Source organism: Phasianus colchicus, chromosome 2 (genome assembly GCF_987193195.1).
Source record: "Phasianus colchicus chromosome 2, bPhaCol1.hap1.1, whole genome shotgun sequence".
Lineage (NCBI taxonomy): Eukaryota > Metazoa > Chordata > Aves > Galliformes > Phasianidae > Phasianus > Phasianus colchicus.
In genome coordinates, this window is record NC_143437.1 from 17852866 (window position 1) to 17992875 (window position 140010).

At 41.5% G+C, this 140010-nt stretch overlaps 5 protein-coding genes and 1 non-coding gene across 13 annotated transcripts; 3 read left to right on the forward strand and 3 right to left on the reverse strand.

Moving 5' to 3' along the window:
- Positions 1 to 684: 684 nt before the first annotated feature.
- On the reverse strand, positions 685 to 24082 carry BROX (BRO1 domain and CAAX motif containing). Of its 3 annotated transcripts, none has more exons than XM_031596231.2 (13): positions 23635 to 23783; positions 22462 to 22592; positions 21586 to 21692; positions 19615 to 19711; positions 18052 to 18147; positions 17305 to 17377; positions 16876 to 16981; positions 16241 to 16330; positions 15422 to 15507; positions 14500 to 14581; positions 13626 to 13776; positions 12161 to 12320; positions 685 to 11673 (listed from the first exon to the last, which is right to left on the reverse strand). In XM_031596231.2, exons 2-13 carry the CDS (start codon positions 22560 to 22562, stop codon positions 11587 to 11589), a joined length of 1236 nt encoding a protein of 411 aa, XP_031452091.1. In that variant the 5' UTR covers positions 22563 to 22592; positions 23635 to 23783; the 3' UTR covers positions 685 to 11586. The 3 variants fall into 3 exon arrangements, with proteins under 3 accessions (XP_031452091.1, XP_031452075.2, XP_031452082.1); XM_031596215.2 differs by lacking the exon at positions 23635 to 23783 and adding an exon at positions 22708 to 23138; XM_031596222.2 differs by lacking the exon at positions 23635 to 23783 and adding an exon at positions 23932 to 24082 and having other exon boundaries at positions 686 to 11673.
- A 72-nt stretch (positions 24083 to 24154) lies between these two features.
- Positions 24155 to 51186, forward strand: AIDA (axin interactor, dorsalization associated). Of its 2 annotated transcripts, XM_031596243.2 has the most exons (11): positions 24155 to 24393; positions 27453 to 27522; positions 33388 to 33441; positions 35370 to 35424; positions 39106 to 39169; positions 39544 to 39650; positions 42113 to 42124; positions 44777 to 44899; positions 46729 to 46851; positions 47336 to 47453; positions 48243 to 51186. In XM_031596243.2, the coding sequence occupies exons 1-11, from the start codon at positions 24284 to 24286 to the stop codon at positions 48337 to 48339; spliced, it is 933 nt and encodes a 310-aa protein (XP_031452103.1). In that variant the 5' UTR covers positions 24155 to 24283; the 3' UTR covers positions 48340 to 51186. The 2 variants fall into 2 exon arrangements, with proteins under 2 accessions (XP_031452103.1, XP_031452113.1); XM_031596253.2 differs by lacking the exon at positions 42113 to 42124 and having other exon boundaries at positions 24156 to 24393.
- Positions 51187 to 51737: 551 nt separating this feature from the next.
- MIA3 (MIA SH3 domain ER export factor 3) lies at positions 51738 to 76954 on the reverse strand. 3 transcript variants are annotated; one of them, XM_031596195.2, is made up of 29 exons: positions 76777 to 76954; positions 75987 to 76120; positions 70767 to 70853; positions 66844 to 69784; positions 65564 to 65872; positions 64618 to 64730; positions 63588 to 63719; positions 62400 to 62421; positions 60364 to 60452; positions 60134 to 60211; positions 59935 to 60045; positions 59049 to 59120; positions 58733 to 58837; positions 58090 to 58212; positions 57860 to 57980; positions 56966 to 57015; positions 56777 to 56867; positions 56511 to 56649; positions 55609 to 55710; positions 55446 to 55506; positions 55306 to 55341; positions 55148 to 55215; positions 54726 to 54823; positions 54450 to 54581; positions 54208 to 54276; positions 54016 to 54092; positions 53797 to 53868; positions 52992 to 53154; positions 51738 to 52635 (listed from the first exon to the last, which is right to left on the reverse strand). In XM_031596195.2, the coding sequence occupies exons 1-29, from the start codon at positions 76919 to 76921 to the stop codon at positions 52322 to 52324; spliced, it is 6054 nt and encodes a 2017-aa protein (XP_031452055.2). In that variant the 5' UTR covers positions 76922 to 76954; the 3' UTR covers positions 51738 to 52321. The 3 variants fall into 3 exon arrangements, with proteins under 3 accessions (XP_031452055.2, XP_031452062.2, XP_031452067.2); XM_031596202.2 differs by having other exon boundaries at positions 53797 to 53865; positions 76777 to 76950; XM_031596207.2 differs by lacking the exon at positions 53797 to 53868 and having other exon boundaries at positions 76777 to 76950.
- A 3156-nt stretch (positions 76955 to 80110) lies between these two features.
- Positions 80111 to 90193, forward strand: TAF1A (TATA-box binding protein associated factor, RNA polymerase I subunit A). Of its 3 annotated transcripts, none has more exons than XM_031596183.2 (10): positions 80111 to 80291; positions 80600 to 80769; positions 82050 to 82163; positions 83324 to 83522; positions 84274 to 84404; positions 85220 to 85378; positions 86425 to 86491; positions 87689 to 87809; positions 88840 to 89000; positions 89872 to 90193. In XM_031596183.2, exons 1-10 carry the CDS (start codon positions 80213 to 80215, stop codon positions 89991 to 89993), a joined length of 1323 nt encoding a protein of 440 aa, XP_031452043.1. In that variant the 5' UTR covers positions 80111 to 80212; the 3' UTR covers positions 89994 to 90193. The 3 variants fall into 3 exon arrangements, with proteins under 3 accessions (XP_031452043.1, XP_089991141.1, XP_089991142.1); XM_090135016.1 differs by having other exon boundaries at positions 80115 to 80227; XM_090135015.1 differs by lacking the exon at positions 85220 to 85378.
- A 91-nt stretch (positions 90194 to 90284) lies between these two features.
- On the forward strand, positions 90285 to 109231 carry HHIPL2 (HHIP like 2). Its single transcript, XM_090135018.1, is given in 9 exon segments — positions 90285 to 94315; positions 98669 to 99321; positions 100257 to 100400; positions 100734 to 101065; positions 102441 to 102567; positions 102916 to 103061; positions 104982 to 105063; positions 107821 to 107903; positions 108664 to 109231. Coding segments are annotated over 9 exon segments (2322 nt in total). The 5' UTR covers positions 90285 to 93940; the 3' UTR covers positions 109044 to 109231.
- A 487-nt stretch (positions 109232 to 109718) lies between these two features.
- On the reverse strand, positions 109719 to 109791 carry TRNAT-UGU (transfer RNA threonine (anticodon UGU)). Its single transcript has one exon. It is a non-coding gene; the product is annotated as a tRNA-Thr (tRNA).
- Positions 109792 to 140010: the final 30219 nt, after the last annotated feature.

Genomic DNA, 140010 nt, shown 5'->3' on the forward strand with positions numbered 1-140010 from the left:
TTGTAAAAGCATGTTGAGCAAAACATATTCAACACCCTCTTCCCCAGAGTAGCTTTTTTCACCCAAATAGTCCACATAATTTCACTTGGAAGTTTATCCACCAACCCTGTATTCTAGAAGACAAAATAGAAAATATTAATTATATAAAAGGTAAATAGCTTTGGTACCATCTGTTCAAAGCACAAACACTGTTCCAAGTGTTTCCAACTACCACGAGTATTGAGGCTCTACTACACAGCTGATTTTTAGCTGTAGTTCACATGATAAAGTAAGACCAACATATTTACAATACCAGAAGTTGGGAAACATATTTAAAACAAAGCTTGAAAAACAGCAGTGTAGAAACACCAGCTGATCTGCTACTACGCTTTAGAAGTGGAGCAGTTTTGCTTTAGCAACAAAAAGCTACAAGAAGTTAGTGTTAGAGGTAGCCTCCTCTGGAGCACTGGTTCTCCTCTGGCTCAGGTTTCTCATGGGGTTCCAGCTGTGAAGCCTCCTCTGTTACCCTGCTGCTCTCAGATTACTCCCTCCTCTATCTGAGCCTGATAAAACACAATTAAAATGGGTTTGCGTGCCAAAGGCTCAGATTTAAGAAAGTTACAGATAAACAAGAATAACATTTGATGGGTGAGAATTGAGCTCAAGTCAAGATTGCAGAAAACATGAGCAGAGCTGAGATCTTCAAAAATTCTGTTAACACGCACCTAAAATTTGGGAAAGCAAAATTAGGAAAACATGCTGACATTTTTAAAAGATCCCTTATTCAAAGTATACATTCACCGTAAAGAAAAACAGGAGTGAGCTGGCATCTCACGCCTCAGGGGAAGATGCACCATGCTCAAATTGCAAGAGATCACGCCTGACTCACCTCCAAAATTAAAATTCAGTCCTCAGAGATGGAAAGTGAATGTAAAATGACAAAGTTCGTAAGCTTCTATTCCTCTATGTTAAAACAATCTTGTATTTTTATTCTTTTTTTGCAAAATTTTACTGCTACAAACACTTGACTCCAACACAACTTTCATCCACCTTCAGCAGCTTCTTCAAGAAACATTGGGACTTTGATCAACTAAATGCTGAACCGTTATCACCGCAGTCCATTACCTCTCTCAGCATAACAAAGCAGAGCAGGTTATTGCGTTCCTGGCGGGAAATAGTAAAAGAACTGTTGGAGTTGCATTAAATTATTCAGCTGTGTTACCCAAGAGCCAACACCACTAATAAAAACAGGAGTGTTGCAACAGAGCTATACACTCAGAGACTTTCAGAGAGTCGGTGACAGCAAAAGAAAAGCATTCCATAATTTGGTTTTAGGGAATGGTTTTTATATCAGTCGCACTCCCAAGAGTCCTTTCCTCTTAGACAGTGTTTTCTAAGGTGCCTCTCTATTTCTGAAGATTTTTCCTCATTAGGTACCACTAACACAATATCCTGACTCCTGTCCCCAAAATTGGGCCAGTATTCATCCCCAGGGCCCAGAATAACATTGATTTCTGATTATGCTATCAGAAAGCAACTCTAAAACAAACAACCTGACTGCACACCTGCATCACCCCAACTTCATCAGTCTGGGAAACAAACCCCTCAAGGCTGTATTAACTTCTTACCTGTTTAGCTTCATGGAGCATTTACAACAAAAATCCAGCTTAAACACAGTAACTGCAGGATGTACCATACAGGACTGGAGCATATAATAGCAAACTAATCACACTTCAGGCTCTTCTGAAGCTTCCAAATAACTTTAATTGAAACAGCATTACAGAACCAAATTTACTTGATAATAAATTGTTAAAAGCTGGTTTCAATCCTGATCATCTCTTGTGGCATATAGCACAGAAGTAGAGTTAAATAAAGCACATCCTCTCCTGTATCCTCTATTGTACTCCTCTACTGAATATTTGTTTTTAGGCTCATTCAGTTCAAACAGTACAGCACATTTCCCTCCAAGGAGTTCACAAGCTGAAAATGCACAAAAGAAAAATAACACCTGGAATGTCATCCTTCTACTCAGGGGCTTTTTGCAAAGGGCATTTTATCTGATAGCAGAAAATGGTACAGCTGTGTTCACACCCACACAGACAGTAAGGATCAGCAGACAAGATGACGCAGGGAGCAGCCTATTACATTATTGAAAATGTACTTGGGAGTCTCCTCCTTACTTACCTCCATCATAACCCTGTCTTTAAATCTTTTCCAGAAAGCTGGCCAGCATTTCTGGGGTAGTCAATCCCATTTACTGCACTTGCTGTCCAGAAAACATCATCCACGCTGTTTCAATTGAACAAATTCATCTCAGTTTCATCCATTACTGGGCTCAACTCTATCTCATAAAACTGTAGTAGATTTAACTCCAACCTAACTTACTACCTACTAATTAATATACCTTGTAGGTCATGCTGATTCTAATACAATAACAAAGGTCACAAACTTATCAGATACTTTATTTTTGTTAGTGCTGAGATATTTCATGTCAAATGGGGAAGAAAGGGACTTCCAAATGTTTGGAAACATGGACAGGAGTAAAATAATGGGTTTTCTTCAGTTCACATTAAAACAATTTGTTTTAACAGCCATAAACCATGGGGGAACTAGAGTGTCTCAGCGCCTTGAGAACTGATAGAAGGGGTCACAGGAGCAGCTTTTGCTGTTCCTGGGAATGTTTGCCCATGATCAAATACACAAGCTGTTGAGAAGATTCATGTGTGGAAGGCACATAGGGCAATCCTCAGAAATACTGTTGTTTTTTTTTGTTTCTTTTTTTTTTTTTCCTGGAGTACTTAAACTATTTGAAAAAATAACATTAGAGTTATAAGAAAGCTGAGTGGCAGAATTGAAACATGTTTCAGAGTGTTTCTTGCTGCATCTTTTCATTAAATCCCTTACTTATGTTGAATAATGGAGAAGAGACTGTATATCCTGTATTTCTTATATGAGTCACACCTCATTATCAGTGGGACTGAGCAGGCACTGCCTCTGATGTGGGTCAGGACATCAGGGTGAAGGACGATGCTGTGCATAGGAACCCCACCCAAGGTCATGGAGGGCCTGGAAAATGCGAATGAAGAAAATATGTTTGTATAGCAGAGGTAGCCTGAAGGTGATGGAGAAAGGTAGGTGCTACAGCAGCCTCTAACCTAGAGCTCCCATATAATTCCTGTGAATTTTGACAGTTCATAGCTACCTGATGTGTGCTTACCAGGCTCTGGCTTGAAATACCCGCAGTCCCTTGGCAGAAGCCTTGACCATATGTAGCTGCTACAGAAGTGCACAATAATAACACTATCTCCAACGTTCCATGCTAAGTGCCCCATGACCTTTTTAGCTGGGCACTCTAAGTTAGCTGACTTCTGGCAATTTTGACTCATCTTTGTATCATAAAAATGTACAAATGCAGAGCATTCAGATGCTCCCATGCCACCACTCCCTATAAACCCAAGAGGAGATGGTAAGGCCCCGTTCTGTATTACATTTCAGTGTGGCACAGTAAATAGAGTAAGACTGCATAGATGTATAAAAGACACTGAAAGAAGCCCATGCTCCCTTAAATAAGCAATTATTTTAAAGTCAGGCAGGTGGTGCAGGATCTTGTAATTGAAGCCTATCAAGTTGCATAAAGACAGAGGATGGAATTCACACTCCGTATAGCCATAAGTACCTCTTTTACATAACTTATTTCACCATCTTGAGATCCTTTTTGCTGTTTAACAATAATGATTTTAATTTATAATACATCATACAGTAATAAACAATAACTAATCTGAGCAGCAGCCATAATGCTATGTATAGCGATGTGGCGCTCATTCAAAAATTCACTATAGGAAAAAGTGTAGTGAATGTAAGAGAAATAACATTAAGTAACATCGTGTTGCTTCAAATAAAAAGGGTCAGCCACGGCTCTGACTTTTCTTAGAAAAGTTGTTTTTTAGTGAAAGAGCACAGAGGGATTAGCTACCAATAATTCACTGTCAGCACAAATGGATACACAGAGCAAGGCTTTGGCTTGGACATCTATAGTTGGTACTTTCACTAGTGGATGGGTTGATGCAATAAATGTATCTATGAATACATTTTGCAAACAGTTGCAAAGAGCATGAACAATGGGAATACACTTCAAAACATTATCTACAAAAGAAACATTCTGGGGAAAAAAAACCTACCAGAACATAAGAAAAATTCTGAAAATATTGTTCTGCACACAGAGAAGATGGGAAACAGCTGCTTAGGTAGCAGTTATGCACTACTCCGTCTTGGTGAGCCCCAGCTGGAGGCTTCTGTTCTGTTTTGGGCATGACAACATTTGAAAAGCATGTGGACAAATGAGAGAAAGTCCAGAGGACGGCAGCAAGAATGAGTAAATATCTCAGGAAACAAGACCAAAGCAGAAAGATGCAGAGGCATGGTGTTTAGTCTACAGATAGAAAAGCTAAGGGGAGGCATGGTAACAGTCAAATACAGGAAAAGATCATGAAAGACAAGAGGATGATTTGTTGATAGGATAAGAGAGAAACTTGAAATGTAGAAGGCATGATCTATGTTAATAAAGAATTTTTGGTGGAAGCATTTCAAACCACCAGAATCAATTACTAAGTGAGCTGAGGCAGTAACAATGACCAGAAGTCTTTGAGAATAAAGTTGACGAGCCTGTCTAGAATTATTTGATCTGTCCTGGGGCACGAGTCAGACCAAATGGCCTATCCTTAATTACAATCACTCCATTTGGATTCCTCTGCAAGTGTTTTCTGCCACATTGCTCTACATGTGAAGGCAGCACACAATTAACAGTGTAGCTAACATACCATATCCTGTTGTTACCTGCCTGTGTCATAACCAGGCTTTTTCCCTACTATTTTCTAATTGCTCTTTTTCCAAGTAAGGCGCTAAGTACCAAGAGGCAAGGAAAACATCTTTCAGACTACTGTAAAAGACCAGCAGGCTGATATCAAGCAGACTATTTTGAAGTATTTGTTGATTGACTATATTATGTGACCAGAAGAAAATGTTTAAATTTTAAAATTTTCTCCAGGTCAGAGGTCACTTAAGCAGCAAATGCATTCCAGTTGGTCCATTGGTAAAATAAGCCAAGAACAAACAAGAACAAACCTGAACTTACAAAGAAATGAAGTGGTTACAATTTAAACTGCCCAAAACCAGAGACATGACTCCCAGGAAAGCACAGACTACAGAGTAGAGAGCTTTAAAACCTAAAGACAAGCTCATCCATGAAGTTGCACTAAACACAGTTCTGCATCACCTAGCTTGTAATATGAAGTGATCTGAAACTTCACAAAGAAGCCTGTCATTGTGTAAAACCATCTCTCACAGGTTGTTGCCTATGGTTAGATTCAGCTAATATATTATTTATAGCATTACACCACAAGCAGTGTATTTTGTTAGGATAGTGAAGACAGGCAACAGCTGCACAGAAACCTGAATTTTGAAAGATGTGTTTCAGAGGTGCACCACCTGGAGGTGCTTGTGAGAGTAAAGCTGTTTTAATCTCTTCCAAGACTAGGCCAAAACAAGATCAGCTTTAAGTATGTTTATGAAATACTTTCTCCCTTTCTATTTAGTAAAAACATCACATTTTAGCTCAGCTCAGTAAAGTCTAGAAACTGTGTTTCATTCATGTGGCACACCCTGCTGGTTCCTGGAGAAACAATATGGGGCTCACCATGTCAACAGGCTGCTGCTGCTCCTGCTCTCCCACGCTGTATTCTTTCACAGTCTCACCATTTGCAAAATAAGCAATCCCTGGATATTTTGCTCCATCAAAAACTTCACTTGTCCTCCGCATTCTTCTGGAAAGTAGTATCCTCCTCCTGCTCAACAAATCATATCTCTTGGGAGCACAGTTCTAGTGCAGTAGATACTAAGGGTACAAGTCTATTCTTAAACAACAACAAAATTCTGCATCATAGAGAAGGGTCAGAATCTCAGAAAATGTAATTTCAGGGCAGTGGAAGGTTGACACACAGTAGCTCACAGATGTCACCCTCAAGACCTTACCATTCATTTAAGAGTATTACATATTACATTTATTTATTTATTTTTCTTTCTTGGTTGTCTAAGGGAGTTGAACAGGAGAAACCTCAGTAAGGACTGCTAAGTTGCACCGTTCCATCTTGGTTCACATCAAAACCAGGAAATCCTTATGAGTAATTTACAGCATCATTATGTTCTCTTAAACACAGGTGCACTTACTTTTGTGTCGTGTCATTAATTCTCTTGCTGTAAGCCAGCTAGGGAAAAGTATATTTTTCAGTGTTTATACCTGCAACTTGTTTACTAGATGAAAGCTGGAAGAATACAAAAAGTACAACAGCAAGAAATTAGTGAAGTTAACACTGCTGTGTTTTACAAGAGTAACGTTCCAAATCTCTTTATGGCAGAAGTTCAGTGTGGAGTTACCTTCTGAAGCTTCAAGGGCTATAAAAGTTCCTGCACACACATTTTGGAAAAATATTTGACATCAGTGAACTAAAAAGGAAACTCACCTGTAGGAATTTACTGGGGACTTCTCATGACATAAGAACAGATGCATAAGAGGAGTATTATGCAGGATAAATAGAGAAGTGACACTAGAATCTGTGTATTTAGTGATTTTGCAAAGAATCCCCTCCTTTCAGATAGACCTGCCTTGTAGCAGGGCCAGTGGGAAACCAGGAAACCCAACCCTAAAGCTACAGGATGCAAGGACTGCTTGTATTTGAACTGTGGGTGAGTCCTGGCTATTTGCAAACTTGGTATTAGCCTCAGAACAGGTAAAAGAGAAACCAGAGCAAGAAGAAGAGAGAAATAATAAAGCACAAAACATGTGTGTGTAAATTGCTACTGCTGAGGCAAGCATTAAAAAAGACAGTTGCAGGCTCTCTGCTTTACACAGCAGCTAGCATATAATTCCCTTAGGCTACTTTTTTCTTCTAGAAACCCACCTAAACCCTCAGGGGCTTGAAGGCACCAGCACGTGTTTACAAAGAACTGAAACAGCCAGCTAATCCTCTGAAAATACTACATTTGTTACCGATTCATTTGCCACCTGCTGGCAATGTAGAGAAGTGTCCAGCAATTCACACAGCACTAAAGCCCCTAACCAGAGGATACAGAATGTCCTGCACTCTCACAGGATTTGGTAAGCACTAGGACATTGCACAGGCACACAGAATCATCCAACCAACCATGAGGTGCTTCATTACAATTTCTCTATGCACTCAATTCACGTTACTCCCCTTTGGCCAAAATATTCTCTATATAATTATTGCATTCATTGAATTGAAGAAAGTGACATTCAAAACAGATGCTGCTTCTTGCTACTATACTTAATATTCTGAATGATTCTGAGAAACAAAACATGTTCAGATTGTTTAAATATTCTGAAACTTGAGGTTATATACAAATTTACAAACCATGAAGCTGAAGACTGCATGGTGACTGTCTTCATAAAATAATGCTGCTTGGTTCAGTCTCACCAGAACAGGTTCAACTGAGGTTTGATCACAGTACAGGTTTGCTTCCTACAGATTGAAATCCACGAGGGCCCAACCACCAAAGGAGGTAGGAGGTAGGCCCTTCTACATCAAGAGCTGATCCAGGGGCTCCTCAGCTGCCAGTTGACATTTGTTCAACTTCAGAGCATTGCCAGTAGAAAAAGACTTGAGTAAATTCAACCACCGTGGAAAAACCTACGTTTTGCACATTCTAAATCTAGAAACAGATGTCCACTACGAGGAATATCTGACAACACCAGCTGCTACTGCTGTGATAACACAATGACCCTAAATATGGGTTTTCAGTTTATTTTTTAAGGGATAAGTAATACACACAAACAGGAGTTAATTTAATATTGGAACCTCAGGCTAGATAGAGTGAGATAGTAGGTGCAGGGACAAGGTGTAATGTATCAGCCCTCAGCCAATATAGAGAAACTTTCAGCTACTCTGAATTCACATGAAACATAGAGGGATTACTGCCTCCTCTTGTGTTCCCTGAATACTGAAGACAGAGATAAGCTTCATGAGTTTATTTTACACATAGACAATTAAAAATACATTTTAGTAATGTTTCTCATAAAAATCGTATCAATAGCACAGTAGTGAAATCAGTGCAACCAAATTAAAAGGACAGGAAAGAATATTTACAATCATATGGTATTGTACTAAAATTGCAAGATCAAAAATTCTAAAGTGCAAAGGTGACTATATCCTAAGCAGATACAGATATCTGTTTTCTTGCTTATACTATGAACCAGCACCATCATTACAGACACACCACTTACTCATGCTGAATCATCAGGTGATCAAATATTATCCCTAGGCTGACAGGCAAAACTTCTCTATGGAAGGGAGTTGGGCATCAGCATCCGAGGGCCAAATGCAGTCCTTTAGTTCTAGGAGTCTCACATACTGGGTGGAGGTTAACTACTCTCAACCCAGAAACGTGGAACATGGAAGAAGTGTATTAGAGGTGTTTGAATATAAATCTTACAAATAGCTCAATGGTTTGATTTATAGAAGATTAAAGACAATCAATGCATTTTAAAAGGATGAAGTAGAGGGCCCAGCACTCAGTATTTTATTCAGTTGCAGTTTTGTCCTATCTCAGACAAGTTTATAAAGACTATTTACACCAACACCATTTGAAGGCTTAACCAGCAGAGCTTCTAAACCAGAGAGGCCACACAAGCAGGCTTTTTCAGCAAAAGAATATTAAAAGGTCATCTTTCAAAATACCTCACTCTTAAAAATTACAAAAGGAAATCATAATTGAAGGAACACAGCTGCTAAGTTTCTAAATTTCCTGAAACTCTCAGTCAATTCACCTGTATTCTTGAGCACATTCAACAGGCAATCAATATATTATTTACAGTAATTCTTGCCACTATCCAACAAAACCAAAGAGAGAACTGCTCACTGGCTGGCCACGCACTATACTTTGCACACTAAGCAGTCTCCTGTTCCTTATTCTTGGGCAAAACTATCCGAAGTTCACCATAGGATTTTAACTACAAGTAAACAAAGTTTGTCTTGAAAAGCAACACATGTTAAGTGACTTAGTTTGTTCCATTAGTCTATTTTTAAGCTACTACATCATATTTACCGAAACAGCTATGGCATAAGAAGTTTCACGGCTAGGCTTAAGTAATGCCATAATCTGACACAACCCACTTGGTTATGCTCTGAACTATTTACAACGAGCTTGATTCAAACAAACCACTTGGTTGAAGAAAACATCCAAAGAATTAAGAATTACAAGTCCTTAAAATAATCTTCCCTAAGCCGTTGTTTGGGAAGGATTTAGTCATGATTTGTTCAAGATATTCATGCACTGAAATACACCCATGGTCAAGGCCTCACTGGAAATGAGTCCTGGCATCTACATGTGCATTAGCAGACAAAGGTAAGTCTGTGCCACAGAGCATAGTGGAGGGAGAGGGAGGGGAGAAGGAAAAATGGAATACAGTCTGTCTAAAAAGAAAATTGATTGGGCTGGGACAGATAAATATTGACACACAGAGACTTGTTAAGAACAATGAGCAACTAAAAAAATTCACGATTTTGAAATGGAGTTTACTGTATCTTGATCCTTAAAGGGAGTAGGCTAAGCAAATGCAGATGACTACAGCTGTAATAAGCTTTGTAGAAGGATTAAAAATCCGTTCCGGCAACAAAACTCCACACTCCATTTTGGCAAAATTTAAGCTGGTTTTTTAACAATGCAAGACATCTAAAAACTCAGCCAATCAGTTACAAACAGATCTGAATAACTCTTCATAAAATATACCCCAACTAATTCTGCAGCATTAGAAGAAAATAGACCAATTTTGGGCGTAAATTCTTCTTGATGGTTATTATCCTCTACCCACATAAGTCCTTAAAGAAATGAAACTTCTTCCAAAGAAGCAATTCAATTGATTTTATGCTTTTGTTTGTGTACAGACCTGGCTGAAAGAAAAATCTATCAATGGAAGATGCAAGTTCTGCATTTGATTCACCACGATAGCCAGTATTAAATCCTCTTTGCCTTTTACAGCAGTGAATTCTGCACTTTGGTCCATTACCATGGGAAAAGTCTTGGGGCTCATATTAATCTCACAAGGTTTTAGTTCCACAGGCCTTCAAGGAGCTATGCTCCAGCTCTACAAACTAAGCTACACTAGTCCAATGGAATGTTGAAAATAAAAAAAAAAAAACTGAATTACACCACAGTGGAAAGAGAACCAACCCAGACAGTACAATGCAAAGAACATTTTTACAGCACACGTCATGTTAAGTGCACATGCCATCATGTTTTCCTGAAACGGGAACATTCTCAAACTCAATTTCCTTCTCAGGTAGAGTGAAATGCAGTAACTAGTATCTAGAGACTGCAAGGCTCTCACTTCAATACATGCACTGTATTTTTTTTCCTCTTACAACAAATTTTGTTGACATGGGTGGTGTTGAGTGCTCAGTACTAAAGAATGCTATCACATTTTCCACAGTAGGCAGATACAGAAAAAGCAAGTTCTGCAAAATACTTTCTGTCTTGACTGAGCTTGGCTTTCAGCAAAATCTCTTCAAAAGGAGCTGATTTCAGTGCACTATTGCAAAAACTGAGACGCAGCACTGTTTTCACATAGCATAAAGGAAATCTAGAGCTTGGTTTCCCAGCTGTTCTTTCAGCAATTCACCTAATCTCACCTGTTATCTTAACAGCTTCTTTTAGACATGACCTGAATGGAAACACAGCATCTTAGTTACCATTCTACTACCTTATGCATTACACCTTCATATATTCAAACTGAGCTTTTCTAGTGTCAGGAGATTTCAAATATCTGCAGCTTTCAAAGTTACCAGCACTTTAAAAATTCAAAAGTTACGAATGTATGATGTTGCAATGCATCACTTTCAAGTATTTACTTTTTACTTGCTGCATTACTTTCACGTACAATGTGATAGTAAAGGATTTTAATTTAAGGACAGACAAGCTAAAGTGCCTCACCACAAATTCTTATACAAGAACCTTAATCTAGAGAGAAAAGAACAGAGGCTCATAGTTTCAGAAGAATATACATTGTGCTCCAATTACGCAAAACTTAAGGTTTTCCAAGTCCTGTGATATATCACTGGAGTGTTAAATACAAACCTATATTTTCTTCATTCATTGCAATTAAGTAAATTGTAACATGGCAAGATGCTAAGCCTGTATGAAAAACCTGAATAAATATAGCTGCTCATGCAAACTCTTGTTTGCAGAATGTGACATTATATAGCATATATTTTAATGGAAAATCCTCAAGCATTACAATTGTGATATTTCCTTTGCTACTTGTGGGTAGAAACCCACAAAAAGAAACTCTCTAGAGGCACAATAGGAACATTTAAGCCCATTCATTCTATGATACCCCACTAAAACAAAAAAATAAGTCAGATATAAATAAACTGCTAGAAATGCGTCACATTCTTAAGCAAGATAGATGCATACTAATAAAAGTAAACCATATTAGTCTTCTAAATTAAAAAAGAAGAACCAGAAAAAGGGAGATAAGGAATAAAAGCCCCAGAGTCCAATTAATACAGTTTTAAAGTGAATTCAAAGCACCTATGGCACTTATGAAATCTGGCATCCACTGTCTTTTTGAGGCTTTATATCTGGTTCCTTCAGAGGCTTTACTTCTTCATCTGGTTTTGGTTTAGCCTGCAAACAAGAAAAAGAAATTAAATACCACAAGTACAAACCACTGGGTCTCCACAGCATTCAAGCAACACTAACTTACACACCCTCATCTAACAGCTCTTCCTCTTTTTAAGGCTAAAGACTTTGAGCAAAGACGAGGGAAGAAAACGAAATACTGACTATTTCAGCATCTTTCAATGAATCATTTTCTTAAAAGGATCACTCTATAGCATTCTCTGCCATATCATCTCAGCATCTTACATACATTAGAGAATTTCTTTTTATTCAGGACTTAAAAAAATATAACCCCTATTCTCCAGTAGCTGCTAGTATGGGAGAGGGATTAACCAACTCGTCCCCTTGCACAGGGGGAAATCATGAGCTCAAGTGGTAGCCATGCATTTAAGTCTTTGCCTACTGAGGTGGGAAACATTATACAAGACAAAAATAGCAATTTATTATAGACAGAATAAAGCTAAAGGGAAAAAAATATATAAGATTATCTTACAGTATCATCCTTTGGTCTCTTGGTGAGATCAAATGCAGCAAGTGTTTCAGGAGTCCAGTGTGCATTCAAGGCAGGAAATTCAAAAGGAACAGGCTCTACTAAGCCATAGTTCGCTTTCAATTCCAGCTGGGGAGCCTCTGCAGGCACCTTCTGAAAGTAGCTGTAATAGAATACAGCAACGTATTGAAAACAACACATTCTCTCTGAAAGTTTCATTTGCAATACTAAAGAAAAACAATTCAGGTTTTCACAGCACTACACTCGTTCTCTTTCATGAAGGCATCATCCAGCATGCATCAGCAAGATTTGCAACAAAAGCAGTTCCTTCTTGATATTGTTCATCCCCAAAGAGCCAGGTGGATTCTTCCCTGCTTCGCACCCATCATTCCCAGCACTTCAATGAGAAGAGCACCTTTTGACCAGGAAGATGTTAAAAAAAAAATCTGAAAATATTTCCCAAGAAAAATGAAGAAGGCAGTTCTTTTTCTCCACTACTGCAAGACCAACCTTAATGTGCTACACTGCATATTAGCAGCAACACTACAACACTCACAAAGACTTGACACAATGCAAAGCTTGAATGAGGGTATAAAACTACCCTTGGCAAACTAACAGTAGTTGAAAACTGACTATTACTGATATGTGCTACCTTAGTTCCTGTGCTGTGGCAGGGTTCTGAGGCAGGTATATCACCCCCAAAAGCCCTGATTGTCTAGTTTCCTTTCCTATTTGCAGTTCAGTTTGGCACACTTGACAATCCTTTTTGTTTAGTCAATTCTCCTACCACACCAGTGTTCAAATACTGTAAAAAGGGGAATAAACAACCGTAGAATACTATATTTATAAGAGGAGAGAAAAGGAGAAAGAAGTCATCAAGATAATTCTAAAGCCAAACTAATGTTGCTATTTTAAACCATTACCAAACTCTTTCTTCAAAGGAGCATGAGCTGTCAGAGTTTTATTAATGGTATTAATTAGACTTCTAAAGTTTCTATTATCTTAAGTATATTCCTCATGGAAGGCAGGACTGTTTTGTCTTCCCACTAGCAAATCAGAATCAGCCACCAGTCTCGTCAATTTTCCCTCTGTTCTCTTCTGTCTACTAGATCTCATCACCAGGGAAGAGGACACTAAAGCAACACAGCAACAGCTGCAAAACTTTCTCCTGTGCAGAAGGAAAAGGAACAAAGTGGCTGTGGAACAAAGGAAGAAACAGCTTAACCTTGCCAATATGTCAGTCCAACCTACACAGCCAGAGTGGTAGCACAGACCCATAAAGTCAGGTAAGAGAAAAAAAAAGTCAAAGAAAACTACAATTCTGCAAACTACATCTCGTGCTCTATCACAGTATAAGAATTGGAAAAAATAACATTTACTATCTTATCCTGAAGAACAACAGCAAAAATACAGCAGATAAGATATTAACAGGCCATACAGAGTATCGTACCAATCCCAAGTTACTTACATGAATCCATTCTCTCTCTGGCATTTTTCAAGTGTGTTCTTAATCAAAGTTCCTAATTTCCTAAAGAAGAGATGTCCAGAAGGTTTGGCAGTAGTCCCAGGCCCTTTGGTTTCTCCATATTCTTTGCACAATGCCTCAGCCTTAGCAAAAACTGTGCAAGAAAGAAACGTAATAAAAATCAGTTACACGAGTCTGTTAAATGACAGTTCTGATCTACACTGCTTGAGCTTTAAGAGACATCAGACTCCATTCAGTCTTCTTGCTTCTCAGAAACAAAAATAAACTAAAAGGCAGTACTTCCAGCCAAGATTTACTGCATCCAAAAAATGACTAAGAACAGAACAGAAAAAAAAAGTTTGAGTGGAGAGAAGCAGGGAAACATTCTTACTTTTCGGGCAAAATGCAACAGTAAGCTTGAAAACTGTGCAACATTGTAGAGAACAAGAATAGATAGGAAGGTATCTGTGCAGAGCAGAGGTTCAAAAACAATACTTAATATGGAGTTGGAAAAGAAGCACTCTTCTCTGAACAGCAGGCACAGTAAAAAACTCAGTATCTGTTTTACCACAAGTAATCCAATTTAGCTTGTTCTTACTCTACTTTTTTTGACTATTCTTAAAAGTTTTTAATTGGATTATTTGAGCATTTTTGCACATTGTGGTAAAGTTAAGCAGTGCAGGCCACTGGGATACAAAAGGAAAAGCCACCTGTCTCTACATGATACAGTACAAACAGTATCTCTGAATTTGTGTGCTGGATTTTAACCAGGTAAAAGATAAAAGCTTAAGTTAATAAGAAACAAAATACCCCACGACATAGAAAAATAAAGGGGGCATGTCATCATATCCTATAATCCAGTCTCAGTCACACTTACATTTTTCTGATTCTTGGAGAGATCTAATTGCTTCCCCACACTTGTCACTGGCCAGTAAAGTTTGACCATGGTAACAGTAAGCCTAATGAGAGAGGACAAAATCGTTATCAGCATCACCAGGCACTTTCCACATCAATTCACTTCTGTCCTTCCTTACAACAAGTGGCTGTCTTTGAAGTGCCATTCCCTGCAGACAGCTGACAATTTGGGAACATAAGGCAAAGCAGCATTCACTGATGACTACGTACATTTACTTCAACCAACACAATTCAACACAAACTCTTGAGCTTGGTCTAAAGCAAGATGTCTCAAGTCTAGCCATGAGCACCCTGGAGTTTCATGAAGGCTTTCAAACCACAAGTAGCAGTGTACAGTCTAGTTCAAATCTCTGTTTCACTGTATCAGTATGAAGCATTAAACCCCATCTTACAGTGAGAGGGAACTCCAGTAAGTTTACAAAGACTCTCACAACTTTTGATTCCAATTCTACAACCAGATTGTGTGCTGTGACAGGCTACAGGAAGTAACCACCACATTGAGCAGCTGATGATCTGAGTGCTCTTATACTAACAGATCAGTCATGTCAAAAAGGACAGTACTTGGAATGGCACTTAACATCTGATGCAGTTTCCTTCAGGACTTTCAGAAAAGATGAGCAGCTCTGAATTATGCCTAGAATCAGATTTTGATACGTATAATGGAAAACTAATACTACACTTAATCTGATCTGCTTCAAAAGTCACAATAAACTCCACAATGAGGAAATTTCACCTGGCTCAACAGAAACACTTCAAATGCGACTAACACTGCACAACGTCTCTTCACAGCATGGAAATAAAATCAAGGCAATATGCAAATCCCACTCTCAATCCAGCCCACAGACAACATTAAAAACTGTAAATTACATCAACAAAGTACTTACGTAAGCCATATAGAAACAGGACTTCAAGTTTAAGTACTTCCTCCATTTACCTGCGTAGGTTGGATCCAAACTGGATAATGTTTGATCTGAAAATATGCATGTAGAGTTATAGTCTAAAACATTTTCAAAAAGGAAATACTCCCTAGCCCCACTCAAAGATCAGAATTCACAAACTTAGCAACAGATCTTAACTACAAAGTGGCTGGAAATCAACAACATAAATTATTCCTGCAGAAGCACAGAGAAGCTATGAGAAAAATAAAAGCATGCAGTTTACTAAGCTATCATACAGTTATTCCTAGAATCCCTGGAAGAGCTGTTCACTGAGCTTGAAAAGTTAATTTTAATAAGAATCTTTAGGCAGCACTTCAAAGTTGGCTCCTAGGTCAATTTCAGGAAGTGACCTAGAGGTACCTACATACATTACAGTATTCTCCCTCGCATATCAACTCACAAACGTTTGCACTTTTGCAATTCATCCACACAAGGCCACAGATCAGCTTGCTCATCTGTGCAGATGTACACAGTTAATCCACTACAGGGTTGACTGCCTGCACCATGCTTCACTGCCCAAAGACAGCTCAACATAGTTCACTTCCCCACCACTAGCTACAGAAAAAGATTATCCCAAAAACAAAAGGCCTTAACAGAACGCGTTGTTACTACCTGAAGCCATAAATGCACTAAATAGAAAACTAAATACCTGAAACATATCCACTGAGAAATAGCACTAATTTTGCAATTAACAAGCAGTCAAAGCACATCTGCTGGCAATAACACATACACCAAGTCACTAAGGATACAAAACAAGACACTTACCAGCTTTTTGGTAGAAGTTAGCCGTCTCATAAGCAAGGGCAGCTATTAGACCTGGATTGTGTTTCAGCTCAATAGCCCGAGCAATTGTCACTGAAAAAGAATCCCACACTATGGTATAAAGCCTAATTGAAAACATCACTCCAAGTTAGTAGAGGCATTTAGCACTTTAAAACTCCTATATTAGCAGAAAACAAATATTATGTTCAAGCTGGCAGGATGAAGATGGTCTGTTTCTTGAACAGACCAACTGCAACATAATGGGAAAGCTGTAAGAACTGTTAGTCTAAAGACTAAGCAGTGAACTGCAAATATTTTAAAGAAAAAGGACAGGGAATTTATGTCAGGCAAGCACAGAGGAGACTGCATAAAAGATGAGAAAAAAAGAGGGAAGGAATGTTGCACATAAGTTCTTCCAAATTAGTTATATTTGTAGTATCAGACTGATTTGGGACATTTCCTCTGTATTTGTAATTTATGCTTCATTAAAAGCAACCCTCCTCACTAAGACAAAGAACTTTAGTAGAAGGAAAAAAAAAAACAGTATTGCTGCAAATCAGACCTCACACAACAACACAGAAACCCACAGACAAAGGCTGTCACTTCCCACCCCAATAAGTAAGTGTATTTGAAGATACCTTCTTGAGCTTCAGCTTGGCACTGGATGATGTAAGAATCTATAAGTCGAGCTTCCAAATCTCTTCCTTTTTCTACAGGTGTAATCAATTTTGGAATATGACATTCCTAAGCAAAAAGCAAGCCTCTAAGTCAGTTTAGGCTCAATATCATTGTTGTTAATGCAAAGCACATCCTTTATTCTAAAAATGATAGAACACTTAGTGAAGGCCCCAAAAAAGCTGGCTGCACTGTTGCAGGCACTGGTAGGTAGACAGACTAACTACTCTTCTATTGGGAAAAAGGGATTGAGCGACAGCAAAATACATTAACACACTTCTCTTTCCTGAATCATCCAGGCAGTATGAGGTATTTGCTTACTCTGTAACCTCATCAGAAAAGGAAAGGTTTTTCTAAGACAAAAAGTACTCAAAGAACTGACAGTATTCTACCTTCAAATGCTTAAAAATCCCAGCTGCTATCTTCAGGCTTCTGTGAACATCTTTTGCTTCATCTTCTGTTATACTAAGAAAGGACAAAATATAGAATGAATCGTTGACATTTTAGTTGGAAAGGACCTAAGTGTCATTTAGTGTCACCTCCAGCTTTGGAACAGGACTACAGCCAACAGCTGATCAGGTCAGCCCGCTTTGTCTGTCTGAATCTTGAAACTTAAATGGAAAGTCCCCTGTAACTCATAACTAAGTAACTTTCCCCAGTGCTGCACTATTCTCATACCAAAAAGCATTGTATAGTGCTCAGACATTAAAAAAAAAAAAATTGAATAGAACTCACTTGAAAAAGGAACAGAAAGAAAAAGAAACATATGACTTTTAAGTAGAAAGGAGCCTTAGCGTTAAAAGACAAAGTGTTAAAAATCTGTGGGGCTGAGAATCAGCAAAGCAGTGATTTTAAGAATCTGAACTTTGTAGTTGGATATCTAGAGCAGGCAGGATGAGGAGTTTACACAAAATTGACACTTTCTCTATGCTATAGCCTAATGGCATCAATCCTATTGGTTCATCAAAAGAAGAAGGGACTGAAGAGCATTTTGATGTTAAAGGCAAGCGAATGAAGATTAACCATCTCCTCGAACTCCTCCTGTCTCCACATGAACTATAGCAGTCAAAATTCTGAACCTACTGATTTTTGCTGGAATATTGCTGCAATACAATAACTAAGAAAAGAAAAACACTTACTCTTCTTTTCCAGCGAGTCTTGATGCATATTTTGTGTACCACAGAGCTACATTAAAACCCATGGAAACCAGCTCAAATACTGCATCCTGCTGGGCACTAAAGTAAGAGAAAAAAATGAGAGAACAACTCCCTCAAACAATTCAATGTTTTCCATTTTGTTCTGACAAACTCTCTCTGCTGATAGTTTTCAGCAGAGGTAGGCATTCCTCTCTACAAGCCAACAATTCCCAATTCAGACATTTCTACTTGCTGAACTGCCTTAGAAGACACTTCAGTTTTTACTTATTCCCTTTAAGAGTTTATAATTTTAACTTTCCATGTTCAGATGCCTACCCATACCACTTGGGAACTTTTATTTTAAAACAGTAACTTGAGATTTGTTTAGTTTTGGGTGTGGCTGACATTTTTTCTTTTTTTTTTTCTTCTTTTTTTAATTGCACATTTTGTGGAAAGCCTTGTTCTGGAATGTCTACTTTAAAAGTTGTAGCTGCTAAGTTAATAAGTCAGACTCTATTACATCTCTCTCCAGTGAATGTTATTGCAAGTATTTATATAACTGCAGTCAACTGGCATGCCAACTAGCAGGAAGTTTCCAAAGCTAAAAACACAGAATCACAGAATGGTTTGGGACCTTTAAAACCATCTAGTTCCAACCCCCTGCCATAGGCAGGGACATCTCCCTCTAGACCAGGTTGCTTACAGCCCCATCCAGCCTGGCCTTGAATGCCTCCAGGGAGGAGGCATTCAAAACCTCTCTGGGCAACCTGTGCCAGTGTCTCACCACCCTCAACATGGCCTTTGAAAAGACTGCAACTTGCAATCCTAAATTCAATGCAGTTTAGGTACTAATCACTAAAAAGAAAGGTGTGAGGAGAATAATGCTGCCACCAGAACAAATGGTTACATCCATGACAAAACTCTGAGCAGCAGACTATCTTCCAAGGGTAATAGAAGCTTTGAGGAAGTGAAGCACAACTTCTAAATAAAGCATGACAGATTTGTAAGCATAGTTACACAACACGATTGCCTATGATATCAAGAGATGATTGAGTAATCCAGAAGGTTCTCTCCAGATCTACATTCCTACTTAAAACAGCTGCTTTGTTTGTTTGCACTAGGAGTATATATACTAGGAGTTTCAAAGGAAAAGAACAAAAGTCAGACCTCGATCATCATCTGGACATCAATAAAAAATCTCGAAGACAGTGGTGCTAAATGAAAAAGTTTTAAATTGCAGTAAACTATGCTTTCATACTCAGGTTCTTTTTTGCACTGTGTTAGCCAACTGCAGATATAGTTTGTTTACAAACTAAAAACCAGTGGGGTACTTTATCATTAACAAGCACTACCGTGCTGCTACATAAAGCCAACAGATGCTTCAGAACATCTATTACAGCATGGCAATTAGAAAAAATGCAAAGCAACAAATTGTTGGAAACTACCTCGTGTCCAAAGTTCTGTTACATGTTCAAATTTTAATTCGTCTGTGCTATCATACGTACACACATGTAATAGACCAAAAGAAAATAATTGTGTACCACGCAATCATAAAAGCATACATACCAGGGAACATGTCCCTGTAATGTGTCTGTCCACTTGAAATTCTGAATATATCGCAGTTTGCATTCTTGGGAAGAGTCATCCAGTGAAAGGATAAAACCTATAGAATAAAAGAAAATAATTTAAACAAAACAGTACTGACAGCTAATTTCAAAATAAAGAACAGAAAGAAGTAACAAAGGAACAAGAAGTGGTGAGAATATAGATAAAGGAATGTTTATTGCTGTACTACTCAAAACACATGTTACCTCCTGAGACTTCCATTCTTCAGTATCTTGAGAATAAGATTTGAAAAATAAAAACTGGCTACCAGAAAAAAAATCTGTGTACATTAGGTTACCAGCTTACAGAATCAGGGGTTGTTTGGGTTGGAGATCTTTAAAATATCATCTATACTGTGGGCAAGGGCATCTTTCATTAGGTAAGATTGCAGGTCTTCAACCCAGCAAGTCATCATAGCTCAAGAAAAACCTTGCACGTACCATATCGTGACTAGCTGGGAGTTTGACAGAGCTGAGTACAGGATGCTTCTGGCTGCCCCCTGTTACTGTAACAACGATAAGGTCAACAGGGAGAGAGAAAAGGACTTACAAGCATGGATTTATGTAATCACCAACTACCCTGTCTCCCGGGCTACAAGAAATTGCTTCTGTCCAACCACCCAGAAAGCAGGCATCAGTGAGACACATCTTGTAGCAATTGGAGACAGATCAATACAACAGGAAAGGCGTTACAACAAAGGCGTGATGACAAAAGGACTGGCACAACAGAGAGGTGCTATAAAAGAAGGGAAGAAGATTGCTCACCCGTATCAAGAAGTTCCAGGTTCGCAGGGGAAAGTTTAACCAAGGAGGGATCTCCAACCAGAGATCCTTCCCCAGGGTCAGTCAGCCCTTAAAGAGGGGTCTAAGAGAGGTGGAGCCAGGCTTCACCCCTTTCAGTCATACAGCTGAATTGCCTTCACCTGTGCTCCCAGGGCTGACTGGATCCTTTCCCTGGTGCCCAGTCAGCAGTTCAGGCCACGACTCAACAGTTACCTACAAAGCTTATCATGGATGTTCAGATGCTAGCAGGAAATCCTGGGAAGGAGACAGACTGGCTTGGGTCTGGTCAGGTCTTACAGATTTTAAGAACTCAAGAATTGCAACAGCAGCTATTTGGGCTATAATTAATTCTAGGTTCTGTCACAGACTTATAGGAAAGAAAATACTTTTTTTATGTACAAGAAATTTTAGAGACAAAGCATGTTTTCCTGAAGAAACTCTAAATCTTACATACAGTAACTTAGTCCGTTGTCTTGCTTTTATCTAGAATGTTTCATTAACTTACACCACTCAAGAGACTGAGGAAACTATACCAGCTTGAGCTGCTTCCCTTTCCACAGACTGAAGGATAACTGAGTTTTCATCAATCACCTGATTCCTGTAGATTTGATCCTAAGTAACTTATCTGAGAGTTTTCAAAAAACACTGCTAAGAGAGAGTTATCGAAATATTGGCAGGAGGGTTCCAAGGGAACATGGCAACTAATGAAAATAAGAACCCAGGGACGTACCTAAGATAAAGAGCAGAAGTATAAGTTTGCAACAAAGTTCTATTACCTAATATTAGATAAATCAGGAGTTTACACTGAAGAGTGACTCTTACTAACTAAACCATTGATTCGATTTATACTTCAGGAGCAATTCACAGCGTAAGAAATGACACTTTCTCCTCTGACAAGAAGCAGAATGAGGATAAAAGCAAGACGATAAGACAACCAATGCTTTCTACTCAGGGTGAAAAAGGACACTGAAACTTGCACAGAGGGCCTAGCAAATATCTGTGACTGGCATCAAGCACAGAACCCATGAAAATACTCTCCTTCCTGAGTAGTGCAGAGTTTCACATAAGATTAGTTCAACACACGTTCCAAGAAGCATTATTAAAACTCAAACTACATACTTGTTTTATTAGCAGTTCTGCATGTTCCTACCTTGCAAGAGTGAAAAGTACAAGTCAGTTGCGTTCTTCATCATCTCTGGATTACAGCTCAAGTCTGTAAACAGCTCCAGCAGTCGCGTTCGAGATAACCTCAAATCACTGTATGAGGAAGGGAAAAAGAAGAAAAGAAAACTAAGAAGCTCAACCAAAGAGCATGCTGTTGAACCCACCCACGTTACCACCATTCTTTTGGCTAAGGAAATTAAAATAAGCATTCAAGTCAGCTACCTTCACACTCTGAAAGGAAGATGCCAATAAACACAAAAAAAAAAATCTTCATTTTACCTCTGGATATGTAAGGTTGATTTTCTTTGTTAAAACCACAATCCATTATGGACAGATAGCATTGAATAACAGCAAATAAAATAATGATTATCTATAAATTTTAATCACAGACTAAAATGAATATTCCCTTATCTACCAAGAGGTTAGGTGCAAGTGGAAGAAAGAACAGTAAGAAGTAGGAGCATTCATCACCATAAGAATGGGGTGAGCATATGAAGAGAGAATAAATCTGCAAAATAAAGTGTGGTTTCTTTTCCTTATATTCCTGACTACAATAGAACATTTATGTCTTCACTTTACTTATGATTCACTTACAGAGTAATCTTTTGCAGAGGAATGCCCAGTCACCAGAAAGACAAAGAAATGTTTAGTCTTTTGCCTCTATATTATTACAATAGGTCTTGCTATACACTAAGAAACTTGAAAACTGGATAATTTGTTCTTTGTTCAGTGCTATCAGTGTTTCATTGTCTCTCAGCCTACACACTACTTCTAGTTATCTTTGAAATTAGAAGAATAACTATTACTTTTAAAGACATCCTCCAAACAGAGACAGGCTGAAGTTGATTACAAGCACACTTACTTGCAAATCTTAGATGAAGCTGGAGTGGTAGCTACCCCATAATAATTGAACTGAACAGGAGCTGTAGCCTTCAAAGGGTTGCGATGAAACCAGTGAGTCATTTTCCTCCCGTAAAGCTGTTTACACCAAATCTGAAGCGTGGAAAGAAAAACGCAGCTGTAAGAACACATACAGCTGAGGTGTCTCTCAGTTCACAAAAATGCACTTCAAGTGCAAACACTCAGAAAAAATAATTTGAAAACTCACATATACAATTATGCTAAACATTTTTCTTCCATTTGAAACCTTCACCATCCATATGCTTAGTTTTAGAATTGCATTCTCTTGGAACACCTATTTTCTATGAGGCAACTATTTCTATAAACAAAAAAAGTTATACCTTTGTTCTATATTACTGCATACTTTCTTACTCAAAAGAATTGTTACTGCCTCTGTAAGGTTAAATATTTCCCATGCCATTTACAGGTTGTATGGCAACTGTTGAGTCATGGCCTGAGCTACTGATTGAGCACCTGGAGAAAGGACTGGTCAGCCCTGGGAGCACAGGTGAAGGCAATTCAGCTGGGTGATTGGAAGGGTGTAGCCTGGCTACACCTCTCTTAGACTCAGGGCTGACTGCCACTGGGAAAAGATCTCTGGTTGGAGATCCCTCTCTTGTGGAGTTTTTCCCTGTAAGCCTGGATCTTTAGAGACTACTAAGCATCTTTCTTTTATAACACTGTCCGTTGCACTAGTCCCTTTGTTATTACAACTCCTGTATCACCATTCTGCTGTGTTGATCTAATCGTTACACAGCTGTATCTCATCTCAATTCATTGACGTCATTATACTAGAGGTGTTAAAAATATGTGGACATGTGACACTGAAAGATCTGGGTTACAGGTTTTCAAGATCTTAGGAGGTTTTCAGGACGTAACAGGATGAAGCCCTGAGCACCCTGCTCGGACCCCACACACAGCTGATGTTGGACTGGAAACCCTTGGAATCACCCTATGATCCTTTTTAAGGCAGGAAATTCCCTATTCTAAAACACTGCACATCTTAGCTGAAACCCAAGAGGCCCGCTGAAAAAGCAACGTCCTGCTGCGTCTCCTAGAGCCCCGGCCTTACGGAAGGACCACGAAGTTCCTTGCCCGTGACCTCTTCGTGCCTGCCCAGCTGCTTGCTGCTTACCTCGCGGGTCACCCAACCCCACAGCGGCCGTTCCCGGCGCGGACAGGCCGTGCTCGCTGCCCAGCCCCACGCGAGGTGCGCTCGGTCACACAAAGGAGCGCCCCGGGCACCGCCCCCCCGCAGCACGGCGGCCCGCCGGCAGAGCCCCGCTCATTGTTCACCGCCCCAGCGCCACCGGAGGCGTAGGGCCGGCCAGGCCGCACGCTCCGGCCGCGGGCCCGCGCCGTAACAGCCCCACCGCCGCTTCCGCTAGCGGCTGACGAAGGGAGGGAGACCTACGGGAACCCCGCTACTCACCCGGGACCCTTCTGCCGGGAGCGGCGGGGCCCAGAGGAGACGAGCGATCCCCGCCCGGGCGCTACAGCCGATTCGCGGCGGCGCCCTGTGCGATCACGTGACCGCCGCCATGACACGTAGCCAGGCGGAAGCAGCTTCGCGCGTAGCGCCTCTGCCTCGGTAGCGATGGCGCGGGCGGGCGCGGCCGGCGCAGCCTCCCTCGCTGGGCGGCGCTGGCGGGAGGCGGCCGCCGCGTTTGGTTGTCGCGGCGGCTGGGCTGGGCTGGGCCGGCGGCGGGCGTGGGGCTGGCGGGAGCGGCTGCCCGGCGCGGTGCCCCGGCCCGGGGTGAGCATGGTGCCCTAGTGCTGGGGCTATGTCGGAGGCGGCCCGGAGCCTCCTGCAGCGCTGGGGCGCCAGCTTCAGGAAAGGCACCGACTTCGACTCCTGGGGGCAGCTGGTGGAGGCGATCGACGAGTACCAGATGTGAGTGCGGCCCCGGGGAAGGCGCGGAGGACCGAGAGGGGAGGGCGGGCGGGCGGCTCCCCGCAGCGCTCCCCTACCGCCCGGCACGGCCCCGCCGGGCAGCCCGGGGCGGGGCGGGGCGGCTGGCTGCAGGGCCTAGGCCGCAGCCCCCCCGGCCTCGCCGCCGGTGCCGTTATGTAACGCGGGGCCGCCCCGCGAGGCGAGGCGGGACGCGGGACCCCGGCTGAGGGGAGCGGGGGCGGCCGGGAGCCGCCCTGCCGCTCTGCCGGACCGAAGCCCCCCGGGTGCGGGCGATTCGGAGCGCGGGGCAGCGCCGCGGGGTCCGACTGGGCGGGCGGGCGCGCGCTGCGGGGTCCGCTGAGTGCTGGCGGGAACCTGGGCGAGCGGCTGGCAGCCGTGCGCCGAGCGCGATCCGTGCGAGCTGAGCGCGCCAGCCTCAGGTCCTCGCGGTGGGCGTCTGGAACGAGTCCCGAGCGCTCTCCCCCGGTAGAGTATCGGCCGAAGGGGCACCGTCCGAGCTCCCGGCTGCCCTGGCTCCCAGCTGAGTGCCGTTCCCGGGTGAGCGCTGCGTGGTGAGGTGCTCGTACGGTCCCTCGGCGGGTAGGACGGTGTGCACTCAGTTATCTGCTGTTTGCTGCTGGGTTGCAGCTCAGAGGAAGCTGTTACTTGCTACACACCTTGGCACGGGGATGGAAAGGCTTTTAATAAGCGCCCTTACATACACAGTCATGAGGAGTGCATTATGACCCTAACGCTGCAACCCCCCTTGGCAGTATTAGGGGTTAGTTTCCTTCAAGGAATTCCCCTCGGAACAGAAAGTCCTCAGGCTTCTCCTTCAGAGCTTGCTTTGCTGAGAAGTAAGTTCACTTAATGATTGCAGCTGGACCGAGGGAAGAGCTGAGGCATGATTTTCATTCCCTTTCTGTTGCCTCTGATAAGAACTGAGGTGATCTTGGTGCCTGTGCTTTATTCTGACTTCGTAGCAGCATGATATGTTTGTAAGAAAGCTCCTCTGGGTAGCGGCATTGTGAGCTGCCCTTGGAAGCTTTACCACTGAGTTCCTGTGTCCAGTCAGCAGATGAACTCTGTGGCCCTAGGAGGGAGAACATCAAAGATGGACAGGGATTTCCTGGGGAGGAGCAGAGCCTTTTCTTTGTATCCACTTCTCTTCGATGTAGCAGGTAGACCAACAACAGCTTGGATCACTAGGATAGAGGCTACAGTTAAGAAGCATAGGGTGAGATACCAGCCTCTAGCTCTGGAGAAACATCCCATTGTGGCTTCGTGCCACTTGCTGCTTTTTTAAATGGGAGTTTGATCATGCTGGCGCAGTTGGTTGGATTCTTTTAGCAATTGGCCAGGTCTGTACAGATCAGTGTAGGAAGAATCGTGATAAACTATGATGAGCTTGCTTACACTGAGAAAGATCTTTCTAGTCTGAGTTCAAATCAGGGCTTGAATGGCTCCTGGCACAACTGCTTGCCTCCCTTGTCCAGGGGGCCTACATCTGCTCAGATCTTTGTGTTGCTCCTGGAAGTTTGGTGCCAAGATTGACCTTTGCTCATTCAGGTGCATGCTGGTGTGCAAGCCTCAGCCACGAGCAGCACCTCCCACATTGGACATCACCACCTGTAGGACTTGACCTGGTCCAACCTTGCACAAGCATCTAGTGGGACACCAGATGCACTTATTTGGATTAGAGTGCTTTTTGTTTGTGGTTTTGTATTAGCAACAAATGCAAAGAGCATTGTTGCTGATGCTCACGGAGGTGTTATTGCTAAGATGCTGTCTATTGTGGGTGGTGTATTGCTGCTATGATTATTTGTTTTCTGAAATTGTTTTTTAAATGCCCAAGTGATGTATGTACACAGCTTTCTGTTTATCACTTGTGCTGTACCACTGAGGAAGGGTGACCATATGTTCAGGTTCAAGTGCCTGTGCTTTTTGACTTTCCTCTGCCACCATTTTCTTCCGTTACAAGGGAGGATGTTGTAACTAAGCTGTGTTGTTATCTCATCCCATTCTCTTGGTTCTTTGCTGCTTATAGCTGATAGCTACAGTGGCTTCAATCCTTGTGTCTTTTTAATAGTGCTTATTTTAGGAGGAGCAAAGGAACGTTTGAGTTCTGCAGTTTGTTCCTTTCAAAGGTTTTGACTGTGATTGTGTCTGTTTTCACTCCCTCAGAAAAAAGCAGGTTAGTGCCCATGGCAAGAAGCCGAATTTCTTTAAGAGCACAAAATTACAAAGAGATTCCCAGTGGGAGTGTGTTGAGATGTCCACAATGCTGTTGTTGTCTTAGGTTTTCCCCTCAACCCCTCTCTCCACTGCCACTAAACATATGCATGTATTCACAGGGAATGGCAACAATTGCAGTTTCCAATTGCACGATTTCATGTGTTTAATTTTCTCCTTCCTCCCTAGACGGAAACTGTAACTCTTCCCATAGATTCCCTCTAGCTTCCTTTCGCTTTCGTGAGCTGTTTGCTTGCTGTTACTTCCCAAACCCCTTGACACTGGTCTCTGTGGTGGTAATGGGTGGAGCTGGAGCTCTGCGTATGATGCTGACAGGCGCAAATGGGAACTGCTGCACCCTGGGAGCCTCAGCCACAATGTCCCCATCTCCCTCATTGGGAGAGCGTGTGGCCATTGCCTGAGCTACCTGCTGCTCCTCTGCCTGCACCCACTCCTCCTGGCAATCAGATTCTCCATGAAAAACATAGCACTTGTATCTCAGTGGGTCCTTTTCACAGGCAGTATAAGTTATGATAGTTTAATTAAAAAAAATGGGTGGGGGAAGAAAAAGGTCAGTGCTTATAGAAGGGGCTGTTGGCTAGAGGGACCTTCATACCTGTTTTGACAGACTATAAGTAGTTTTTCCTGCATAATACTTTGTCTTCTGTTTGTTTTTATTTGGTGTGGCCTACTGTGGCTATCAAAATCTTTGTGAAAAAGAAACTGCTTGGAGCAGCAGCCTGTGGCATGTTTTCTGTAGACTGACAATGGTGATGGGGGTTTTGTGTTGTCCTCTCACTGTACAATTTTCTCTCTTTCTCCTCCAGATTAGCAAGACATCTTCAAAAAGAAGCACAGTCTCAGCACAACAACTCAGAATTCACAGAAGATCAAAAGGTAAGCGTTGTTGTTGGTGTAGTCAAGGAACTTGTCTCACAGATGTTGTTTTTGTGTCTGGCAGACCTGAGCTTTATGATACCTGTTTTCCATTCTTAATATGCAATAACAGAAGCAGAGCCCAGTGTGGCTGAAACTGCTGCTGTCATTAGATGTGACAGATGCTCTGCTGTGTAATATTGAATATCTAATGTCTCACGTGCTAGTCAGAGTTCTCTCATCTGGGTGTTTGTTTTTTTTTTTTTCTGGGTGACCTTTTGATAACTTGCTTATACAACATTGACAGGATTTATTTTGTGAGGACTGAATACAAAATGTCTTGAGCTGTAGATGTCGAGGGTGTGTGCGGAGAATCTTAGCCTAGTGTGTAATGCCTGACTGGGAAGGATCCTAGCTGCATATTCCTTACTAGTCTCAATGTTATTTATTTATAATCTTTCAAAATATTGAGCTGTCTTTACTCTTTCCTCCCTTCTCTCAGCTGAAAAGGCTGTTTTTTGTCTGAGTATCATATAGTTGTCATTCTATGACAGGTTTTAGGAGGAATGTGCTAGTTGAGGTCCAACACACGCAAGTATCTTTAGCAGAACACAAGGAAATCTGGGATATAAGGTCTTGCCAATCTGTAGTACCTTGTATAAAGCTACATTTTTCATAGGAATACTATATGAGAGAAAATCTGTATTTCCGGACTTGTAAATCGTGAGATCCCTTGTTTGAGCAGCAGCATTGCCTGAGCAGGGACATTTCCTAGCCTAGAATCCTATGTATGCTAAAAGGGTGCTAGAGTAACGGGGTCTGTGTTTGTTAATGTCAGTCCTGAAAACAAGCTCTGGCTACAGAAATTGGAGATGAACTCAATCATTTATTACTAAGAAATACACCTCTACGTGCAGTCTGACAGTGGTCTGTAAATGTTTTCTTGACATATACCATCAAAAAGAGCCAAGAATTGGCCTTCTCTTTTCTATTGCCCTTCTGTGAAGAGGAGGGTAAGGCTCGTAATAGTCTTAAACCGAGTCAGAATCTTGGAGAAGGGTTGGGGCCATCTTTCCTGAACTGGAGGATCCTTGTTAACATTTGGGCAGATGTTTACTCATTCATTGATTCTGCTCTCTGTCTCTTTCTAATATCTTTCTCCATATTCCTCAGTTATTATCATCTTTACTGCATGTTTCTCCTCTGTGGAGACTTCTGGAAAATATGGTTATTTCAGCAAAGAGAAGCTGTTAGTGCCACTTTGGAGGCACCATCTCCTGAGAGCGTAAGAACCATAATGAGGCAGGGCTTTGCTTACAGATGTTCCCCAAGTTTTGGGGAAAGTAATCCTGTCCTGATGGGAGAAGTAAGCGAGGTCAGACATGAGGAAAGGCCTGAGAGGTTCAGCAAGTGGTGATAACTGACCTCAGATGCAAGTTGCACAACTGCATTCATATATTAAGGGAACATCCTCCTAGCCCCATCTCTCACGAATAATGCTAGTCAAAGCAAAAAATGGAAGTCCTGTCACTTTCTACAGAATTTAAGCTTCTGTGCTAAGATCTTTTAGTCTGACAGCTGCTTACTCCTCTGGTGTTCCCTATTTCTGCAGAAGCTTGCAAGTATAATCCAGTGATCATGACAAATTACTATCATCACTATTATTGTTCACTCAGCATATAGGAATAGAGTTAAGCACACTTCTGGATTTTCAGTCAGTTTAGTTAACTAGAAGTATATCTTCTAAGTATATCTCCTCTCTTGCTACCTCTCAAAAATGTCTACAGTTGACCAGCTAGTTTTACTGAAATAAGTTCCTGTCAAGGCATTGGCCCTGCTCTTTCATCTCGGGTCTGGAAAGTTACTCATTCCCTAATTTCTTGTCTTTTCTAGTTACTATTTATTATGTAAGAACCTCTTCTTTGTTTATCTGAATTCATATTTGTTTGCTTCAGTTTACATATCTGATGTCATGGGCCAGGCTGTGCATAGAATTTCATTGTCTGGAGAAGGCAAGTTTGTGAAACTAATTATGATTTCCAGTTGCTCGGACTGCCCTTGTTCCAGTCTTCACCTGAAATTACAGCTAGCTGTTTTCTAAAGGACTATAAGTAGTACTGAGAATTACAGTGAGATTGTCACTGTTTTTTACTTGACATATCATGTGGAGTAGATAGATTTCAGCAGTGATTCCTCTGTACCAAGGAAGAACTACTAGAACTTCTGGCTTTGCAACTACAAGAAAGGAGCACTGCTAAGTTAAAATTCTTGACCCTGACGGTATGTATAAACTTAACGTGTTTGGGTTTATTTCATGCATCACGGTGCTGTTACTGTCCAGACGTGGCCACATCATAACTGATGGTGTGTCACTTGCTAATATAACTGTGCAACCCTGTAATCTGACAACACTTCGTAGATACTACTAATTTGTTTCACGTAGATGTAGTGTGAGCAGTTATCATTTACCTTCTAATAAAGATATACGTTTAGGTAAGAATTCAGATATTTTGGTATTCATACATCTTACCTTTTTGCTAGAGATCTGAAGCGTGTTTTGAAGGACTTCATGCATCTTCGTTTGATAGGAAAAACCAGTCTCCATAATTTGCAGTTCCCTGGGTTTTCTGTCTTCTATCCACTGCTACATGTCATTCTGGAGTTTCAGTACTGAGAAAAGGCTCTATCTTGACTGGCAAAACTTTTGGTGCTGGAATCCTCATTAACGATTATGAGTTTTGTTGCAAACTCAAAAGTTTAAATCTAATTGCTCTGCAACAGTCTTAAGGAGACTATGCAGCAGCTTTGTCACTTAGAAGCTGTGAATGTTGGATATTATCAGCTGTTGTCTGGTGGGCTGACCTCACTCCTAACATCTGCTTTCTGCTGTTATCTTTTACCTTCGTTCTCTGAAGTTCTGTCTTCATTCATGATCAACCGCTGTGTTTGGCTGAGTTGATCCAGTTGGGTTTGGCTGTAACTGTCAGTTTTCCTCTAGCTATGGCTACTCGCTCAGTTCTCTATGCAGTAAATTTGACCTTTAAAGCCCTCTGCTGACCTCAGTTGTTGTTTCTCGTGTGCCTTTTTTACTGCAGTTTTGGAAAACCATGCTTTTTGCACAGTGCTAACTTGCAAGCACTGTTGCACAGTCATAGCATGATTCATTAAACTAGTGATCTCCCAGCAGCCTAGGCTTCTCTTTAAAGCCAAACTCTGCTCTGGCTCTGTATTTATGCAAACATCTTTGACTGCTTTACAGTTAGCACAGTCATTACTCACACAACTGCACTGAAGAAACCTTGACTACGAGATCAACTGACTTTATTCCCTTTCTAATCACTAGTTTACATAAAACTGAATCTTCAAGACTTTAAACAAGCAAAATTAATAATGACTTCAGTGTTTTTAATGAGATGCAGAATGTTTTCCCTGCTGCAAAAACGAGTCTTTGCATGGGATAGCTGCAGCTGAAAATGATAGCAGTGTTTAGCTGCATTTTTAACTTTTGGATTGGGTGTGGTCCCTTAAAAAAATAGTTATGAATAATGCCTGCTGGGAGCTTGCCATGTTTCAATAGATTCCATATAAAACCTATTCTTTACTATTTTAAGAATCCCAAACTCTCTTCAATTAATCTGTTTCTAGGGGCATTATCACCCTTCAGCCCCCAGGTGCCAGAGGGCATGCATTTTCTAGCTGTTTGTCCTGTTATAAGATCTCCAATTCAGGCAATGTTAAGAATACAGAGTTAAGTGTCTGCAGGATTGGGAACGGTGGTGTTGCTGAGCTTCTCAGTGAGTTAACGTCGGAGACAGGAGATGAGCAGTGTTTCTTGAGACCTGATTTATGGTGCGAGCTTTATGCTCTGTGCACAAGACAGTGAGAAGAGCCACGTGAAAATCCATTCGCAAGTTTTGATTCCATAGTGGAGGCCGTGAGCTGGCACCCTGCAAACTCACTTATAGCTCTTTTCTGGTGCAGTCTAAGGATGTTTGATCTAACGTGGAACTGGCATGCTCTTTGCTCAGAGATTTCCTTTCCTTGGGGAATTTGTGCATTCCTGTCTTTTATCCTTTATTTCACACCTTTCTCTTCTTTGAGATTCTGCCCATGCAAACAGATCTTTCCAGATGTTCTCTTATAAAAAGGAATTCCATATGTTACCAAGCAGCTGTAGTGTGTTCTTTCCCCGGGGAGCAGAATCTGCTTCAGTAGCACTACCTGATCTCCTTTCACCCAGTCTGACTGTATGTAAATCTGTAGAACCTGAATGTGGGACTGAATGTGTTAAAATTAACCCAGGGTTGTGTGTGCTCCTTTCCAGTTCAGAAATGTCTTTCCCCAGTTTGTGCTGGAGAAGCAGCTGTGATTCTCTGTTAAGTAACATAATTTAATAATATAGAAGTTTGTTGACTGTGACATGGACCTTCATGGAAATGATGATATTTTAATTCTGTGATGTTGCATGCAAATGTACTGTTGAGTTTGGGAATTATAATACAGGGCAGCAAGGCACTGCTGCATGTGCTGCATGTCCAACAGAGCTGAGAATTGTGCAGATAAAACTTGAGTTCTGTTAATTAACCAGAACTAAAACATTGTGGTTAATTAACAAACCTGTGATGGTCAAAACCACTAAAAATAAACCATGCAGGTACATCCATCTGACGTACTACACAATTCTGAATTCCTCTTCATGTTTTTCAGCTGGTAGTAATAGGAACAACTGTAACTGCTTCCCCAGCTTCTTCTTTTGTGAGGCATAAAAGCTTTCCTGAAAAGTACAGCTGCTAGTGGAGGGCTGTTTAGAAGCTCTTCCCTTCTATGTTTTAAAATCAGAATGGCAAATTACTTAGCAGTTTTGCTTGGGGATATTTTAGGCATCTGGCAGGTTTGAATCAAATAAAATCTGTTTCACACTTCTCTCAGACTCTAAATGCATGAGCAAATTACAGAAGTTAATTATAAAAAAAAGTAGAAATTTAATCCACCTTTGTACCTGTATGGGAACTGCTGAGTCACAGCCTGAACCTCTGATTGATCACCTGAGGCAAGCAATGAGTCAGCCCTGGGAGCACAGGTGAAAGCAATTCACCTGTGCTGCAGGAAGGGGTGGAGCCTGGCTCCACCTCTCCTAGACCCATTTAAGAGCTGACTACCAGCGGGGAAGGATCTCTCTCTTCAGAAGATCCACTCCACTGGTCTTTCCTGAGTGAGCTCGTGACACAGGTAAGCATCCTATTTATTCTCTTTGTCTTGCTGTGCCTAACCCTCTTGCTTATTTCATTATTATAGCATCTTAATATTATTTGATTATATAATATATATAATTTTATGCAGTACCTCATCTCCCTCCAAAACCCTCAGAAGAGGATGGACCACAATTTTTCTGTGCTAATGTTCTAGGCATTGATGTCTGAGGAGGGCTGACTTGGTCTGTTGAGACAGTAAGCTAAAGCAACTGTAAGCGTGGCTCCTTAAAGGGGCAAATTGCAGCAAACAGCTCCTTCTCAGAAGGTACAAACGTTGGTTTGTTTGGATTTCCCTTTTTTTTTTTTTTTTTTTGGCTCTCTCCTATTACTTCAGAATAGTTGAGCTTATAAACAGTTTATGATGTGGTAGGCATTATGACAGTTTCTGCTAAGTGAATGAGCCCTATCTGTGCTGATGGGCTGTGGAAGAAAAGTTAAATGGCAGATGTTTCATTTTCATCTACTGCACTTTAAGAAAATCTTGCTTGTGTATTGAAAAGTTTTTGATGCTAGATGATCTGATACTGGGAATAGATCTGAAATCTTTGTAACTATTATTCACATGTTTTTAACATAAATAAGAACATGGATTAATGCAGTTTCAATACTTACGTATTTACGCTTTTATTTTCAGAAAACCATAGCTAAAATTGCAACATGCTTGGAACTGAGAAGTGCAGCTTTACAGGTACAGTTCTCTTTCCCGTGTGATTTCATGCTTGGTGGTAGGCAATCCTAATGCAGTCTTCAGACATAGCCAAAACTTCTGGAAGCAGAACGATCAGTTCCTTGAACGCTTGGATTTTCCAGGTTGTCATTGTGATGCCCCAGGCAGCTCCCTGAGAGCTTGTATGAGTATGTATACATTGCTTGTATGAGAATGTATTATGATTTTTACAGGAATTTGACTTCAGGTTTTGTATCTCTGGTTGCTTGCCTCATTTGCAGCCTGCAGAGCTTGTCTGCCTAACCTGTGCATGAGGGTAAAGAGACCCTTAGAGTTACCCTTGCACTAAGCTGCCCACTTCATAGATCATAATGGAGTGCAAGGAGGATTGTGTCTTGAGTAGAAAGAGTGCAGGTAGGGAGGAATGAACTGGTAAGTTGGGTAATTTGAGTTATTTGATTAATTCTTTCCCAATCAGGAGTGGTGACAGGGAATTTTTGCATCAATATACTAATAGCAGCATTTCTGAATGCTTCATGTTGGTGTAAATAGTGCAGCAGTGCCATTGTGCTGCCTTCAGCTCTCTGAGAGCTTTCAATACATTGAAAATTCAGTCATTATGGCATTCTGGAGCTGAGAATGAGAGTGAGGTTTGAGCAGACTAGTCTGGATGCTAGGCAGCAGTCAGGATTATTTGATTAGCTCTCCTGTCTTTCTGTTTTGATCCTACCTGGACTGTTTGAACAGCATTGCATTTGTTATGAGTCACAGTGATTTTTGTGATAAGGGCAGTTTTGTTCCTTTGTAGAATGGTTTCATAGGTCAAATCACTTTCCAGAACAGAAGATACAGAAATGTGATAGGCTGCTGAACTGAAGGGAGGATGTCTTACAAAAATAGTCTTCCTTGATGTTGGTTCTTCAGCAGTAATTCCAGGATTTCAGAATTTAGTGAGAGGGTACTACAACTTTTCACCTACACACTTTAGAGAGTGTTTCACATGCTGCAGTTTTGTTATGATTTCTTAGCAGAGAATAGAGCAGTTAATGAATATGGTCATCGCCTCTTCTCCAGACAGTGTGGTTATAGCTTTACTGTCCTTCTGCAGTCTTCTCAAGTCCCTACTGACACTTGAGCAAGAAAACCAAGACAGTAATCAGGCCTTAAGGAAATGCTGAAATGGTGGCTAATCTTCACAGCTACTGTGAGTGCAGTGGCACAGTAGTTAAGACCTGATCCTCTACCTAAAAGGCAATGTCCAATGTCAGTCCCCTTACTCGTGCTTTTCTTACACTAACACTGCCACTTATCTCAGAAGTCGCTGCTTCAACTTGCCAAACTGTGAACTAACTCAGAATAAAAAATTAAAAAAAAGTTTTCTGAGTTAGTAAGTGAATAGGCTTACTGAGAGAAGCAGATGTGCTACGAGCCAGATGAGGAAGCTGTATCATCAGAGTTGGAGAAAGAGATGAGAATCCCTGTGGCGAGCTCTTAGGTCAGCTGAGTTGTTTAGTCAAGCTCATTCTGTAATTTCTGCCAGTGTTATAATGCTCCAAGTATGTCTTGAACTGTGTGGGCTCCTTTTGGAGCATTGCTTTGCAGTTTTAGAGGTGATCTCGCTTCGGTACAACTTCGCTGGGGGAGAATTGAAACAAGTCTCTCTGTCCTAATGTGCCTGTTTGTGATGGGAATGAAAGCTCAATGAGCTACTTGAAATCTCGTTATGTTGGGTACATTTTCTGTCAATAAATGATAAGAGGCATACTTTCTGCCTCATCTATGAACCTAGCCTCCCCTCAAGGAGATTTGTGGAGTTTTTTGTTTGTTTTAAGACAGCTTTGAAGTAGCAATGTGCTTGAACAAAGGGAACAGCTTGTATGCTTGCTTTGAAATGTATTAGCTTTGTCTGAGGGGGAAGATGCATACAAGATTAATTCTTTATTTCCTAGTCCACTCAATCACAGGATGAATTTAAGCTTGAGGATCTGAAGAAGTTGGAACCAAGTAAGTAATATCTTTGTATTTTAAGTGACATTCATAATTGCAGTGAAAAATATAACAGCAACACAAATACTGATCACAGTGTGGTTTGACAGTACTATTAACTACTAGTTCTTCCAAATATCTGTTACCACGTAGACAAATGTTGATATGTATTAAGGAATGTAATGTGGGTAATTTCAAAGCATAGTGTGGGAATACAAGAAAAACTGTTCAGAGCAGCAGCTGTGGAGCAAGATAAACAGCATGAGAACCAAGGACACCTCTAGAAGGAGAAAGAACGTCTCACGGCTCTGATTGGATAAACGCCTGCGTGAATGGTTGAAGAGTCTTTTGTAGAATGCTCTGTTGACGTGTGAAGGTGGATGGGAAAGTTGTAGGGTGGGTGGGAAAGCTAGAAAAAGAAAACTTGTGAAGATTTATAAGTGATGTGAGAACTTGTAATAAACGATTTGGATCATTCACATCTGAGTCCATGCATCAGATTCTGCAGTGTAGTAGCCGTATAACGTTTCAGATGATGCATTAAGCTTTTTATTCTCAAGTAATGCTTTGGATACTGCTGACTTTGCACAGAATAGTGACTTAAGCTACCAGCAGCGTAGTATATATTCAGCTGGAAAATATACCTGCACGTAACTTATTTGAACAGAATTCCAACACTTCCTGCCTGTAGTATTGAATGTGGTTTTCTTCTGGAAAAGTTTAACTTGTGCTGATGGTAGCCAATCACTTGCCACTTAGCCACAGTGATGTTGTGAGGCTAACAAAGTTAAAAGTTGAAGTCAAGGAGGTGAGTCAGTCTTTGAATGGTTCTGTGTGCTGTTGTTTTTTCCTAACTGATCCTGGGTCAGTTTTTGATAGATCTATCCAGAAAAAAAAACCTCTTTTTCATGTAGGAATTACCTACTTACTTGGTACGTAGTCCTTTCGATAACGCTGACTGACTTGTTCTCAAAGCATCTTTATGATCAGAGCTTCCATATCTAAGTAAATCGTCAATGCCAACATTTCTGTTACTCTTGGGGAACAGGAGGTGTGGAAGATCTGTTTTCATGTTTGGGAAAAAAAATGGTTTTATTTTGCTCTTTTCACACCTGTATCATTTAGGGAGATATTGGGGATAACTGATGGGCAGGCAGTGTTGCCACCTTATGATTAAGTTGAATTTCTCTGCATTATGGCTCTCTAAGTAACTAGCACAGCATCCTACAGAAAAGGTTGTGGGGAGGCAGGATGTGGAACTGAGGTTCCTTATGTCAGTACCAAAATAGAGAGTCCACGTGCTGTTAATGGAGCTGCATTATGAGATTGCTAGGTCTGTGAAGTCCATACACTCAGGAAAGGCTTTAATTCTGTGTTAAAACTATTCTTTCTCGCTCTGTGTGCTGCATATCTGGCCTCTGCCAGATATCTGATCCTCTGGTTTGGATTTATTTCATACAAATACTCCTGCTGTCTATTTACAAAGTATTTAAAGTGTTGTAGTAGTTTAGTGATTGCAGATCTTAGGCTCCATTAGGTAATGACCAGAGAGGATTTATGTTTTAATTGATCACTCTGTTCTACAAATCAAAGGAAGTGAATTCTGAAGGTTATAACTTCCTTTTAGATGCCTGCTTTTCTAAAAAGCCCAAATTTCAGTTGCACTGTTGTTGCTTATTTTGCCCTTCCTCTGAGAATTGATTTCTAGCTGTCAAAACACTGTTCAGCAGCATGAAGCCCATTCAGCCCACACTTCATACAAATTACTATATTGAAGCTGAGGGGTGAGTGTGTGACCATCGGTCTTCAAAGACACTGAGTTATTTTCCTTGGAGGAGAATGAGTGCTTCTGCAACAACAATTGAACATTGATGTTCTCGATGTTGCTATCTGATTTGGATTGTTCTGGTCTCTTTCAGTCTGAATTGTGTCTTTGTTGTGGTTTTTGAGTATATCTTGAATAGGGTAAATATTAATCAGGCAAACACTGGCAATTTCATAAAGTACACAATGATGTGGTATAATTTGTCTGTTGTCAATTTTCTCTTATTTCCCACCAGGAAAGGCTAAAAAAAAAAAAATGGACAGGCGATGCAAATAAGCATTTCCTTTGTTAGGCCAAGTGATGTTAGAGTGAAATGAAAATAGCTGTTAAGAAAATTTCGTTTATTTTAATTCTTTTTGCACCTGGAGCTGTGAAAACAGATGGGAAATTTTGAATGTTGTTGTAAATAACCAGAGCCCTAAGATTCAGGCTTTTTTTTTTTTTTCCCTGTGCTGTCGATTTCTCATTCCTCTTACTTGTTATGCTTGCATTTCACACTGAGGAACTTGACTGGTTTTATTTGTTTATAGGATTTGTCACTAAATTTCTTGTGCTGGGATAATGCTGCAGGAGGGCCCATACGTACAGATGGTAGTTTTGAGTCTGTGCTGTATGAAATCATTGCTCACACACTGAAACTTGGAAATATTTTCCCTGTGAGAATTTATACCAGTGTTATAATGCATTATAGGAGTGGATGGGCTGTGTGCACGTGCTGGCATTTGTGCATAGATGAGATGAAGTGATCAGGAAATGTTCTAGCTGAAAAGCAGTGGGTGTTGGTGGGTGGGTTTGGTGACCTCCTGAGGTGTGAGAGTTACCTGATGGTGTGGGGTCAATAAATCTGATATTATAACTGTGAAATTATTTACTGTTGGTGATTAGACGGAATTGAATTCATTTTAAAAACTTGGTTTAAAACCTGCTCTGCTGTGAAAGATTTTGGGTGATATTTCTAGAAACATTTCTGATCTAAGCATTCTGCGTATCATTTTTGTTACTAACACTGCCAAGAATAAACTGTCATAAGCAGGGCTGATACCAACCTGTACGTGTAGAGATGCAGCTTTTTGGCAGAAATGTGTATGCTTAACTCTGCATTCAGGCTGTGTCAAGGTTTCAGATGCTGTAAAGCTGTTCACCTTTTTCTCACAGTGCTGGTATCGCTGTAGTACTTTATGCCCTCTAGTGATAACTGAGATTATTTGCAAGAAGGCTTTTTCAGGGGATCTTCATTCACATTGGAAGAGAAACTGATATTACTGGGAAGAGGGAGGAATCTCATGCATATGAAAATTTGGAAGAAGGGAGGGGAACGACTGCAGGTTTTTTTGCTTCTGTTTAATGTGCACTTGGTCAGTATGAGATTCTACTTCATTGAGGTTTTTCTGCTAGGGGCAGTTTCACTTTCTGTGATGCATCTCTCCGAGAGTAAGAGAATTCTTTTCTTGAACCTCAGCTGTGCTGGAAGGCTGCCCAGTTTGGGTTCCTTGTTCCCTGTCTCTGAAAGCTTTCTTCTCTTTTTAGGCCTTTTAGCCGTCATGAAATGTTTGTTTATATGTTTCTGGAAATACCTACTTCACTAGTGAAGGTACCATTACCCTGAGGGGCCTGTCACTATTCCTTATGATGCTTTTAATTGTTGCTGTGTTTATCCTATATATGCCTATATAAATATGTGGTGAAGTTCTGCAGTCACAGTTGTAGGTCTGAAAGTTGTACTGATATGCCTTTCATGAGGACTTTATTCATGTTTAAAGTATGAATGTGGTAGGTTTTTTATTTTTTATTTTTTTTACTATAATCTGCAAAGTGTTAGATGCTTCTTTACATGTATAGATTCTTACTGTTTGTTTTTTTTTCCTTCTCTGCAGTCTTAAAGAATATCCTCACTTACAATAAGGAGTTCCCCTTTGATGTTCAGCCTGTCCCACTCAGGTAAGAAGAGAACTGCATCGCTGTATGGTGTGAATCTGAGACGTGAGAATTTCTTAGAGCTGCCCCCTTGCTGCCTTGCATCGGGTAAGCAGGTGGAAAAAATAGAAGTTTTGAAATCTAGCTTTCCAGTTACTGCTAAAATTAAAATACAATGTTGGTAAAATCAGTAGTTGGTAGGTCCTACGTCTCTGTAGATCTCCTGGTTTTTGACTCTGCTATATATAGTAGGAAGCTTTCTACAGTGGTAGTTAATCAGAAAAGTGAAATGACATTGAAAAATATTGCTCCTGCTTTTATACTCAGATGCTGCTGTGCAAGTTGAAAATCAGAGGATGAATTATCTTTGGTCACAGTCATCTTTTTTGTACTTACAGGAAGATATTAGCACCAGGAGAAGAGGAACACTTGGAGTTTGAGGAGGATGATGAGGAAGGAGGAGCTGGAGCAGGGTCTCCAGACTCTTTTCCTGCTAGAGTTCCAGGTAGGAGCACCACCTTTCTATTACCTATCTATGCAGCATGTGTAAATTCAGTCTCTGAGAAACCCTTTTCTCCGTCTTGGTTTTAAAAGCAAGCTGTATTGGAAACTCTAGTGTTGGACTGGAAAACCATGAGAGTGTTCAGTGGACTTTTTTTCTCAGCAAATTATATCCTGTTGCAAAACAGTTGTACCCATAATCTGCAAGGTGGTGCCATCTACCTCAAGTAATTTGTCTTTGTTCTTTCTTCAAACTCAATATTGTCAGTCCATGTGTTTTCTTAATGGTATTATGTGAAGCATTCTGAGCACATTCAAATGTAACCTGTGGCAGTGTTTGCTCCTTCAAGGAGTATCACATCTTGCTAGAGATGTGAGAAGCTATTGCTGATTAGTCCTCCGTTGCATTATCTAGTAAGACAATAGCTTGAACTAAAGCCAAGAAGAGGGGTAGCTTTGGCTGTAGTAGCTGAAGTCCTTGTCCACACAAAGACATTCTAGAAATGGATGTACCTGCAGATTCTAGAGGTGTTCCTTCGACCTCAACTTTTGGGAGTTTAGCAGTAAAGGAATAAAATGTTCCAACAGAGGGTTTGGGTTTTTTTTTTTCTTTCCTTCCTGATGTAGTTTCTTTGAAGAAGAAACGAGTTTCTAGTTTTGGAGCAGACTAGAAAACTTCCTATTTCAAGAAGGAGATAACAAATAGGGAAACTAGATCTGGAATTATGTTTGAAAGACCTGAGAAATTTCAATATTTTAGCAATAATAATTGTATGAGTAATAGCTAGCTGTGGTTGAGGAAGAAAATATATTTCTGTCCTTAGGTTTGAGGCAGTGTGTGCTACTGGATGTAGTCCCTGCTACTTGTGTTGGTGTAGATATGCATAGTCTATAACTGTTTATGCTAGGCATGCAAAGAGGCTATAATATATGGGGATATTGCATTGCTGACTTACTGCTATCTTGATCTTTGCTATCCACTGTGATAAATCTGTTTATTAAGGTACATTCTATCTGTTCTAAGTACATCATCTATCAGAAGATTCATTTAAGCTTCCTCTGGGCATGTGTGTATGGTACATATCAATCTCAAATTTTTCTTGGATTGTATAAGTCTACTCAATTCTAGATTTTTCTGAGTGGTTTAAGTATTAAATTCTGTTCTTTGACGTCTCCGTTAACTAGATAAATGTCAAGTTTAAGGAAGAGGGATACTTCTGGGTTTATTTTGTTTATACCTTTCAGCACACTGTTTATTCAAGGTTTAAGCTGGGGGAAGAAGTGAGAGACACTTGGAGTAAGTAACTCTTGGTGTGCTGGCAAACCAATAAGGCCATAACTATTATTGTAGTTCTTTGTGCAAGCCATCAGAGCTGTCTGCATACAGTGGACAGAGAGACTGTTCATGTGCTTGAGAAAGAATCTAAGCTGACTGTAAGAAGGTTGTGTTTACAGCTGAATTATTCTCCAAGATTAATTCAGAAAGAAGAGAGCTGTGGGATCTATACTTTCTTACAGAATTACTTCTTTGTAAAATGGTGCTCTTAGAGAAGTTGCTCACACCTCTTCTTATTGACATTTTCCATTGTCATCTACTCCGTGGTCTATCTGACTTTTTGGAAACTTCTGCATGAAGTTAAACCTCCCTGTATGTTAACCTGAACCCCTGAGATGGTTCTGTATGACTGGAACACAGATCTTGTTTTCCCGTTGAATTTGTGTGGTGTTTCTTACCTGTTGGATGTGAATTGGTAGCTCTCTCTGTGGGCAGAGAGGCTTAAGCAAATGCAGTTGCAGGCTTTTGAGGTGAGCTTCTTAAGTGGACTTTCCATGTTGAATTAAGAGTACTTAGTGTCCATTTCTGGGCTTCTCATTTCAAGAAAGATGGGGGACTTCTAGAGAGAGTCCAGCAGAGGGCCACAAACATGATAAAGGCCTGGAGCATCTCCTGACTGACTAAAGGCTGAGAGACCTGGGGCTGTTCAGCCTGGAGGAGAGGAGACTGAGTGGGGATTGTAGAAAAGCTTCTAAATATCTAATGGGTGGGAGTCATGTGGATAGGGCCAGGCTCTGTTTGGTGGTGGTGCCCGGTGACAGATCAAGGGGTAATGGGCATAAACTGGAACACAGGAAGTTCCATACAAACACGAGGAAAAACTTCTCTAGTGTGAGAGTGACAGAGTCCTGGAACAGGCTTCTCAGAGTGGTTTCTCCTCCAAAGATACTTGCAACCTGTCTGGGCTCTTTCCTGTGGAACCTGCTGTAGGGAACCTGCTTTAGCAGAGGGGTTGAACCAGATGATCTCCAAGGTCCCTTCCAACCACTACAATTCTTTGATTCTGTAACTGCGTTGTGCTCTGCTCCAGTATGCCTTTAATCCATAGTGCATAATTGTATTGTCTAACTGTCTTGTCTTCTACATGCATGGCTTCATCGTTATCACATTGCACCATTCATCTAACCCAGGAGCCAATGAAGGTATGATAACATTTTAGTACATACTGTTATTTCTTTGATCATGGTCATGTAGCTGTGATGTTCATCATTCAGCTCTTAATTTCAAAGCTCAAAGTACAATCTTAAGGGTAATGATCACATTACTAGGTGTCAGTGTGTTAATCTTCATTTCCATTCAGCGCCTGGAAAAAAAGTCCTATTTGGTGTTACATGTAGCTCTCTAGAAGTCTTAATGTGCGACTAAAGATAAGCTGACTTACAATGTTACTCCTACCCATGGCTACTAGATTTTCTTTTTTAGAATACACATTTGAAGGGGAAATCTTACACTAAAAGTACGTATCTAGTTACACTTCTAGACTGTGTAAAGATGATCTGACCAATGACTTGCAGCCACTTAACAGCAAAGGTTTCCTATCTGCCTTTCTCCTGGTTGTACTACCTTTACTAGAGTGCTGTGCTGGCAGTAGATCCTTCTGTGACCTATTTCTGTTGTGAACCCAGCAGGAGACCTGTTGCCTTCTCTCTAAATTGGGAATGGGGCTGGAGAGACTGGGCACCCCTGTCCTGGTGTCAGTGAGCCTTTAGGTTGCTTCACTTCTGTATATCTGACATGCAGCTGTGGAAGAACACTAAGAACGCATTTGTGGATGCTCTCCTCCATCTCTGAGAATGACTCCTTTCAGTTGTGTTGGAAGCAGTTGATATTTTCCCATGAAAAGCCTCAGTATGAGCCTGATAAAGGCTCATGGGCCCAAACTATAGCACTGCAATGGCCAGCCCTAGTAATATTATCCCTTAAGATACTGTCAGGTAATGGCCCCGATGTGAAGTGACTGCAGTAAAAGAGCTGCCTGGATGATTGTGGCTTGTATGGGACAGGATGGCCAGCTGCTTTAGCCAATCCCTGGAGTGACTAGTCCTTCAGCTGAGGCAGTAGTGAGACCCTGTTCCTTAGGGACCATCTGGTCTACTATCTTCTTACCTACTGGAAGTGGGCCCAACTTTCCTGTTCGTTGTAACTCCATGACTTCATACATCCTGGAAAGCATTTTTCAAGAGCAGAATAGCATTTCTAAAGCCAAAATGTTTATACTAAGTACTGGAGTCTGATATATCTCATAGGTGATTTTTGTGTGTTGGTTATACTGTCGTTTAGAGAGGGATAGGGAAAACCAAGTTACTGTTGTTCTTAGCTCTTGGCAAGGCATACTGCTTTTAGGAGACAACTGAAAGATGGCAGACCAGAGTTTTGTGCCCAAGAGAGGAAAGGTTTTGATCTATGTTCCTCTAGATTGAAATAAATGCGGTTTTGAATATCTCTTCAGGAGGTAGCAGCAAGGTGAACCAGAGTGTATGCTGCTTGATAGAAATGGATGCTCTCTAATAAATTCAATTTAAACGTTCTTTATGTTATCATCAGAAGCCCATCCCATTACTTCAGAAGTGTGGGTCGGATACTGCCACGATACCTTGTCAGGTGTACTGTATGTCTGGGACATGGCTCTGCCAAGATAGGAGGGTACAGATATGTGCTGTCACAGAGATGTGAATTCAGGCCTTGCTGTTCCTTGCCCTGAAAGAAGGACTGGGTGTGGGAATGCCCATGAAATCTTGCTGTAGCTCTGCAGCAGAACACACTGCCCCCTCTTTTAAAGCTAGTCCCTCCAATATGACAAAAACGCCTCAGTTTCCCAACTTTTCAAGCGGATCAAAGGAAAAAAGGGATGAAGGAAAACCCAGCTGGAACTTGCCAAAGGAAATTATTACTTTATTTAGATCTCAAGCCTTGGAATAACATTTCTTTTTAATTAGAATACCAAAACTTTAATTTAAACTTGTTCATGCGTCTGAGCATTTTCTGTCTTTGTACTTATTCATCTAATACTAGAGGCAGACTTGAAGCCTGACAATTCTCTTTAAAATCAGCATGAAGAAACCTACCCTGTTGTTAGTTATGGAATCTCACAGATGATACCAAGTTTGGACAGTTTAGGTTTCCTGTCAGATGTGTTGTCTTCCTTCACTCTACAAGGATTTACCTACGTTGTGGCCACACACTGTGGACAAAAATTACCTGATTCTGAACTTTCTTGATGCAGTGCTAGGAACTCCTTTCTTAATGCTTTCATTTAGGTACAGACCCATAGAACTCAGAAAGTTAAGGGTCTCTCTTCTGGTTCCCTTGCATCCAGCAGGATTTGCAACAATGCCATTTTCCTCCTTGTTTTCCCAGCTTAAGTGTTCAGCATGAAGCCAAGTCATGTTCAGTGGGGTGGGTGCTCCTGATTAAGTGTCTGAACTTCCTGCAGCTGCAGATTGAATCCAGCTTCCCAAATTTAATCCTTAAAAACTATATAAATGGAATTCCATGCATGAGTTACTCTGCATGAGAGCAAGAAAGAATGCTTTAAACAAAGCTCTTCTCTGTTCTTAGGACATCAGTGTTTTTTTATGAATTCATTTGACTTGAAGCAACCCTGGATTTCTTGGTGTGGACTTTGAAATCTGTCAAATTATGCGTGGCTGTGCACGCATTCCTGTAGTGCTGTGTGCTGTTGGGTTAAGATCTGTGCATTGGAGAGCATCTTCTTCCATGAGAGGTGGTGGGATGCACATGACCTCCGTTATAAGGTGACTCAAAGGGTTAACAATGTGCTTTACTCTTTTCAGGTACTTTATTACCCAGATTGCCATCTGAACCCGGGATGACATTACTCACCATCAACATAGAGAAAATTGGTCTGAAAGATGCTGGGCAGTGCATTGATCCTTACATCACAGTCAGTGTAAAGGGTAATGATTTCTGTTCCTGGCTCCTCGTTTCCAGTTTGGAGAAAGTGTGCGTTTCCTGAAAGCTGTATGGATTTTTATTTTTATTTTCTGTCTGCAGGGAACAGCATTTGTTCTTACGTGTATATGTTGTGGTGTTAAGGCTGATTCAAGGATGGGAAAAATCTGTTTTTAGGAGATAGTGGGAGTCAAACCACTGCACTGAGGGGTGCTGCCCCTGAGCTGCAAGCTGAGTAACAGTGACTTGGCAGGCTGCTCTATCTATTGCAGCATCTATAGCTGACTTTTAAGTGCAAGTGCTTGGATTCATTGTACTCCCCAGTACTTACTGGTCTCTGGGCTTCCTGGAGACAGCAAACCACAGCTCAATGGCTCCATTCTTGCCCTATCATTAAACCAATTATTTCTGTAAAATGAAGGTCTTCTTACCAAGGTTTGAACTTTTAGAGGAATGGATACGAAGTTGGGAAGGAATGGTTGAAAGTGAAACAAAACATAAAATACATTTTAGCCTTGGCACTAAAATATTTCAGCTGGCCTGGTGGGCTAACTGCCTCTTCTTGAAGAGTTTCTGTGAGTCTGAAGGAATCAATGCCTCTGTCAGCTGCAGATAAGCAGTTTTAGATGACAACATGGTTGATGGCTTATGCTTGAGAGTGAGATTTTTGGTATTCAGAGTCTCATTAGCAGGAGCATCTGCCCCTTCCCCATCCGTTAGCAGGAATCCACTGTAGTCAGAATTGCTTACCTTTAACTCACACTGTTTGACTTCTGCTTGTCTTTACAATCACTGGAAGCAAATGATTTCTCTTTGTCAGCTTCTGCTCAGCTGTGGTAGTGACTTTGTGTTTGTCCTTTAGATGTGCTATTAGATTCCAAAGGCAGTGCTGAAGTACTTATTAGGCGTATGATCAGGCTGCTTCATCTCCTGGCTGAGTTCTTTGGCAGGCACAAGGGGCACAGTACTGAACGTCAGTCAAATCCCAGGTTCTCAAATGTTACTTATCAAAACATACAGGCAGAAAGCTTTATCTAACCCTGCTTCCTCTGATGATTTTTCAACTATGAAGTTAAAACATGACCGACAAGAAGGCAAGAGTCTTAAAAACATGCAGTACTTGTGTTTACAGCATTGCAGCATTATTTTTAGCTTATGTAACTATTCCTCAAGCATGCATTTCTCTAGGCATTTTGGATCTTTCTTTGCCTCCAGAATGCCAGAAAGCTGAGGGATGGGCACCTTCAGTGGTGGGGCTAGCTGGATGGATGTGGTTTAATCAAACTCCATTCTTTCCTGCCGAGTTTCTCTTGGTCAATGAGAAAACACCAGCACTAACAGGGTTCTCACATCAAATCCTGGAAGAGAATTTGTAAAGCAGAGATTTGTTGTTCCTTTCCCTCAGTGTTTGCCTTTCTTAAATCATTGCATATTGTTAAAACTGTTGCTTGCCTTCAGAGCTAGCTTTCATTTCCTTTCTGGAGCTGAGAAAGACTGCATATTTCTAGGCTCACATTTCCACCAAGGCTTTGTGTTAACATGGTGCTCTGCTTGCAAGCTGAGAGGTTGTGATGTAGAACAGAAAGTCAGAAAGTGTATGTGGGAGGAGCCTATCACCTGCTCTACCGATTGTGGATTCATTCTTTGTTTCTCAAGATGTTTTGGGAGCAGAACCTTTGTGAGAAATGTTGTCTGTGGTGGCTGGTGCTGGCAGCTGGAGTCCAGCCCACACCCATCTGAAGATCCAGCAGGGATAACGCATGCTGCATCTGGGCAGCAAAGCAGGGACTGCAGGCAGTGCCTCTCCCATTCTCATTCTGTTTCTTTCTTGCAGATTTGAATGGAATAGATCTGACTCCTGTGCAAGATACTCCTGTGGCTTTGAGGAAAGAGGACACGTATGTCCATTTTAATGTGGACATTGAGATTCAGAAACATGTTGAAAAACTAACAAAAGGTATGTAGTAGCAGAAAGCAGAAATGGGGTTGGGGAGCTTGGAAAATGTAGACACTGAGTTGTTCCAGATCTAATAAACAGGCTGAGTCCGAGCTGCTGCTGCAGGGCTGAAGTTCCAGATGAAGACAAAAAAAAAAAAACAAACACCTTTTCATTGTGTCATTTTCAAATTGGTCATTGTGATGATTTGAAGGCAGGGGAGGAATGAATGAAACCAAATAAAATGCAGCAGTCTGCTCTGCTATGAGGGTGTTGTGTTTCTTTGTGACCTTCCCAGTGGTTGGACAGTTCCCTGGATATGAATCACTGAGTGAAGAGTACAAACTCTTGTGAATGTGATGAGCACTGTAAGAACACGGTGTCTTTTTGAAATGTTGGAGATGACTCCATCCAATGTGCACAGAGCATCTTAATGGCAGATAAATTTTCTGATGAGTGTTGGCCATAATTGCTAACATTTTTCTTCTACCGTTTTCCACTCTAGGTGCAGCTATTTTCTTTGAATTCAAACACTACAAGCCTAAGAAAAGGTTTACTAGCACCAAGTGCTTTGCTTTCATGGAGATGGATGAAATTAAACCTGGGGCAATTGTTATAGAACTGTAAGTTATTGACAATTACAGAGGAAATGAACTATGCTTCAGTTACAGCATGTAGATTGTTGTATCATGGAAGGTTTAATTAACTCATTGCATGAGTTGCATAAGGAATATTCTAATTTTAATAAAGAAGGGAAGATAACAGGCTTTAGACAAATAAAATAGCTAAAGACCCTTCTCAAAAACGAGACTATTTCCAGTGGAAATGCTGGTGTTTGTAGCTGAATTTTATGTGAAGTTAGCAAGATCTACAGCGAAGACTTCTGTTTTGCCATCAGCTTGAATGTCAGATCAGCTGTATTTAAAAAAATGAATGTGAACTTCCATGATCTTCTGGTGCAGGACATCTGTAAAGAAAATCTGAAACTGATTTGAAATATATTTTTATGAGCATTTCAAAGCTTTGTTAGGTGATTAGTAGTGCTTCTTGTTTGTTTTTCTCTGTCTACTTTGAATAGATCAGCCTGTTACTCTGCAGTGCTTATGATGTGAGTTTTAACGCTATTGTGTAGGTGAAGGTCCACTGAGTGAGGGATTTTGAGGTTTTGTTTCAGAAGAAAGTGAACTTTGCTGTTCTCTTCTGTAGAAAGAGTGCTGAACTGAATCTGTACTAGCTGGGGTACTTTTTTGAGTTTCTTCCTGTAAATCCATTCATTATTGTTCCAGTCAATCTTATCTGTTGTATTTAAAAGATTATGGTAATAGGATCTGGACAGGACAAGCTTTCTGGCATGCTTTCATCTTCCTCATGGCCATTAGCGCTTGCATTAACTCACTTTCTTGTGGTTACAGGTACAAAAAGCCCACTGACTTTAAAAGGAAGAAATTGCAACTGTTGACCAAGAAACCACTTTACCTTCACCTCCATCAAACATTGCACAAGGAATGACCCTATTTGTGAGACTTCTGTGAACTGAACCACAAGTCATGGTAGCTGTGTGTAGTAGCCTTAGGCTTCGAAGGGCAGGAAAATGACTGTATTCATGCCAGTAGGTCAAACGGGACCATCACATACTGCACAGCACTACTTCAGGGTCAGAGGCAAGCCTACCATCCAAGTGCAAAATTTTTCAGTACCTTCCAGATGCAGGTTTTTCTGAGAGCCCTGAAATATTTTGACTGCTTTTCCTAATTTTGCTGTTCATCACCTTTATCTTAACCATTATTATCCTTTTGCCTCAAACTCCACCAAAGGTCGGAGACTGCCCTTTTGCCAGACCTGTAGCAATAAAGATGTGGCAGGCCTACTAACCTGTTTACACTTGCTGTGCTACTGTAGTTCCTCTCATCTGCATTTCAGAGTCCTGGGTAGCAGGCTGGGTGGCAGAAGAGCAGGAAAAAGAGAAGGTGGGGTGGGAAGGAGCTTGAGCTGCTGGAAGTGATGGTGAAGTGAATGGGAGGAGGATGGGTCAAGTGAGGTGGCCGCAGAAGAGCTCCTCGGCCAGCTGTTGTGCTTTGCTTGGGCCAGGAAGAGGACGACTGCAGATGAGAAAACTGAACTATGATTTTAACAGCTGAATCTTAGTTCTTAGCCTTGCCTGATCCACTCTTACCAAGTTTTGGACGCACTACGTATCACAGTCCTTTAAATCACAGTTATTCCCTAGAGCTGATTTTTTTCTGTATCTTGTCACAGAATGATTTGTGAAGGTGGTGGGGGAAGGAGAAATGCTTTCTTCAAGGCTTCATCCTCACAGCAGTGGGTATTTCTCCATTCCAGCGGTAGCAGGATGGGCCCCTCAGTGTTCAACAGTCAATTTTCCAGAGCTTTTGTTGAAGTAGATCTGGCTAGCAGGTTGGAACCCCCCTTCCCCCCTTTTACAAGAAACTGCTGTTCTTTTGGAAATTCTTTTGGAAACTGATTGTATGCAGTTTTCTGCATATTTTTTGCGAGTCTGGAAACTTATCCAAAAATCACCTTTTTATGTAAGTAGATAGGATTATCATTTATTTTCTATATTTTTGATTTAGTGTGTGATTAAGCTGCAGGACATTGGCTTATTATGACACACTTGCATTCACCTTTTGACCTAATAAAGGGACAGAAGTAGACCCCAGTCAAATCTTTCATATATTTAATACAATACTTTAATGTTTGATATACTTCTTATGTATCTAACTAGTGCCTAACTACTCTGCTATGCTAACAAAAGATCCAGCTCCCCAGCTGGTGCCAAACACGAGGTTTATTTCCGACAGTCTGGATGCAGGTGTCTCACCAATTTCTTTTCTCTGTCCTGTAGCCCCGAGATGTTGCAGTATGCTTTACAGGGACAGGATGTTACTTTTCCTTGTCTGTCTGTAGACAGCTCTTCAGCATATTATGAGGATAAGAAGCTATTTTTGAATGTGCTGATTTTTCTCACCTTCCTTCTGTTCTGGCTGAAGTAGGAATAAATTTTCCTAACTTTTTCTCACTGAATAACTGATCAGCTATTATTACAAAAGCCAGCAACGCTTCTTCAAGTACTACCAGTAGTTGGAGGTGGTTGCTTTTCTCTTAAAGGAAGAAAAAGTGCAATTTTCCTGTTTACGGGTCTTCACAATACCCCACTGGTATTATGCTGTGATAACATCTGGATATCAAGCCCTGGAAGAGATCTCCCTGTGAGTTGCAGAATACCTCTGAAAGAAGCATCCTAAATACCACACAAAAGGAGGATACCTAAGTTGTTTTCTTTCTTTTTTAAATCCTTCAAATTCTGCTAAAGGATAGAGCGGAGGCATTAGATAACTTCTATGGCTGCAGATAAATCTGAGTTAGGGCAAAAGCTGGGTTAATTGCCAACACTCCTTGGCTGGCTCAGGTCTCTTTCTGACTGGGAAACTAGAGTGCCAAGCCTTAGTGTCTCACTCTGCAGGCACCAGCTGGCTCTGTCCCTGCCATCCTCTTCTTCTGGTGTTATTCATTGCCCAGTGAAAGCACTGAAGTAAGTTTTATGTTTCTGCCTGTGACTGACAGCACACTCAGCCTCCTCCTGGTGCTCCCAGAGGATGATTCCTTCTGGCTTTAAGTTGTCTTAATGCTCACTGGGTGAGGAAGGGAAGAGACATTAAACATCACAAAGCTTGGTGTTGGGAAGATCCTGACTTTTAAATGTTCATCACATGTATGTAATTACCCGCTATTCAAATTGAATGTTCTCACTTAAAATTTCAAACCCATTGTTTCAGCTACTTACCTTGACTCCTCTCCAGCTTGTACATGTCTGTATTAACTCCAGTTATAGGAAATGTCAACTTTGAAGTGTTTTTGTTAAATACACAAGTAGAGCTTTGTATTTAACTAATTGTGAATTAATGCCTGTAGAGTGTGAAATACCATTTTTGAAGTTGCTTTTTTTCCTCCTGTGAACTGTCTTTCATGGAAAGGACTACTGCCCCTCACACCACGAGCTCCTGCTTGTATTATTTTATGCTTTAGTGATGTTCTACCTATCTTGTCCTTCATCTTAAACCTGAAGCTTATTACTTGTACTGTAAGACTGTGTAACACCTACATGGCAAGTTTAATGGCTGCTTGTACTCTGGCAGTAAAGCTGTAATGGCCTTCGTTAGATTTTTATTATTCCTAGTTTTCTCTTCCCTTTTTTTTTTTTTCCACCTTGCTAAGGAAGTAGTTCTGTACAGAGCGCTGTTAAAATCCCAGAAAGTGGGCCCATTGTGCCACATTCTGCACCATCCTTGTGTTCAAGTTTTACATTCATGGACTTCTTTGAACATCTGTAAGTGTAAGGTATGTTTTTAAAGCTGTCCAGTGTTCTGTGTGTATAAACTGATTTAAAACAATATAGATTAATACGGTTTACATAAAACCATTTTGCTTTAGTGAAAGGTAGATTTTATTATTATAAATATGAAATACAGACTTAGTGCCAAGGAAGCTAAATTACTCTTTCATATTGAGATGCAAACTGACTTCCCAACCCTCACTTAGAGTGCTGCAAGTCAGTATTGGAGGTGGTTGTTAAATCTTAAGTTCTGGAGCCCTAACCTTTATTTCTGTACTGGCTGTGTGACCACAGAGCCCAAGAGCTCAGGGCCTCCATACAGCTTCCAGCTCTCTCCTGCCCTCAGCAGAGCTCTGTATCCCTTGGTGCATGAAGCAGGTCAGCCTTATGCTGGACTAGTCTGGCAAGTTACTCATTCAATCCTAAACCTTGTGACATCTGCAGTTACTCAGCTTTTGACTTGGTTCTTCAACTTGGTCGTAGCTGTAACATTCTCTGGTTAAATTACTAAACCAATGTTCTTTCTGAACAAAAAAAATGGCACTGAACCAAAGCCTTCAGGGTTTAGCAAAAGGAATTTTGCTTTTTATTATAACTTTCCTTTGAATACAGTGTCATTTGTGCTTCTGATCTCTGACCAGACAGTTTGTTTTTTTTTTTTAAAAAAGAAAAATAAAACCACACCTCACAGTCCTCATGTAAACTCCTGGCCTACAACAACTGCAGCTTAATGATGTGATGGAGAAGGCAGGTAAGATGGCATTTTACTTAAAAAATTATTTCCACAGGAAATGATTTGATTTACATTTTTCAAGAAATTAATTCATTCACCAACTGGTAACAAAGGCTACATTTAATTAAAACTAGCCACACAGGTATTCCGTTCTATTGCACGTTTAGAGTAGATTCAAGTCCATCACAAGAAGGTTCTTGCAGCCCAAGAGGATGGATGAGTTTAAGGTGATCATAAATGCACGTAAGATGTTTGCAGCGACTGGATAAAAATTAATCCTGAAAAAACTGAGATATACTGAAATGAGACAAATGGCTTCAACTAGAGAACCAACCACTGCTTCTGCAGTGCGCAGGAAGCGCACGGGAGGCCGTTCCATTGAGCTGCTGACCAACCAGAGGCTGCAGTTAGGGCTTCTGCACAGGAGGCTGTGTGTAGTCTTTTGAGCCTGCCGGTGGCGGTGCAGGGCCTGCAGGGTAGTCCCTGGGTCCTGCTGCAGGCAAGTCTCTGCTCCGAGAAGGTGCGTAGTCCCTGGAGGCAGGCGGGGGTAGCGGTGGGCCTGGCGGATAATCGCGGGGGCCAGGAGGACCCGGGGGTCGGAAATGAGGGGGCCCACGTCTGTAGCCTCTGGGATCTGGAAAGGGTGGCAGATCTCTTATTCCTAAGGGTGGGCCAGGTAAGAAATCTCTTGCAGCTGGTGGTGGTAAGGGAGCACCACAAACTGGAAGGAAAGGAGAAGGTAGAGTTATATTTTACTTGAACCTGACTCGTTCTTCCATTTCTGAATTCAGTGGAGCAGCTCTGGAGTTGGTCACTGCCACATGCAAGACTTCAGCAGTCATTAATTCTATCCTAGTGGGTGTGGGTTTTTGTTATAGCCTAATCAAGGAAGAGCTCCTTGGTGTGACGGAGACTTGGGGAAAAAACCCACTCATCCAAACATTCAGAGCAAGACAGCTACACCTCATGAAGAATGGGGAAACTGGTGCTACCAGATGGGATTCCCAGTTCTACACTATGCTTCTGAGAAGCTCAGTGGGAAAAGTTCCGTTTGAGCGCAAGGCAATGCAACTGTACCTAGGGGCACAGGGAGAGGTCGAGGCCCAGGCCCGTAGTGTCCAGGAAAAGGAGCTGGTGGTGGACCATAGTTAACAGGCGGTGGAGGTGGAGGTCCCATCACTGGAGAGGTCATGACAGGCGTCCCAGGGAAAGAAGGTGGGCCTTTGGGACCAACGTTAACCTGTGTGAGATGAGGTTAATATTCCAGCATGTTAGTCACTGCATCAGAGGAATACTGACACTGCTGAGCGCTGCAACCGCACACCACAGGCCAAGAGATGGAGGTAGGGAGGGGGGAAAAAGACATCCCAAAACTCATTATCCGAGTAGAACATAAGGAGGTGTGCTGCATCATCATCCCCTCAACCAGAACATTGCGTGCGCTACCTAGGAGTGAACAGTTTATGCATCTTCTCAGATGACAAATTTTCAAGTACAGCTTTAGCTGAAGAGATTGATTACTCTCTTGTGAAGCATCCTCAAGTGGATACCCCTTTGGTGTAGGGTCTGGCACCAGAAGTTAAATATGGAATGCAGTTAAATACCACAACTAAGAGTGCTTAAGATTATCACTGTCCACACTGAAATGAAGTGTTTCCCTGTAGCCCTTAAAAGAAAGGTCTAATTTCGTTAACTCCATTTAAAAAAAACAAAAACAACCACAGCCAGGAGGTGTTCATCATTAGAGGAACCTTTGAGACAGAAGTATCAGCCTTCAGTTAGTTTTGCAGAGTGTTTTGTTACTGAGCAGTTCAGAACACCAAGCCTGTTATTGTTCTCCATGAAAGCAGTGCAACACCATGTTCAGCCTCTGAATACTCACTGTAGCTGGTTCAATAGATGAAGGTGAATCAGTAGTTACACAGGGGGCTTCAGGCTCTTTGGGAGAGGGCTGCTTTTTTTAGGGAAAGGGGCAGACATCAAATAAAGTAGTGACAGGACATAGACAAGACAGAACATGACACAGTTAAAGCAGCAGCAGGAAGTACAGTGAATCGTGTATTAGAAATGTTTCCTGAAGGTTGTTTCTTTTTCAGCTTACCGCCCTATCCTTTGCTGTGGCAGGAGAGGAAGTTCTCGGCCCACTGCTGATCAGGGATGCTACAGCAGGCCCAAGATCTGCAGAGAGAGCCACAAAGGCAAGTCTTAGTCATGCTTTTGGAAAAGGAATGTGGTTCTTCAGGATCCATTTCTGAACTGAAAGACTGAGTACACTGTGGGCCACATAACTTACCAGGAACTGACATCCTTCCAGGGAGCTCTGGTGGCCTCCGTGGAGCAGGGGGGCCATCTACCACTGTACCTTAAGAGAAACAACAACAGAGATCCTAATCAACACATGCCTGAGCTACTTTAAATTAAAATAAATCCATTTGTGTATTAACAAAGTAGGTATCGATATTTCACGATCCCTAGAATCAAAATCAGACCTTAGCAATCTTTGCAGCATGACAGAAAGGAACTCTCTCTCCTTACCAAATTCAGCTCTTGAGCCTTCCCTCTGAGGAGCAGAAAGGGGCCTACTGGGAACTTCCATCATCTGTGTGGGTGATGGATTTCCTCCACTCACAGGTGATGGACCAAAAGAACCATCTCTACTTAAGGGCACTACATCAAGTAAGAAAAATCAACAAAGAAAAGTAAATCACACTGATTTTATTACTATATTATAGCTTGTTTGTTTGTTTGTTTTGTTTTTTAAGAATAAGCTGATTCTAAGACCACAGTTTTGGGAGAAACAGGAGCACTTACCTCGTCGTGGTGGGACTTGGCGATCAGGTCTGCCTGGCGTTGGCTTTACAATTAGCGGTCTTTGAAGCATGATGGTTTTTTGGTTCACTTCCATTAATCTAAGTTTAACAAAGTTTTTCAACTTAGAATGTATGACTCTCAAATATATTATTTTTTTATATTATATATATATATATATATATATATATGTTAAAGTGTTTTAGCTTTTACCAAGTAATCTTATTTCTAACCATCAAAGCAAATTAAAAGCTTAAAGTTATTATTCGTATGTGCACCACACAGTATTCAAAGAGGTCAAACCGACCTCTCCTCCCACACTGTACAGAAACAAGCTGACCATGCACCTTGCAGAATGTAAGCTCCTCCTTGCCTAAGAAACAGCATGATTCCAGAGCAATAAAACCATCCTGTACTGTACTCACTTCTGTCTCAGGTTGGCTGCTTCTCTTTTCTCTTCAGCCAGAGCTCTCTCAGCAGAGCGGGCAATAAGCTGTCAGGGAAAATTTTGCCAGCTGCATTAATTGCACCAGCCCAAAGCCAAATACAAAATGTTCGTATCAAAAGGGAAGAACACTCTTACCCAGTTGTCGTGTGCTTTTTTCTCATGAGCAGCAATCTTGAGAAGAAAATAAGTATATTAATTTTTTTCTTCCAACAACTTGATTTCCAAGAACTCATTATAGAGCATTAGAATGACGCAGTAAGTGGCAGCTAATTTACCTGGTTTTTATAAGATCTCTCTGTTTTTTGCAATTCCTCTTCCATATCTTGGATTCTCTGCCTTTATTAAAAAAAAGAAAAAAAGGGGTAAGAGAGAAATTAAATGAGTTTTCTTCAGTAGCTGAAATAAAGAAAAACAGCAGCTTTCAAAAACCAAAGTTACTTGTAAACTTTCACTTCCTCAATAGCCAGCACGGCCTTTTCATCTGCAGCAGACAACTTCTGCTCCTTCTCCTGGCGCTCATACTCTTCTTGAGTTAGTTTTCTACACAGGGAAAAAACAAAAACAAACAGATTTTTTAAAAAAGTATTTCACCATCCTACATCTACTCTGTGATAGTTTTTCACACCCTTTTTAACCTTACTTCACTAACTATGTTTTTTGAAATTTCTCTAGGAGCCTCCTCAGTACTTGTAACGTCCTCCTCTTACAAGAGCTATCCCACAAAAGTGAACTACAACTGAACTCCCAAGTTAACTATTCCTAATGTACAGTTCAACTTACGTGTGGGAACAGTTTCCTAGAAAAAAAAAAAAAAAGGAAGCCCTAAATATAAATCAGTCAACACAGTAACAGACAGTATAACTTCCTAAAAGTTTTGGAAGGAATATAAATCCCTCAGATAAGTCAAAAGGATGGCTTCTTTTCTTGAAAGCTGGGCTTTCCTTTTCCTCTTCAGTATGTGTTTATTACATCTGGATCCTGAGGTTATAAGATCAGGAGTTTGGGTACTGAGGTACTGCAGAACCTAAACTATTCAGATTCTTCCAGTGCTGTTTCCTCCAACCCCACACACTTGAGCCTTACATCTTTCAATTGCTTTGCCATCAGAACCTCAGTCTTGTACCATCTAGCTGAAAACATCCCTGAATCTTACCTAATGTTTTCCCCACTACACTGAGATTGTATTACAGATATCTCAGTAAGAAAACAAAGGAATATGTGAATGACAAATGAATACAGATACACAAGTAGTTCTTCAGTCCTAGTGATTCATTCACCTCGGCTGTCAACATGAACTCAAACAGTTCAGTTATCTCATGGAAGAGTAATTGAAGGCTTACTTCTGGAGTGCCATTTCTTTCTGCTGGTAAAGTTCACCAAGAATCTCCACTTTCTGCTGTAGTGTTTTACATTCATTTTCCAGTCGAGCTTTGGCTGATTGCAGTGAGGAGGAGTCATGTTCTAATTTTTTTATTTGCTCTGTTGGAGAACCAAAGGTAAGTGAGGAATTTGCAACTGGAGCTGTTATGCAACTTAAGAGTTCTGTTTCTTTTAAAATCGTAAACAGCATTTCATTTTAAGCAATTGTTTTACTAAGTCTACCCACCCTCCAGCTCATGTCTTGCTGCTACTTCGTCACTCAGCTTGGACTGCAGAGAATTTCTGTCTTCTTCAACTAGGGATAACATAGTTTTTACCTGGAAAAAAAAAAAAAAAAAAAAAATCAGCAGAAGGCTTACAATCTCAGGCATAGCTGTAATGTAACTGCATTTATTTGTTGTCTTGTGTAGCATACCCTGGAGGCATCCATCATCTGCTTAATCTGAGTCTTCATCTTCTCATTGTCTAGAAGAGAAAAATATATTTGTTTTCGGTGTTTCTTAATCCCAATTCCCTGGACTCTACAGCTATTAAAAACAACATTCCCCACCTTTCAATGGCAGATAGGTCCAAAGAAAAAAAGGCAGGGAGTTGTGTAGGAAACGCAACAACACACAATAGTAGTTCACCACCCAGCACAAGGCAACTGGTAGAACTACTCCAAAAGACATTCCAGAAGATTGCTCCTTGCAGCTTTTCTTTCTAGCCACCAGTATAATATTAGTGTGGACAGTGTCCATTACTGGACGCAGTTTGTGAAATTCAAGCCATGAGAATTTTCACACTAATTATGCCGTAGGATTAGAAAAACTCAGAAGGCTGGAGGGAGGGAATCAGAGACGTAACAGAAATGCCCCAGAATCACAGACACTGTGAATGCATCCAACATCAAGGAAGATGAACTTCCTAAATAGTTTTGCTAACTTCTGTTTTAGTCTTTCAGATTAAAAGACACCGTTACCTAAATGTACCCTGAGATAACCAGGATTCTTGACTTAAAAGCCTGCATTAAGCATAAATGTAGCACAACAACAGGGCAGACATTTTCAGCTTTCAGAATGATCTTAATTGCTAGCTTCTACACTGTTAATCTTTAGAACTGTCATTACACCTACAACACACCTAAACAGTAAACTGAAAACAATTATGGACCTTTTAAGCCATTCAGTACTTTGTGTTGTCTGAAGATTAACTCTTGCAGCACAAGCAGTTACATACATTATTCTCCTTGTTCCCCACATGAGATGTACAGATCACCTGATGTGCTTTAGCTGCTATGTGCACCAGCCAGCAGGTCGGACTACTGTACCTGGCAACTCTCCGTTGGCCAGATCATCTCTTGTGCTCCATTCGAGCCCTTCACCGTCCTTGGCCTCAGATGCTGAATCTGTGTCAAGTTGCTTCAGCTGCATAATGCAGTTAGTTAAAACCTAGTACAAAAATCAAAGGATCACTGAAGGAGGATTGCTCTGCATTTTGTAAAGTATAATAAAGTATTTTACAACGCTCAATGTTTAAAGCTTGTTACAAAGAACCTACTTCAATTTCGTTTTCCTTGTAGGCAAGTGCTTCTTCTATGTCCTTCTGAGACTTCCGATACAGTTTGATCTGCTCAGTGAGCTCAGTGTGCCTCTCACTCCAACCTTCAGCTTCTTTTAGCAGCTGTATAAAACACAAAGGCAAGACAATTTTTTGGTTTATTTTTAGAACGCGTAACAGAAGTCTGTTTTACCACCACCTCTGCAAAGAAGTGATCATCACAGGTCACAGATGAAGTGCGAATTTAATGCTTATGGCACACTGCTGGTCTACTGGCAGAACTGGATGCTTAAAATCTTTCTGCAAGTTACATTATTAGGTGATTTTACAAACTTGACGTCTTCTCCTCTAATATTTCAACATCAGAAACAAACTACTCCTACATGTCAGAATATCAGGACACATTAGTACAGACTTTCTGATAAATTACTGACAGAAATCAAATGAATGGAACTGGCATAATGGAGACGTGTGGCTTGTTTGCACAAACAGCTTGTGGGGCTTAATCTTAATATGAAATGTGAGATTCTGCTATGTTAAAAAAATGAAGACACTGTGAAGATATACTCAAGAAAACCAGGACTAAAGTGCTAGTGTTTATTTCAAAAGAGAAACAACAATGCCTCCCCTGGGCAGAACTTACTTGCTCTTTGCTCTTTTTCAGCCTAGCATTCTCTTCTTGCACATGCTGAAGCTCTGCTTTCACCTTTTCTTCACTTAGTTTAGATTCATTTAGGGCTATCTGCACCTACATATGAAACAAAAAGGAAAAAAAAGAGGCATAAAAAACAAACTGTAACGGAGTAAGAGCTATGTATTACCTGCTAAGAAAAGAAGGCATAGACGCACAGACAGCTGAAATCTTTTAAGCTAGCATTTTCTATCAGGTTCTAGGTATGAATTTTCCTGGTACAGAACCGACACCTGTAACTGTCAGAAGGACACAGATAATGCTTTACCTCTGACAGCTCTGCAGAATGCATACTGAAAGCCTCTTCAAACTTCTCCAAGGACTTCTGGGTTTCAGAGAGCTAAGTAAGAAAAAGATGAATGGTGAGCTCTATTGATCTGGTAGGTAGCTGAGCCTGAGTTTGTTATTATTGTAATCTATACATTTTGAAAGCATAAACAGAAATTCAGAGCACCAACACATTTCCATTCAGAGCAGCCATTAGACTAGAAGCAACGCAGTGCTGCCTTCTCAGTGAAGCAAGGAAGAGAAACACACTGCACATTAGAACCAACGTTCCCCTTTGACTCAGCCTGTGCATGGCAGGGAAAGCTCCCTTTAGACCTACACAGCCTAGAATGAAAGTACCACGTGTTGCTGTCATTAGCAACAACCTTTGACCAAAACACCAAAGAACCTGTTGGAACTTACTATTATTACAGCAAATCAAGCTTTAGAAAAGGGAAGAAAAAAATAAATGTTGGTTTTTTTTTTTTTTTTTTTTTTTTTTAAAGTACCACCTCTGGATGCAAATTAGGGGAAGCTTAGAGATTCTCACATTTGTTACAGAATTACGTTTCCTCTAAGCACAAGAAAACCTCTCTTACCAACCTAAAAACTTCAGCCTATATTGTTATGGAACTTCCTGGCTTTGGCTCAAAATCCATTTATGTGTGAAAGCACAACCACAGAAGTTGATAAAAATCTTGTGAGAGAAAAGAAGATAAGAGAATCTCCCCCTTGAACTAGGAATGAAACTGAAGTTTAATTTCAGGTCTTTTTGAGGTGGTTCATTTCATTTTCTCTACCTCTCTCTGTTAACCAACAGAATGTGAGCAGTTTGTAGGGCACACTTAAGTAAGGACAATGCAAGACACAGGTGTGACTGCTCTTACTTTTTTCTGTTTCTTTGCATTCTGTTTTCTCTCTGTGTCAAGCATTGTGCACAGACTTTTTATTTTGTCATCTAGCTGATGATTCGTTTCTTCTAGTCCTTTGACAGTGTCCTACAAAAAAAGAGTATAAGATCAACTAAAGCAAGTTATTTTGTTAACATTTTTTGTTTCAGTACAAAGGCTATTAACTGCTCCTTACCTTAAGCCCCGCAATTTCATCTGAGAGAATGCTTTTTTGTTCTTGGGCCACTTTCACTGATTCCTTTGCTTGCTTTATCTAAGCATGAAAACAACCAACTGAATTAAGGACATTTTCAACACAATATTCAGTAAGAACGGAGAATAAAAATATACTAGCTGTTGCACTGACTGTGCCATTAAACCAATAACAAAATCAGCAAGCAAGGGAACAAGAACCTAGAATGGTACCTTTTCATCGCATTCTGAAAACTTGTCTAACATTTCTGTTTTTTCTCTTAGGAGGTTTTGAATCTTCTCAGCCAGTTGCTTTTCAGTCACTAGAAAGAAAAAGAAAGCTTACAATAACTGTACTTCACATACTGGGGAAAAAACCAAAAACAAAATCAGAGCTATCACTTCAGGGAGCATTTGCAAGAAAGGACTACAGCACAGACCAGGATGGTTGTCCACTTCCTGCTAATCAGCTCATTCTGCAGGAGTCTGAGCACTTCCAGCTTTCATTTAAAGTTAGGATTGAAAACAAGACAGTAAAGCTTGTTAAACACTGATGCAAAGCATTTAGCTCTTGCATCTGCTTGGTGGGAGCTGCTAAGCAGAGTGAGGTGCTGGCGGTACACAGAGGAGGTACTTCAAAAGAAGTGATAGTCAGAATGCTGAAGATGTCTCAGACCGCTGTTTTGATACTTAAAGAGATGCAGCTGCCTTCCCTAAACAACAACCTGTTTCTGTAATATTGAAACTGCGTGGTCAGCAAAAGTAATGGGATGAAAGCTCTGAAAGAACTTCAGTATGCTTAAGGAGCCGTATGGCTTTCTAGCAGACACTATTTCTGGACATCTGAAATGGCTGTGATCAAGCATCAGCTGTTTAGACACATATTTTGTTTCTCTCCAAACAACGTTTAGGATACATTCTACATCACTGCAATAAAATAACTAAAGTGCAATAAATTAAAGAATTGTCCAATTAACATTACTTTATTTGAGCACCACAAGCCCCACGTGCTGCACAGCAAATCCTGCAGCACAAACAAGAAGCACCGGTTGTTCCAACCACATCCTACACAGTGTGATGGCAACTGCTGCTCCTCCCTCCCCTCCCCTCCCCTCCTCTCCCCTCCTCTCCCACACAGGGGCTCATGGCAGAGAGGATCCTCAGCCCTCTGCCTGCAGGAGAGGTGGGCCAACAAGGGACTGCTGAGGTACAAAATACTTTCCAACACTTTAAGGGCAGGAATGCCCAAATTGATCTTCCAGTTTCACTGCAGTGACAAACGAGTAATAGGTTAAAACTGGAATCTGGAAAATAAGATCTTTCTCTCAATGCATTTTTGTCACTGCTAATGTTCTTCTATTTGTGTAAAGAATTTTAGTAACATTTATTTCATTGTTCTTGAAAAGCATTTATTTGCTCTTAGCTTTAGTAGTTATTGTAGTAGTTACTATGTATATGAGAAAATATTTTCTGAGGAAAAAAAGTTAGACCTATGTTCTTGATTCTTTCAGAGAAGTAATTTCTGTACCAGCAGTACAACAGCATTTTTCCCCTCTACAAAAGCATCTTTTTTTCAGCCCAGAAATCATACAGATCTAAGACAGACTTTTTCATCTCACTAACCACATAAACTGAATGAAGGAAAACTGCAGTATAACTGAAATGAAACTACTGAGTACTGACAGGTAAGCAGTACTGCTTGTGGTGAGGAAACACAGTAGAATTAGTGTGAAAACAGTTCTTTCATATTTTCATTTTGTATTCAAATACAAATTGCCTCACTTTAAATTCTTTTTCCACTCAACATGCGTCAATTGCACACACTTCAAGCTACATGCATATTTAGATCTGCATTTAAGAGGCCCTTCCTAATTGCATAGCAGCCAGTTTTGGGCTCCCTGCAAGCCTCTAAATGGCAAGAGAAGCACCAAGGAAAAGAAAATTCACTGCAAGTTAGAAAACCAAACATTCTCCCCCACTGCCATCGTACCAGTTAACCCAGGGATCACATTTAGGTTGAACCACACTGAACTTTTCTTTGCCCATTCTTTAACCCACAGGTGCGGGTCACATTGTTTCTCTTAACTGAAAGCATATTCAAAATCCTCACTCAGGTAAGCAGCATCTCTCACAGCCCAGCTGACACCATAACCCCGAACTCAGTGCTCTCCTTGAAAGGAACTGAAGATTAACACTTGGTTCTCTCAACAACTTTCCAAACTTGTATGTGTCTAAGTAGCAAGCACACCAAAAAGCACAGAGAAACTTACCTTGATACATTCTACTCTTTACCTATAGAAGAAAAAAGAAAATAGCCATAAGTAATACAGATGTTAATATTTCCTATGGAAGCAAGTTACCATGTATACACAGATTAAAGCAGCACATGGAAAGTACATCCCTCCCTGCCAACTGGAGTTGAATAACACTACAAACAAGCTTAAGCTGTTTTCTAATAAAAGCTTCTAGGCTAATGACCTGTCCTAGAGCCTAAGCAAGTATCTGTTTACTCAGACACTAAAAGGATAACATTAAGTGGCTGCATCCCACGAGGAATAAAAAAAATTAAACCGCTTTGCAAAGAACAATCATGAATTTGCTAACATAGAAAGGCATGCACCTCACTTCAATCCTCTGTTTTCACAGCAATTGCTTGTTTCAAAACACCAATACAGGAACTCAGAAGCTCTCTCTTTTGTGCTGGTAAATCGCAACAGTATTGTGGAGTTGAGATTGACCTAGTGTATTAGATATCAGAACTCAAGCAGTAAGGAAAAAAAATCTACCAGTTTTGTTTCAGATAATATTTGGTTTTAATTTATTTTTGTTAAGCAAAGATGAAGTATTTCACAGATTTCCAATGCACGTCACTGAAAGGGATATCTATAAAATAAGCGGTCCTAAGTGATTTTCACCCATCCGCTCCCTCAGAGACACAGTGGTACACCTGAGAGCTACTGATGGTATTTGTCTTTCACAGAGGGTTATCTGTGTATGAAAGAGCAGCAGAACGCAGAGTGAGGAGCAGAGCATGGAAGGGGCTCTGTGGTGAAAATTACTACCAGGTTTTTCAGTTTGTAAGCATGGTGCAGCTGGGCAATATGAAAGAGGATTAACTGCTTGTTTTGGAGACCACCAGCAATGGGCTCAAGCACATGGGAGGTTTCTCACATCAGAGCTATGCTGATCCCTTCTTTCCTCAGCCCTTTAGGTTTATACTACATTCTGCTATTTTGATTTGGAAGCCATCACTTACGATCTTCAATACGTAGCATAAAAGGAACACCATCTTAATTAATAAAAAAATTACAAATTTTAGCAACAAAGCCCAGCATTTAAGTGATACTAACGCTCTAAATGGAAAAACCTACTGCTTTGACATCCCAATGCCAAAACGGTTTCGTGCCACAAACAGTCCCTGAAGTATCAGCAGGCTCACGAGCACGAGGTACACTCACCGAAAGGCAGGTTCTCCAGAAAATGATAGCAAGCGTGGCCATCCCCACTAAGGCAGTGACAATGACAGGCTCCCACGGAAGGCCGTGGAAATCAGGCCCAGGACGGATATCCTCAGGCAGGGTGGCAGCCAGCTGAAAGCCAACAACACGGACAGCAGTGAATACATTTGTTAGCGCTCAGGTAAAGCGAGCAGTAAAGTGAGGGCTGACAGGTAAAGCGAGCAGTCTGACAAACGTTTCCGTGCCTCTCGCAGAGCCTGAGAAGCATCTAGAGCTTTCCTGCAATTCTTCTGTACGAAATCGAAAACCGAAGAGGAAGAAAACCACACGGCAGCTCAGCACTTGCGTTTCTACTCAGAAGTGTGAGCGTTTGAAAGACACCTGGCAACCCCCGCCTGCTAGCGATGAACACATCCACACACATCTTGTTACAAAGCACCAGCAGCCACCTGATCCCTTTCCACACGCAGCTGCAAGGACAGGAAGACAGGGAAAAAAAAAAAAACCACGACTTCGCAGCCGGGCGTTATTAAGAAAGCAGCGCCACAGCTCTGTAGTTGCCGCTCACCCTTGTCACAGGGTCATATGCCATCTATCTCGTGATACGCCTTTCTCTAGAGGCCCTGAGCGAGGGCTGCCGCCAGCCGGCACAGCTGGCCGCTGTCTGCGCACCGCAGCTGACAGAAGTTCGGCGCGGCCCCGAGACCTACGCCCGGCGCCCCGCCGCAGCTGTCAAGCGCCACGAGCGGCCCCCCGCCGCGCTGTGGGATCCCCCCCTCGGAGCCGCCCGTCCTGAGGGGAAGGAGGGCCGAGGCTCCGCGCGCCGCCCGACGCAGCCGCCCGCCCGCTAACGGCCGCCCGCTAACGGCCAGCCGCCCCCCCACCTGCAGCAGCCGTTGTGCCGGGGGCTCAGCGCCGCCCGCCGGCTCCATGGCGGCGCCAGCCGACTCGCAGGCACACGTCAGCCCGGCGCTGCCCCCCCGCCCCGCTGCACGTCATCGCCGCGCGCCGCCGCCGGCCCGCCACTCACCTGGCGCAGCAAGCGGCGCGCCGCCCCGCTCAGCGCTCCCCCTGAGGCGCCGCCTCCTGGCGGCACGGCGCTGGGGTCTGGAGGGAGGGAGGGCGAGACGCTCGGAGCGTGGTCTGAAACACAACAGAACCCCACCGGCCATTTAGACATCGTTAGGGATCTTTATAGGCAGGTTTCACTCAGCAGCTGCTCGGTGGCGGGGGTGGCACGGTACCTCGCGAGGTACAACGGCTAAGCGAGGTGTGCCTGCGTTTTATCGAAGTGCTCGGCAAAGCCTCACAGCAGCAAAGCCGAGCTTAGCACAGCGAGCAGCCCACACCAAAACAGAGGGAGAGAAGGCGGCAGCAGCAGGATCCCTCCTTGGCACAGTGACCACACACGCTCCAGAAGGACCAATTTCTCCCCCATGGCAGAGCCAAGTCACATCTTTCTCCTGCTCCAACAAAATCTTAGCCAGAAATTACTGGGCTGCTTGAATGAAGTCTCCCAGAGTCTCCCTGAAAAGTGTTTTTGGAAGAGGAATAGCCAAGTCACGGGCTTAAAAGAACAAGACAAGATTGTGGTTCAACAGCCCAATGGCTGGATCCCTTCTGCAAGTGGAGAAAACCTGGGCTGCCAGTCATTGCTGCTCTCATATCTGCTGCCACCCTGACACAGCCCACCGGCCCCAGCACTGAGCTCAGATTACTCAGGTGCTCACAAGAGAACATTACTCCTCTTGTTTCTGCAGAGCAAAAATACAGCAGAAAAATCTTTACCAAGGCAAGCGGCAGTTACACAACAGTACCACTAGAGGGGATGTCAGCGATTAGTAAAAACTACCAGGATTATACCAACATTCAATGAAAACATTAGTGAAAACCCCCGCAATATCTCTCAAAGAACTAGTCAACCATACTCCTCTTTAAGAGCAAAATAACAAAACAACCAAATTCCAGAAGGTTACCTGGAGCAGCATCTCCCTTGGCACTCTCTCCTGCACCAGTTGCACCAAAGGAATCAGCCAGCAGCAATCCTCTTTCACTGTTGTACCCATCTGCAGCTTCTCTGTTATCTGAGAAGGTGGCTTCCTCATCCTCAGGTGGAATATTAACAGCTGTCTCCTCCTCCTCTTTCTCCTCCTCCTCTTCCTCCTCCTCTTCCATAGGAAGAAATGGCCTCTTGTCTTCAAGCTGCTGAAACTTCTGATTGCTCTCATCAATGCCATGTAGGTTTCTGATAGGAGCTGTGGTATATTCAGCTTCTTTTGCAGCACCTGTGACAGAAAGACAAGAATTTAAGCATTGAAGTGATGTGTAGTTCTTGCTGGCAGCTGTCTCCAGAGAAATACTGCATTGACAAAGCTTTCTTGATACTTTTTGACACTCCAACTTGAACCTATATGAGTCTCAGTGGCATCTAATTAAACGTCTCTATGGAATTTATGCAGAGTATCAACCACTGACCACACAGTGAGATATTTTTACTATTTTTGATGGGACTTTATAAGAAACCATATACTGAATATTTATTGCTGTGGAAGGAGTCTTGCTAAGAGCACATCTTACCAACTTACATATTAATTAGAAAACAGCTAGATATGACAGACTCAAGGACTGGTTCTAATCCCACCAAAAGACCAGTTTGTTCAGTATTTATGTTTACACACACTTTTTTTATGAACGTGGACAAAAAAAAGATGGTAGGAACACCTGAGATTTTAGGCACATAGATTCAGTGCCTGAAATTTGCATTAGTTACTGCACGTCCCATAGTATGGTAGCTAGTTCAGAAAAGACTGCTCTAAGCATTCTAGCAAATTCAGCACATTAGTGTATGTGAATCCATAACTTCTTGAAAGAGGAGTTCAACATCTCCTCCTAGCCATATCACCCTCAGATACCCCTTTCTTACACAGAAGGTCGCCCACAAGAACAGGCACACTGAACACACTGTTTTCTCTCAAGATTTCCTACCCAGAACAAATATGCAAATATGCAGCAAAAATATGCATTAAAAATAAAGGAAAACACCAGCAGATTCTGCAGGGCTTCTTCCAATTCTGCTCCCTCACCCTCTTAAAACTTTTTTTAGCGTACATAGTGTTGTTTGGGATATAGTTTTACTTCTGTTTTATCAATTTAAACACCAAGCCAGTTAACAACGATTTATTTTTCTTATTGGTCTTCTTATGTAGAACAGAAAGCTCTCTCAAATTCTCCATATAAGTGCGTTCTGATATCCTACCTTGAGCATGCAGCTCATCTTCTTCCTGTTCTAGAAAAGAAGCAAGTGGGACACTCTCACTAGCAGATGAGTATTTACTTCTTAAAGAGTATATTAATTCTTGAATATCGTCCATGAGTGCACTTTCTTCATCATATAAATCCATTTCTTTTACCACTTCCTCTTGATTTTCTGCCACTCTGGAATCCAGGACTTTTCCTACAACATCCATAATGCTTGAGTCTGAAGACTTAAGTATCTGGTCCAAAGCTTTTTCTATTTCTTCATTGTTCTGGCTTGCCTTTCGAGCAAGCTCCATCTCTATCTTCATGTCCTGAAACATGGCTTCAATCCTAATCACATTTTGGAGCCCAAGGTACTTTTGTAGGCGTATCACACGCTTTTCATCAAGGAAATCTCTTGTTATTGTGAGTCGCTTCACAGACTCACTGTAGTCTGTTACAGTGTCATTTGTGGCTGCTATGTCAACAGGGCTGGGGAAATGTGCAGAATGCTGGTGGGTGTTTCTTGTATCCTCTGAATTTTGAATCTCTTTTGAGTCTCCCAGTGAAATGCCCTCTGGGAGATGGTTTTTCCTTTGGTTAAAGTCATTGCTGTCCTTTCTGTCAGGAGATTTGAAAATATGTTCTTCCACAGCTGATGGGTCCTCAGCTTCAGGAGACTCTTTGTCTTCTTCCACGGCATGTTCAATCTCATCTAATTTGGTATCTTCAGTCACTGGTTTGTCAACCTCTTTGTTTCCAGCCTCAAGCGCATCCTGCAGCCTGCTTATTTTTTTAGTCTCCTCAGAAAATGAGTCTGTTTCCTCTCCTGTTTCATAAGTGGGATTTGCAGTTCCTGAAACAGCTTCATTCAGTACTCCTAAATCAGGATTTGTATTTCTAATTGTCTGGGTGTTACCCTGAACATTTGCAAGCCTTGCTTGCAACAGCTTTGCACTTGCAGCGTTCTCATCTTCCAGTAGTTCTTCCTCTTGCTTCAAGTCAGGGTCTTCTTCAGCATCTGGCTCTTCAGACTGCAATTCTAGCCTTAGAGTTTTTTCTCTAGCTGAACTTGTGCCAAAACTTCTGTCCGAGTCTTCATTATCAGTATGAACAGTTCCTTGCTGAGTAGAATTCTCTGCATTAGTATTCTGTGTAGCACTTTTTGATTTTTCTTCAGGGGAACTTTTATCAATACTTTCTTCAAATATTGTCATCTTGCCAAGATTTCTTGAAAGCTCTTCTTTCACATCTGCCTCTGAATACTCAGTCTCATTTTCCCATGGCCTAGGTTGTTCAGCAGCTCCTCTGTGGCTTGGGTCTCCCTCATTTGCAGAGGTTTCTTTCATGTTTCCCCTCTCTATTTCTGGTTCTTTCTTAACAGAGATGGGCTTTTGATTCTCAGGATCAGCCTGCTCTGTTTGTTTCAGATCTTCCTGTCTTAGGATTTCTTTTTCCACCGCAGGCATTCCTTGCTCCAGTTTGTCTTTTAGAAGGTCAGTATCTCCTGCATCACTTCGAGATGCATTTTGTACATCTTCCACTGGTTTTGCTGAAACATCACCAGAAGGCTCATACTTAGCTTTTTCTTTCTCCTTCATTTTCTCCCATAACTTTCTGTGCTTAAAATTACTTTCAGAGCTCTCCTTCAAGGTGTCACCCTCAAACTTTTCCTCTTCCTTCTCTATTTCAGCAAGTGGCACTCCTTCTGGAGTTTGGTTCACATCACCAGCAGGTGGACTTAAAGCATCTTGCTTACTTTCAACAAATGATTTGAACTTCAAACCATCTCTTGGACTAGGCAAAACACGAGGATCAGGCACAGCTGTACTCTTCAGCTCTTCAGAATGCAACACTGTTTCATCAGTCATGAGCTGTTCTTCAAACTGTTCAGTTTTGTTTGTTTTTTCTTTTGAATCTGCATCACTTGCACCTACAGGTTCTCTTCTAATGCGCTCTCTGGAGAGATCATCAAGTTGAGTTGCTGTTGGTGCTTCTCTCTTGCTAACTGGCATCGCTTCACCCTGCTTCTCCTTTGTTTGTTCAGATTCAAACATGTCCATATTTACACTATCACCCGACTTCTTGTTCTCACTGAAGGCATCCTTAGTAATTAATGCATCTGAATCACGTTCTTCCTCATTGTCTCTTTGGCTGTTTAGCTCTGTAGCACCATTTGCATATTCATCAAGTTTATGATGTTTTGACTCAAAGCCATTGCTTTCATCAGCTTCTGAATCCACTAGGGATATGCTTTTTTCTTCTGTCGTAAATGACAGCAAAGGAATTTCTTCAAACTGATCTACAAAGTCTGACTCCTCCTCTGCATCATAAGCATTAATGCTCAAATCTTCATTAAAATCATTTTCCATCGATGTAACGAGGCGAGTCACTTCATCATCTGATACAACAGCATCAGCAGTTGAGCCAAATTTTGTTTTCAAGTTCACAGAGAGCTCTCTGTTTAAAAGCGTATAGGCATTGATTTCTTCACTCTCTTTGTCAAGTTGACTAGTTTCACCCTGAGGAATACTAGAGTTTTTGGTATTTTCACTTTCTAGCCCTTTTAGATTCTCACTTAACATTCCTTGTAAGTGCTCATGTGCAATTTGTTCTCCCTGAGAGATTTCTTCATGACTATTAACAGTGGGGTTTATCCCAGCATTTTCAGTTCCTTCTTTAAGAGAACTGTCTACCTCCTCTGTCATGGCAAGGGCTTCCTTGTCTTCGAGTCTCGTTAGTTCAAGACTGTCTGTCTCCAAAGCATCATGGAACACTACTGTATCAACCTTTCCCTCCTCTTCATCTCTTTCAGTCCTTTCTGCTGGATTTGTCCCTGGATCACTTGATTCAACGTCCCTTTCATTTGCTATCGTCTCTTCCGATGACTTCAAAAGTTCATCCACATTATAGTTATCAAAATCATCTCTTCCGTCTTGAAAGCAAACAAAGTCTGTTTCCTGAAACGAAAAACAGTATGTAGTCATGATTACTAATTTATTTTACATTTTACAATGATGAGACCCAACCCTCTTGTTCAGCTACAGAAATACAGAGATACAGCAGTAACATTATTAATCATGCAGAACTCCTAACCAAAACTCTCCTTCAAATCAGTGGAACTTTTGCCAAAGGACTCATAAAAACTTAAATAAAATGGTTTAATCTCTTCCAAAACCTTCTATTAAAGAACAAAAGAGAAACCAGCAATGGACTCGACAGTGTTTTAATTTAATCATCACATACATCCTGAATTAAGAACAATTCTATTGCTGAATGCTACTGAGGAGAAGAAAGCAAATGTCACTGTCCCAAGATTTATTAGCTGTTTCTTCTCAACTGACCGAGCTCTCCAAGCAGGAGCTGCCTGTCACACAGTTTCTGAAATAATAAACTGCAGCACAAGCCACTGAAAACAATTTTATCAGGTTCTGAAGCTGCATCTGTAGTAGTAGTTCTGGAGTTAGTAGCTATTACTACTATGACTGAGTGTCATTTGTGTAAGCTTTGAAGGATCAATTCTGAAATCAAAAGACTAATAGCACAGCAGGTTTTGCTTGTTTCTGATAGCACTTCCAAACTTCTGCAGTTGGGAAAATAAGTAATTCTGAATACATAGCAAACAACTTATGCGTGAGCTAGCTAGCAGCATTTCTAGAACTCAATCAAAATACATTTTATTTTAAAAAAGCATCATTATTCAAGAAGTGAAACATCAAAGCCCAGAATTTGAGCTGATAATTGCACATGCATATCTATACAAACATTTCACCTCCCAGCACATATGTGAACATACTTAATGAGCTGCTTACTGAAAAAAAAAAAGAGTAACTGAGAATTGCTGGCACTCCCCATTCTCCTTCTCAGTGATTTTATTGAATGCTGATGTAGGAAACAGTAAAAAGCCCAACTAAAAAAGTAATAATAACATATAAGACTTACTTCTGTTGGTAACTCTAGCTCCTCATTGGTATAATTATGATTTATTTCAAGTAAATCCTTTGGAAAATATCCAAAATCACTTCCAATCTGCCAGAAAACAAAAGCAAGCAAACAAAAAGTGGTAAAAAAAGCTTCTGAAATCATGTGACTGTTACAATCCTGATTACAGACACCAGTAACAAACATGTCGATCTCATTCTCAAGTATTTCTAGATGAAAATTAACACCGTGAATAGAAGAAAAAGGTTAGCAATGCCTTGTTTATACAATAGTTGCCATTGATTTTATGCTTACATTTTACCATAGTTTTGTGAAGTCATTAAGTTTTATGACTTGTGTTTTAAAGGCCAATACATAGAATTAGCAGAGTTGGGAGTGAAACCCAAGCACTCTGGCTCACACGTGCTTTAACATATGATCTCTCATCAGTGCCATATTTGCACCAGGAATGTTCTCAATTAGTAAGCAGAAGAGTGCCTCTGTGCATGAATGTAAGCCTTATTAGTCAATATTTCAGTAAATATACTCACTTTGAAGTTCAAGGCAAAAAATGGATGTTAGGAAAGCTCAAAACTGCCCCTGAGGTAATACTATAGTCTATTTGAAAACCCGTATGGAAAATATGCCCCCTTCTGCAATGTCATTGTCGATCTGCACTGAGCAACAACTACTTACAGATGGCTGTTTTAAAGAGAAGCAACATGCTACGCCAATGCAAATAGTAGAAGACATGAAACTCCCTTATCGCTAACAGGATAAGATCTATACAGTACTGCTTGCTCGAGAGCCCTGACAACAGCTGTCAACAAGCCAATATTAAAAGAATACTATCGCTACACAGATTAGATAGTTTGGGCAATTAGTGCCCAGTGGACACACCCAGAAAGGTACAGGGTTCCTAGAGGACCAAAAATCTGGAAGAGAGAAAAGTGTTGGTCATTTCTTGGTTTTTTTGTTTGGTTGGTTTGGTTTTTTTTTTGTCTTTTTTGTTGCTGTTGGAGGAGGAAAAAGACAATTACCAATTTTCATGACATTTCATTGGGAAGCAACTATGTTAAAATAGCTAGGAATATGCAGACAAGTATTGCTACACTGGTATTACTGAAACAGGCTCAACTGGACTGAAATTTTCTGAATCTACAAAGGCATAGAGAAAAATTGTATCCGGTAGATAATACTTATTAACATTTCTTCAAGTTAAGTACTGGTACATAGCAGGATTTCCTTTGTTTCCCACTCAAAACCTCCCATCCATAGTTTTGACGGCTCAGATATAGAGACAGGGAAAAAAAATAAATCTATTACATCCCCAAATACACACACTTATTTTGTAAACACACCACAGAGATGACCAACTATGAAAGATGAAAATTATGAAAGAAAAGATGCAGGCTTTTGTCCTTGTGCTGCACACTACAGTTCTATCCTAAACTGACATATTTCTCTCCATGAACTTGTATTTCAGTTTTAAATGATCTTTCTTGAAAACAAAAGCTTCAAAGTAGCCTTCTTACAGACTAATCTCAGTGACTACCATCATAATTAGACATCACAATTTGAAACTCATTTGGTGTAATCCTCGCTGCTGACCATACAACTCCTCTGCAGTGACCCAGTTTGTCATTTATGTGGTTTATGAACCTCACAGGATCTGCATGCCCCAAATTTTATCTGTTCCACCCCTGCAAGTCCAGTCTTGTACAGGAAAATAATGCTTCATTGTGCAAGTGAAGGAAACATTCCTCGTTCTACACAGAAAAGGCATTAGGAACAGCAAGAAGGGAGATGCACCCTTCAGACCACTTTAAAAGACAATTCCACTCCCTTCCCAGATAAAACACCCTGGGGGGACAAAACCATGCAGCAATGCGTACAGCATCTGTCCCCTCCAATGCCCACATGCAACACCAGCTGCAGCAGCCTCAGCAAACACTGCTGATCAAAAAGCTATGCCCATACACTAATTACCTCCATGAGATAACAGTTAATTGGAAAAACAGGATGTTCAAAGGTTTTTCAATCTTAAAATCCTAAAGCACTGACATCACAAGTACTCCAATGCCAAAAGAAGGAAGTAGATATGGTTGGCCCATTCTGAATGCTGGCAACATCAAGGAATACAGAGATGATGGGAATAAATTCCCTCACCCTTAGGTCCTGAGACACATGTATTCCTGGCTTACCTGAAATCTGTACTTATCCCACTTTTCCATTCCACTACCCTATGCATGAAACTGGGGAGAGCATGATCCACAGCAAAGTCTATTTCTTGTAATATAAGGCCAGAAATAGTTTTCTCAACATTGAATCAGAGGAAAAAAAAAAAAATCTTTGCCATAAGATGAAATAGCCTTTTTTCAGCAAGAACTTAAAGTGTCTTTGCTGTAATGTCTTGCTAAAAAGGATCAGTTTTAACTTGAATTACCTGTGTGGCTTTGGAGCTCTGGACCCTGCTAAAGCTGAGGGCAGAGTGCAGGTGAACTGCACAGGAGAAAAATCTACATTGCAAAACACAGCACTGTAAACAGTGGGATGTGAACACTAAAAAGGAGGATAGCTGAGGAGTAGCATGTGGTGCACGGGGCAGCGATGGCATCACATACGCTCCACCTTCTGGTTTTGGGAAAAATTCACGTATTTTCTTAGAACTGAGTTATTCATGAAATTCATAATATAAAATCACAAATAAATAATGTTTGTGGAATACTGCCCTAGCGTTTGGCTTTGCTGTACTAATGCCAAAATCAGCCTGCTACGTCATGTGCAGAATATATATTACCATTGAGTTCCAGAAATTTTGCACATGCAGAATACTGAACTCAATGGAAATTCTGCAAGTAATAAAGTATACAAGGCTGAGATCATAAAATAAAGGCTCTATTTTGTTACATTACAGCATGTTTGCCAGCACAGGGCAAAAAATCAACAATAGCTTGAGAAGGGTGGAGTGAATTTTTCAAAGGCAAATAAAGCCCAAATCCAACTGATACAGACTGTTCACCTTTAGTGAATCCTTTCTTAAGGGATCATCTCCCTTCAGGTCAGAAATAGTGCTGTAATTCTCATGGCTCCTCAAAATCAGCTCCAGGACTATAGTCCATATTTCTAACTCATTTGAAACAAACCCCAGCATGCAGTAATCCAAACTTCCCACGCACACATTCTCCTAACCTCTGCCTCTATCTGAAGGTCACAAACTGAAAGTTGTCTCTTGAATTCATAGTTTCTATTAGGTTCTAATAAATAATTCCCTCTAAAATTCCAGCAAAGGGAAGAAGTCAGTAGGGTAAACACGTGATCAAATGACACAAGCTCACGCGGCAAGACACTAAACAGGCTGTGGAAGAAGGAATTTGTTTGAACACAGAGCCCACTAGGTAGCCTGATTTTAATTAGCCACCAAGAGCCTCCCCTTAGCTCCAAAACTGCACACAACAGACATGGCTGGTCACCAAAAATCAACCTGCAAAATCTGGCATAAGAAGTCACGATGCATGAGAGAAACCACAGCACAACCCACAAGTGCACAACTGCGGGGTCAGCAGCAGGGTCAGATGTGCCAGTCCCCTGCTGAATGTGCATGGGAAGGCACCTCTGGTCCCTTCACAGCATTTGCAAACTAGTTGCACTATTACCAGCTGAGCATCAGCCAGCAGGACAACCAAAGAAATGAGAAAAAGAGACAGAATTAGCCCATGATCATTGTAAGAAACACAGAAAAGCATGTAACACAATTAAACACGACAGTAAACAATTGGAGTTTCACCATTCCTCTAGACCTGCCAACTTCAGCTTTTTCTTGTTAAACTTAGAGAAAAAAACCCTTTTAACTTGGAGACACACCTAACTGCTGCATGAGCTGCCAGTCAGCGAATAGGGTTGAACTGCACATTAACACAGCAATTACCTTAAAGCTGCTGTTTGATCTTACAGTCTGGACTACACCTTGTCAGTAGGAGATGCACAGTCGGCCCCATGTTACTACTCCTCATCTTAGGAATTGGCAGCCCTGGAAACCTGCACCATCTAATTAACCAGATTATTTATGGCCCAGTACATGTCAGAAGGGAATTACCAGCATGATACAATTATGAATTCTTCTTTAACTGTGTGCTGCAGTTTTCTGTTCTCTTCTGTATTGTTCTAATTGGATTCAGCTCCTGTTGAGAGCTTGGCTGTCCACGCCCAGCCCGAGCAGGTCACAGAAAGCCATACATCCTGCTCATCACCAAACCACCAGTCCCTCAGCACACAGCCAGGTGTGTGCCACGGTGACAGGCAACTGCCTTCCCTTGGCAGCAGAGCAGAGCAAGGAGTGAGGTGGAAATAAACACTTCAGACACAAGAAGAAGGTGTGGAGAGAAGCAAGGGCAGGAAGCAACAGGGAGATGGACTAAACAACCTTCCAGATTTTCAGTGGAAGCCCACAGACACAACTCCTCCTCTAGGGTATCACAGCTCTGCTTCTACCAGACAAATAATATGCACATCATTAAATCCCAGAGGAGTTTCTTGGTGGTGATGGTTTATTCATTTTTAAAACAATTCTAAGCTCACACCTAGAGAAGGGCTTGCTGCATGAATACTCCTTTCCCATTACCGCTGCCTTCTCAGATTGCCCAAAGAAAATGACAACAGATATGGTCACTATTCTGCAAGCTGCTACAATGAGCCACTAAAGCTGAATGACAGAGACAGACCTCTTGAAGTCCAATTTACCATAATTCCTCTTAGTTTTATTACTTTTTTCCCTTCAATTCTATATGCAGCTTAGATAAAAAAAAGACAAGATGGCAGCAGAATATTAAAAAGAGGAATGTAATTAAGACACATCTAAGGGACAATCTTTAGCAAGATCATACTAAGGGCAGAATGACACCTCCTCATGGGTAAACACAAGTGCAGGTTTAAGTCTCGTTAGATGAGATGGGAAGCTCAGCTTCTAGATAACTCATGACCCATCAGTTCCAGTGCTGCAACGCAAGTCCTTCAACACAAAGAAAGCTTTCTAAAAGAAACAGTTTTAAAACCCATGTTAGCATGCCTTGAGTTTGATGCAAATGCATCCCATTTCACATCAGCCTTGAGATCAACTGGCATTTATCATGCTGTGTTTCCAGGTGAAAAACTTGAGTTTTCTCGTACAAGGCAAAACAAACAAAACATTATGACAGGAAAATACCAAGAAAAGCAAGAGAACAAATGCTTTGCAGCACTTACACTTCCAGCCCAAAGCTCAGTTGACATTCCTATTAGTTTGTAATACACGTATATTGTTTCTCCTTTCTTAAAATTTACAAAACGACAGTCCGGACCTTGAAAATCCTTCATTGCTTTCCCTCGGCACATTAGCTCTGTATAGAGAAAATAAAGAGAGTATTACTTAAAATAACAACAATAAAAAAGAACAGTTTTATGACAGGAGCCTTTCCTAATTGGCAGAAAAAAAGATCTCGCTGAGCTCACAGGGGTGAATCTCAGGTCGAGAGACGAAGATGTAACAGAAAATATCAGATTGGAGATAATATGTAAGCTCAGCGATGGAGTGCTTGATAAAGCACTTGAGCATTACATCTGAGAAGCACGCTACGAGGCTAATTATTAATATTAAAAAAGACGGGCTGAAACTTGTCTCGTAGCGAATAAGGCTCACGTTATCCAAAGCATAAAAAATACCCGGAGAGCAGAAGAAGAAGAGCTGGTGGGCTCCGAAACTTGCCGCGAAGGACGAGCTCGGCCAGCGCCGGCGCCCGCGGCGCGGTACAGAACGCGTCCCAATCGGAGCGGCTCTGCCCCGTCCCCACGCCAACCCTCGGCCCCACGCGGGCTGACAGAACGGAGAGCCCTCCGCCGGAACTCGACACCGGCACGCATCCCGCGGCCGACCGGACCCGCACCGCCCGGCCCTCCCAAAGGCGGCGACCGGCCCGCGGGCGCGTTTTTCTGCCCAGCGCGAAGGAAAAGAAGGGCCCCCCGCCGCCCGCAGCGCAGCGCCCCGCACGGCACTCACTGCTGCACTCGGGGTCGGCGCAGCGCTTGCGCTCGGTGAAGCGGCGGCTCAGCTCGGGCCCGGCGGCGCAGAGCGGGCCCGGCGGCGGCAGGAGCAGCAGCACGGCCAGGAGCAGCCGGGGGTCCGGCGGCGCCGCTGCGGCCATGTTGGCGGGCGCCGGCGGCAGGGAGGGAGCAGACACGTCAGCAGCGCCGGCGGGAGGCGAGGTGGCGGGGGAGGGCGCTGCGCGGGTGGAGGCGGCGGGCGGACCCTCCTCCCTCCGTCGGAAAAGGAGTAGGAAGCGCGCGGGGCGGGAGGGTCGGCGCTGTAATTGAGTGTTATTGATGAGTTATCGAACGTCGGGGGGAAAATAAAACGCTCTTTCCAATGGGCGAATGCTGAGGCCGCTCCAGAAACAAAGAGATACTTGGCAGAACTGGCGGTCAAGTTGAAGGATTCTGCCCGCACGTGCAAAGGACGGCTCCTGGCAGCTAGCTTCAGCTTGTTTCCCTTCTACTTAAGAGCACCCTTAACATTTGTTCTTTGGGGTTCGCCCTGCGATGGAAGCAGCTGATCGTACTGCTGCACTTACTGCCAGCCTCCATCACAGCACTCACCAGTCACCGCTGCTAATTGCGTTAGAGCTGCTGCTCGTGTTCTTACTGTATCCTCACCATTATTGGGTTTTGCTTTCCGCACATTCATTTCCACAGCCTCTCTCTCTCAGTCTGAGATCCGAGCTTAGTGAATGCTGCAGCACCTCTGAGAAAGTGTAAACACTTCATCTTCACCCTCCGCCTGCACCAGTTTAGGATTTTAATCACATTGTGAAAAACCTTCAAGGCAGAAGCAGATCACCTTCCTTAGCACCGCAATGCACAGCTGTGCCAAACTTAGCTTGGGACAGCCTGCCCTTCCTTACAGCCTGGCCCAGCCTGAGAATAAAGGCAACATGCAATCACTACAGAAATACAACAGTTCAAGAGACAGAATGCCCACAGATATCCTCTCAGGCCCAGCACGGTATCGTGGATGTAGCATGCAGTACTGCTGATGGCCTCCCCAGGATTTAGCTGAGTTTCTTTGTATTTCATACCCTGTAAAAAGAGGTGGTACTTATTAGCCATTGCTAATACTGTCTGTTGAAAGCCTGACTTGTAAAATTCAGATGTCAGTTATATCAGTTTGCAACCAGTTTGAGTTGTTAGCTGCACCTCTCCTGAAAAATATCTCAAAAGAACACGTAACTCCTAATGTAACCTTAAAAACACACAGAAATTGTACCAAAGAGCATACAATCGTGGCAAACTTAAAAGACTGTAAAACACTACTGTATATGGAAGTAAGTACATTCAAGTTATATTTTATGATGACTGAAGAACGAAAGAAAAGCCAGTTTTCCTTTAACATTAATTTCCTTGTGCCTTAATTCCCAGCCTGGTCTGCAGCTCCACTCGCTTGTGAAGACAGAGCTGTTTAACATTGTCAGTACAAGGTTATCAAGCTTATCCACATTAAAAGACCAAGATAAAAGTTAACGGTGTCTGTAATCATAAAGACAAGGGCAAGAAAGGGAGATGTGAAGAGAAACAACATTACATACTTCTTGCATAAGTCATTATTTTTATTGTGCAATAATGAGTACCTTGCAGTCAATAGGTGTACATGACTTTCATCACTACAACCATGCAGCGTTCCCTACATCTTCAATTACTTGATTGCAACAATGTATCCACAGCTTTTTCTAATGGAGGACATAAGAGAACTACTTCACATTATTTTAGATATTTCAGGCAAAATTTATTTCAGCCTTCAACACTAATCTTAGGAATGCATGTATTCCAATAAGAGAGCCCACTTATGTGCAGAGAATGTAAAGTTTTGTATGTGTTTACACTTACAAAGTAGTTTTTCTGCTTTAAGGTACAATCATATTAATAATTAGTAGCTATTAATAAGATCAACCAGCATCGTTCACATAAGAATCAGCAAAAACTCATTCATGACACAAGATAAAAGTACATAAAAAGTAACAAGCCAAATGTGAGTACTCTTCTAGGCAAATTTAGGACTTTAAGAAATAAATTGGGGCAAGCAGGATAGTGAAACTAGGGTACTGATGTAATGAGAACAGAAATGTTGTGGGATGTGACACCACACTTTCTTAACTGATCAGTGAGACATTCATAGGAGGGACAAATTGTAAAGGACAGACAAAGAAGATATCATTGGTAAAGAACCTGCACCACAGACCAAAGACAGTTTATGGTCATATTAACTATCAGCAAATAATACCAAATGCTTATGAACTGAAATTCTTGTCAAAAACTAAAACACAAGATTAAAAAAAAAAAAAAAAGCTGTAAAGGGACTTCTTTGAACAGCCCCCTATTAAATGTCATAAAAGAATGATGCTAAGAGTGTTGAGACACTACAAACAGCTGCTCTGCCACATACTTTTCCCCTTGACATCTGTCATTGATCATGGATGAACCAGAACACCAGATGAGATGAATCCATAAACTGAGCCCGTTCATTACTTCCTCATCCCCAGATAGGTGAGTTTTTATGGAAAAACAAAAAAACAGAATCAAGCAACCAACAATGAAACCAAGTTGCACTCTTACTTGGAAAACATCCAAGGAATGTGGTCAGTAGCTGGAACAGTGAATGAAGCGAGTTCCACCACAAAGGTGTACGCAGCGTTGTGGAGCTGATACAGACAGATCCCTAAGATCCAGGTCCCATGTGAAGGCACGGGCACTGTTATTACTCTACAATACAGGTTTGGATTCACAGTCATGGGCAGACTGTGGTAATACAAGAGAGAATAGCTATAAATGAAGAGAGGAGATTTAGCCGGGATGTTAGGAGGAAATCCTTCACTCAGAGGGCGGTGAGGCCCTGGCACTGCCCATAGAGCTGTGGTGCCCCATCCCTGCAGGTGCTCCAGGACAAGTTGGATGGGGCCCCGGGCAGCTGAGCTGGGGGGCAGCCCTGCCCATGGCTGGGGGTTGGACTGGGTGGGCTTTGAAGTCCGTTCCAACCCAGCCCATCACAGACTAACAAAGAATCATCATAGAAAATGGAAAAAGTGACTACAGGATCTAATCAGCCACTATTTTAGAGTAACCTTCGCTCCAGGCGCGGCCCTGCGCTCCCTCGGCCGGAGCTCGGAGGGCGGCAGAACCCCGCTCCCCTCCCCTCACGACAACGGAGCGCCCCGGTGCCCTCAGCGCGCATGCGCACGAGACGATCCGCTCCCAACATGGCCGCCGCTGTGCGCCACGCCTTACACAGCGCATGCGCTTTCTCTGGGCCTTCGCCACACTAACTGGCAGCTGAGACCCGCCCCCCTCCCGCCAGGCTCAAAAATGGCCGCCGCCCTCAAGCGACGTTTGGGGTAGTTAGAAGAGCGGTTTGTTGTCTTACCGCTCCGGCTGCTCGCAGTGGAGCCATGGACGCTCTCCAGGTGGGGAGCGCCCTGCAGCCGGCCCTGCACCTGCCCTTCCTGCCGCGGCACCTCTACCGAGCGGGTAAGGGCGCGGCTGGGCGGCGGGAGCCCCTCACGACCGGCCTGCTTCCCTCACTGAGGCGAGCGGGGAGCCCCGGCGCGGCCGTTGTGCTGCTCCCGCTCCGTGTTTCCAGTCTCTGTTTCCAGTCTCTTTCGCCCCTGCGGAAGATGGGTGTGCTTAGCTTGTAAACCACGTAGCTTACCGTTATCTTCTGTAGTGGCTGAGAGAGCTCCTGTAAGAGGGGTAACTGAAGTAGCAGGCAGGTTGTTACCTGGTAAAAGCTCTGATTGCTGGGTTTTGCTGATTTCTTCGTGTTTTGCTTCTTTTAGCGTCTTCCAATGAGCGAAGGTTAAACTTCTGGAGGAGCAAGGAGTTGTGTTTGAATTATATCCAGGATGCGCTGCTGCGGAAGCAGTGGAAGAGAGCTGCAGAGTTCCTGACCTCCTACATCGAGTCACTGGAGAAAGACTTCTCTACAGAATACATGGGGCCGTCAGAGGTAAGCCTGTGTCCCTTAGCACAGTTCTGCTGTTGATAAGATACTTGCAAGAAGTGCCTATGACATTTCAGGACCATTATTTTCTTTAACTGTCCATAAGCTTAATTAAAATATATATATATATATATATATATATAACTTGAAAAGATAGGAAGCATTCATAAGTTAAAATTAGCTCATTTTAAAAATAAATTAATAATAGAGGCATTGGAGCTTCTAAAAACAGCTAAGAAACCATTGGATGATATGTGGTAGGAGGAACACCAGAGTTTGTCATTGATAGTGCTGAAGGCAGCATGCTGTCCATTAAATGTCTCTCAGGCTACCTTTACACAAGTATGCCTTTGTGCTGGGAGGTTAACTGATCTTGTTGGAGCCTGGGTTTTGCTGAGATCTTCCTCTCAGGGTGCTGTGAGTCTATAGTGTTTTCTGATATATCTTTTCTCCTGAAAAGTTCTCTAGGCTTGCACAGTGGTGTGTTGGTTTATTTTTTCGGTCGTTCTTGTTTTTTGTTTGTTTACTTTTTAAATTTATTTACAGAGGCCAATAGCACAGCAGGCAAGAACTTGGCTTAGGATAAGTTATTTCCACCAGTAGCATATCTGTGGAAATTATTCTTCATGTAGCCTTCTGAAATGGAAAAGCAGTGAATATGTTTGCAGCTGGCATGCCATCAATCAGAATCTGAAAGTTAATGGCTCACTGAGGTCTGTGCTGGCTCTTCCAGTACTTTGGAAACTCCTAAGCAGGTACTGAGGTAGAAGCAGCAGGAAGGGAATCAAATGGTGTTGCTAAATGAACTGATTTATTTGGTTACCTTCTGCATGCAGGCCTTGAAAAACAAATTATGTTGATGGAAAAGCTGCATCTGATTGGAAACAATCTTTGTTGCTAAATCTTAAGAATTGTGTGTGTTGCATCACAGTGGGAACAAGTAAAAGGAAAGCAGAAATTCTCAATAGCTTTGAAGCATATTGTTCTTAGTAAGAAGAGAGGCAACAATGCAGTTTTCATAAGCTTTGCTGATGTGCTGTATTTATAATGAGCAGTTGTGAAGCACCCATGGAATGTCATTTTAAAAAAGAAATGACAAAACTCTAGATTAATGTGTGCTGCCTACTGTTACAGTTACACAATACTCACTTTTTATTTGCAGTGCAAATGTACGTTTTATTCGTATGTTACAGTAGCTGTAGGCTTGATAAATCTGTATAATGTGGTGACTGCTCCCGTTTTTGTACTAAGTTTTTCACATCTTTTTTTTCCCCCCATATCAATAGATAATTTGGAGAGTAGGAACAGAAATTCTGTGCAATCATTCTCCCAGCAATGTAAGAGAGTTCAACTCTTTCATAGAACAGATGAAAACTTTAGGAGTAAAAAGGTATTTGAAGGTGAGTGTACTTAATGCAATTTTAACAGCTTTTCCACACATTTACCTGAGCGTCTACTTGAGTGTTACTGCTTCTGAAAGCTCTCTTGAAATGTCACTGACAGTAGTATCAAAAAAGATGGTACTGAGCTACCAGTTGCCTGATGTTTCAAGGGCTATTCCATAGCTGACCACATCTCGTTTGGTCAGTACATTTTTGTCTGCTTTCAGTAATGTTTAGATTCTTTAATTACTCATAAAACTGTTAGATTCATTTCATACATGCCCCATTAATGTCTAATTACATGTTAACACCTGTGAAGTCTTGTTTCAGTCTTTAATTTGACCCTTGTGCTCCTGGTCAAACAGTTGTAGTTAAACTTTGCTTGCTTTTCAAGTAGCTAATTTGTATATAAAATAGTAAAGCTTATTCTGTAGACACCCGTGTCACTCAGAACCCAGTTCTTTTCCAATGATGACTTATTCAAACTTATATTGTTTTGGTTTTCTCGACTGTTTCTGATTTCTGATGTTTCTATCTTTCAATCTGTTGTATTTGTTCAAGGTCTCTAACACTAGTTCCGTACAAAAGTTTACTAACTGAAAGTTTAGACTCTCATCCAGTGCTTAATCAATATGATAGTGTGGCTGGGCATTCTTTTTTTGGGTGTTTGTCAGTTGCATAAGAAAATGAGTGTAACCCCACTGGAATTCTTCAGGTCATTGCTAACTCTTCTAAAATAGATTCAGCACTTAATAATGACAAGCAAGGTTTTGAGCTGTGTGCTTTCAGCTGCCTTGATAATAAGTACAGCTGGATATTTACTACCTGACTGATGACTTTCACCCACACAGATTTCAAGAACCTTATAATAATCTTTCTCCACCATCTTCATACAGAAAAAAATTACTTAGGTTCTTGCTGCACACTTATGCCTCCTAGTGACACTTGTCTTCTCCCATTCTTGCTTTTTGCCAAAGTTCCCTATGAATATACTGTTTGAATAAAACAATGTGTAAAACCTGCTTCTAATAAGAATATTTGCTATGTTTGCTTTTTTTATTTTGATGTCAGTAATGAGTGTCTCTTCCCTTTCACTTCCATGCAGATATCTGCTATATTATTGAGATTGTTTCTATTTATGATGTGAAACACTGTGGTATGGACTGCTTGAATTGCAGGTTTGTTTAGAGCATGCCTTTCATCTCCTTTGTAATGGACGGATAGATGAAGCCTACCAAAACCTGTCTCTGGCAGAGAGTTGGAGGTTTGGAGAACGAACAGTTACTCAGGATAAAGAAATGAAGCTGATTCAGGCTTACAGGGGACTGCTGGACTACTATAGCTGGTCCAATAAGAAGAACATACTGTTAGAGTATGGTAAGTCCAAATTCTGCTTTTGTATTGAGCTGTAGACTTATTCTTGCAGGCATCACTGTTTGTTGCACTCATATTTCCACATAGGCTGCTCTTCTGTCTGCATTTACATATGAAAGCACTAAAAGGAAGTACTAGCCCTCAAAAGCTGAGGGTATTGATGGTATACAGATAATCCTGCAACAATGGTGGTGTCGAAATAGAATACTAACATGCAGTTTTCTAGTGTCCTGGAATACTGTTCTGAAACAAAGCAGTGTTTTCACCCTGAATCATAATTCTTATATTCGGCCAGCATCACCTAAAAACAATCATCAAAGGAATGTATTCATCTATATTATAAAGTGACTTTTTTGTACTGCTAGGATTTTGAGAGCTAACAAAAGCCACCCAAACTTGAGGTTTTCCTATCTTTTTTGAAAGGTGAAGGTATAGAGGTTGCCACTTGGATGTGGTATCTAATTCAGCATACGCCTGCTGGCTGCGTGGCTGAATCTCTACTTTTTTATTTGACAAGATAAACAGACTTTATACTAGTATAATCTTGGAACACTGCCCATCATGAGTTTGGTTGTAAGCTGGGATACAGGGCAATGGAAATCTCTTGTTCCAGTACTGGAGGATCTGAGGCCTTTTTCCTTAAAAAGCTTTGACTAGAGCCCTTGCTTTACAAAATGTGATCACCTTGTAGATACACCAAGATATTTCTGAACTAATAGAGCTAACCCTGTGGTGTTCTTTCATCTTTTCATAGAGAAGGATGGATTTGAAGACATGTCTGTTGAACAAGAAATGCATGGTTTCTTTCGGAAGGCAGCAGTGAACTTAAAGGAGATCATTAAAATACCTGGAGTCTGGGATCTCTTTGTGAAATCCTATGTGGATGTAAGTGTATTTTATAGTTCTCTTTTTTGTCTCTTTTGTTTCTCTAATTTTCATTTAGATGCAAGTCTGTGGTTCAGCTGTGTGTGGATGACAAGTAGTTTAAAAACAACATATGTAATGATATCCCACTAGCTTTGATTTAGGTATGTTTGTGGGACTGTAAGGCCTGCATAGTGTACAAAAAGGGCTTTATCTATGAGCTGCCAAGAAAAAGAGACATCCAACTTGCACATTCTGTTTTCCTGGTGCTAGCAGAGAAATTGGAGCACAGCTGCTTTGTTTAAATTCCTGAAAGCAAGTTGTCTTTTTGGCAGGGCAATGTTTTTCTGGTGGTACTAAATCTTGGACACCAAACATGCAGTCTTTCTGTTTTTAAATATCTGCTTACAAATTTTAACTAATAAATAAAGTTAATCTTAAAATTGAGAAGATTTACTCTAAGTGCAGACGAACTCTGACTTCTTTGAGTGTTTCTTATGGAATTTTACTAGGTGCTGACAGCTGCCAAGTTTTCTGAGTTCTCTTCAAAGACGTGGCAGTCTGCTTCAGTTTTTTTCTAGTGAGGAACGATGATAATTCTTTTAACAATCAAGGAAGTGCAAATGTGATTTTCTTCTGTAGCTTCTTCTGTGTGTCAATTTTTAGCTACCTGTGTTACAGGTAACCCGTAAAATTAAAATACTCTAGCGTAACTCACATCCAGTTTGCTGTGCTGCTAGATACAAATGGTGCTGTTGGATAGTTCTGTAGCAGAATGAACTGTAAGAGTTTAATTGCTAACGTGAAGTGAACTAATGACAGGCTTAACTTCTTAGCTGTTGGAATTCTATGGAGACCACCAAGAAGCTCGTGAAGTATTAACGGATTATGCTTACAACTCAAAGTTTCCTGCAAATCCCAATGCTCATGTTTACCTCTATCAGTTCTTAAAAAGACACGGTGCACCAAAGAAATCACTCATATCTGCACTCAAGGTATATATAACACAGTAAATGCAATCTGTGGTTGTTCATTTTGCATGGTGGTATGATGGTTCAGTTGTCTCCTGTTGTAGTATTTGCCTTATTGTATTTTTTTTGTGGGAAGCAAGGGGTTGGGAAGGGTGTTCTAACAGGTGGAACAAATAGTATCTCTTACTGTCTTTGTTCTCAGTGTGTAACTGATGCATCATAAGGTCAGTAAACAAACTCGGATCAATTTTCTGTGGCTCAGGAAGTACATGTATATAAACATGCATTGATTTTCATTGTAGTTTGATCTTTATTGAATAAATCATTAGGTGCTTGCTTTTCTCACATGCCAATTCTGTCCAGTAGTTAGTTTCATTGCTCTCAGTAAGCAGTTAACTTAAGGTTCAGCAGAAGTTTACTTCTGGCTGTCAGGAAAAGCCCTGCTGCATCGTGCCCTTTGTATAGCTGTTTTTAGATTCCCTCTTTTGTTGCCCTTGCTCACTGATGACTTTTCCAGTGGTGTTTTTGAATCTCTTTTGCCACTTGATGGCACTAAAATGCTTTTGTTTGGGCAAATGGTTTTAAAACAGCTTCATTAAGTTTAGACTTGGATTGCGGCCTGTATATATAAAGTTTCATCTTCACAGCTTTTTTTAGCATTAATTTTATAGAATGAATTTATAAGATAGTGGCTAATCTGAGAACTGGTCTGATACATCCTGCAAATGCACAGAGCAATAGATGAGAGCTAGAACAGGTGTAAGAATGAAATAATGTAGCTTTCTAAAAAGAGGACACTGGATATGGATTGTTCCTGGAAATGTTGCATTTGTTGCAGGGTTTTTCAGTAGTCATGAGGGCATTTATCTGTCACGTCACCAAGCAGTGTTACAGATGTGCAAAATAGCTCTTAATAGTCATTCTTTGTATGAAGACAATCGGGTACCTGATTGCACAGTTTTTCTAAGGCACCAAAGAACTCTGAGGACATTGCTGCTTTGGATTTGGTAGAAGCCTTCAGAAGCTTTCACATTATTTCAATGTATGTTTTGGGTGTTGGTTTTTTCCAGATCTTGCATGATATTGTTCCTTCTCATGAACTAATGATAGATTTTAATACTATGCTTCAAAAATCAAGTAAGTCTTTAAATATATTTGCTCTTTTCTTTCATGTTAACCTAGAATATAATTAAACTGTTCTACAGCCTTCTTTGTACTTACTGAAGTAGTTGTACTTATTAAAAGAAAAATCCCAGCCTGACTTTCTGATCACAGGAACATTCAATGCAGATAAGTAGGTATTTACAGGCTTGTCTGAACAAATACCTGTCAAAGTTCAAAGGCTGACCAAGCAGGAGGTTGTAATGCACAGGCAGGACCTCAACAGTGATTTGTTTGGAGGTACACTAGTCTGAATGCTAGTTTCACTACTTCCAAGGTACACTGTTCTAAATGCTAAACTCAGTATTTCCATTATGGGTGGCCTTTTTTTCTGGGGGAATTGAGATAAATTTATGCACTGGTTTGTTATGTATTGAAATAGCATGTACAGGTGAGTTTTATCTTCAAGCTTGTGGAAAAGTCTTCTCATTTGGAGACTGCTTTTCCATGCTGATCAGTTGCTTTCTAAAATGAGCATGTTCTTGCAACCTAGTATGTTAGCAAGTCTGCAGATAGAATGTCTTGGAATCAAAATTATTCTCTTAAATTGTTCCTTTTTGTGAAAAATAAAAATCTCTTTTGGCTAAAATCTCCCTTTTCCTGTTCACACATGACACATTTGTTAAATTCTTGTAGCTCTTGACAGCAATCTGATTTTTGAAGTAATTTGTACTGGTAAATATTTCCAGCTTTTACCTGCTGTGGTAGGTCATTTTTAGGAACACCTTTCGTATATTAGCTGCTGTTGTGAAATGCCGGTTTTATTCATATCAGTCCAATTTCTTTGTTTTGATATCTCAGGACTTGAAATGTTCCAGGGCACTGTGTTCTCTTCCTGTAGGAAGAACATGTTGAACAACAGCACTGGCTGGAAGCAGTGATTATAACAGCAGCATCTGTTGTAAACAAGGCAGTGTGGGATAAGTGAGTGGTCTTGTGTGCCTCTTTGAGTCAGCAGCATTTAAGGAGGGTCTTTGTTGTGAATTGTGCTCTAGACCCATGAACGCTTCTTTAACTTCCTCTCTGGAAGAGGCAGAAAGCAGTGGGGGGAGCCCTCAGTAATAGGGAAAGCAGTGTATGTGGGAAAGAAGTTTGGAGAATATTTTAATTGTTGCTTACTAGTGAGTTCAGATTAATCCAGCTAATTCGTTAATCAGCCTAATCTCTTTCCAGAGAAACGAAAAAGACGTCGTTTGGGGCTAGAAGTTATTTTTGCAGTCTTGGATTATGCTGGCTGGAAGAAAAATGTAAAAGCATGGAGTTGCTTGGCAAGACAGGTGAAACAAATTGTAATGTAAGTATAACTGATGTAAGGTGCTAAAAATGGAACTTGAGTGTCAAATCTCCACCTCTGGACAGTTGACAGAGTGGCTCTTCTGTAGCCTTTGTCTTTCATGCTGATAAGTGGCAGGATAGAAGAAATTATTACTGAGGGCAATTCTTAAATTTCCAGTATAATCATTAATTGAAAAAGACTTTTACCAAGTTATGTGTTTATGCAGAAAATGTTGTTCAAATGTTTGGATAACATTTACTGCCTGTCACTGTTCTCCTTCTTCCAGGAGAAAAAAAATTTGTTTGGTCTTCTGCTGTTAAACATACATTGGCTGTAACAGGTTTGGGCACCGGTGGATTGCGAAAGGGTCATGGTGGGTTGTGTTCTCCTTTGTTGGTAACTTTGGTGGTAACTGTTACAGAATACAATGTATTCTTAAAAGCTAAGGCAGATGCCTGGGGATTGATACATACTTGCTAATGTGTTCAGAGGAGGACTCTGATTTCAGAAGGAGCCCCATCTCTGGGCAATCCATACCTGTTTTTAACTTTTTTTAAGTCTTGTATATTTATGGTGAATCAATTCAATACTGTTTGACCATTCTGCTATTTTCTTGCTGCATCTACCTAGCACAAGGTCCAGAAGCTAATGGATTAAAACTGGGAGTGTTGTTGCGTATGATTAAGAAAAATGGTACAATGCTTGAACTTTGCAGTTTTGTTTTTGAGGAAACAACTTCAGAGTAACTTGAAATACAGGGAATTGTGATCATTTCATAGGAATATCACTTCCCTGGTGTATAGATTGTTTTCATTGCTGAAATACTGGCAGGTCTTCACTGCCTAAGATAATGGGATAAGGTAAGTATTTGAAACATGGCAGTGTTTGATTACACATAGATTAACCCAAAGCTTTTTTTAAATATTGCTGCTTAAATTCTGCAGTCTGCAGTGTAGTGTCAGTCTGCTAGCATACCAAGCTGATTGTAAAACTCAGTGCCTCCTCTTCACTATTTCATCTCAGTTTTTCTTGTTTTACCTTTTTGCAGTTCTGAGAAGCATCTTGACTGGATTAAGCAGGAGTGGAACTCCAGAAAGGACTGGTGGCCAGCCTTCCATTTTAGCCGCTACTTAGCAAAGAGCAATTGGCAGGAAAATGAAAGACTTTCATATGAAAAAGCTCTGGTTGCTGGAGTTCTTCTAGGAAAGGGTAATACTAAATGTTCTTTCTCACTGCATACATTAGAAAAAACATCTAGTTCTAGCCCTAATGAGATAAGATGCATCTGGTCTATTCCATGGAAGAAATACTGTTTCTTCCAGGAATGATTGTGGTCTTTGAAGTTAAATGGGAGAAAAACATTTAAAATGGTTTGATATTCCTCACTAAGAGATGTAGTTTACATAACTTGCCTTCTCCTGGGTTTGAGTTCAATTTTATTTGGCCTTGTTGAGCAGTCACAATACTACAAACTCTGTTTATAACCTGGAAACCACAATTTCAAAAATATACAGCAGGATCCTGAGTGAGTGTTGTGAGGGCTACAGAAAGTTTACTCTCTGAGCTACAGCCTAAGCAGTGTCTTAGCAAATACCGAGGATTAGGTGATCCTTAAGGACCTTGTGAGTGATATAGCATAGAAAAGAGGAGGAAGGAGGTCTTGAGTTAATTAGTGACAGTTCAATAAAAGCAAAGGTCAGGACTTCTTTGGTAGTATTCATTGAAATATTGCTGAAACCAGTTAGAACGTCTGATCAAGAAGTGGTGACAAAATTAAGAATGAGAATATGGTGTGGAGTGCATAACTTATCTATTAAGTTTGGGCCTTTAATTAGAAAATTTATTCTTTTAGTTCTATAACTTACCTTCCAGACTCTGTAGAACAGTTTCTTGAGTTGAAAGCCTGTTCAGCTCTCAGTAATTTGGTGCTGCAATTATGTTGGTAATGTGCATGTCTTGGATTGTTTTATTGCCTTTTGTAGTAGAGAACTTGCATGCTTGCATGTTACTTAAAAAGTAGAAGCATTTTGTTTGCTTGTATTGTGGTAAAGCTGACATTACTTTTTCTTCTCTTGCTTAGATTGCAAGTACTTTAAATACGTGTCACACCACGGCTGCAAAGCTCAGGTGAAAAAGTTTCGGACACTCAAGAAATTTGTGAATAAGCACAGCAGTGCCTACCTGAGCATATCTGGTCTTTAAGATTCTTCTGTACAGCTGTGATTAAAAGGTGTCCTCAAGGGTCTTGCTGCATTTGTTTCCCCTTGTGAAACTGGCTTTTGTATTGGCATTAGTCTAAAAATCTGCTCTAAAGAGAAACTGTCAATTCCAGTAGATTTTTTTTGTTTCTGTTAAAAGCACTTTGGTTTGTATTTTATAATAAAATTATGTAAATCAACTGATGATGCTCAAAAATTTCTTTTAGTTTTTGATCTCTCTGAAATGCGAACATCAGTAATTTTGAGCATACCTTGAACTACTTGGTAAGTATGGTACGGGATTTCTCTGATACTGTAGGGTGGACCTTATGTTCAGTTGTATGGATGCTGATTTAAATGGCTGCTGGAATGTGGTTCAAAATTCATTCAGGGCTAGTTGTGGCAGTCATAAGTGGGATGCCTTAACCTAGAAACAGTGTGTGATGCAGCATGAGGCAAGTTTCTCACTACAAATGTTGCATAAACTTGCTGTTCATGACTGATTTCCTGAAATACATGGAAATTTGAGAGGCCTGTACTTCACTCTGCATTGTATATTGATATAGGGCATGAAGGTATACTGCAACCTGTTCACATAGCTGAGGCATTTTGACATACCCCAAGTCAGTTTCCATGCACTGTATTCATGTTTTGTGTCCAGTTCGAGGAATGCCTTCATATTGTTGGGGGGGGGGGAGCTAAAGGTAGGATTGCTGCTGTATTGTGGTGATGGGAAGGCTGGTGTTGCAGTGTTTCAGAGAGAAACAGCACAGAACTACTGAAAATGTTACGAGCTGAAAAGAGGCTTGCTAGAACTTCTTTTGCAGTCCTGCCCGTGAGTTGAAATACACACTGTTGCTGTGTTTGGAAAGCAAATGTTAATGTGTTGTCACAAACTAGTATTCCAGTTCATTTTAAAAACAACAACAAAAATCTTTCCAAGTACTACTTCTGTTTTAATGACAGCTCTGTAGAATTCAGTTGGGTGGCCGGCTTGAGCCACCACTGGGAATGAATAAAGATGTCTTTAACAGTGTAGTACTATATGGATAAGTTCAGCTGTGCTTTTAATAGATGGGTGTTTATCTGGGAGTTTAGTCTAAGTTAGTGTTGGGTCTTGTGATGTGCTCTGAGTATTTGAACAGTGCAAACTACTTTCCATAACTGCTGCTTCATTTCTGTCTTCATAAGAAGGTTGCTGCCTTGTTTTGTGATGATCTACTGCTTTATTATGGGTCTTAAGCTGAATTTTGATTGTTTCAAAATGTCTACCTCTATTGAAGTATCCCACACCTTCAGGAAGCAGCTCCCTTTGGTCCAAAGGGTGATCCAAAGAGCTGTGTGCAGTGATCCATCTTGATGGGATTTGTGCATGGACAGTGGGGCTTTCCTGGAAGAGCCCTGGGAGGCAACCAGACCCTTTCTTGGAGTCCTTAATTTGGATTTCTGCCTGACACTGTGCTCCTCTGGGCTTCAGAATTGGGCCTTTGGTAGAGCAGATGACTCCCCTGAGATGGGCTGGGTGTGGTTTGGTATTTGTCTTCTATGCCACTTTCCCTCATCTCTGTGCTGGTGTGCAGATGAGTTGATATCGTGTGACTTCTCATAGAAGAATTACAAAACTAGATGCTCATTCCCCTTATGTCCCCTTAGCTGCCTGTGGGAAATGTGTACACCCTTTCAATAAAGAGGGGGAAAAAATGTGGGACAGCAGCAGAGATTTGTGTGGCATTAAGGAGAATGTAAGAACAAGGAGTTGATGTCTTTGAAAAATCTGTTAATCCACTGTGCTCTCAGCTTTCTCCTGTCACCTTCTCTGGAAACAAGATTTCTGGCAGGGATCATGTTCTAGTGACAGGAGGGAACTGCAGAGCTGCATCAGCAGTGGAAGATGAGCATGGTACAAGTTTTCGCATGACAGTCTTGAGTATTACTTTCATGTCTTATGGGAAATCACAAGTTTCTTTACATGTAGGACTTGCACCTGGGAAAAAAAAAAACCAAACCTGTTGATCTCAAGTCCTGAGTGGAATTTCCTGTTCATGCTATTGAATACCATACTGTGTTTTCAAGCCTGTGCATTGTACTTTGAATATGTTGACTCCTAGTGCATTGGAATATTCTGCCTTGGCTCTGAATTCTGTGGTCAAGGTTTGGTTTTCTTCTGAATTAACTCCTCATCCTGCATACATGAGGTGTTTCCATGAATCAAATAGCATATCTTTCCTTGCCTCATTTATGTTGAAGCAAGGAACTTGCTAAGGGGATCCAAATCTCTTGGTCCATGTGCCCAGTGTGTTGTCCTTCTGATATTCCATCTCCTGTTCTGGAATCTTTAATATTCAAAATGAATATGACAGCTTCACAAAAACACTACTCTCACTTCAGATCTTCCCTCACCTTCCACGTTGTTTTGTTCATGTGATGCTTCTGCTTTCCTTTTTCAAGAATATATTCATTAAAGGTCAAGAAAAGCAAAATTATGAAATGGCAGCTGCTTTTAAAGTGTTGGCCTGCTATGTTCTGGTGTCTCCCCTGTTGCTCACCAGGTTCTGTGTTGTGGGCAGCTGACTGATGCCAGAGACTTGCACAAGACTTGGATTTGCATTTGGGGCACTGTAGGCATGTTTTCAGCACTACACAGGTGTCAACACTAAGCAGGTGTATACCCTAGCCTCGGACTAGTCCCTGCAGAACCAGTGTTGGTGTGCTTTATATTACTTTGAATTTGGAGTCCTTTGGGGCTTTCCATAGTTGATCATATCTGTGATGGTAAACAGAAAGTTCCACTTGGTCCTGTCTTTGTTGCATTTGAGTGATGTGAAATGGTATGTTTGCAGTGAGCTATCTTCTTTTCTTCAGCTTGGAGTGTTTGGGTAAAGCGAGCAGTAGGCTCTGTGGGATATCGTGTTCTGTCCTTATCTAAATGCAACTAAAACTGTTGTGTCTTTCTCACCTCATTGTGGAAGAAGTGATGTGTGTTGTCTCTGCTGCTGTGCATTAACTTGGAAGTGAAGTTCTCTGCATATATAAATATTCTGGGTTATTTTGTCTGCAAATGGCACGTCTCTAGGAAAGGAAGGGGGAGGTTTAAGTTCTCCTAACAGAAAATGTTCAAACTGGTGGACAAGATTAGTTAACACAAAGAGCTCAATGCTGAAGGAGTGAGGCAAGTGTTGTCCTCAGAATGCCAGGCTGAGGGCAGTGTGTGCAATCACAGTGCACCCGCATGTGCAGCTGATGCTGTACTTCACCAGGCAAGTGGGAGAAGTGCTGTATGTTTTTTCACAAGAGAGAAAAGTGGACAAAAATCTAATGTGATGTTAAACTGTTTTCAAGATGCATCACTAAAATCAATCAGCTTAAGTACACGGTTGCCACATAATACAGTCAATTTCAGGTTCTGGTATGTTAGATGTGTTTTCTCCTTCACTCTTTCTGAGTATCTCTTCATGTCAATTCCCACCTAGGCTTGTGGGTAAGAGTAGTACCTCTGTAAGATGCTTTTGTACTGGAGTGACTTGTACACATGGTTAGCTACTGCCTCCTCAGTTTGGTTCTAAATTATTGCTTACCCCTGTTCAGTCTCAAACCAGACTCAAAGTGATAGCAATTGGAAACTGTTCATCTTCTGTTTCTCAAATGGAGAGGTTATCCTATTCTGTGTATAACAATCATAAGTTACACTTCCATGTTCATATTTCTTGGGGAATGATTTCTCAGTTAATTTAACTAAGCTGTAGGGATTAGGTTTGAGAGTGCTCCTAGGGACATGAGAAATATCCAGGGGGGAGTGTTCAGCCATGTGACGTGTGAAATAGCAAAGGGGCAGGCTGGAAGGTTTCTCTCCAGCCAAATAGTAAACTTCAGAGAAAAAGGGAGCGGGAATGTAAGCAAACCTGAGAGAGTGAGTGTTGAGCTCTGTGGCTGGCAATTAATAAAGCAGAGAGAATGAATGAACCAGAGATCCAAGATTTCCATACATCTGACCTCAGGAAGCCTACACTGAAGAAAGTGAATGCGTGGCCAGGCACTGGAAGGAAAAGCAGTAGCTCTAGAGCTTCCTTTTCTTGCCCACATGTCTTTCTTTGTCTCTCCTTGTTCTGCTGGATAGGCAGCCTCCTGGGGCATCCTCAGTGTCTGGATTATGGGCCACCTTTCCAGCCTCCTTTTCACCTGGAGTTCTGCTCTGCCTATGAAAACTTTGGCTGCTGTGACCAGGAGAGAGACAATAGCATTGCAGCAAAATACCATGAGATCCTGGATTATATTGATCCTCGGGGGCATAAGCTGTGTGGAACATATATCAAAGATATTCTCTGTCAGGTAGGGTGGAAAATCCGCAGCTTTTTCCTATGCTTTGGGCTTACTTGGGGTCAGTTGTAGTTCTGATAGTCTGTCATGTCCCGCTGGGAGAAGAGGTGCAGGAACAGGGGAGAGTTAGGTGGACAGTAATGGCATCAAATCTTCAGCATGCATTTAGCAAAGTGCTTTGGCAAGATATAGTGACATTTGATAGCAATAAAAATAATGATTTATAAAAGCATTGCCCGATTCAGGTGGTGATGGGAATCCTGCTGCTCTGCTAGTTTTCCTGTAGCAAAAGGAGAGTTATAGATGAATATTTTCTGCTTGCAGTTAGTAGGTTCTGGATTATAAATTCTACACGTTGAAATGATGCAAGAATTATCTGGCAAAGCACTTAGATACTTGGATCACAAGAAGGAGACATCTTGATTATGATCCTGCTGAGGATGCTTCAAATGTTGTGGTGGTTAGAAGTACAGCAGTTTATTAGGAAGTGGTTTCACGCAGCTGCAGCAAAATCCTGAGTCTTCAGCTGCTGTGTTTCTATTGGTGCTGTCTGCATGATATCCACCTGCCTCACAGAAGCAGGCATTGTGTGGTGACCAAAGACCATAGGCACTGCTCTGTTCTTCCTGAGCTCTCCTTCTCTGTCCCCCTAATTAAAGAACAGATCTGAGCTCCTTTTTAACAGCTCTTAGTCATGCAGAGCAGTGCTTACTGCATGCCAAAACACCAAGCAGCCAAAAGCCACACTTCTTACTAAGAACATAAAACTATTCTAGTTAAAATTACCATCCTTTTGGATGCTGGCAAGGTGCTGGCATCTGCATGGGGGATGAGAACTCTCTCGGCATTAGGGCTGAGTAGAGTAACAGCAGGGTTCTGTTGGTCGCTTTACAGTCAGTAAACCAGCAAGCAGTGCATTGCAGGTACTGGCAGGATGGCTGGTGTTGGTGTTACAAATGTTTTCTGCATGATCCAAGTAGAAAAGAAACACTGTAAAAACGTGGCTATTTCCTCTTCAGATTTAGGTTGTTCGTTCTGTAGGGCATAATTTCAATTTGGATTTCTTATAAACATATTTTGTAGCAGCAGTCCTCAATTGATACATATACTTTTCAAAGTAATAAGTTATGGCTTTCTTTATTTTTCTAGAATTCAGTTACTCGTTATTTGATGGGGAGGAACTTGGGTTTGTTACATCTTGCTGTTGCTGTAAAGTTTGTTCCTGTTTGTGTTGTCACAATCATGTTGAGTTTTTTTAACAAATGTTATTTGGCTGTTGGAATGATGGAAAAGCAAAGATCTACGAAGTAATTTCAGTTAAGCGATGTCACTTTGCTGGATCAAATTGTTACTGATCTCATCTGAAAGGGATGGAAAGTAGTCTTTATTATACCACCTCCACAGCATCACAATAATTAGTAGTTGCTGCAGCAATCTCAGTGGTCCTGCAGAGCCCAGGCACCGTGCCACAGTGCATTTTACCTCTGCAATGAACTGTATTTCTTTGCAGACAAAAGAGGATTCAAAGAGGATGTGTTCAGGATCACGGATTTCCTGCTGTAGCTTTAAACCTAGTTTGTTTCTCTTGATAACTGACTTGGCGAGGTTTCCAAGCAGGCTATAAAGCCCTCTGTCTTTGGTGGTAGAGCTGCTTCATTTTGCGGTAGTTCTGCTAGCTGAGCATGCTGTAAGTAGTGGTAGCTCTGGAGTCTGACACTCAGCTGTATAGTTTGAGGATTTAGCCCAAAAATGGAAAATGAAACTCTGAAAACTGCCAGTAATGTTCTTAAGATGGTGGTGTTCAAGTTGAAGGCTGTGAGATCTCCCTGGATGCTCCATGTGCTAGAACAGCTGTTTGGCTGCTGGCTGAGGGGATGTTTCTCTGCTCAGGAAGCTGCTGAAGGAGAGGCTGGAAAAAGCAAAACCAAAAAAAACCAAAGGCAAAATAAGCCTTTTAAAGCTGATTGAAAGCCATGAATATGGAATAGGAAAACATTGCATGGGATAGGAAGTACAGATAATCATCATACTTCTAAGGGAGTTTTAAATTTCAGGCCTCGCTTTATTGCTAAATGCACAGTCTTTTTGTGGGCAAGCTATTAGAAAATACAAAGAGTTATTAATATCTCAGCAGCTTCTGCTGATTCTGCTCTATAGTGTAGCTGGATTAATTCTATTGTTTCATACACACTTGAGCAAAATGAATGCAGACTCAGTAACTACTGTAAGGCCATCTAATCCTTAGAGTTTCTGCCGAACCTAAGGGATGTTGAATTTTGTTTAAGCAGACTTATTTAATGTAGCAGTAAAAATACTAGTGTAGTAATTCTCCTTTCTTGAGCTTGTCTGTGTAGCTACCTTCAGGTGTAGGGTTTGGAATACAAGCATTATGTGGAGCAGCTGAGGGAACTGGGGCTATTCAGTCTGGAGAGGAGGAGGATCAGGAGACCTTATTGCTCTCTACAGCTCTTGAAAGGAGGTTGTGGTGAGGTGGGGGTCAGCATTTCCTCCTGGTTAACACTGACAGAATGAGAGATAGTGGCTTTAAGTTGTGCTGGGGAGCTACAGGTTGGGTATTACAAAAAATCTCATCTCAGCACTGGCGCAGGCTGCTCAGGGAGGTGGTGACCATCCCTGGCAGTGTTCAAGAACCTCTAACCAAGGGACGTGGTTAGTGGGCATGGTGCAGATGGGCTGATGTTTGATGTGATGGACTTAATGGTCTTCCCTACTTGAATGATTCTATAGTTATAACATATCTGACCAATCAAATCTCTGGACAGATTATTTTAGGCTGCTGGCATGAAAACCAGTAAAATAATCTGTCTGTAGCTCCTTTGCTATTAAATTAAATATAAATTTTAAATTTATATTTTTTACTGACTAATATAAATTGGTGAGATTTTAATAGGAATGTTTTATGGAAGTTCTGACCGCAATTTTTTTGCAAGGTGATGAATTTGGATATAGTAACAAATTCAAACCTACTACTTGATTTTTTTTTTAGTACTGCACATGCTAATATCTAATGACAGATGAAGGGAGTTCCAGAGGCACAATATTTAAAAACATTTCCTGCAGTTATTTTTTTGCTGAAGATTGCACATAGAGTCAATGGTAGGTACGTGGAGCCAAGAGTAGCTGTGTGAATTGCATAGGATGAGATTTATTTTCTCAGAATAGTTCTAAATCTCAACTGCAGTTGGCTTTTATGCACGTGAGAATGTAATTGAAGTTGTGCAGCATCAGACTAATTCAGCCCAGTGTCCTGTCCAAAAGTAGCCAAAAGCTGCTTGAGGAGCATGTAACAGGAGGGTGAATGCACAGAATGTGCTCTGAGCTTCCAGTTGTTTTCAGCTCAGGCACTTCTAAAATTACATGTGATTTTCTTGGCACTCAGTCATCGGTGGTTTTCTCTTCCATTTGGTCATCCAGTCTCCCTGTGAGCCAGTGTACATCTCTAGTAACTGCAATTTTTCTCTGGCAAATAAAGTATTTTGCTTCCTTTTCTAACTTGTCTCCTGCTAAACTTATCTGATGCTACCTCATTTTTCTTCTGGGATAGAGGATGAACAAGCAATCCTCATTCATCATTTCAATGTCACATGACTTTTACAGATCTTTGTCATGCTGTCATCCTGCTCCTGCACATCTGTTCCAAACTGCTCACTGACAGCTTACTGGGCTGTTCTGTGCCTCTTTCCTTGTGACTTTTTGCTTGTTGGAGAGCAGAGCAGCACACAGTGCTAAAGGTGCAGGTAAACCTGTATCTGCTTTGTTTTTTTCCTACCTAATCCTAGGTCTAATCATGTGTTAAGTGGCTTAATGAAGTAAAATCTTAAACATATCTGCAAGAGGCAGTTATGCTGGTTGACTGAAAGGATATGTCCAAATTTGGGACTGCTGACTCAGGGAGGTCTCCAGTATGAAGGCTAATGTTCTCTGTAGTGCAAAAGATCCCTATAGCAAGGTAACAAACATAACCTGCTTTTAACAGACAGAATAAAATGCCTAGCTTAAAATCTAGCAGAGGAAACAAAGGGAGATTTCTAATAGCAGAGGTCAGAGTAGATTGATAGAAAAGTCTCCTAAATCCATAGAAGCCTCTAGCAATGGAGCTTTTCACAGCATAAATAGATGTCCTTTTGGGAGTGATTTAGGTGTAGCAGGTAGTGCTTTGCTGAAGGAAACTGCTACTGAGCTCCAAGTTCCTTTTAGCTGTATATTGAGTGACTTTCTACTACTCCAAGGATGACTCATTGTGCTCTCTACCTTATTAATTTTTCATTTAACTACTTTGCTTCTACAAAGAGGAGCCTTGGCTTTTCCTGGATGTGTGCACAGCTGCATTCTTTTACTTTTTAGGAATGTTCTCCATATGCTGCACATCTCTACGATGCTGAAAACCCAAGGACGCCTCTCAGAAACCTTCCAGGACTTTGTTTTGACTATTGTTCTGAATTTCATTTCAATTGCCACTCTGCCATCAGCTTGCTCACTAGTGATAAGCACATTCAAGAATGCTGTGAGACCAATAAGACTCACTTCTGCAACCTCCTTCGCCTGCATGACGAGGACTACTGCTTCCCCAATGTGCTGAGGAACACAGCCCTCAACCGCAACCTGGGCTCAGTGGCAGAGGATCGCAGAGGCTGCCTCCAGCTCTGCCTTACTGAGGTTGCCAATGGCCTGAGGAACCCAGTCCTCATGCTGCATGCCAATGACCACACCCACCGTATGTTTGTAGCTGAGCAGGTGGGGGTCATCTGGGTCTACCTACCTGATGGCAGCCGGCTGGAGGAGCCATTTCTGGATATTAAGAGTATTGTGCTGGCAACACCGTGGATAGGGGATGAGAGAGGCTTTTTGGGGATGGCTTTCCACCCCAATTACAAGAACAATGGGAAATTTTACATCTATTACTCTTATATGGATAAGAAGCAAGTGGAAAAAATCAGAATCAGTGAATTGAAGGTTTTGGCCTCTGATGCCAACAAAGCAGATCCACTCTCAGAAAGGTAAAGTTTGTTGAATGCTACTGTATGCCATGGTAAGAAATAATTTTCTCTGTTCCTGTCTCTCCCCTTTGCAGAACCTGCACTGTTCCCATGTTGAGTGGGTCTGTTGAAAAGCTACTGGGGAAGTTGGCTGAAGTCTGCACAGTAAACTAAAAAGACATGAAAACAACCCAGGATCCAGACTTTTGAATCATCTTTTCTTTCTGTCTTCCTGTACTCTTACCTTTTTAAAGAGCAGTAATAACTTCAAGCCTTGAAGCTTCTAAAGCACAACTTTCCTTGGTAGTTTTTTGTGCTCTGGGAGAACAGGGATGTTTCAGTACAGTACTGTACATTCATTTGATCTGATGTTTCCCCACCCCATGCCAAAGCTAATTCTCAGTGATAGAGAAGAACTTGTTAATAGCAGACTCGCTTTCTTTCAAGTTTTGCAGTCACCATATGAGACTCCAAAGATGGTGCTGAAGCCTTCAGAACCGCCTCCTTTTCATATAAGAAAGCAGAACCCAGCTTCCACAATCAGAGTTCACAGGGCAACAACTCTTCTCTAGATTAATGGACTGTGTATTTGTGCTTATGTTAGCAAGTGAGCTGTGACACTGCTCTGTCTATGGTGCTGGGTGAGCACTGCAGCTAGTGCTAGAGGTATTAAGGCAGTGCAGGTTAAAGCTGTAGTACATGGAGCAGGAGTGTGCTGCATGGCTTGTGGTTATCATTGTTCATAAAGTGCCCTGCTACAAGGCATGCATCCATCTCTAAACTGCAGGCTCACAGGAACTGGGGTGTAGCTCAGCCCTTGCACTGTATCTGAGGTGTCTGCACCACTAGGAAATTTTGCTTTCTTCTATAGTAGGGATGCACTACTTCTGTGGCCTGCCTTGAATGGTTCCTTCCAGTAACTACATCTGGATTTCATTTATTTTGTTTTCTTTTAGGAATCTTTTGGAACTTGAAGAACCAGCTGCAAATCATAATGGTGGGCAACTGCTCTTTGGAGTGGATGGCTATCTGTATCTCTTCATAGGGGATGGAGGGAAAGCTGGAGACCCTTTTGGGCAATTTGGGAATGCTCAGAACAAGTGAGTAAGAGCGCAGGCAAAAACATTGAGCTCGTCTACCGAGTCACAGGGCTTAGAAATGACAGTGTGGAAGAGTAAAGTAATAGTGCTTCTGGGAAGTGCTTGTTCATGTTTTCAAAACTTAGTTAGAATTTTGTGTTTTGGAAGTGGAGGGACCTGATTCACTGAGAAGAGTGGAAGAGTTTTCTGTGATTTAGTTGCAAAACATACCAGCTGTTTTACTACTTTTGAACAAATAATTTTTCCTTGGGGGAGGAGGGAGGGAGCTGTCCATGTCTTCACTTGTTTCTCACACTCATGCTTGTAAATCTGTCTTTATCTTGCTCTCTTTAGGAGTGTTTTGCTGGGGAAAGTCTTGAGGATTGATGTGGATGGAAGAAGTCCTGATGGCAAGCCTTATCGCATCCCTCCCGATAACCCTTTTGTGTCTGATCTCAAGGCTCGCCCCGAGGTTTATGCTTATGGGGTCAGGAATATGTGGCGCTGTGCGGTTGACCGGGGGGATCCTGTCACAAAAAAGGGAAGAGGGAGGATATTCTGTGGGGACGTTGGACAGAACAGGTTTGAAGAAGTCGACATAATTGTTAAAGGAGGAAACTATGGCTGGAGAGCAAAAGAGGGATTTGAATGCTATGACACAAAGCTTTGCCGTAATTCCTCCTTGGGTAAGGAAGAAGCTTCTCGTAGAAGCTTACTTTATTTTTATACTACTTGTATTTAGTTGGCTATAGTATTACTTCTCCATGTAGCTGAATAATCCAGTTGTGTGTTAAATGGAGATTATTTACTTTAAAGCAGATATCTCTTCTCCCCAGCCCTTGTGTTGATATGAAATGCTGACTACCTTCAGGGAGGGAATTCCTTGTCCTGCACTGAAGGTGGAACTTAAGGTCAAAGCCTGTGGCTTTTCCAGACTGCTTTCCTGGGGAACCCAACAGATTGGGTTTACATACAAAACTGATGCTCTGTTTCCTTTGGAGCTTTCTTCAGAAGCTCTGAGCCATGGCTATGGAAAAGGCAGAGCAACCAGGCTGATGGTGGGACCATGAAACACATCTTGCAGGAGAGCCAGTATATCCCAGTGAGTAGAGTGCAGCAGCAGAACACATACTGTGCTCTGCATATGTGGGTGTGACCAGACAAACTTGGCTCTTAGTTTTCTTCAACAAAGAGTGGATAATGGTGGTCTTTGCAGAGCGTGGTAGTAGGACTGGATATTATGTCATATAATGTTCTTCTTTTCTTGAAGGAAAACATCTGGTCTCAAGCTGGTGTGGATGTTTCTGAAACATTTGCATGAGCAAACTTGCATTTGCAAGTATAAGAGTATTTGTCATCAACATCTCTCCTATGCTTGTACTCATGGTTCTTTTTAAAATAAACCAAGTAAACAAAAAAATTTAACTTTTTTTAACAATGGCCAAAGCCTTAATTGACAACACACCTATGTTAGATTTTGCCTTTAATTTTTAGTGAGCTACATTTGTGATCTGTATCCTCATTAAGATGAAAGATGAAGTATAGTCCTGTCTTCACTTTTTCCCCCAGACTGCATAATTTTGTAGGATCTGACTCTGGGCTTCAAGAAGTGTTGAATTCAGTATTAATGTTGCCAGAAACAAAGCATTTATCTTCAGAAATCTTACGACAGATTGTTTGTAGGTTATGTATTCATGCATGTTCTGTTCTGAGAATGGCAGCAAGGCTATGAAGATGCTGAGCTGACTTGCAGTTGTTTGATTCTATCCTCTTCTGTTGAAGTACAGGAACTCGTAAAGGCAATCTGCTGGGTGGTGCAGTGACAGATCTGTAAGATACTGCTGCCTGCAGGTTGCTACCTTTCTGCAGAGAGTTCTCTAAAGCCCCTGGATTGGTTCTGTCCTGTAGTAAATGACTGAACCCCACTGAAGTTTAACTATGCCATTTATTCAACTCTTCCATTCCTTCACATCACTTTGTTCAGTAACACTGATGCGCACAACTGCTTTTTGATTCTCTCTGGATATAAGCTTTCTGTTTTCATGTTTCTGTGTTTGACAGATGATATTCTTCCAATATTTGCTTATGGCCGCAATGTGGGGAAGTCTGTCACCGGAGGTTATGTATACAGAGGATGTGAATCGCCCAACCTGAATGGCCTCTATATCTTTGGTGATTTCATGAATGGGTGAGATGAGTCATTTTCTCTGCATCCTGTTCTGCGTACATACACATCTTAACAATAGCAGAGCATCCTGAGATGTTTTGAGCTGGAGTAAATGAGAACCCAGTATGCTTGTTTATTAGATTTAAGGGCTGTAACCATTGTAACAATATTTTGGTCAGAGTCTAAACTTCTTCCAAGTTAGGTCCTTAAGATGAGTTTGCTTTTGTTCAGGCTTTTTTTTTCTGAAAGAGATGATCAAAACTAGTCAACAGTTGGGGTCTTAACTGGCACTTCAATGTCAGTAATGCATGATTTTGGCAGGAACAAATCTTGATAACCAAAATATAAAAGTTTTATTTTTTTATCTAGTCGACTTATGGCTTTACGGGAAGATGAGAAGACAAATAGGTGGAAGAAGCAAGATATCTGTATTGGTAGCACAAAAGCTTGTGCTTTCCCTGGGATGATCAGATCTTACAGTAAATTCATCATTTCATTTGCTGAGGATGAAGCAGGTAGAGTATCTTGCCAGTCCTACCTGTATTGGAAATGGTACTGTCTGTTTTGTACTTCTGGGCAAACACTGAACTTATGCTGCTTCTCACAAATGTTGCTAAAGAGTAAGCACTACATGACAGGTTTGTAGCAATTTCAGTGTGGCAGGGAGGGGGTTCAGAGGTGTCTTGTGCCATGTGAGGCTGTTGCAGGCTGGCTTCACAAAGCTCAGGAATCTGATCCTCAAGTGAACTTCACTTAGAATACTCCAAGTTCCCTACAGAGTTTGAACTGTTGTTGATTTTGACACCTTTTTTTGTTATTTTATTAATGAAAAGGCTGCATCAAGATAGTTTGTTCCTTCATTGTAACAACTCATTTAGAATGTAGTGTCCAGTTCCGTGCTCCCCAGTTAAAAAATGACAGGGATCTCCTAGAGGAGTCCAGTAGAGGGCCACAAAGATGATAAAGGGCCTGGAGTTTCTCCTCTATGAGGAAAGGCTGAGTGAATGCGGTCTGTTTAGGCTGGGGAAAAGAAGACTGAGAGGGGGATCTGATAAATGTTTATAAATGTCTAATGGGAGCTGGGAGCTCTTTGTTTCTAATAGTTTCCTAGATGAGGCCAGGCTCTTCTCCATGATACGTAGTGATAGGAGAAAGAGTAATGGCCTAAAACTTCTGTACTAACATGTGGGAGAACATCCTTATGGTAAGGATTATGGAGCACTGGAATGGGCTGCTCAGGTTGTGGAGTCTCCTTCTATGGCAATATTCAAGACCCTGCTGGACACCTGGTTGTGTCACCTGTTGTAGGGTACCTGCTTTGGCAGAGAATTGGACTCTATCTCTTGAAATCCCTTTCAACCCCTGTGATTCCATGACTCATTCTTGCTTGAGTTCTTATAGTTTATCTGAATCTCTTCCTCTTCATTAGTTTAAATTCCTCCATCTATTCAAAGCAATAGCACTTCACACTTGGATTATAGACCAACATTTTACTGGCAATGAGAACAGATGCTAGTTTTTAAAGTTCAGTGGAAATGTCTCAGTGCATAGAGTTATTGTGGTTGTGGTGACTAGACTTTCACAGAGATGAAATGCATACTTTGTTTACTTCTGCATAGTCTCCTGACAAAGGTCTATGCAATGTAAAAAGCGAGAGCAAATCTATGGGAGAACTCAGATATGCTTTAGAGAGATTTCATGATTTAGCAGAAAAGAGCTTTGCTTGTCAGAAAAAGATTTTAGGCCATTTGTCTGTGTTTTGTCAGATTTTTTAGTTGTTCTAACTATGTGTGAGGTGAGTGGATGTTAAATGTCTCTTCTATTTGTTGCTCTTTAGAAACTAATATGGTGCTGTAACTTGAAATGCTACAATTTTTTTCTTTTACAAATTGCTATATTTTGCCTGAATATTATTTTAGTGGGTGCTGAAGGAAAGATATCAAGAGCAGTTGCTCTCCTTGGCAGCCGTACAGTAATAAGAAGCTTCTGCCTTGCGTGGATAGCCAGTTTAGATCCTTGCATGCTTTTTTTTTTTTGTACCTCTGAGAGATGGCTAGGTATTTCTGTAGTTTTCCTCTCTAATTTCTAGTGTCTGGACACTACTTTGGTAAAAAACAATTTTAAAAATAATGTTTTTATACATAAGAAAGTAACCATGTGGAGGGTCATCTTCATGAAAGCCCTGCTATATGCTCTGTGTTTGGTGAGGGATGCTCTTCTTGTGTGAAACTCTGCTGCAACCAGGAGATTGCTTGTTGTCCCCAGAAGTCAGCCGACAATAGGGCAGGGTGGAGTAAGACACGGCTGTGAGAGTGACCAAAGGGGTTTTCTTTCTGACCTTGTTAACCATGTGAAGAGACAGAAAACAGGAAAATGGAACTGGATTTCAGTTTGGACACTTGAATCTGAAACTGCTTTTCTTCACTTCCATTTAGGTGAGCTGTATTTTATGTCCACTTCTTATCCCAGTGCCTATGCACCACATGGATCTCTTTACAAATTTGTTGATCCTGCAAGGTTAGTATCTAAAGATGTTTTTAATGTCAAATTCTTCTGTAATCACCACACATTCTTTAACTATCATGGAAACAGAATTCAAAGTACTTCTAAAGCATAATCTCACTACCTTCTACCTCCAGACCTTGATTTCTGTTGACCCACTGTACATCTGGTGCAACTTTTTGGTTTCAGTGAACTTGTTCCTCACTTGTGTGTACCCAAAAGTGGACCAAGTTCTGATAACTTTAAGATCTGAAACAGTGAGGATCAAAATCGAATCTCCTTGTTTGTGCCTTTAAAGTATAACACAGTGATATCTAAATGCATGTTCTTCAGGGTTATGAGAGGGGAACACTTTGCGCTCCAACCAGAGGTCTTGTAAATTAAAGAAAATAGATTTGATAACAGCAAGGAGACTTTTCTTTTTTGATTTTACTTTGTACTGACATCATGTTCCTTTCCATAATGAAAGGGAAGTCAGAAAATGAATTGATAAGCCATAAAGTAAAGCACAGTAAAAGGCTGATGTGGCAACACAAAAGCAAATAGTTATGGTCAAGTCTCTTGGCCCATCTCATAAATTCAACCCTCACCTAAGCTGTGAAGTGTTGAATGTATTTCCATTTACTAGCAAACTAAAGGTGCAAATCAGTTGTCTTACCAAGCATCTTACTAGGGCTTGTTTTCTTCAACTCAAATCTGCCTGGCATGGTTCATCTGTGAGAGGAATAAAGATACCCTCGTAGTACCCAATTTCTGTGTATGAAGGACTTTATCTTGCATGGTCATAGCAGTATTGACTGTTCCTGCTGCTAAAGCAATCTAAATCGAAAACAGATGGAACGTTCTCCTGAGGTCAAGGCTCTTGTAAACTGTGATGTTACATGTTGAGGCTGATGCAGTTTAACAAGCTCAGCTATGAACATTCCCTAAAACATTTAACAGTGACCTTTTGCTGATTATTACATAATTGAAAAGTACTGGTAGTCTGATTCTTTGATGTCTCACTGCTCTTTTTGACTTGACACTTGACCAGACACAGGACTGCAGTCATATCTGTCCTTAACTTTATGCAAGGAAATCAGCTTACAACTTCATGTGCCCTTAAGAACTACAACATGGAAGGCAGATAGTTTTGAATCTTGTTTAATTTTCCATGTGAAAATCCTCCTCTCCACATGATCTGGAGAAATATTAAAGCTGATGTGGCAAAGGGGAAAACAGGTTGCAAGATCATCCCTTGCAGGTTAAGCACCCAGTTCTCCCTGAAATCAGCAGGGATTAGTTGTCTAATGGAAAAATCCCAAAAATGTGTATTAGCACTTACAGAGTCTGGAAGTGATGGCAGATATTTGTGAGGTACTTTGAGTTTTAGTATTAAACAAAAATAAAAATGCAATCCAAGGTTTAGCTACAATTCCTCTTAACAAAAAGAAGTGAAACCTGGCAGTTCATGCAGTGTTCAAACAGAGTATGAACCTGAGTTTTCCGAGCAAAATGTTTTTTCCATATTATGTAAGTATCTCTGCAGAAGTCTGTTCTTGTGAGTATACTTATGAAACTTTTTCCAAACTTTTGGTTTAAAATAAAAAAAGCATAATACTGTGAGCAACTATAGACATGGACCACTTCAAATATGCTTCATTTCTTCTTGCATTCCCTATAATATGAAGATTGTGATAAGTCGTCCTCTCCTTTCCCTGCTGTAAGAGGGGAAGTGTGGCCTTCTGTTTCCCTGCAGGAGCCTCTCCAGGAGGCCTCTTGCCCAGGAATTGCTGTGCAGTAATGCACTGCATTAGGATGGCTCCATGGGAGCAGCAAGCCCCCTGCCAGGAGCATGATGCTTTCACTGCTCTGAAAGGCTTGCTGGGAACAAGCCAGCTCTGTCCAGTACTTTTGAAGCTTCATATCCATTGTTTCTAGGTGGATCTCTGGAATGTGTTCTTGTATTTTCTGGCTTCCCTTAGCCTGGATGCAGAACTGCTCAGCTTTGCCCTTGTCTGTCAGGTTAAGCACTTGGCAAGTTTGCCTGGGGTGTGCAAAGCTTGGCCCTGGAGTAGAGTGCTGATACCTCCAGATCCTGGGCTGCACTCTAGCCTTCTGACCATACTCTCAGTGGAGATTTTCTTCCCATTCTTCGTGATGTCATACTACTTATAGGATTATAGGATTCTATTTCTACCCCACATGGCTGGCATGCTTCTACCTGGAATGGCACCAAACTCCTCAGTCAAGAGCAGAGGGGGAAGAGGTGTTAGAAGGTGCTTTAAAAGTTGGGGAGGAGGGAGTAACAAAAGCCACCACCAAGCCTGCCCTAGTAGCTTGTCTTTTTTTTCTTTTTAATTGAAGTGGTGTGGGGAAAGCACTTGGCTGTTGCCCATGTCTGAAGGAGAATGCTGATCACAAGAAAATGCTGTGTCTGAGGTCATGCTCTGCTGTGCTTTGTGCTTAAAAGCATGCCAAATTGGAAGAGCATGTTCTTATTTGTCATTCAGCCCTGCTCTTGGTGGAGGTCAGAAAACATAGGCAAATGTAGGTCTGTTGCTCTATGTAATCCCTTCGGTTATGTCCAAGGCAGCACCCTTTGAGTGTCACACCAAATTCTGTGGGGCTGACTGGAGCTCCTTATGCTTTACTGTCAGTGGGCGAAAAGAGCTCTGTCATTAGTGATCAGCAGCCCTGCTCATGGCAGGGGGCTGGGACTAGGTGATCTTATAAACTTCTGGACAGTTTCTCAGGTATCTGTGCATCTTTCTGTTTGTTTTTTTTTTCAAGGCGAGCTCCACCAGGGAAATGTAAATACAAGCCTGTAACAGTGAAAATAAAGAGCAAACGGATAGCATTTGTTCCACGTGCAAGTAAGTTGGGCTTTAATTTTATCAAGAAACAAAGCTGTCAACAGTCTTACATGTATATGATTGTAGCTAGTGAAGTTAAAAGCCAAAGTGCTGAGCAGGACCTATCTTGAAGTCAGGTAATCGTGTGTTCTGTGTGCTTCTGACTGATAGACCTTGGTATTTGAATTTTCCTAAATGTTGTGAAGCAACAATGCTCACAGGTATCACAGGGGAGTTGATGGCTCTGCCTAGGCATTGGATTTGGTCTGGGAAATTGAGTGCCTGTCCTTGCTTCATGGAAAGCTCCTTGGGTCAAATAACATCATTCTTCCCCTGTGAATCTAGGGGAGTCATCTTTCCTTTCTTATATTTTTTTTTCTGTCCTAAGTCCTATCAGACCAGAGCGGAGGTTACATTGTGTTATTAAGTAGAAACAACATTTAGCAAGCTGAAACTGCCTTATCTGGGATTTCTAGATACTGGTGTAATGTGAAAAATTCGTACTCTTAAATTGGCCAGAGAGAAGCGTGCAAGGCTTTCTTACATTCCTTCAGGACTTATTTTCCTAAATAGACATTCATAATTTCTAAGATTAAACAGACTTTATTTCCAAGAAACCCAAGAATCTTTTGATAGATGTTTTTGCAGTCTGTTTATTCTTTTTAGAATGCCAGATACTTTTCTAAGCTGCACTTCTAATAAGAATTTGTATCAGTATTTTTCTAAATTAGCCTTCTGCCTTAAAGCAGGGATAACGAAACATCTCAATTACTCTTCTCAGAAACTGTCCTTGAGTTCCTTAATGAACCTTCACCAACCAACCCTCCAAAAAGATCTTCCATCCCCCCTGGAGCTACCCCAACAGCTCCTTCTAAGAAATCCAAAAAGGTGGCATCATCCAAGATAAAGGCATCGACAGTGAAACCAGCTCAGTCCAATAAAAAGACACTGAAAACCAAGGCTGGTGCTGAACACCACAAGCCAAAGCAGAAACAGCAGAAGGTTGCGAGGGTCCCCAGAACAACACCGGCACCATCTTTGCCGAAAAGGAAGAGCTCCCAGCTAACTGGAGCCAAGAAGCTTCCCCCAAAGAAAGCTGCACAAGCTAAGGGAAAACTGGGAAGGAGGAGGAAGGAGAGAAGATGAAGCAGCAGCTTTTGAACCTCGCGGCCATCCCTCAAGCAAGTTATATAAAAGGTGGTGGAACAAACGTTCTGAATCGATTCTTTCCTTTGGTTGCTCAATGTTGCTCTCCCCTCTTTCTGTCAGTGTTAGCAGTCTCTACGTGTTCTATTAAACCTTAATGGCATTAAACCTTAACTATTAAACCTTAACTGCATTTAACAATATTTTACTGGCTGGCAGTGTTAGGAGCACCGTGGGGTCAGCGCGCCTGGGGCCGCTGTGCTCTCGGTGGCTGTGGGCTGTAACAAACCGCCATTTTTTCCCCCAGAGCGACGTATTGACTGGTGGAACCGGGCCGCGGCGCTGCCGAGGCTGTGCCCGTACCGCCTTCCCCTCGGGCGACGTTGGAGCCGCAGCGCGTGGCACCATTTTGCAGTTCGGGCTTCAGCCGGCGCTGCTTCCCGCGTTGGGCTTCGTGCTGCTGCCACCTGCTGGCTGCAGCCCTGCCACGAGGCCGGCTGCGAGCTGAGCTGCAGCGCGGGCTGCTAGCAGCCAGCCCTCGGGCCGAGCTGCGTGGGAGCCGGGCGGGGACGGCGACGCATTCTCAACGCGGCCGTGCGTGTTTTTTCCCAGTGGAGTGGAGAGGCGGGTTCGGAACAGAACTATTCGATTGGAAAGAGAAAGTTTACTAAAAAAGAAAAAAAGTTTAACAGGCCCCAGCGAGGATCGAACTCGCGACCCCTGGTTTACAAGACCAGTGCTCTAACCACTGAGCTATGGAGCCACCTATCAGTTCCAGCCCTGCCGATGCCTCCTGTGCCTCAAAAAGCCGGGCGCCGCGCGCCCCCCCCACGCGCCGGGCCTTGCAGCACAGCACCGCTTTCTGCTGCCTCCTCGCCGGCACCCGCGGCTCCGAGCAGCTGGAGCCGTGTAGGTCAGAGGCAGAGAACGGCAGGCCGCGCCTTGCCTCTTGCTTCTAGGATCTCGCGCAGCTCCGCTCAGTGCCGCCCTGCAGTTTCTCCATAGCCGTTTTTTCTGGCGGGAAATGCTGGCGGAAGGTGCGCGCCGAAGTTCAGTTATCGTCTGTGAGCAGCGGGTCGACCTGGATAGCTTATCAGCACGTCAGCGAGTGCAGTTGTATAAGCGGGAAATAAAGCAGCATTTACGTGATAAAATATGCTACTTCAGCAAGAAGGATTCAGTGACAAAGTGAAGCTTACGGAAGGGTTTCTTCAGAGTTCTCTCAAGTCCGCTGGAGTAACCTGCTGTGGAGGGGGAGGTGATTCCAGGCTGTGTGAGGCAGGGCACGATGTAAGCTTCCCTGCCAAAGACAACCCCAAACCCAGCCACCACAAACAAAACAATTTAAACTGAGTGATTACAACCAGCTTGGTGTTGTAAGTGTCCTCAGGTTTGGTGAAATAACTCTTGCAGAATGATTTTTCTCGCAGATAAACCGCAAGCATAGGTTGGACCCAACAGCAAGAAAGATGTGGTGTGGCCTCAGTTTCTCTGTTTTTTACAGAGCAAGAAAACTTAAAACTCCGGAAGGAGTTTTCTTCATGTGACCAAAAGCAAAGCTCCTTGAAATAAGAATGGACGGAACAAGCTGCCCTAGCAAATACAGACTGTTCATCCATTCCACAAATCATGAAATTGAATTGTTTTAAATGTTATTACATTTTTCCTATGCTACAAAGAACCTACTTTAGCCAGTTTAATAGAACTGAACAGTAGGGTGTGATGTATTCTGACAACAGAATAGTACTGAAAGCTAGTTTTCTGTGGTCGTGTATCTACTTGTCACTGTTGTTTTTTAAGTGCAAAGTGCTGTAATACTTCTGCTTCCAGGCTCCTTTCCTGTCTTCTTAGAGCTCACTGGGAGAGGGGGAGCAACACATAGTACAATATGCACATAGTACAGGGGTTGAAACTTGCTGGTCATTGTGGTCTTTTTCAACCCAGGCCATTCTATGAATCCTGCTTGACCATCCTGATGGCCTTTCATGATGGTGTCATTGCATCAATGGACAAGGGAAGAGCCACTGATGACATCTATCTTGACTTCAGTAATGCCTTTGACACGGTACCCTACAACAAATTGGAAAGATATCGATGGGTGGACTGTTCAGTGTACAAAGAATTGGCTGCAGGATTGAGTCCAGAGAGTGGTGATTAATGGCTCAGTGTCTGGATGGAAATCAGTGACAAGGGGCAAGTGCTGGGACTAATACTCTTTAATATCTTCATAAATGACGTTGATACTGGGGTTGAGTGCATCCTCAGCAAATTTGCTGATGATGCCAAGCTGTGGGGGTTCAGTCGACATGCCCAAGGGATGGGATGCCCTCCGGAGGGAACATAGACAGGCTTGAGCAGTGGGCCCAGGTGAATCTCTTGAGGTTCAACAAGTCAAAATGCATGGTCTTGCACCTGGGTCTAAGCACTCCCCACTACAAATACAAGCTGGGAGATGAAAGGATCGAGCACAAACTTGCTGAAAGAGAGTTGGGGGGTATAGGTGGATGGGAAGCTGAACATGAGCCAGTATTGTGCCCTCACAGCCCAGAAAGTCAACTGTATCCTGGGCTGCATCAAAAGAAGCATGGTCAGCAGGGTGAGGGAGGCGATCCTTTCCCTCTGTTCCATACTGGTGAGGCCTCACCTGGAGTACTGCAGCCACACGTGGAGTCCTCAGTACAGGAGAGACATGGACCTGTTGGAGTGCATCCAGAGAGCCATAAAAAATGATCCAAGGGATGGAACACCTCCCCTCTGAGGACAGGCTGAGAGAGCTGGGGCTGTTCAGCCTGGAGAAGAGAAGGCTCCGAGATGACCTGATAGTGGCCTTTCAATATCTAAAGGTGAGTGAGCTACAGGAAAGAAGGGGACAGACTCTTTAGCAGGGTCTGTGGTGATAGAACAAGGGGAAATGGCTTCAAGCTTGATGGGGGTAGATTTAGATTAGATATAAGGAAAAAGTATTTTACAGTGAGGATCAGGTTGCCCAGAGATGTGATGGACGCCCCGTCCCTGGAGACTGAAAATCTAGGTGAGGCTAGATTGGGCCCTGGGCAACCTGATCTAGCTGTAGGTGTCCTTGTTCATTGCAGGTGAGTTGGACTAGATGACCTTTAAGTGCCCCTTCCAACTTTAACAATTCTATGATTCTGTGAAAATAGCCATGTTTTGTTTCTATTCTTACTTGTGGATGCCTGTGGAGCTTTCAACACACTGAGATGTGGCTGTTGCAAACATATTTGTTACTCTACAACACTGGGCACTCAGGTGCCAACCCCTCATATTTCCATGGCCCACACACCTCCTGAAAGGCACAGCAGTGGTGTCTCAGGTGGGAGGCTGGTTTGAGGATGTTTAGGTTTGATATCAGGGAGAAGTTCTTTACCAAGAGAATGGTGAGGTGCTGGCACAGGCTGCCCAGAGAGGTTGTGGTTGCCCCGTCCCTGGAGGTGTTCAAGGACAGGTTGGATGGGGCCCTGGGCAGCCTGGTCTAGTTTTGGATGTTGATGGCCCTATATGCGGCAGGGAGGTTGGAGCTTGATGATCCTTGAGGTCCCTTCCAACCGAAGCCATTCTATGATTCTACATGCTGTGCAGCACAGTTTTTGTTAGGTGCCCTGGGTGGGATTTAAGATGTGATGCGGACACCATCGTATCAATGAGCTTCTTGGAGTGTCTTTATAATGGAAACAAGGAAGTGAGACACTTCTAAGACAAAATTCATCTCACCAGAAGGTAAATGTCTCAAATAGGTGTCTCAATCACAGTCTAGTTTTGTTTCTTGCTTGACTCTGAAGGGATTCTGAGCTGAAAATGTCAGCTGTTTTCAGGCTGAATATTACAAAAAAGTTTCTTCTCAGAGCAGTGAGGCAGTGGCACAGGCTGCCCAGGGGGTGGAGGAGTCACTGTCGCTGGAGGTGTTGCAGAACCATGTAGACATGGTACTGAGGAATGTGGTCAGTGGGCATGGTGGGGGTGGGTTGGACTAGAGGATCTTAGAGGTCTTTTCCATCCTTAATGACATAATTCTATGAAATGAGACAGATTTTACCAGTCATGACAGATTTGTTACCAGCTAAGTTCTGCTGGTGATCAGATACTCTCCTGCTGATACATGGCTGGAGTTAGACACAGGAACTACTTTATTTAAGGGACAACAGTGCTGTCCAGCTCCTGTATGCAAGATGCTGATGCTCTTAGCTAGCCCATCTTCACAGTCATATTTGTACAGGAATGTACTTTAGTTTGATATAAAACCTTTTTAGGGTTGAAGAAAATCTCCGAAGAAAGGCTGAGGGAGCCATGGCTGTTCATGTTCTGAAGAAGGCTCTGAGGAGATCTCATTGTGGTCTTCCAGTATTTAAGAGGAGCTTATAATCAGGAGGGAGAGTGACTTTTTAAGGGAGAATGGCTTTTAAACTAAAAGAGAAGAGATTTATATTAGATGTTAGGAGGAAATCCTTCACTCAGAGAGTGGCGAGGTCCTGACGCTGCCCATAGAGCTGTGGTACCCCATCCCTGGAGGTGCTCCAGGCCAGATTGGATGGGGCCCTGGGCAGCTGAGCTGGGGGTGCAGCCCTGTCCATGGCTGAGGGTTGGACTGGGTGGGCTTTAGGGTCCCTTCCATTCCAACCTAAGCCCTTCTTTGATTATTTTAGTTTAGGTATTTAAAACAGAGTAAGGGTAGTCGAAGAATTCCTGTCAGAGGGCCAAGAGAACCTTTAGGAAGATGGAAAGATAAATTATATGTCTAAAGAAGAGTAAGATCAGTTCTACAAGTAAATACACATTTTGAAAATTAGGCATTTAGGCAATAAAATGTGTTTAGTCTTCTGTCTGTTATTGCTGTTAAAAGCCACTAGGTGGAACCTAAATACTGCATGAAAAGATGGGGGAAATTCTCATGATTTAACAGACTCAAAATGCTGAAAAGTGTGATTTTCTAACATGCATTAAAAAAAAAAAAACAACGTACACAAAAACTCCCAAATCTGTAGGACAATTTATCTTTAAGGATGTGCCAAATGTGAAAGATCTTTTGTTTATATATGATCTGTAAAATTTCTGCGATGTTGCAGTAAACTTTTTAATGTGTCCTCCTTTCTATATAAGACCTTTACCAGACATTAATTCTATTCATTTGTTTCAGTGCATTACTGCTAATAGAAATAGAGGGCAAATAGCAGTTGTTCAGTAAAAGCAGTGTGAAAGCAAGCAGGCAGGCCCTCTGCAAACTGCCTAGCCAGTATAACCCATTTAGGTTTTTTCTGTTGTATGGAGCAATTTTGCAACAGAGTCACTCCCAAGGTAAGGAGGAATGCTGAAGGTCATTGAGGGCAGCACACAGAAAAGTTTCCCTTCCCTGAGGAAAGCTGTTAAAAAGGAGCAGGATTTGAAAGAGAGCACTTAGACCTTTTTGACTCCAAGGATAGGAGTTGAGCTTGAAAATAAGGTGGGCAGTGCACAAACAGATGTAGTCTGACCCTCAGTCTGGACCAAGGCCATCGTTAATAAAATGAATTACTTGTTCCTGATCAGCTGCCTGAATATCCTTACCAGCCCCACTGAACAAATATGTGTTTAATTGTGTGTAAAGCTGGTGTCAGTCTGCAGATGTCAACCATGTTGCTGTGAATTTACATCCATCTAATTGTTAAGAACAGTGAGCCAATCTCATGCATATTCCATATCTTGCATTCAACTGCTTACAGCAGAAGTAAAACAAAGGAATGACTCTTCAGACAGCTGGTTCATGAATTATCCCTAGGAATTCTCTTACACTATGGTATTTTCTTTTCTAAAGTCCTTCCTGCACTCAGTTTTACTGGTATTTTGCAGGATTCCTTCCCTTATTGCACAGATAGCTTTGGGCTGCTTTGATCTGAGGTAAATAGCAGTGACAGTTTTCTCTGCAGATGTGGTGTGTCTCCTAACAGGTTGCCATGGCTTGCCTAGCTTTGTCCTCTTCAGGTCTGATGCTCTGTGTCCCAGGGGCAGCTGGGTGCACCAGGGATTATCTCAGCAGAGGTATAGATCAGCAAAACTGGCATGCTTGCCTTTCCTCATCAACCTCTGTGAGAAGGGACTTGCAGCACCGCCTCAGTCTTCTTGTGAAACGTGATGTTCTGGGCATTTTGTTCTGACAGATTCAGTGCAGTCAGTTTTGTTTCTTAAAGAAACTCTGTAGTAATCTAAAGTTGCTTAATGAGTTCCTTTTAATTGGCAAGTAGTGATGGATTACTCTGTTTTTTAATAAAATGCAATTTAAATCAGGGGAATGCTTCCAGCTGAGTTTGGGGTGGCCTTGAAGCTGGTCATTGGATTATTTTAAGCTGGAGGACCTCAGCCTGTTGATGAGTCCTGCTTTCTCTTCTGCATGTGAATCATGAAGTGCTGTTTGGTTGAGAAATGCCTGAAATGTCCTGGTGTTCTGCAGTTCTAACCTGATCAATTCTTTTAAAAAACATTTTCCTTAAATTGCACCAGAATTATCCACTTGTAAATGAAACAAGAAGTACAGAAAAAAGAAAAAACCTTCCCCCTTCCCCCCTCCCCCCCAAAAAAAAACCCGCCACCAAAATACATCATGAGCTAAAACTAGATAAGAATCAGCAAAACTAATCTGCTATGATTTTTCCACTGGTCATTACCATTTGCAGCAGAGGCTTCAATGGCAATGTCCAGGTTTGAGCTTGTACACTGCTTCCATCTGTACTGCATCCCAGCGTGAGATACAGATGAGCATCCCTCCCCTTCCCTGATACTCTGCTTTCTGTAGGAAGGTAGTTCAAATGTGCAGCAGATATGGTGACCTTTCAGAATTGCTTTTGTCGTCTCAGTAGTCTTCTGGACAAGCATCCATTACCACATGCAAGGAAATTCTTGCCTTTTAAACAGTTGTTTGAGCAGCTCTGGAGGAAAGTTAGGGACTGAATGTTGATGAAAATTTGTTTATCCTTTGTTTTCTTTGGAAAGGTAGCATAGCACATAAGGGAAATGTAAATACATTTGTATTCTACGTATCCCTATTTGCTCATAGGCTGGCACATCCAGTGGGTGTTTTGGTGCTCATCACTCACATTTGAGCATCACCACTTTTCTATGTAGAAGCTATCACTATTCTCAAGTAGTACTGCAGGGTAACAGCTCTGTTTCTGACTCATTGTGCACTCTTGTGTGTGCAGTATTTTTTTCTTGAGGCTAATACACATCTTATGGACTTACCTTAATGTGAAGGATTGAGACAGAAGAGATGCTGTCCAATCTAATTCTTTGTCCTACAAAATTATTTCTCCAGATCAGATTTGAAGCTACTTGTTAAAATAAAGTGTTTCTGATGGTGATATATCTGGCAATGATTAAGATCTTTGAAGAATCAAGGTATCACTTGCTCAAAGCTGAACTGGCTGCAAGGGAAAGATGTTTTCATGACAGTTGTGTACCTTCATAAGGAGTTAGACTATTTTTTTCTCCCCAGCTCTGGATCAAAACCAAGTTGCATTTATTTACATTGTTATTAAAAATACTTGCTTCTTGTTGAAAGCAGTCAGGAAAGCATCTTAGCAAAAGCTGAAGTATTCAAAATGCAGCTGACTATGCCTGCCTTTTGCTTGGAAACAGACATTCCTGGAAACCCAATGGGAGGAACAGATAGAGATCTTCACCTGTTGGGGAGAGCAAGATGGCTTCCCTGGAGGCAGCGGAAGGATTGGCTGTGTTTGAGCAGGTGGCTGAAGGGAGTGCAGTAACATCTATATCTCACTGACTGTGCTTTTTTAATCCCTGAATCTTGCTGAACCTGCCCAGAGCTCCCTACAGACTATGCATGGCTGCAAAGTACCTCTCAGCCCTGGCATGCACGTCAGCTATGCCAGCTGCCCCCAGACCACAGCACACTGAAAGCTGCGTGATGCCATTACCCTGCTTCTTGTTCTCCCATGTCATTTTATGGAAGTCCACAGAGTAGGAAATAGCTTGCTCACAGCTCTGCATATGCTGATCAGTCTGCCACTAAAAGTGTATGTTTGTGCCTGCGTGTGTACATACATGCATATGAATGTTTGTGCTGCATGGCTGTGTGCATGAGTATACAGCAGCTGAGTTCTCACTGTCTGGAGGCACTAACCTGGAGGTCTTTGCTGTAGAATTGCCAAAAGATGAGGAATGGAGGATGATCTTAGAGAATCCTTTCAAGTTTGGCTGAAACCAGTTTACAGGTTTGAAGGTTCCTTGAAGTGGGGGGCATACGGTATGATTTCATGAACCTTTTTCCAGGGAAAGCCATACTACTGATCCCATTTTCCAAGTGAGCTTTTGAGTTCTTTGGAAAACTGACAGTTAAGGAATGAATGTGAGGCAGAGGAACCAGGAGGTCATCTCTCCCCATGCTCTGGTATGGATTCTGACTCTTAGCCTTGTACCCTGTTTCCATAGCTGTCCAGCATTTCCCTTTGACTTCCCAAAGGGATGGCAGATGTATTTGTTTGTAGCATGCTCTAAAAATATGAGGTATTATTACTACCATTGTAAAAATAGATTTGGACGGTGTCATGTGGGCTGTAATGGAATCAAAGTGTAGCAACAGGATGGCCCATCTCTGGAAAAAAGAAAAAAAAAAGAAAAAGGTTCATTTTTCTATTGCTGTTTTTAGACATAAGGAACAGCGCCTTAATAGGCATCAGAATTCTTGTTTAAAACAATTTCTTCCAAGAAGCTGTATAGCTGTAGGTACTAAGATTCTTTGGAACTTCACTGGAAAGTAGGGAATGGGAATGTGTCCTAACATTACTGGGGACTGGAGCCCATTGTCTTAGTCATGGCCTTTTTGTAAGGGTTTGAATATTTGACTTAATGGAAGATGCCAAGCAAGAAACAAATGTGGGTCTGCTCTGAGTTTCAATTACTGGGAAAGGTGAAAAAAATTAACAAATGCTGTCACAGTTATCACCTTTCTCAAGTACTCACGTTCTCTTTTCTATGAAACGCACTGGAGTCTTACAGGCAGTGTCTGTGCTAATCAAGAAAAAAATTCTGGAGTTCTTTTCTGGTAGATGGAGGAAAAATGTGTGTATAGTAAATAATATATCAACTGTGAAAAATAACTGTTGCTTTAGTCTGGACACAATAAGGAGAGCTAAGTGATTTGCTTTTTTCTTCAGGGAAAAGCAAATGAACTGAAAATAACGTTTTGTTCCCAGCTCTATTTCTGATTTTGCCATATGTTTGCTGCTAGAGACAACAGTTTGAAAGTCAGAGTCACAAAAGTAGCTGTGTTTTATTCTCTTACACAGTTAGTTCAGAATATTCTGACCCTGTTTTCTTGTGTGCCTGGAGATATTCCTGCTCAGAGCTCCTGGCATTCTGAGACCTGCCATCACCTCCTGGGCAGCCTGGGCATTTGTGCTGAAGCAGAAACATACTCTGGGATGCGACTGGAACAAGGTCATTTAGCCCCCAGGGGCTACAAAGGAGCCTGGGCCACCAGTTGACCTTAATTATTATTTATGCCTTTATTTGGGGTGGCCAGCAGGCTGAGGGAGGTGATTGTCTCCCTCTCCTCTACTCTTGTGATGGCCATGAAGGTGATCAGAGGGGTGATGCACCTCTCCTACAGAAACATGCTGAAGGAGCTTGGGGGTTGTTCAGCCTGGTGGAGAGAAGGCTCTGAAGAGACCTTATAGCAGCCTTGTAGTATATCTACAAGAGTCCTGGGGAGGACTCTATCTGGTAGTATAGTGACAAGACAAGGAGTAACAGTATTAAACTAAAAAAGGGTAAATTTAGATTACATGTGGAGAATGAGGGTGATCCACTCCCTCTCTGACACTGTTTCCATAAGCCTGCTAACTGAGCACTGAAAATTTGACCTCCTTGTGTGCTTGTGCAGATGCTACTGCTTCAGAATTTGCTTTTGCTGACACATCACAGGTTTTCTAGGTGGTAACTGGCTGTTTCCGAATGCCTCCTTTGTTTCTGTGGACAAAACTTTGTACTTCTTTTGAGTAAGCTTGGAATCACAGTTCAGCTTTGTACTTGATTTTGTCTCCTTTGCCATTTCTCCTGCTTTTGCTTGGAAATACTGATAGTACAGTCTTCTTTGGGGTATGGGCAGTTTTCTTTGGCTTTCTAGACGTAATAGATCATGCAGAGCTGAAAATCAATGGAGAAAAAATGAATGGAATGTTTAGAATTCTGAAGATTTAGTTTAAGCTTTTGGTTTGAGGCTTTTGTCTTTTAGATTAGCTCTGTAATCTGTAATACAGATATATCTATCATTGAGGTCCCAGCTAGCTAATGAAGGCTAAGGCAGGTGATACAACATCCTTCAGACACTTGCTACAATCTCAGCTTTAATGGCTTTGACAAATCCCCTCAAGCAGAATTGTCAAGCTGACTCTGTGATCAGATGTGCCCAAAAGCTTTAAAAACACCACTACGAATGTCAAATGAGACTGATGAAGTTAGATCCCATCTGCATGAGGGGATAAATTGTTCTTGAGTGTAATTTACAGTCTGAGCATTAAACTGTTGTAATCAAAGTCCAAGTGAGCCTCTGTGGGGCATAAATATCAGCAGCTGCGCTTCATACACAGTAGATCCTTTTCAAAGGCTATACATGCATATTAATTATTTTCCTAACTGAAATTTCTTTAAAGGATGCCTCAACCTGCCACAGATTGGAGAATATATCTAAGATTCTTAATTTACTTAGGTAACTGATGTTTTGAGGCTTTTATTTTGTTTGGAAATGTTATTTCCAACTTACTTAGCTATTATGTGAGTAAATTTAGAAGTGACTCACTTGTAACCTCCAATCAGGATTGGTTGAAGGGCAGTGGATTTATCAAGCTCGTGATTTCCACCGCATTAAGTAGAACTGAATCAACACCTGTGGAAAGGCTAATTCAGTATTTATGTGTAGTTGGAGATGGGAAGTGATTGGGGTCAGGATACAGAGGTACTTTTGCCCAGTAAATGAGAAGCAGATCAGTCTACAAGTTATACTGGGAAATACAGGATTTAATTTCCAGTGGGTTAGAATGGAACCGATGAGAAGTTTGTATATATATGAATCTGAACCTGTCTAGATCAGCAAAATTTTGAAGTTGTGTCACTATCTGTGGTATTCAGAAGCACGCTGAAATGCCTGGATGGTAACAGTCCATTGGCCTTCTCTCTGCCTTCTAGTATGCCTTAATCTGACAGGTCTAATCATAGAATCACAGAATGGCTTGGGTTGGTGGGGTCCTTAGTGGCCACCCAGTTCCAACCCTCCTGCCATGAGCTGGGCTGTCACCCACCAGATCAGGCTGCCCAAGGCTCCATCCAGCCTGGCCTTGAACACCTCCAAAAGTAACATTCCAACAATGCAATTAAAAAAAAAATAAAAGAAATATATGTGTTTGTAACACCAGCGTATGTCCACAGTAGTTTAATGATATCATGTCATATCACAGTATTCCCGCAGTGTTTTATTTTTCAATGAAAAATAGTTTCAAAACATAGTCAGGTAGCAGAAGTCAAATTACATAGAGATTGCTTTATAAAATACAGTGCAGTCTCTTCTGCACTGAGTAGATTTCACTTTGCTGAGACCTGAAGTTCCACTGTAGACTAGAGTGCATGACTGGCATGGCCTGTGGACTCAGGGGCACCCACTCACTGCCAACACAGGGCCAGACCCCGTGCCAGAGCCCAGAGGGGGCCCAGCCCCAGAGGAAACCTCAGGCCACTGTACGATCCCACGCACTGCGTGCAGGAGGATGTAGGTTATGTTGAACATCCTTTGCCTTGTATTTCCTAGGTCTCACAGTGCTTTATACTTTCAGGGCTATCAAATGCATCTTACCTGACAAGGTAGGGAATAATTTAGCAGTTTATCTATGAAATATTCTCAGTTTTCCAATTAAGACATCGGTGTACCAGAAAAATCACCAAGGGAAAGGACAAGTTATTCCTTACATACCAAGTTCTGGCGACCTTTCCACCAGTGCAACCGTAGGCAAAAACTTACTGCACATTACACTTAGCTGTTGTTTAATTGGCTGTTCTTCTGATGGAAGCAATTCTGGCAGTGCAATAAATCTCCTGGCCAATGGTGGATTGCTGTTTTCTTGTCAGTTTTATAACTAACTTTTCATTTAGTTCTACAGTTGAAGCAGGATTGCTTCAAGGTTGGAGGCACTAATGCCCATAATAACAAGAGATTACCACTCAGGAAATTTTCTGGGGAAAAAATGGTCATATCTTCAAGTAATTGAAAATTGGCCCATTCCTATTTCCGAAATAATTATTATGTGGAGGAAACAGTACTAAAAAGAGAAATGCTTTTCAAGATTGATTCAGTTATTGTGATTTTATATGATGAGTGACTGAAACTTGTTTGGATTCTTCCCAGAACAAATATACACGCTTCTGAAGTCCACTGAAGAACATAAAGAGCAGCAGCACTCATATAGAAGTACCAATTTAATCTTCAGTCCACCAGATGCTTTTGTGTTAGTGTGGAGAGTACATGGACACTCCTAAACCATTCTTATGCCTATAATTAGCCATTTACATATTAACTTTTGGAGTCTTTGAACATGTCTGTGAAGCCAGTGACATGGCAGATCCAAGCTGTTCTTTTAGTGCACTTGGCTAAGAAAAAAAGGCAAAGAAGGAAGCTTGGATTCCTTTGTACATATCCCATTAGACATGTCCTTGGACTGAGAGCTCTCTGGAAGGAGAATTCTTGGTATATACTGTGGGAAATCTGGAAAACACATAGTAATAAATACATCAATTTATATGGATGGTGTGTAATTCAGTGTCTAAGAATGTGAACTGGAGAATAAATCAATTCGAAGAGACACTCTGTTCTTTGGTGTTAATTTCTCCATTTTCTGTCTCAATTGAATTTTCCTCAGCAGTCCCAGCAAGGGGTATTTTTACAAGTGCTTTGCTGAAAATCTCTGATCTTACTGGCTCATGAGAATTCAGAACTGCAGGCTGGAAGGTGGTTCATTGCAGCTTATGTTTGAAGCAGTAAGTAGGAAGTCCAGGTAATTTAAAGACTCAGCTGTTGTTTTAAATTGAGCTAATAGTCACTTGTTCTAAATCACTCTGGCTTGCTTAGCGAGAAGGCATAACACATTACTGCCCCCTCTGAATTCCTGAATTTGCAGTAATAACTGTACCACACCAACCTGGGTTTAATGTAGTCCAGTTACCTCTTCCATATTCATCTTAGGATTGTTTGCTCCCAGTGACCCCCTTCAGATTGCTAGCTGTATAAATCCTTGTTGCAGAGCGTTGTCGGGTTTGAGGAAAAGGAGAAAAGATTGTGAATTATAAGAAGCCTAGTAATCTTTTTTCCACTAGATAATCTACAGAAGGTGGATATGATTGCTCTAGTCTGATTTAGATAGTGCAGATTCCATTGCTAAATGAATAAATTTAATACAGCCTAGTAGGTGTTTGTTAATTAGTTTGTTTACAGAGGCACTTATAGAAACAATGTGTTTCAGCAAGAGCAGATCAATCATGCTTTATCCAAAGAAGCCCGAGAGACCCTTTCCACCTGACCTACTAGGAGGTAGGTTAGAAAATATCAGTAACACCAGCTATTGGCTGCTGCAGTGTGCTTTTAGTGTCCTCTGTGTCCATTTGGGGGAAGCAGGGAGAGATTGGTTTTTCCACCTCAGTTAAAGTATTCATCCTTTTACAACTACAGCTTTGCCAAGAGAAAAATACTGAAAACTTGCCAGTCTAATAAATGTGAAGATTATGTAGATGAAAATCCCAAAGCCCTTAGGCTCTGACCACAGTGTTGGTTAGATGAATTGGCAGAGCCTGAAAACCTTTATCTCATCTCTCTGACCTATGGTTATTCCCTTAAATGCCTTCTCCAGGCTCATTCTCCCTGTTCCCATTTTAGCATTTCTCTCTTGTGAAAAAGTGCAAGGAAGCTCTAAGCTCATGTTCTCTTTCAATGTTACTTGGAAAAGGATCATCACTGAGATCGATGTTCTTTCTGTGGATCAATGTGCTTGCTGGTATTGGCGTTTACATGTTCTTCTGGCGCGTGGTAGACAAGAGCAGCCTCAGAGGTTGGAACAGTCCTTGTGAGAGTGTACATCCATCTCCTGTTGGTTTTGGATGCTTATCACCAGCTTAACTCACACTGGTGGGCAGTGTCTGGTGCAAGGAATCCCACATTCATGGTGTCCATCCTTACCAGTGGATGTGACAAAGTTTGTCCTCGAGGAAGCAAGGACAGGAACTTGAGGAACTTTATCAAGGGCTCCTTATGCTTGGATGGAGCTGCCAAACTTTAGATGATCACCTTATCTGACAGCAGCTGCTTTATAGGTCCCTGTGGATGTATGCTAGATTCTGGGGTCCTGCCAAGCACTTCTCCTTTGTTAGACCCAGGTGAAGGCACTCTGTGCTTAGCAGCATGAATTATGCTACATTTTAAATGTGGAATTTCATACTCAGAGTTAACATGACAGGTTGAGCTCCTCAAAGCTCCTTGGGCTGATCATAAGTTCAAGCTTGGAAGTACTGCCTGCCTTAGAGGCAGAGCTATGGTACATCCAGGTGATGTACTTTCAGAGATGCAATTTACACAAGTCAGATGATAAGTCAAAGGAAGAAGTGAAGGACATAGAGTTTCTTTCTTCTAGAAGAGAATCGGAGGCTCTCATGTACATCTTCATGCTGTGCAGAACAGATCCTGCCTTATACTGTGCTGTTCTCATCTATTCTAGATGACAGTCTAAGCCTGCAATTTTAAATTAGGATTTTAGCTGTATAATTCAGGATCTGGACATTGTTTTGAGGTGCGTACATTTTAAGCTACATTGCTTATGTTTAACATTCTTTCTGACCCTCATGACTGCTGCAGGATGGAAAAATCATTTTACTTGTGGGATGTTATTTAATAAAAATAATTCTTTATGTCTGAATTTATAAACTGTGATCTGTACCAATAGAGAAAACTGTAGGTGATCCCATCAGCAAAATCTCTATCAAGTGCACCCCTCTGGTTTTCATTTTCATCTCAGACGCAGGGAGAAGAAATTGAGACCTTTTCAGAGCTGTAATCTGCAATTGTCCAATGAAACTATGAGATCTGAATTACACGCCTCGCTATGCAGGGAAGAGTATCATCTGGAACTATCAGAGTTGGAATATATAAAACTACACTTATGATAATTTGTCCAAAGTTGATATCAAAAAGAAAATAAGGGAGACATCAGCCAGAATGTTCCACCTTACAGTGATTTGCTGACTTCCGTACTTCTCGTAGGGCCAAATAAGTCTTCTTCCTATGCAATCTCACCTGTCTTTCTTTGACACTCCAGCTAGGGTTATACAGCTGATAATTTAGGGTGTTGCTAAGGGAACCTTATCTCAGAATCACTAGTTGTGTTGCCTAATAGATACATCCTTGTGCTAAAACAGGCTGTTTTATCAAAGCATCTCTAGACAAGAATTTCTACAGAAGGTGTTTTTTTCCATGAACTTGGGGAGAGAGGGGGTACCACAGGTTGAGAGTGGACTAGGAGCTATGTAGGTTTTTTGGCAGAGGTTATAGGTGGGATGAGATCGTGGGAGCTGAGAATGTGGAGAACAAGGATCTTGTGAGCAATATGTGAGATAGGCTGTGTGAGAAGATCCCAAATATATGTTAGAGAAACTGGAAAATTTGTTTCAATCCCTGTCAAGTTTTGTACAACTACAATAAGTTCTGGTATCTGTTGAGCTCACTTGCAAATTATCTGCATGGAAACAATAAATATAATGCTCTTTGACAGCTCAAAATGTATGGAGTCACTCAGGCATGTGTAAGGCCATAACAGGTCACTTCTCACCCCTGTAAACCTGCCAGCATGCATTTGAGGTTGCAGTACATGTATGCATGTTAATTTTTTAAGTTTTGATCAGCTACAACTTCCTGGATTTAGAAGTGGCAAAGTTCTCTTGGTTTGCATTTTCAAGCTTGGTGATATTGTTGCTAAAGGCATACTTACTGACATAAGGTCTGTTGTGGGATGCTAGGTAGACAGGATCTTTCAACATGAAATCCTGCTACAGCCTGTCTGCTCTTGTACTCTGGTGTCAGATACCTCACACTGTTCTTACAAGCACAATTTCCATTCATTACACATAATAAAATGCATAGTATGAGGTTTTCCCTTGCTCTTAGGCATGCTGTGTTGTGCAGTACCCAGCCATTAAACTAGTAAGGCTTGAGTCAGGAGTCTTGCACAATGGGAGAAGATACTTTGTATTTTCCTTGTTATAGCACAAAGTAGAAAAGAAGCAAGCACCCAGCAGTTTGGTGTTGCGGGGACTGATGCTAATGTGTCAGGCTGTAATTTGTCCAGCTGAGCACGGGCAACAAATACAGTTCTCACCTGCATGGTTGTGTATTTTTCCCATCTGTTTGGCTGTTGAGCAGCTCTAAGTATGATACTGGTGTTGCCACACAGCAGACTCCTCCCTGAGCTGCTGGATCAAAACAGAACGTTACCTGCTGTGAAGCTCAGGCTGAAGAGAGGGCTAAGAGGGCTGCGTGTGAGGGGTAAGAAGAAAAGTTGCGTGTATCTCTTATAGGCAGATGAATTTAATTTGAGGTAGCAATGCCAGGATCACTTCCAGCCCTTTGCTCTCACATCTATCTCTCTGCTCATGCTATCAGCGTTGGCAGAAGAACTCAAAAGCCAGCACAGCTCTGCACAGCTCTCAGTTCCAGTGGAAATGGAAAGGAGTGACAGGAGTGAGAAATGGCAGAGTCCTTCTTGGCTACCGCTGGTGGTTATATTGCCTTCAAGTAGTCAAGGAGTGTAGTTCATAACTTCAGTCACTCATTGATTGTAGTAGCAGCCATGCAATCATATAACCTATGGCTTTTGTTTATTTGTTGGCTTTTCCCCAGATCTAGCGCAGTTAGATGTCTTTCAGTGAAAATATCTTTGGTTTTCACTCAGTTGTTTTGGAGAAATATACAGTGTGCTTTATGTCTAGTATACCTCAAGTTATTGGTAAGCACTCTAAAATTTCCTCTTTTTCTATTTGGGGATCATCTTACATACTAAGTCTCTCTTTTCACTCTAGAGTAGAAAAAGCACAAATGTGAATGGAGTGACTCAAAGATGGATATTCCTGCTCTTAGTACCAGCATACCCTTGTTGGTGTGATGGCTGACAAAGGGTAGTTAGGACTGTGTATTGGTGTGATTCTGTGTCCAGTTGCATTCTCTCCCAGTTGTTCTCTGCTCAGCTCTGCTGTTTTGAAGTGAGAAGCGAGAGCTTGTTCTCTCCAGCAGGTTTTTGGAGCTGCTCCTTTAGGCTGATGATGGTGCAGATGAAAAGCAAACAAAGGCAGAACAGGGTCAGTAATGAGAAAAAAGAAGGCAGCCCCAGGACATGCTATTTTTTCAACATCTTTTCGATGGAGAACAATATAGGAAAACCAAGGCTAGCTGCTTTCTGCAGAATGGTTACAACTGCAAGTCTTTGAGAAACGTAGAGAGAATTAGTGTTTGGATGAAAAACACTATGCACACAAAGTGTTTGCCTCTGAGAAACTGATCCTATTTCATGATGGTTATCAACTGTTTATCTCCTGTTCCTTTGCTATCTTGCCTTTTACAGGGGGTGAGGAGGCATTAGCAAGGGGTTCTGTTTGCTTCCTTGATGGCTGATTCCTATGCTGTTGGCTAAGAAATCATTATGCTTATTCAAAAGGAAGCTGTGCAGGTTTGTTTTTGAAAGAAATCTGTGGACAAATTGACTGAGCCCGGGGCATTTCCAGACTGTGTATCCTTAATTGTATTAAACACTTCAGAGCCATCTGATGGATTGTCTCACAGTTCAACCATCTGGTCTGGAAATATAGGCAAGCTTTACTTTATGGAAAAATTTGGAATTGCTCGCACTGAAGTTTTGTTGGATGGCCCCTGGGCTGCTCTTTCATAGAGAAAGGCTAGTACAGTGTCACTGCTGATACTATGCTGATGGAGAGAAACATAAGGTTTCAGAGGCTCATTAGTTTTGATTAATCAGGCTAAAAAACCATCTTTCTTGCCTCCCTTGTCCTTGCAAAAAGAGTAGTTACTCCCTCTAGTCCAAATCTAAACCATAAACAGTTGGCATTGTTATTTTAGTTGCTTTGTTATTCTAAGTCTACAAAACCCACTCTGCTTTTAAAACAACTCTGTGTTGTCTTTTAGATTGTTCAGTTTCGATTAGCATAGTGCTTACAAGCTTGCAATGTCTGTGTGAGGAAGGGACATATGGTTATATTGCAGTAGCAATGGGAGGATGTACAGAGAAATAAAGACATGTTGGAGAAGGTGACTTGCCTCTTCAGCACTGGCTTCATGCATTCTGGTTCCTGTGCTCACTCTCTTTCTCTGAAATGGAAAAATTCTGTAATGAAGTTCTAAGAGAATTTTGTGGGAGATACTGTGTGCCATGAGGCTGCCCTTGTTCCCAGGCCAGGTGAACACATGGTACATGTGGGCTCACGAAAACTCCTCTTTTCAGTGGGGAAATGATTAAGGCCCTCTCCTAACGTGTTCTGTGTGCCCTGTGCTGGCCAGCCCAAAGGCTGTCAGGATAATGGCTTTCCACACTGTAAAAGCTCAGCATAGCTTTTCATTCTCTTTTGTATTGATCTGTACTCAGTGCCAGCAAGGGGAGGCAGGGTAACTGATAATGAAAGGAAAGAGAAGCAGTCAGAGAATGCTTTGAATTGTATGCTGAAGCCATTGCAGACTCAGTTTTCAAGACTTTTGCCAATAAAGCAAGTATTTCTATTTAAAATTGTATTTAAAATTTGGAGACTAGAGATTTATTTGTGTACGTAAATCTGGCAATTCATTTATTTATTATAATTTATTGATTAATAAGAACACAGAGTATTTCCCAGAAATGCTGTGGAATGCAGAAGGTTGATTCTCAGAGTCACTTTTAAATTTACAAGAGAACCCTGAAATTGATTTGGTTTGAAATTAAATCCTGAACAATCTATGTCCTTTAAAAGCTAAGTTTTGTCGGGTGACATATCTGGAGGCCATCCCATTGCTCCCAGTTCTAAGGTTTGAAGTCAGCGAGTCAAAATGAGAAATGAAATCTGCTGAGCTGGAACTTACACTTCACTGTCATATATAGTAATGGTGCCAGGAGAGGGTGCCATGGGATGACAATTTGAGATTTGTTTAGTTCTGTAAGCTGAGAGTGGCTTGGCCTGTAGCTAAGGCCTTGCTGAGTGATTCCATGCAGCAGTACCAGTAGCAGAGGGAGGAAGCCATGAGCACGATGCTGAGCTGCCCACTCTGCTCACCTTCCTGTGGTGGGTGAGCTGGAGAGCAAGGAGTTTGTTCAGAGCTTTTCAGAAAAGGCACCAAAAGCTGGTGTTCATATGAGCTGTTTCCTTCAAAAGCTTAGCGTTCTGGTTTGTTAAGAGTCTGGCTGCCAGTAATTCTTTAGAGGCACTTTGACAGAAAATGCAGCATTTTGATTATTAAAAAAAAAAAAAAAAAAAGAACAAACAAACAAAAAAACCCACCCCAACCGTCTGATTACAAAGAAAACAAAAAAAAACATTTTTTTTCCTGGAAGAATGAAACGTTCAACCCAGCCCTTATGATTGCCTCACTATTCGAGTGAACCCTTTGTGACTGAGTTGAAGTCTGTTCCCTGAAGCTGTATAGTTTGTGCAATAAAAGGAATTTCCCATTACAGGGACACGTAACAATGTTTCGTGCTTAATATTTATGCAGTGTGGTGTGGGTCTCTGACTAAAACATCCTGTCTGAACATGAAGTATCAGCAGTGAACCAGTTGAGCGGTACACTGAACCCCTCTCAACTAGACATAATGTAGGTTTAGTTGTCTGATGCTTGTCACAGAGGTAACGGAGTGGAAACTAATTGGTTACAGTTGAGAGTATAACTGTATAAAGGCACCTCTGTGTTGCTGTAGGATTCCTGGTGGATCACAAGAGCACCCTGCAGGAGGAGTTGATGCTCCTGAGAAAAGATGAGTTGATGCTACAGATATAACATTTAGTTTTAATAGCCTTGTTGCTTCAGTGAGAAATGTGTTGGCCATATCCATCAGTGACCTGTTAAGATGGAGAGATGGAGATGAACATAGCCCTGCCTTCTCTTTGCCCCATATGATTAGAATAGACTGCCTTCCCCTTGGCCCCCAAGTGTGTTGTCTTTTCCCTAAGGTCCAACTGCTTTTCCAAGATGGACATAGTGTGAACACTATAGCAAAGATTATACAATATTTGGAAGTGTTTTCCAGCAACTACTGTGCTTGTCTCCTTTTTCTTTTTGCAATTTTTGTACAAATACAATAAGCAGATAGGTATGCTGCTGGACTGGAAGTATGGAATCTTCTCATTTTCTATTTGAGAGAGTTTAGACTCCCAAATAATTTTAATTTTTTCCATCTTTTTGCTCTGACTTTTGTACTTTACTCTCTTATCTCATGAGGATATTGCTGTTATAATGTATTGTCTGAAGTGAGAGTGGGAGGAATTGGCTTGCTGACCTAAATATCAGGAGTCTAATTGCTTATTTCCACAGAAATATGCATGCAGGAGTCTGAGAAAGGATTAATTGAGCATTTTTTTTCTCTCAGTTCTTCATCCATTAATATTGGAAATATATTCATTCCAACTGAAATGAATAATTTCCTCCCGAAGATCTCCTGCAGATCCTGTAGTACTCTGAACAGGTCTGTGCCTGTTGTAAGGGTGGTGTGAGTTTTGGACAAATTACTGGGTTCCTTGCTGTTCCGTTCAGGTCCTGCCAAAGCCAGGGGCCGGACCTTACAAGGATGTGTATTTAGGTCAGATAGTGGAATGAGCCAGCCCTGTCTCTTCTGTGCTGTCCTCAGATCTGTGTTTTTTGTGAACTCATGGAAGTGCAGGGAAAGCCATTCTACTTCCTCGGGTGTAACTTCCTGACAGTGAGATGCATGATTTACTCCGAGGAGGAATGAACGGCAAGACTTTCAAGAAAAGTGTGCTGTGGACTTTAAGAATTCTAAGGATATTTCTTAGCACCAAGAGTTGGCCTGGCTTGTCTCCCTTTGCCTTTTACTCCCATGCAATGTAGGAGTTGAAGGCTATGCTGTGTACCTGGCTGCATTTTAGTGAGGCTCAAAATCAAGTCCTGTGCTAGTCAGTGTTAAAGAAGGGCAAAAGAAGAGCTGCAAATAAATCTTTTACTCCCCAAGGCCTGTCCTGTGGGGTTAATAAGCCTGGAAAAGGAGAGTTTTTCCTTCTTTGTTTTGTTTTAGATGTGTTCTCCCAGTGCCCAATGTCTTAAAATGGATGGATGGTAATGGACTACTGATCTGATTTTGTTTGAAAACTATTCATCTGTGATGCAAATGAGATGTGAAAATAATGTGTTGGTTTTGATTTTATTTTTTTTTCTTTTTAAGTCCTTAAAACATAGAGCATACAGTCATTTTAGTGCCAACATGGAGAGAGAGAAGTGATGTGAGATGTTCTTATGGAATGTGTTTTTATCATCTGTGCTTCTCATTAGTTTGCTCCCTGGTTTGTTAAGATCTCTAAGGTACTTGCTCATTAAGGGAACCTATTAAAGCAACAGCTGAAGAAAAGAGATGTTAAGATGCACTCTGCCAGAAAGCAGAGGAGAGATTTTCATCTCTAGATCTCAGTGCAATGGTAACTCAGATGAACACACATGTGACAGCCTTGTTTTCAGCCACTGCATCCCTCCTCCTTTCTCATTATATAGAAAAAAGTGAACTGTGGGGAACGTAGCCTTGGATAAAAGAAAGATTCCTGAACCAGGTGGCTGTTATTTTCAGATTGTGTCAGATCTTGCTTGCTGTATGGGATTAGATGGAGTCATAACTTTAGGGGAAAGCTATGAGGCTGCTGTTCAAGTCCCTGAGCAGTGTCAGGGAGCAGCAGGGGGAGGCAGTTCCCCCAAAAAAGAACTTGGTAAAGGAACATGCTGGGAGGTGTGGGGCCCTTACCAGCAAGGGTGCAGTCCCTCAACACCAGAGCAATGCCAGTTTTGTCCAAGAGCCCAGAGCCCTGTTGGACAAAGATAGAGGCAGCCTGTCATGGAAATATGTGTTAAATTAGAAGAATACCTAGAGACTAATTTCCTTACCCTCTCAACTCCTCTCTCCGTATTGTGATTTGTGGAGATCAGACATGTCTTGTCATACCACAAAACAAATACGAACAGGTAGTAGTAGCAAGGCTACAGGAAACTTTTATATCCTTCCACAGCTCCTGGAAATAGAGCTGTATTTGGCTACTGAGTACTTGGTTTATAATAGAAATGCAATATCTCATGCCAACTCCATGTTGAGACTGTGTTTAAAATAACCAAAGGCCCGGAAATACACAACTCAGGTTCCAGTTGCAGCTCTGACTCACAGTCCTGTTGAACATTCCTGGGTTTAGTGTTTTCCCTTCCTGTTTAAATGTATAAAGGGATGGTACAGCATACACCTATTTTGGGACTTCTCCTAGTTCCCAGCAGAAAGCAGAAATGGAATAGAAATAGAAATTAGAAATAATTTTCTTAAAATTAGAATGAATAGAAAATAACAACGCTGGCTGCATCTAAACTTTGGCATGTTCGGAGTTTTAATGTGGAGCTGAATTTGGCTGTGACCCAACGTGAATGAATATGAATGTCATTTATACTGCATCGTTTTATCAGATGCTCCTTATCATGAAAAAGCATTCAAACAAAACCAGAACTTGAATTGCTATTTGGGCCCATTTCTGGTAAGACTTCAAGAAAAAAGCAAATGGTGATGCTGCTGCAGTGAAAACAGTTGGTTTAATTTGTTGTGATTTTTTATATGAACTTTTCATCACCATAGGCCAAATTGTTATTTTTTATTGTTATTGGTGTTTTCAGAGAGGCTTCAATACGTCTTCCTTTTTTTTCTATTTTCTCTTATCCCTAGCATAGTAAGTGGCTTATTTCAAAGCAAAATCCAACAGGCATTGCTGTATGTTCATTCTGCAATTTCATGTTTTTGATGTCATTTTTTTTGTTGCAAAGAGACAAGCCTGCTTTTAAACTCAAACCTCCCAGTCAGAATTCCACTTCAGGGCATTTTTCTTTGTGTTGGTGAAAATCCACTGCAGACATACCTTTGGATGCCAGCCTTTATTCCTGATGGAAGAGGTGAATTTCTGTCAAGTATATCTTTGCTTTTGTCAAGAGCCATGCTGCACACTGATAAAGTAAGGGCAAGATACCAGAACATCAGAGAAGTTGTCTGACAAGGAAGCTAGATAGGGCATGATCAATACTGTAATGCAGAAAAAAATTTCCTCTGTGAAAAAATTTCCTTTGTCACAGAATACATTCAATGTGTTGAACAGCATTGATTTTTAAAACTGCTTACCTGACAGGGATTTATCTCACAAAATATCATGTTTACTGTTTCTTAAGTATTTTTCATGATTTACATTTTGAAAAATGACATATTTAGTCAGAGGAGTGATCTTTGTGAGTTTCTTAGTTGTTGCTTCAGACAAATTGGAACCTTGCTCCCATTTACAGAGAGATATCAATCAAAATCTTGCAAATTTGGAGCAGAGGCTGATTCTGTCCACTTCTATAACCTGAACTATAGAGAGAGAGGCTGTTTGATACTCTGAGCAAAAGGACAAACTGTATTGTCATTTTTTAGAGTGGTTTGGAAGTGGAAGTCTAAATCTTGGAGAGCTTTTAATGCTTTTAAGTGGTCACGTTCTTCTTTGTACAGTTCTGGAATAGTTTCCCATAAAATTGGACTAGTTTATATTAAAATCATAGCAGTTATTCTCTGTGAAGTATGATTTAAGCCTGGAAACAAGACAGAAAACAAAAGAAACAAATCCCTGACACAGGTTTGCATATGAGGTTTAGGTTAAAAAAAGCATAAATGCCTACTTATATTAGAAAAAAAGAAAAAAAAGTTCTTACTCCATGGAATCCAGTAGCGAATAAATGCTCATATGATTTCCCCAAGTAACAAGCCATAGCGGCCTCAGATTTGATCACACATATTTTTTCTGTTGTATCCTCAAGCAAAGAAGAGTCTCTACTTTGCAGAGGCGTTACTGGTAGGGGCAGCCATTCCTATGTGCTGTATGCAGAATGTTTTGCCATTCCCTCAGGATTCCTTTTCAGCAGCAGTTAAGGCAATAAGCCACACAGCAGTACAGGAGGCTGTACCTTGTAATTTAGCAAGCCAACAAGGCAAAATACAGCCAGTGGAGGAAGTGAAACATATGGCAAATAGTTAAGAGCAGCTTCGCAGGCAGTATTTGTAGTATTTTCTGTGTTGAAAAAGCATCTGGTCGTTCCACCAGTGCTACAACTTTTTGAAAGACACTGTGTAAAGGAGGAAGAAAACTTTAATTTCAAAGAGCAGCAAGAACTTTGTTTAGACTTGTGTTTTGTCTCTCTCCCACAGGAGAAAATATTTACAATATTTGAAAGACAGTTTATTGTGTTAAATTATTCGGGGTGGTTTGCCTTGCCAGATAAAGCTTGCTGTCAGCAGCAGGTAGATTGCATGGTGTGTATTGTGTTGTTGCCATGTTGAGGAAAGTGCCAGGTATCCTAAGATGTGTGGCTGCTTGATGTGACTGGGATACTGGCTCTGAGTTGGAAAATGGGTTCAGTCCAAAAGATGGCCCCTAGCATTTTCCCCAAGCAGAGAGGAACACATGAACTTCAGGATGTGGGATCTGTTTTTCTGACTTGGGACCCATCAGCAAAGAGCAGGACATACTGTAGGCCAGAGAGGAATGTGACCTTGATCTCACAGACCCTTGTGCCTACCCTGCACATTTGCTGGTTGGACCTTTTTGGGATCTGCCTGTTGTGCAGTGATGCTGACAGAGTGTACAAGCCTGGCAGCCCCTGTGACTTTTGCCTGACTGCGACCCTTTCTTGGGCAGTTCAGCCACTGACATTTTTCCTAGGAACAAGCCTTGAAACAAGCCTGTCCCCAAGGAACTGCAACTCTTACCACCATGGGATTTCTCAAGAAGATGAATATGACCGTCTGACTGAGTTTGATGAGATTTACAAGTGCTAACTCGGGTAAGTGCAAAGGTGGCCTTGTGTAATGTTGGGACGTGCTCCAAACAAGTGCTGTTCCCTGTGCTTTTTCATCTTAGCACTATATCAGAGCACTGGGGGTTTTGCTGCAATTATTGACCTGATTTATTAAAATGTTAATACGAACTGCCTACTCTGCAGAAGAATCGGGCAGTATCTGGAAAATGTCTCACGAAGAGCCATCACATTTCCCAGTGCATGCATAGAGTATTAGGAAACACTTAATACACTCAGCCGACCACATGGCTGCTCTGTCTGAGCTGTCCTGTGCTCAGAGGAGTAGGTAGATGTGTCTGCACTAGCACTTGGGCTTTCATATATCATCATGAGTTGTCCCAGTTCTCCAGAGCACGGGCAGCGCTCAGATGAGTGAATGAACCCTCTTAGTCTGCAAGTGGGGAAGGATGCGTGTTTTTTAACTCACTTATTGCATCTGGCCTTGCCCTACATTTCACAGCTCTACCCTACCCATTTTCACGATGTCCCCAATCTTCCACGTGACTGTTACAAACTAGCTTCCTCTTTATTTCCAATACTTGTTTCTTTGACTGATACAGATGCACAACAAAGGTACAATAAAATAAACAAGACCATTAGCTCTGCCAAATCGAAACTTCCTTCTGCACTGTATTTTTTTCTGGGACAGGATGGAAGGACAGACCACAGGAGAAGCTGCTTGCAGTTCTGTACTTGCTTCCATGGTGAAAAGGGGCTCAGATGCTACCAAGGTGGCAGTAACATAATAGCTTTTCTGTGCCCATGTTCTCCTGTGCTTCAACTCTGCCAGTCTGTTTTGCTGGGGTTAAGATAGGTTAAAGGCTGTTGTGGTGTCTCAACAGTTTACCAAGATATTAGGATCATCATAGCCTAAATGTGTTAGTGGTTCTGTGGAAAGGATGTCTAGAATTGCTTGAGTACAGTCTCTTTGGGATCTGCTAGGCCAGACCACTGGTGGTTTAGGAAGGAATTAAGAGGTCGAGTCCCTGAAAGCAGCCTTTTCTTTAACTAAAGTGTGAACATGGGGCAGCTAGGATGGGAAACGTCTGTGAGGTGGTCACCAGTGGTGTCCCTCAGTGTCTGGTACCTAGGATTTTTCTGGCAGTTAGAAGTCTGCATTCTTCTTACATTGCAAAGTCCTCCAAAGGCAAAATAATTCATGCTATCTGCCAACTTGCAACTTGGGAAGTATTTTTTTAGTATTTCTTAGATAGTTGTCTCAGAAAAGTTCTACCCTAGCTAGACTTGGAGATTACAGAGATAATTGTAATGAAAGGTTAGAATGGTCCAAGAACAACGTTAACAGTAGAAAACCACATCATACATAAGAAAGTCACGTGGGATTTGGGAAGGCATAGAAAAGGAGTTGACAGCCACATAAAGGAGAAGATGCTTTCAGAGTGATGTTTAGGAGTAATGGAACGAGACAAAGGAAAGGAAAACAGGCTGAATGTGAAGGAAATTTGTGTAGCTGTGAGTTTCATTACACCAACGGATACTTTCTCAGGACATGAGGTAGAAGAATCCCCTGCTTGAGTAATTGGAAAGTGATGGGTGGGTAAGCCCTGGGGATGATGCTTCTTGTTAGACTGGGAGCTGGACTTAGACTTTCCCATCTCCAGTTTCAAGGATTGTATGTTTGAGTGAAGAGAGTAACAGGACTCCCTTCCTCTGTGCCAGAAGGCCTTGGCTGTCTGCTGCAGTTCTCACACCCACAGGATACCAGGCTCTTCTATGTGATGCGGTGGCTGCTTTTCATCTTTTTTCTCAGTATTTAAAAAACTTCTAGGACACTTATAAGTCACTTGCACGGGGGTGACTACGTGGAATTTTTCAAGTAAGTTTAGAAGTTGCTCTTAGCATCTGAGATATTAAAAATGGCAAGATTTTCATGCACACTGAGAAGTCTTACCTCACCTGACAGTTTGAAGTGGGTTAATTTAGCATTTTGAACAGTTTTCCTTGAGTGAGCCATGTCTTGTATATTACAGGGAGAGGGGTAGAATTTTATTATAATTGCAAATCTGTTGAATCTGGAATGAGTAACAAGGGAGTGTGGTTGCAGTTACTGCTCAGATGGTGCCTTATGGTTGTAATCAGGCAGAACATGGTGGCTTCTGATGATTTTGGAGAGGAGCAGGGGGCATTGGAAGAGGTTTTTAGCATCAATCAGTCTGTGACTGATGATTTCAGATCAGGACAGATCTTACGGAGTGTTTTAAACAGCATATAGTAGCTCAATAAACATAAAAACAAAAACAAAACAAACCTTCAGAAGAAAAATAAGAGAAAAATAATATTAGGGGAGATGGCAAGATGATGGCAAGATGGTCAAAATATCTATTCATGTATTTCTTCTGTGAAAACTTCCTTCTATGTTCATTATTTCTGATTTCTTTTTCATACTGAAGTCTAGAACAAAAAAATTGAGGTATAGAGTGATAGAGGTTTTCCTTAGATTTCTTATCCAAGACAGTAATTCAGACAATTTGTGAGGCAAGAAAGAATAGCAGGATAGCCAACAAAGCAGACTTGCAACATTTAGCTCCCAAACTGTCCCATGGCAAGTGACTGTGCTGTACTTTGCTTTCTCCAAGAAAGCGTCAGCAGTGCAGGAGTAGTGATGCTCCCTGTAGTGCAGGAGTGAAGTGATGCTCCAGTCCATGAATGCTGATTGACATTCCTATCTGAAGGGCATGAATGACTCTGAAAAGGTCTCCTGACAATGCAAGCAGAAATTCAACAAGTTCATTTTTGTTTTTTAAACAAAAGTGTTCATGTACATGCTTTCTCTGATTCATTTTTTTTCTCTAGTGTTAACCTGCCTAAATTTGTCATGCATTACAGTAACTTCTGACAAGAGGCAGTACTTCGTGCTTGTGTATAGGTACCACCAGCTTGAGCCTTCCACATCTGGGCAGCTCACATCTGGCACAGGCGGGGTCACTTTAACAGGTTAGCCACAGAATGTGGAGTGCTGCTATAAAGTTAAGCTGTCTGGCTTTTGCTGCAGATCCAGCATGAAGCCGGAACTCCTCAGACATGGCAGTTATATTTCTGTGGAGATATATTATTTATGAATTCCCAGTTGTCACCATATTTAAAAACATGTGAAATCTGTTGGTGAGCAGAAAATAAGTCTGGGAGAGGTCAGCCAAATAGCCAAGTGTGTGAAAATCGTGGCAGACATCCACCTAGCACTGTAAATCAAGTACTTTCCCTGGTTTTGAGGCAGATACTTGTTTCTGCTGGATTTGTCATATGATGGTCTCTTAATCAGATAGGAATTCGAGGCCATCTTATTTTGCTCATTCTTATCAGAACCACATGTGCTGTTTTATTATTACTTATTATTAGGGGAAACAAATATTTCTTAACAAACTGCTGAGGCAATGTGGATTGTTCTGTGTAGTTGAGGAATCTTGGATCCCTGTAAATGAGCAGGAGGTTAAGAGTTCACTCCATTGAACAAACAGGCAAATTTGTCCTAGGCTATTAAGTTTAAATCACAGTTTATTACATTACTTCATATAATAACCTGATCATGCAGTGAACTTTTCTGTACCTGGTCAGGTACTCACTGGAGGGTAATGATCATTTGGCCAAATTTAGTTTTGGATAAAAACAGCCTTAGAGTTCAGAGGTGTTTAGATGAAGGGGATTGATTTGGCCCATCGTATTAGCAAAGAAACACTTGTATACCTGTCTGTAGTTTTGGTGCAGGAGTCTGGATCCCAGCTATATGTAATATTTTGCATGTGCTTATTTTTAACATACTCTGAGGAGCTCTGATGCAACTTTGAAAGTATTTCAGTAAATATTAGTTTTTAATACAGAACATCTGTGCACAGTCATTGCAAGGAATGTGATAGGCGTTATCAAGCCCTGTTTGTGATTACTTCATATTAAAGCTAAGCTGAACTTCATAGTTCCACTTCAGCTTGTGTGCGTACCACAAAGGAAAAGAAGAGGGAGATCTGGATTCACCATGTCAGATTTTAGGCAGTAAGCAGACATTAGGGTATTCTAAGCACTTAAACCAGGGAAGAAGCCACCTGAGCTACTGAAAGAACAACCTAACCACCCTCTGGCTGTTCATTCCTATATAGCTTCCTGTGTGGCTGTGATGAGCAGTCTTATTTTAAACCAGTTCTCCCATCTGACTCCCCACAGTGGGGACACAGCCTCCTCTGGCAGCATAAGGGGAGCAGCATGGGAATAGGAATGGGGCAAGTTCCTGGAGCTGTAAATGCTGCCAGCTTACAGAGTTGGAGTGGGGTACCTGAAGCTTGAAAATTACTTTAGAGCTTTCTCTATAGACAACAGGGAAAAAGCGAGCAGACTTCAGGTGGCTGAAATCCCCTCTGAAAAGTGCCTATTTCTCATGCCTGCTATCTTCCACGTTATTTATTCGTTGGGTTTTTTCCTCAGAAGTTGGGAAATGAGCAAATACTGAGTACAAGCGAAGCTGAATCCTGCTTTGCATCTGAGAGACAGTAAGACAAATGTGCTGAAAACCAGCACTATTGATACAGCACCTTTCAACAGTGCTGAACTTCCCTGCAAATTAAATTCAAACATAAATCAAACTAAAACCATTAATACATTTAGCTACTATATTATCTTCCAAAGCCTGAACTAAAACTGTCAAGAAACTTAACATAGGTGCACTTCTCGATATGAAAGCCATATACTAACAGATCAGGCATTAATTTATGCTTCTTTTTGTTATATTAGGGCTTGTGAGATGGAATTGATTAATAAACAGTCTCATTAAGGTTTACACTTAGCCCATTGCTGGCAATACCTCCGTGTCAGCAGCTGAGTTAACATTAGGATGGCAATGATGACATTGAACAGGCAGACAAAAATACTGGTGTGTTAGGCTTTTTATAGCCTACTGCTTACATAGGGTGGACTGGAGGTGAGCATGTTTTGCCAAGGCAGAACTTGTAAACATTATCCCTCTTTGGACCCAGTCACATGAAATTAGAGGTCTTCAAAGGATGGAATTTTGAAGATCAACAAGGGAAAATTTACATCAGCATGACACATGGTAGGAATAATGCCTGCAATAAATTGCTTCTTAGATGAAGACTATGCTGAAGTGAGGAAATAAATAAAAGGAACCCAAAGTGGTAAGCAGTACCTCTAGAGAGTCACTGCCCAGCACTGCGTTAGCATATGCAAGATGAGAATATGGATTTTTCCCCATTGCTAATCCAGAGTGATTTATTTTCTAGTAGGAAGGAGGATTTCTTCTCACTTTCCCCTTCTGCCCTTTTTTGCCATCAAGAGCAAATGTTTGTCCTCCAAGCAAATGGACCACGTGAACTTTTTAGCTTAAGTGACTCACCAATGCCTTTAAGGCCACGTGACTTTTAATAGATACGTGCAACACTGGATGGCAAGTATAGTTTTTGAGGGAAGAAGTTTCTATGTTCCTTGTCCCCAGATCAGCTTCAGAGATTATTTACAATACCTGCAGGAAGAGACTTCTTAGCTTTGATAATCTTTCAGTTTGGCACTCTGTACTGCCATTTTCAGGACTTGATCCTACAAGTTGTGCTCAGCATCTGTTTTAATGACTGTTCCCAGATAACTGAAATTTATAGAGATGATCTGCACCTTGCAGGGTGTGACTCCTACTGAACAGTGGCTGGTTTCTTGTGCATAGGGTCTTTTGAGCCTATGGAGTTGAAAGTGAATTACATCCTTTGTACATTTTTATAGCTTCCACAATTTTATATTGTGGAAGTCTGTGGTACTTCAAAGATCTGTAAAATGTTGGGGAACTTCAGCTTTGACAGTTAATGTGACTTCAATCTTCCAGCATCTCCACTCCAAACA

Bases quoted from the DNA above. Each gene is read 5' to 3' on its own strand.
- BROX (XM_031596215.2), bottom strand. From the start codon at position 22,755: ATGGTGAAGGTTTCAAATGGAAGAAAAATGTTTAGCATAATTGTATAT. The intron at 21,693-22,461 runs GTAAGTGTGCTT...TTCCTCATACAG, and splicing joins GCTTCATCTAAGATTTGCAA to TGATTTGAGGTTATCTCGAA. The intron at 15,508-16,240 runs GTAAGTGTCTTG...GCATATTTTCAG, and splicing joins TAACTTCTACCAAAAAGCTG to ATCAAACATTATCCAGTTTG.
- AIDA (XM_031596243.2), top strand. From the start codon at position 24,284: ATGTCGGAGGCGGCCCGGAGCCTCCTGCAGCGCTGGGGCGCCAGCTTC. The intron at 35,425-39,105 runs GTAAGTAATATC...CCTTCTCTGCAG, and splicing joins TCTGAAGAAGTTGGAACCAA to TCTTAAAGAATATCCTCACT. The intron at 47,454-48,242 runs GTAAGTTATTGA...TTGTGGTTACAG, and splicing joins GGGGCAATTGTTATAGAACT to GTACAAAAAGCCCACTGACT.
- MIA3 (XM_031596195.2), bottom strand. From the start codon at position 76,921: ATGGCCGCAGCGGCGCCGCCGGACCCCCGGCTGCTCCTGGCCGTGCTG. The intron at 57,981-58,089 runs GTAGGTTCTTTG...TTTTTGTACTAG, and splicing joins ACAAGGAAAACGAAATTGAA to GTTTTAACTAACTGCATTAT. The intron at 55,507-55,608 runs GTAACTTTGGTT...TTTTTAATAAAG, and splicing joins GAGGAAGTGAAAGTTTACAA to GCAGAGAATCCAAGATATGG.
- TAF1A (XM_031596183.2), top strand. From the start codon at position 80,213: ATGGACGCTCTCCAGGTGGGGAGCGCCCTGCAGCCGGCCCTGCACCTG. The intron at 82,164-83,323 runs GTGAGTGTACTT...CTTGAATTGCAG, and splicing joins GAGTAAAAAGGTATTTGAAG to GTTTGTTTAGAGCATGCCTT. The intron at 84,405-85,219 runs GTAAGTGTATTT...TTAACTTCTTAG, and splicing joins TTGTGAAATCCTATGTGGAT to CTGTTGGAATTCTATGGAGA.